This window comes from Rhinolophus ferrumequinum, chromosome 15, assembly GCF_004115265.2.
Source record: "Rhinolophus ferrumequinum isolate MPI-CBG mRhiFer1 chromosome 15, mRhiFer1_v1.p, whole genome shotgun sequence".
Lineage (NCBI taxonomy): Eukaryota > Metazoa > Chordata > Mammalia > Chiroptera > Rhinolophidae > Rhinolophus > Rhinolophus ferrumequinum.
Genome location: NC_046298.1, coordinates 30,122,653 through 30,265,734, shown reverse-complemented (window position 1 = coordinate 30,265,734; position 143,082 = coordinate 30,122,653). Strand labels below are relative to the sequence as shown.

The 143,082-nt window shown below is 48.6% G+C and overlaps 1 protein-coding gene and 1 long non-coding RNA gene across 2 annotated transcripts; both read right to left on the bottom strand.

Moving 5' to 3' along the window:
* Window positions 1–7,412: 7,412 nt before the first annotated feature.
* LOC117035592 (uncharacterized) lies at window positions 7,413–21,613 on the bottom strand. Its single transcript, XR_004425219.1, has 3 exons — window positions 21,105–21,613; window positions 16,560–16,666; window positions 7,413–7,546 (listed from the first exon to the last, which is right to left on the bottom strand). It is a non-coding gene; the product is annotated as an uncharacterized LOC117035592 (long non-coding RNA).
* Window positions 21,614–61,320: 39,707 nt separating this feature from the next.
* CRISPLD2 (cysteine rich secretory protein LCCL domain containing 2) lies at window positions 61,321–123,216 on the bottom strand. The gene is made up of 15 exons (XM_033129194.1): window positions 123,063–123,216; window positions 107,664–107,978; window positions 102,223–102,341; window positions 100,923–101,055; window positions 100,356–100,471; window positions 96,443–96,543; window positions 91,055–91,198; window positions 89,303–89,363; window positions 86,406–86,472; window positions 85,746–85,876; window positions 83,930–83,973; window positions 82,625–82,697; window positions 80,101–80,176; window positions 72,376–72,509; window positions 61,321–63,804 (listed from the first exon to the last, which is right to left on the bottom strand). The coding sequence occupies exons 2-15, from the start codon at window positions 107,901–107,903 to the stop codon at window positions 63,750–63,752; spliced, it is 1,494 nt and encodes a 497-aa protein (XP_032985085.1). The 5' UTR covers window positions 107,904–107,978; window positions 123,063–123,216; the 3' UTR covers window positions 61,321–63,749.
* Window positions 123,217–143,082: the final 19,866 nt, after the last annotated feature.

Here is a 143,082-nt window from a genome sequence, read left to right as displayed (position 1 = left end):
ATTCCTCAAAGGTGACAATGATCTGCCTTGGTGCCCTGTGCTATAAAGAATGGCGGCCCTTTTCTCTCTGAGATACCTGCTCTTTGGTTCTGGCAAATGTGCTGTGTTACATCTTTGGGACTTTTATCTTCTCCATCTTTCTATTTTTGTAACTCTTACAAACGAACAATTGCACCGCCTGGACCACCCCTCTCATTTTCTCTCTTATTGTCTGTTTTCTGGAACATATCCTGAACTTGGTCTTCTAACTCTTGTACTGGATAGCTTATTCAGGCTATGATAACTTGAATTTCCAAAGGCTTTTTATTGTTCCTTTGTCCTTTTTAAAAGCACTTAATTTTTTCCCCAGAAAGTTTAGATTCACAGCAAAAGTGAATGGAAGGTCCAGAGCTTTCCCATACACCTTTTGTCCCCCCAGCCATCAGTACCACAGTGGTACATTGGTTACAGCTGATGAACCTACACTGACTGACACGTCGTCATCACATTAGGGCTCTTGGTGTCGTACATACTACGGGTCTAGACTCATGGATAATAACATGGAGCCGTCATTATGGTATCAAATAGTATTCTCACTGCCCTAAAAATCCTGTGCTCTGCCTATTCCTTCCCCCTCCCCTCCCTCCAGCAGCCACTGATCTTTTTACTGTCTTCATAGTCTTGCCTTTTCCAGAATGTCATAGAGTTGTATGGAGCCTTTTTAGATGGACTTCTTTCACTTAGTCATATGCCTGTAAGTTTCCTCCATGTCTTGTCATGGCTCGATAGCTCATTTGTTTTCAGCACTAATCTATGGTCTGGACATACCATAGTTTATTTATCCATTCACCTACTTAAGGGCATCTTGGTTGCTTCCAAGTGTTGGCAATTATGAATAAAGCTGCTGTGAGCAGGTTTTCGTGTGGGTATGTTTTCAACCCCTATGTGTTCTGCTAGGACTTTTACAGTTTCAGGTCTTCTGTTTAAGTCTAACCCATTTTGAGTTGTTTTTTTCTGTATGGCATAAGGGTCCAGTTTCATTCTTCTTCGCATGTGGATATCCAGTTTACCCATACCATTTATTGAAGAGACTATCCTTTCTCCATTGTGTATTTTTAACCAACATCAGTTGACTATATGTGCAAAGATTTATTTGTGGTCTCTCTATTCTGTTCCATTGGTCTATATGTTGTCTTTGATTACTGTTGCTTTGTAATATATATTGAAATCAGGAAGGGTGACCCTTCCAGCTTTGTTCTTATTTCTCAAGACTGATTTGGCTATTCATGGTCTTTTGTGGTTCCATATGAATTTTAGAATGGTTTTTTCTATTTTTGTAAAAAAAATGCCATTGGGATTTTGATTGGGGTTGCATTGACTCTGTAGATAGATTTGGGAACTATGGTCATTTTAAGAACATTAAGTCTTCCACTCTGTGCACATGGGATGTCTTTCCATTTGATTGTGTCTTCTCTAATTTCTTCAATCAGCCACTTGCAGTTTTTCAATATACAAGTCTTTCACCTCCTTAGTGAAGTTTATTCCTAAATATTTTGTTCTTTTTGGTGCTATTGTAAATGAGATTGTTTTCCTTATTTCCTTTCAGATAGTTTGTTGTTAGCGTATAGAAAGGCAACTGATTTTTTTGCATGCTGATTCTGTATTCTGCAACTTTACTGAATGTATTAGTTTTAACAGTTTTTGGCAGAATCGCTCGAGTTTTTCAATAGATAAGATTATGTGACCTGCAAATGGAAATTTTATTTCTTCCTTTATAATTTGGATGCCTTTTACGTCTTTTTCTTGCCTATTGCTCTGGTTAGGACTTCCAGTACTATGCTGAATAGAAGTGGCAAATGTGGGCATCCTTGCCTTGTTTCTGATATTAGAGGAAAAGCTTTCAGTTTTTACTGTCGAGGATGACGTCAGCTGTGGACTTTTCATATGTGGCCTTTATTATGTTGAGCTGCTTTCCTTCCTTTTTTATATTTATTTTTTAATTGCAGTTGACATTCAATATTATATTAGTTTCAGGTGGACAGCGTAGTGTTAGACAGTTACATAAACTTACGAAGTGATCCTGCCAATAGGTCTAGTACCCACCTGACACCATACATAGGTATTACAATACGATTGACTATATTCTATGCGCTGTACTTCACATCCCATGGCTGTTTTGTAATGGCAATGTGTACTTCCTAATACCTCTACCCACCTGGCAGAGGTGTTCTTTCTGTTCCTAGTTTGAGAGTTTTTATCACGAAAGGGTGTTGAATTTTGTCAAACACTTGTTCTGCATCTGTTGAGATGCACACATGATTTTTATCCTTTGTATAGTTACGTGGTGTATCACATGAATTGACTTTCAGTTGTTGAACCATTCTTGCATTCCAAGGATCAGTACCGCTTAGTCATGGTGTATGACTCTCTTCGTGTGCCACTGGATTCAGTTTGCTAGTATTTTGCGGAGGATTTTTGCATCTATGTTCGTCAGGGATACTGGCCTACAGTTTTCTTGTGGTGTTTTTGTCTGGCTTTGGTATCAGGGTAATGCTGGCCTCATAAAATGAATTTGGAAGTGTTTTTCCTGTTCAGTTTTTTTGGAAGAGTTTGAGAAGGATTGACATTAATTCTTCCTTAAATATTTGGTAGAATTTATGAGTGAAGCCATCTGGCCCTGTACTTTTCTTTGTTGGGAGGTTTTTGATTACTGATTCAATCTCCATATTAGTTATAGGTCTGTGAAGACTTAATAAAAACCAGAAGTGAAAGAGGAGACATTGTAACTGATGCCACAGAAAGAAAAACAATCATAAGAGATTACTAAAAACAATTATATGCCAACAAATTGGATAACCTAGGTGAAAAGGATAAATTCCTAGAAATACAAACCTACCAAAACAAGGCATGGAGAAATAGCATACCACTTAAAAAGAAAAAAAGCCAACTGAGATGAGTGCTGTGGAATGGTTTTGTAAAGAGCTAATGTTCTATAATGTTCTAGGGAATGCAAACATATGCAGTAGCACAACCTTTGTTTTGAGGAAGAATTTTTTTTTGAGGGAGAGGGACTTGAGACCTCAGATTGATAAACAAGCAACATTCAAATAAAATGAAATGTTTTGGGTTTAACTGTGCTTCCTCTCTTATTGCATCTCCTTATTTTTTGATTGTCATCCTTGAAAACATCACATGGAATGAGTTAAGAAGGAAGAAATGAGGGCTCCTCTCCAGCCCAAGATCAAGGGAACTATTTGGTGACAAGTGCTCCAAAATAGGCACAGGCACAGGCACAAGCCTGCTCCAGAACAAATGACCCTCCCAGAGCCGTACAGACAATGACCACTGAAATATTTGCGTGCTCACAGGTGTGATGAGAACTTGGTCCCTGCACATTTTCCAAATAAAAAACACAGCAATTCCAGGAAAGACGAAACAACTGCAAAAACCAGCGATGGCATCGTTTTCACTCCAGCGAAGGAAACTTGATATTGCCCCTGTTACAGGCCATCTCCCTTCTCATGCCCATCAGCCCATCATTTCTAAAAATATCTGGCCCATTTTGCAGCCGTCTCTCTCTTGACCAAGGTAGACAATAGATGCTTTGCTGCATGGACGTGATTTTTTTTTTTTTTTCCAGTGCTGGAACATGCCAGAGAAACATGACTTTGAAGGTTGCTGGAGATGAGATGGGAACAAACACTCACATTTTACTTGGGACCCTAAAGCCCTCAGATTTTCTGAATAGTAGTCCCACACACGGAAACCCACAAAAGTAAATGTTCAGCAAGGCCCTGTTCTCCTAAGGACATCACCATGTTGTCCGAAAGCCTCCCATTCAGATACACCCGGCATTTTACAAACTCTGAACTAGAACTCTCAAACCGTAACGTACACACAAATTCCCTGGCCTCTTGGTAAATTTTAGATGTGTGTGTGGGATGTGGCCTGAGAGTCTGCATTTTTAACCAACTCCTGGTGATGCTAATCCTGCTGAGGCCCAGACCGACTTGGAGTAACAAAGTCCGAATATCAGCCAATGCGGGAAGAGGTAATTAACCTATGGTAGCGACTCAAAGGATTAAACAACCATTTGGCAACAGTGAAATATACTTGTGTCAGTGAAACAGACGATCAGGCATTTACACACCTATGTCAAGACTCCTGTACGGACACGTGCCTAAAGTCAGAACAGGAACAAGAACATAGGAAAACGAAAGCATGTGGACTTGAGATGACGAGCCTTTTGGAGAATTTCCGTTTTAAAGTCATCGTATGTTTGGGGAATAAGCAATTAAAAAAGTAGATGACCCAGAAAAGAGGCTGTTGAGTTGAGCTGTTTGCAGTCTATTCTCAAAGGACATTTTCGAACTGACTCTTTTTGAGAACCGTTGGTGACTTCGTGAGAAAAGCCTGAAAGTTGATAACGGTTCCGGTAGGAAGTGTGGCTGTGGGAAAAAAGCAGCTCTGACCATTATTTAATCAGGAAGATATTCAGTCAGTGGAGGGTGGTCCCCTTCCAGAGTGTCATTTGGGGGTGAGAATCGTTTTCCTGCAGAGCCAGCGACCCGAGTGATCACGGATTTGGTGGTGTCCCTGTAGCACGATGCTGTTCTTGCTGGCGTTCTTTCTTGGAACGACTCATGGTTGTGTCCCCAATCCCAGCCATCCTGAAGAAAGAAGTCACTTAGCTCTCAGGGCACGTCTTTTAAGTTGCAGGACTGTTCTAAGCCCCAGAGACATCATCAAATCAACATGGAGGTTCCCTGGGACCCTTTGGAAAAGGATATGATCCTTTGGGTGCAGAAGCTCTGGCTTGTTGAAGACACGGCATTATCTTGGCTTCCCAGTCAGGCTAAGTTGTGTCTTGGACAAGACCTGCAAGCTAGCGCACCGAGTCTGAAAGCCTCTCTCCTGACAGGTGCCTGACACGGGGCGGCTGAGCTCAATGTGCCATCTGGACACAGGTGGACATGTGGTGTGTGTGAGTAAACTGAGGCTCAAGTGCAACAACCACCCTCTGACAAATCAGCTGGTTTATCTTCGCCTGGCCATAGGATTTGCTTGAGTTCCAAGAAAAGTTCCAACTGCAAGTTTAAATAATAACGATGATCGCCAGGCACCATTTTGATATTTCCATTTTCCAAAGCACCTTCCTCTACCTGATCTGATCATATCTTTGCTACAACCCTTTGAGGCAGCGAACAGTGTATATAGTAAGTCCTTACTTAATGTCGTCAACAGTTTCTTGCAAACTGTGACTTCAAGCAAAATGACGTAGAACAAAACCAATTTTATCATAGGCTAATGGATCTAAACAAGAGTGAAGTTCCCACTTTTTGCATCTCTCCTTATTTTGATTGTCATGATTGGCATATTTCTGGTCACCAAAACATCACCAAATTTCTAAATAAGCACCGAAACACTTCCAGTATTAAACACTGAAATAAATGTGAGCTATCCACACATGTAAGAAAGATGAATAAATATTTCCAATTCGCTTAATCCAGTTCAGGGTCACAGGGGGCTGGAGCCAATCCTGCAGCTCAGGGCGGAAGGTAGGACCCCACTCTGGACAGGATACCCTTCCAGGACAGGGTGCACACACCCCACACTCACTCAGTCTGGAACAATGTAGACACGTTGATTCACCTAACTCGCACATCTTTGGGATATGGGAGGAAACTGGGACCCCCAGAGAAGACCCATACAGACATGGGGAGAACATGCAAACTCTATATAGTCAACGGTCCTGGCCGAGAATCTATTTTTTTTTCTCATCAGTGTTATAACCAAACATCGAATGAAGGATGTTATTTGAGGACCTGCCGGGCCCATTTTATAGACCAAAAAACTCAGACTTATCAAGGTTACATGAAGTGTACAGGTTCCCACAGGGAAAGAGGAAGGTTTCCACATAGGCATTCTGGCTACAATAAAACCACTTTTTCTAATCTAGCTCCTTCTGTTTTTCTTAATTACTGAGTTTAAAAATCGCAAAAGCAATAATAAAAACTCTTCTTGAATAAACAAGGAAGTCAAAACCAGTAAAACAAACCGTGTAACAATGTTTTTAGTTCAGGGCTTTGAAGCCAGAATATATTGTAAATTAACGCCTTCCTTGCTTCCAGGCTGACTCTATGCCTCCCTTGCAACTTGAGCACTGCCTGTCAATTTCTCTGCCCCCTCACCCCCACCCCAAGGAAGGCTGCGCGTTGTATTTACATGCATACAGGTGCTGGGCCCAACGGGAATTTCTGAGCTCTGCTCTGATATTCAAACGCTGCGTTTGGAATGTCTTGAGATGTATGTACCCATAGCTGAACATTCCCTGGCTCAGAATATAAACCCACTTGATCTTTCTCTGTGAGATTTAATGCAAATCCCGGTGTGATGGAGCAGGCTTAAAGATAGGGAATGCTTCTCATGGTCTCCATCAAAGCCTGGGAGAACTCGCTGCTTGGGGCACCTGGGGGAGAGGGAAGGGACTCAGGCCCTGAGCGACCCAGGCGATGACTCGGAGAGGTTGCTCAGGGAACCACAGGTGGCACCACAGTGATCCTGTCATGTTTAATGTTGAGCCAAGCAAAGAGTTAACAGGAGCGAGCTGGTAACCTGGCAGGAGTGAGTTTAAACATTAACCACTTGGCTCCAGCACTGTACCCTGCGGCTGACACGCGCCTCACGGTCATCACAGGTGGGAACAGAACAGTTCCCAAATTGCAATGGCACCCCCCTGCAAGCCGACGAGCATCCTACGTCCTGCTTAGAGAAATCTAAAACGAGCTTAAACGGAAACCGGCCACAGCCCTTTCTCTCAGACTGCCCTGGCAAAACTTCTGCCCGTTCCAAACAGAACTCTCTCTCTCTCCCTTTTGACTTTCACTAAATCTTTTCTTACTCTTGCAGAGTCTCGGAACTTTTTTTCCATTCTGTAAACAACCAGGGGTTAATTCTACGCCAAGACATTTATTGTTATGAACTTTGTCTATTCAATAATATGGTCATGTACCACATAACGACATTTCGGGCAACGACAGACTGCATCTGTGATGGTGGTTCCGTAAGATTAGAATGGAGCTGAAAAATTCCTATTGCCTAATGATGTCATAGCTGTCACAACGTTGTAGCGCAATGCATTACTCGTGTGTTATGGTGATCCTGGTGCAAAACACACCTGTGCTGCCAGTTGTATAAAATTATAGCACCAATAATTACAGTAGCAGGCTACACCATCTAGGTTTGTGTAAGTACAACTCTATTATGTTTGCAGAACAACGAAATGTCCTGACGACACATTTCTCAGAACGTATCCCTGTCATTAAAGCTGGGACTGGCTACATTACCCATTATATGACTGTAATGGCAATGGTAATCATAATGACAAGAAGAAGAAGAAGAATGGGAGGAGCTAGATGACCTCCAACTCACCTGATCATCCAGAAGGGGCTCACGGAACTCCAGGAGGACCAAGGTCTGCCACTTCGTGGACTTGCACATGTCACCAATGGTGGTCACACCTTCTTGGTGGCCAGGTCCCAGGAGGCATGGAGCTGGGGTATCAATGCTGCAGGGAGAGGAGAAAGGGGTTCACCCTCAGCCTGGCATCTGCACATTGTCCACCAGAGAGCGCCATGAGACAACAAATGCCCCTATTTGTTCAGGCCACGAAAACAAATTCCTTCTACTGTTAGCTCACCCAGCCTGTCGTCCACAAATATTTACTGAACACCTAGTGTGTGCTGGTGAGACCTTTGCCCTCAGTAGACACAAGGGCAAGAAATTAAATTATAATTATATACTGTGATGCATGCTATAAAAGAACAGAGCTGCAAGGAGAGGGAAGGAACATCAGGGTGGATTTCATGGAGAATGAGGAATCTGGGAGGGGGTGAAAGACGGAGGAAGGAAGAGCTGTGCAAAGGCCCTGTGGCAGAGAAGGGCCAGGAGACATAATTTATACCCACTATGGGCAGTGAGCTCTAGTCCTTAACACCAACTTGGAATTGGAGCTGGTTAAAACCAAAGAATGCTCGGGTTAGTTTATGACTCAGTCTACCAGGTTCAGAGAAGGTGCCGCAGGGTTAACACACACACACACACACACTAAGGGTGTGGCACAGACTCATCTGAGGTAGATTTCTTGGGGAAGGGGCTAACCATAGCCCCCAGAGGCCAAGAGCAAAAGCAGACAGACTTCTGAAAATCAGCGACTTTAAAGGCATTTCCCTCTTGGGTGGGTTGTTAGGGGTCCTTAAGAGGAAAAGCTGAGGCCAATGGGAACAGGGGTGGCATCTGCTGTGGAAAGCCACCTGGTTGGGTGCAGGGGCAAAGGTACAAGTGGCCAGGAGGGGTCTGTGCATGGCCTGTCTGGGTAAGACCCAGACATCTGAGCACCAGGCGACAGATGCTTGCTGTGTGGCCGTGAAGGATGTCTAGCAAGGGGTTCTGCTCAGCACCCCAGAAAGCTCGGTGACCAGAGGCCTCTGCCAGAACTGCTAAATGGGCAGGTTTGGCTCTCAGTCTGCATAGCCATGAGATATGGTTGAAAGAGTCAGACAGATGTGGCTACAATTACCCTCCCTGCCCCCTCCCAGCTCTGTGACCTGGGGCAAGTGCCTTCATTTCTCTGTGCCTCAGTTTCTTCATCTGTACAATGACACACTAACAGCCCCTGCCTTATGCAGCCATTGGAAGGATTAGGAAGAATGAACCATAAATGACCAGGATGCCTGGGACATATTAGGCACTCAAGAAACGGTAATGACTATTATGGGCTGGGTTGGTGAAGGGCTTTGCAGCCAAGGCAGACCTCCAGCCAGACCCAACATGCAGTAGGCGGTCAGATTCCTCATCCATCTTGTTTATTCTTTTCTTGGTTTTTCTGGACTAACACGGTGTTCTCAGTCAAGATCGTCTTGTGGGATTTTTTTTTAAAACCAAATAAAAACTTAACCAACTAAACAAAACAAGTCCATTTATAACAAAGTCCCACCAGCACAAACATTTGCCGTCCCCCCGAAAGCGTCTGTCCATGGCGAGAGGCCTGTGGAATTTTAAAAGGCTGTAGCTCGTGTCTTTGAAACCCCCCGAGTCCTCCTGTTTGCCTGGGCCTTTCTTCTCTCCACGGGGAGGTACTTTTCCATCTGTCTTCCTTTCTCTCCCAGCAAAGCCAAGGAAGTGGGGGTAGCTGTCCAGGCATGTGGACCAAGGGTGGATGCTGTGTCCCTGCTCACTTTGGGCAGAGGCTGCAGGCTGGTGGCCGTGACCTAGATCTGGCCCCCAGGGCATTGGTAAAATGCCTACAGTAACTCCCTCACACTGACCAATCGGAAGATTCATCCAGAAATGCAGATTCATCATCTCCCTGGGCCCCAGTTCTTACTGGGTCAAACTGTCTAGATGCATGTTCAGTCAGGATGGCATCTGAATTGTTTTTCTTTTTAGATAATTTGTCGATGTGAAATTCACATAACATAAAACCGACCATTTTAACTATTCAGTGGCGTTTAGTGCATTCACAGTCTTGTACAACCTCCACGTCTGTCCAGTTCCAAAATATTTCTCCCCTCGCCTCAGACACCCGGGACCCAGCCGCAAGTCACTGCCCCTCCCCCTCCCCGCAGCCCCTGGCAGCACTCCTCTACTTTCTCTCTGGATTTGCCTGTTCTGGACACTTCATATGAATGGAATCATCCAACAAGTGACTGGCTTCTTCTACTTAGCATGGCTTCGAGGTTCATGCACATGATTTATCTACCACAAGTATCACACACAAGCCCCCAGGGCAGGGGGGGGCCTTGCTTGGCCCCTCTGGGTCTTGTTTCCTGCCCCATCAGGCCTTGCTGGCTCTCTGCAACCCCGTGAGCTACTCAAATTAGCAGTGAACGTCTTCCCCAAGAGCACGGTCTAGAAGGGTGGCCGCCGTGCGATGTAGTGGCCAGTCCCTTCCCTGGGCTCACCCACACACGTATACGAGTATGTATGCTCACGTATGTACCTGCAGCAAAATGGCAGCATAACGCTGTTTAGCGCGCTGTTGTTTTCACTTAACAATTTGTCCTGGAGATCGTTCCACATCAGCACACAGAGAGCACTGTCTTTTCTTGTGCTCTGCTGCGTACTGTTCCACCACATGGCTATGGCATACCTACTGGGGTAAGGCCCCCCGGACCCGTCTGGCTCTGTGACCTCAGGTGGGGACCAGCCCTCCCAGCCTCTCATACTTGGCCTTGCCAAGCCCTGGGCTGGCCTGGAAAGACAGGTCAAAAATGTTCTCTATATTTTCCTGGCTTCAAATCTTCCAGGGCCAACACCTTATGTGCCTTTGTTTTGCTAACACCTGATGCAGCATCTGTACTTTGTACATGTGGAGTAGATGCTTGTTAATCAAATGAATTAAAAAATGAATGGCTACTTTTCACTCAATGTTTAAGCCGTGGCTCAGACACACCTCCTCCAGGGAGCCTTCCTTGCTCACCCCAGGTGGGTTATGTCCCTCCTCTGAGCCCATGGCCCCATACTCTCATCACAGCACAAGCTCACTGGGTGTGATTGACAGGAGCTGTGTTAGCAGCCACGACACCAGCCCCGATTTCTCCTGGTATCTCCAGGAGCTGGCAGGACACCTAGCACAGAGTGGTGAATGGATAGCCAATGAATGCCTGGCACACAGTGAAGGAAAGAATGGATGGCCAATGTCATCACTGTTGTCATCAATGCCACATCTAAAGCATGCCTAATGGTTTCAGGTCCCACTGAGCCCTGTGAGGTGGGGAGGTAGATATAATCACACCCATTTTACAGGTGAGGAAGCTGAGGCTCTAAGAGATTCAGTGCTTACCCAAGGCCAGACAGTTCCTAAGTGGGGAGATGGCTGACCCCCACCTCTCCAGCTCTTTCCCACCTGGAACCTTGTTCCCACCCTCCCCTCAGAGCTAGAGGCCAATCTATAAGAGCGGAACAAGCTGGGCATCTTAGGGAGTAGGATGGGATCTTAGGGAATAGGGTGAGGTTTGGGGGAAGGCTGGGGAGGGGCTGGGAGGTGGGAAACATTTCCTGGTGTCGTGGCACTCTCGGGGACACCAGCATGGAGGGTGAGGGCTGATTGGGGAGAAAGAGGTAACTCTCTGGTGGACTTTTATTTGAAGACACACTGTGTAAGCACCACAGTTGGGGATCAACCAAGGCCCTTTGACAATGGGAAGAAAGAGGCTGAAGAATGAGCCATCCACTGAAGAAGACCCCCCCGCCACTAGACCTTCCCAAAGCAGGGGTCTGCCACGTTGTTCCGGCCACGAAGATTGGGTTATAATTTACCCTTTCACCAAACTTTGGGGAGAGTGGGAGGGAGAAAAGAGTGTCTTCACTAAGGGGAAAACTCTCAAGATGTTAGAAGGGCTTCCATTAAAAGAGGAAAAGCCAATGGAAGGGGAGGGGGGACTAGTGGTTAGTTAGAGAGTGACCCACACATGCGAGCACATTTATGTAATGGACCCCCACCGATGAAAGTATATTTTGTCTTTGCCCACTCAGCTTCCTCCCTGTTTTCTCCAGACTGGTTCCATGTTTTAGGCAGGGTTGGAGAATGGGTAAGTGGAAACAGGACCTAGAGGCAGGAGAACACTGGTAAGGCTGCTCGCCTCATTCTGAGAATCTAGACTCTAGATGAGGCCATGAAAGAACAAGCAAAACTGGAGAGAGGAAGCTCATTTTCAAAGGAGAGCAAAGTTGAGGGGGAAAAAAGGCAGGGCTAGAGGCAAAACTGAAAGCTGGATTTTGGGGGTGAGGTCTGAGATGAATACATGAAGGGTTCTGGAGTCATGCATGGCAGGATATAAGCAAAGCTGGGAAGAGAGCAAGCAGGATTTTGAGAAATGTAATTGTGGGTTAAGGAATGGATCCCCTTCAATGTTTTAGAGAAATGCAAGTAAAAATCCAAATTCCTTCCTCTGCCTTTTTGGTGGCTGGACTTCTTCCCATGCCCTCGGAACTGGGCGACGCAATCCTGGCTCATAGTAGGATTCTCTGTGCAGAGCCCATCTCACAACGAGGGAATAACTTACTCCTCAGCACAACTCAGAGAGGTTGGAGCTGTAATGACCCCACATCCAAGATGAGGAAACTGAGGCATAAAAAGGTCATGTGAGTTGCCAAGGCCCTAGAGCGAGAACGGGGCCAAGCCAGGACAAACCCCGTGTTTTCCTGACTACAAACCCCAACCTCCTCTCTCTATCCAGCTCTGCCCCTGGGGAAGGATCCTGTGACACTGAATCGTCTCTTTTTCAGAGTTTACTATCCGAGTTCAGGCCAAATCTGAGTGAGGTTTGCTGTTTCCTCTGAGAAGTTTGGCCTGATCTCAGGGTACTGCTGCCTGGTCCTTGGCAAGAGTCCTCCGTTGGCGGTGATGGGCCAGTGGACAGCTGCTCTGGGCACGATTCATAGAAGCTCAGATAACTCAATAAAAACTCTTATTTTACCTTTTGGCCAGAACACACAGGACAACATTCGGATGTCCTATATGATAATGCCCAGTGTTGGCACGGATGGGGATGGGCACCACCACCAGTCTGTTAGCAGAAGTTTAAATCTGCACAACTTTCTGGAGAGCAATTCGGCACTATGAATCGATTGTCTTAAAAATGCGAAGCCTTTGACTCAGCAACTCCACCTCTAGGAACATAGCCCGAGGAAATAACCCGGGGTAACACAATTGTTCTCATTCACACATCAGCCGGCTTGACTACAAACTGAGGCTCCCAAAAGGTCAATAGCACTCACATCTGATTGGTTAATTAAAGCGGTCGTTCTTCCCTGATCTGATTTTGTTTTCTCGCCAAATGGAAGCACATTTTGGCTATTTTGAAAACTAGCGTCTAATTATGCACACAAATTTCTATTTGTTGCACACAGCTTGGCTTGCAACTCCAAAGCCACAGAATTTTCCATCTGGAGGGGACCTTAGGGTTTTTTCTGTCCAACATTTCCCAAAGTGTATCCCACAGGAGGTTAAAGTGTAGGTGAGAAGAGATACTTTCATGATTGGATAAGCTCGGGGAAATGGAACATGCTTTTCCCTGCAGGCCTTCTCAGGGCTTTTGCTATATGAGCAGTATTGCCAAGTCTCCACAGGCAGATAGAGGATGCAGTATTTCTGCTCCATGTTTGGCCACTGTATTCATGTCTTGGGGCCACCACCACCTCGGTGGCATAAGACAGGAGACGTTTATTCTCTCACAGTTTGGGAGGCCAGAAGTCCAAAATCAAGGTGTCAGCAGGGCTGCTTCCTCTGAAGGCTGTAGGGAAGGATGCTTCCTGCCTCGTCCAGCTCCTGGTGGCCTCAGGTGTTCCTTGGCCTGTGGCCACATCACTCCAACCTCTGCTTCTGTCTTCACATGTTTGTTGTCCCTTTATGTCTGTGTGTTGTACTGTGTCCAAATTTCCCTCTTCTTATGTCATTGGATTTAGGACCCACCCTACGCCAGTACGACCTCATTTTAACTTGATTACATCGACAAAGACCCTATTTCCAAATAACGTCACCCTTATAGGTTATGGATGGATGTGAATTCTGGGGGGACACTATTTACCTCGGTACAGATGGAAAGACCTCAGAGGCTTCTGAGCAGGGGAAGCACAGGAGCCAACTGATGTCATTTTTCCAAGCTTCCCTCAGCCTGCTGTGTCGGGACAGACTGAGAGTGGTCTCACAGGGACAGCAGTAGGGAGGGGACAGCAGTAGGGAGGGGACCGCAGTAGGGAGGCCACTGCACAGTCCAGATGAGAGGTGACAGCGTCTCGGAGCAGGGGGAGGCTGTGGGGTACAAGTGACTGGACTCGGGCTGCATTTTGAAGGTGGAGTAACAGACCACCCCGCCTTTGGACACGAGACGGGAGAAAATGAGGCATCAAGGGTGACCTCCAGGAGTTTACCCTAAGAAACCAAACGACAGATGTGCCATCTGCGGAGAGAGACCACTGGTTACCAGGCAGGAAGCCGGGTAACTACTCTCAGGAAGCGAGCGTGACGTGGATTAGGATGGAGAAATTGATCCTCTAGTGTACCGGGACCTGAATACTGAGCCGCCCCGTCACGCCCCAGGTATATCCTCTTGTGTTTCCAGAAGGAAGTTCCAACTCCCAGAATGGTCCCCGATGTCCTTTGTAAGCTGGCCTACATGCCCTCCGTCCCGAGTCCTCCCCCCACACTCCACTCACACCCCAACTTCCTATGGACCCACCACATGCTCTGCAGGACACACCTGCCTCCCTGTCAGCGTCGGAGGCTGTAAATATTGGGACTCCAGCAAGTCACTCCTCTCCGGGCCTCAGGGTCCTCTTCTGAAATACGGAGCTCCAGACTCACAGGTGGTCCTTTGGGCAAGTGCCCTTTGACCCCTGTGGCCCTGCAGAAATGACCCTGCCTCCCCACCCCCAAGATCTCCATGGAGCCTTCCCGGCAGCTGCTATGTGCCTGGAGCATTCTAGGGAGGGGTGGGATCCACAGACCCAGCCTGGCCTCTTCCTGGGAGGGGGCATCCCTGTGGGTGCTGCCAGCCGACAACAGGGTCTACACAGTGCAGGAGAGGTCACTGGGTGGGGAGACTCCTGCGGCCACAACCTCAGGCCTGGAGCCCGTTTGTGTTGACAGGGCAGAGGGCAGTTTACACTCATGAAAAAGAGTGGTGCTGCCCAGGCTGGAGTCACACCAGCGCCGCACCACAGTCACTTCTCAAGCTCACCACACAGCAGGTTACAGAGCCACAGTCCACTGTCCTAATTTGAGCTCTGAAATTCCTTGTGGACCTCTCCCTTTTGCCGGGAATTCAGAGGACGTGGCCCAACATCTGGGCAAAAAAGGAGGCTGCCCTGCGCCCACAGAACTGGCTAGACTGGGCAGCAGATGTGGCTGTGGACTTGTTTGGGCAAGGTGTGCGGCGCAGAGGCTTGGTTTTCCCATCTGTAAAATGGAATATCACTGGCCATCATCCCTTTATAAAAGGACAGCCTGATCCCCAACAATGAAGGAAGGATGTAAGCTGGGCATAAAGGCCAGTCCTTGAACTTGGATATGTTCCACGTGGAGGCAGATCTCCTGACTCTGTTTCCTCCCAACGGTGACTACTGGGAAATGGGCGACAAGCCAATGAGTGTGTGGGTGCCCAGGGGCTGCCGTAACCAAGCGACACAAACGGGGAGGAGGGTCTTCAAACAGCAGCAACGTATAGTTCTGGAGGCCAGAAGTCCAAGAAGGTGTGCGCAGGGCTGAGCTCTCTCTGAAGGCTCCAGGGGAGGTTCCTCTCTTGCTGTCCCACCTTCTGGTGATGCTGGCAATCTTTGATCTTCTCTGGGTTAGAGACGTATCACTCCGGCCTCTGTCTCCATCATCATGCGGCTTTCTCCCCGTGTGTCTGTGCCTACATTCCTCTCTCCTCAGAAGGACATCGGTCATTGAATTCAGGGCCACCTTAATCCAGCATGATCTTATTTAATTACATCTACAAAGACTCTAGTTTCAAATAAGGTCACACTCACAGGTTTGGGGGTTAGGCCTTGAATGTGTCTTATTAAGGGACACGAGTCAACCCAGTAGAATGGGTAGCATTATGGGGCCGCCCCCCACATTCTTCCCACAGTGACAGCCAAATGTGAGAGAGCCTGAGTCTTGGGACAATTCCCTGGCTTTTTTTTTGAGGGGTGTGTGGGGAGGCAACCAGGGACAACTGGGGACACATGGGGTGTCCCACCTTCCCTTACAGCTATAAGTTCCACATGCTTTCGTTTCAAGGAGCAGCCAGCCTGAGGTCAGCCAGCTGCCCTCTGACAAATCCAGGCCGGAACGGAGAACTTCCGTGCTGGGCCAGGGCTGGGCCATGACCTGGGGTTCCTTCTGGGGAAAGAGCTCAAACTCTTAACCCCAGTCCAGGAACCAGGCCCAGCCAGGGAGAGGCAATGAGAGCAAGAATTCAAGGCAGAGAGAAATCTGCACCTTTGCCTTTTGGATGGCAGGAGAGCTTGACCTTGACGTGAAGGTCTCTGGGTGACCTCTCAGGCTGTGTGTACAGACACCACAGCAGCTGCCAGCCTGGTCAGTCCTCTGGATAGGGACCAGAGTCAGCTCACAGGCTCCCGGGAGGCTGGCACCACAGGGAAACTTGAAAATGCTACCAACCCGAACAACGAACAACACACTTCACAGAGAGGTGCGGAGACCAGCCTGAGGTCACCGAACAATCTGGGCCGAGGTAAGAGGCCAGGGGCCATGCCTCCCCGTTCTGCCAGTGAGAGCCTTATAGCCCTTTCCCCTCCAAGACGACATCCGTCAGAGGAGGTTTCCACTCATGGGAACCCAGGGTTAATTTTGTAAGGTTTTATAGTGACAGTCAGGAAGAAAATATCCCCGGCTTAGCATCCAAGCCTGCTGGGACACCTGGTTTTTGGGAAGAGGGGTGAGAGAAGCACTACTGACTAAACACCTGCGACCTGCCATGCACTGCACGCGCACACACACACACACACACACACACACACACACATCCAGTTCTCACCTCACCCTGGGAGTAGTTACACACTCATCTTACCTGTGAGCAGCCAGAGGCTCAGGGCGGCCTGGAGTCAGCCAAGGTTCCCATCCCCGCTCAGGCCCTCTCTGACGTCAGTTCAGCTCAATGAGCTTCAGTTTCCTCATCTGTAAAATGGGATCACAAGCTCAATGTCACAGGGAGTCGTCAGGATTAGGGATTCCATCCCAGGAATGGGCACATAGTAGGCACTCAAGAAAGGTGATGTATTGGTTTTCTATTGCTGCGGCCACAAATTTCCACACTTAGCTTAAACAACACACATTTATTATCTTACAGTCTGGAGGTCAGAAGTCCAACACGGGTCTCCCTGGGCTACATCGAGGCATTGGCAGGACTGCCTTCCTTCTGGAGGTGCTAGGGGACGATCTATTCCTTGCTGTTTTCAGCTTCCAGCGGTGGCCCCTATTCCTTGGTCTGTGGCCCCTTCCTCCATCTTCAAAGCCAGCAACACTGCCTCTCTCTGATCCTTCTTCCCCTGCTATGGTTTTCTCTAACCACAGTTGGGAAAGGGTATCTGATTTTAAGATGCCTGTGCTGACAGTGGGCCCACCTGGATACCCTAGGCTCATCTCCGCCTCACAAAGTCCTTAACTTCTGAGTCTCTTTTGCCATGTAAGGTCATATATGCACATGTTCCAGAAATGAGGGTGAAGACATCTTGGGGAAGGGGGGCAGTCTTCTGCTAACCACAGGTGAGTTGAGTTGAATTTCATAAAGCAAGGGACGCCTGGGCTGGTCTTTGGCAGTTCTTTTGGGAAGAAGAGAATTCCACTAAAACCAACTCATTCAAGGACCATTTCCCATCCTTCTGCTGTTTTCGCCTCTCTTCAAAGAGGCACTGTCTAGCCAGGGAGACGGAGCCAGGGCTGCCAAACCTTTGCTGCAAAATAAATCCTACCAGGAAATTTCCATGGGATCAGGCCCTTTGCTTCCCCCACAAACCTGCCTGAAGTCCCAAACCAAGCAGGGCTTCTCTTAGAAAGGCCATCAATCAGACTTCACACTCTCCCGAAAATGGGGTTTTTGTTGTTGTTTTGGTGTTTATTTTCTTTGGTGTGTTTGTTTTTCTCTGTCAAACTAAATAGCGCCAGGGTACTGTTACAGGCAAAGCGAACCTGGCTTAGGACATGTTCATGAGCTTAGGAAAGGGTTTTACACTTCTTGTCCTCAAAGGGTCCTGTCTGTCACACCACTCCAGCTTAAATTCCTCAGGGCTTCCTCCTCAGAGCCTTCAAAGAGTGCTCGGCTCTTTCGCAAGCTCTGCACATTTTACCGGGAGCATACGTTATGCCAACACTGAGGCAGATACGTAAACCCCACTGGCTGAACACCCAGCATCTTTTGACTTTGATTCATCCAGAAAGTCCCTGTTCACAAGTGGACTAGTGTCGGATGCCGCTGCACCCAAGACCTACATTTGTTTTGCCTTCCAACCAGGTTTACAAGGACAGATATCATCTCATGAATTCTCCTGACAATTCTAGCATTCCCACTTTCCTGAGGAGGAAACAGGGTGAAACCAGGGAGGGGATTTGGTCACGGTCACTCAGCGGATGAGTGACAGTGCTGGGATTTGAAGCTGGGTCTTCTGATTTGAAATCGTTCCAATTTACTGGGGCAACACTCATGCTCTACTGTGATGTTGTGATAGAATAAGAAATACCTATTTGGTCTTCATCCTGGGTTCCTGGCACAAGAGCTCCTCAAACTTATAACTTCCTGATAGGGGTGAGAAGAGCGTTTTTGCTTATTCCTAGCAAGCCCCTTCCAACCACACCTGAGCTTACGCTAATGAAGTGACTTGGTGGGTCAATCACTAGCTTCAGCATGGGGACTGAATGCCAGAGGAACCAACCACGTGATGAGAGGGTTGGAACTTGGAGTCCCATCTCCAGCCTCCAGGTGGAAGGGGAGAGGGACTGGCATGGCCAGTGATTCGATCAATAATGTCTATGTAATGAAACATCCATAAAAACCTTAAATGAAGGAGTTCAGAGAGCTTCTGGGTTGCTGGACCTCTCTACCAAGAGGGTGACTGTTAGGCGGGGTCTCTGCTCCCGCTCCCCGCACAAGAACGCAGGACATGGTGAGGCCAAAAAGGAACACCCACGTAGCCACAGATAGGGGTGTAATACCACTACATTCTCGCTGGCGGCTGGGTTGGAGACACCAAGGCAAACATCTGCCAGTTCTACTACATGTGGTCTTCCTGCACTCCCGTCTCGCTGGTGGGCCGGGTGAGACGCTGGCAGCAGGATCAACACGATCCGCAACCTGCCATCCACGCTTGCTAACCCCACTTGCTAGCCGCAATCCGCCGTCTGCCTCTCTGCCAACAAACCAACCTTTACTAACTGCAACCTGCGCTTGCTAGCTCAGCCACGGCAGTTATATCAGTGGCCAATGGCTAACTGGTTACAGCTGATGGTCAAATAGTCACAGCTGGCGGCCACCTACTACCCGAACCAGCACCTTTCCATGTGCGGCCAAGAGCCTGGAAACTGCTCTCTGGGACTCTGTCCCCACAGTGACACACCCCAACCTCCACAGGGACAGCCATTTCTACACTCAGCACCCTTCTAGACCTCACCCTATGCCGCTCTTCATCTGGCTGTTCATTTGTATCCTTTATAACAAATCAGTAAATGGAAGGCAAGGGTTTCCCTGAGTTTTGTCAGCTGTTATAGCAAATGATCGAACCTAGGAGGGGACTGTGGGAACCCTCGATTTAGAGCCAAATCAGATAGAAGTGGGGGTAACCTAGGGACCCTCTACCTGTGATTGGTTTCTGAACTGGGAGTCATCTTGTGGGACCGTGGGGTCTGTTCACCTTGCCTACATAACAGACCCCTTAACTTGTGTGGTCTGTGCGAACCCTGGGGAGTTAGTGTCAGATTGAATTAAATTCTAAGACACCCAGTTGTGTTCACAGAGAATTAGAATATTGCTTGGTATGGAAAACTCACATATTTGGTGTGTGACACGTTGTGAGTAAAACACAGATCTTAGTTGTATCTATTTTTATTCGTGCACTAATTCATTCAATGTTTGGTAAGTTCATTAAGGCAACTTTGTGCTGGTGGCAAAGTGATGGACAAGAAAGGCTCACTCCCTACCGTACCTGAAAGTACTAAGAAGGGAAGCCCAGTCTCACCCCTCCAACTCCTTCCTCCCCCCCACACACACCCAACTAGGATCACTCAAAAACAGCAGAGATTCTGATTCAATTGGTGTGGAGCGGGCCCATCACACTGGTCATTTTTTAAATTTATTTCTAATTTAGGTACGTAGCAGGCTGAAATAATGACCCCAAAGATGTCAGGTCTAATCCCTGGAACCTATCACTGTCGCCTTATATGGCAAAGACTCTGCAGATGTGACTAAGGATCTTGAGATGAGAAAACCATCCTGGATTATCGGGGTCGGGGGGAGGGACAGGGAATCTAAATATAATCACATGTGTCCTTATAAGGGAGGCAGGAGATTTGACCCACACAGAAGAGAGGGCAATGTGGTCACAGAAGCAGAGATAGGAATGATGTGGCCACAAGCCAAGGCTGGCCGGCAACCCCCAGAAACTGGAAGAGAGAAGGAACGATTCTCCCCTAGGGCTCTCAGAGAGAGCGTGGCCTTGCTGACACCTTGTTTTCACACTCTGGCTTCCAGAACTGTGAGAGAAATAATCTTTGTTCCTTTAAACTACCAAGTGTATTGTAATTTAGAACATCAGTCACAGGAAACTAATTCAGGAATAACTTACATACCGTTATACACGTAACCCTTAAGAGCACAGCTTAAGGGGAACTGTTATAGATGCATACACTCAGATCAAGATAGAAATTCCCAGCATCCCAGGTTTCTACTCAATACCCTCCCCAGAGATAACCTCTCTCCGGACCTCTATCACGATAGACTAGTTTTGCCCGTCCTAGACCTTCATAGACGTGGAATCATACAGTATGTAGTCTTGTGGGAGGCTCCATTTCCTCAACGAATATGAATGAGATTCAGGCATGCTGTCGGTTTCTTCTTTCTTTATTGCTGAGTATTATTTCACTGTGTGACTATATCGTAATTTGTTCACCTATTCTCCTGTTGACGCACATCTGAGCTGTTCCCAGTTATCAGCTATTACCAATAAAGCTGATGGGAACATCGTCCCGGGGCACATACCTAGGAGTGGACTTGCTGGGTCTGGATTGGTAATTTGCTGTAGCTTCCCAGGTGATTCAGATGTGTAATCAGGTGTGAGAAGCACTGGTCTAGGACAATGGTTCTTAACTGGGGGCGATTTTGCTGCCCCAAGGGACATTTGGCAAGGTTCGGAGTTGTTTTTGGTTGTCACAACTCAGAGTGGGGGATGCTAACAGCATCTAGTGGATTGAGGTCAGGATGCTGTAAAACATCCTCCAGGACAGACGGCAGCCCCCACCCCTCCACACATACAACAAGGAGTTCTCCAGCCCCAATGCTCAAAAGGATTAAGGTTGAAAAACCTGATTACATGACAGCAACTCACAACCACACGCATGAAAAACCCACCTGCACGTAAGCTCAACTCACAGAGTCCAGCTCCTGCTTGGAGGGGTGGGATGGGTTGACGGTGCTGAGAGACAGAGGTCTGGCCACTCTGGGTGAACCCTGGAGAAAGAGGACAGGCTGCCCTGCTGAGAATGTGGAGAGGCTTTCTGGAGCCGAGCTCAGCTGCAGGCCTTTAGCTGAAGCTCTGAGGCAACCTCCTGCTCCATGGGTACACTGTGTGGGTTTCTGACATCATCTCCCTGTTCAGTAGTTCTCTCTTCCTGAGTCTGTTGGCTCCAGGGACACAGAAAGCTCCCAGAGGATGGGAAGCCATGTCTTATCCATCACTGCAGATGTGTGCTAAATGAATGGAGAAATGGGCTTCAAAGCCAGTCTTCCTGTTTCAGGTATAGGGCGTGCTGAAATGAGATAGGCTTTGCGGCCCACAGGACACAGGAACAAAGTTCCAATGGGCAGGTTTTCAACAAGCTCCATCTGCTGGGGGGTGTTTCATGGCGAAGCACAGGCAAGCTCAAGAGGTCCGCCTGTGGGGAGATTAGCTGACTTTTCACTACACCCACTTCCTCTTCCTCCTAGGCACACAGCTGGACTACATTTCCCAGTATCCCTTGCAGTCAGGTGTGGTCATGTGACTGAATTCTGGCTAATGGAATCTGGGTGGAAGTCATGCACTTCTCTTAAAAACCTCCCACACTTGCTTCTCCCTGCTTTCCCTACCTACCAACGGGAAGCAAAGGGCTCCTGGGAGATGACAGAGCCACAGACAGGAGGAACCTGGTCCCTAAATTACCCCTTGGAAAAGCCATCCATTTAACACCTGCTTTGCACTATTAAGTGGAAAACAAACTTCAGTATCGTTAAGTTGCTGACATGTGGAGATTTGCTTGTTACAGCAGCTACCATGCCCTTGACTAGTACAACATGTTTCTGTAAACGGGGGGATCGGGTTTCAATTCCACTCCAGGTAAGAAGTGATTTCTCCCCCCAGAAAGGACTTAAAATACAGAATGAGGAAGAGGATGCTGAGTTTGCAGAAAAAGCACAGCTGCCAAACAGACCACTGAAAAACAGGTAACTGTGGCATCGGCAGGCATTTCTCAACCAGCGCAGTGGGGTTGTCGAAATTTACAGACCGTGAGTCAGATGTGCAAAAATGAGTGAATCACTCTATGCTATCATTTTTAAAAAATTTATATTTAATTTATTAAATTACACATACATATTTAAAATCATATATTTCTTTAGAACTATGGCTAATTTCTACTTGCACGTTTCACAAAATCATTCTATTCAAACTGTTCTCTGGCTTTCACATCAGGACTTTGTCACGCTTAGAACCACGTTGTGTCCTGTCACCTGCATTACATTATTTGAGAGGTGGAACTCTTTGAATCCAGATATTATTTTGATCACTCCCAGCTTGGCTGTTAAGTGACCCTCGATCAGGGTCACTTTGCTCTTTATGGTGGTGACCCCCTCCTCTGCCATGAGCTTGCCAACCGGCCCCCTCAGCCACCTTCCACATTCCCCACGAGGGCATGGGACCTTTGCAAACCCCAGAGGCCATACCCGAGCCATGGGAAGCAAGGGTGTTCTCTCATCTGCCAGGTCCCTTTGCCTGTAGATCCCCTCCTGGCCCTTTCCTTTCTCTGCAGCATAGTTGGGGCGATCCCCAACAGCTGCATTTCCCAGGTGCCTGGGTCAGCCCAGTGAAACCAGTGGGAAGCCTGGGGTGACGGTGGGGAGCCTAGTACTCCTTCCGTCCCTTCCGGCTATGTCCGGCTATGTGGCTGCTTGTCTCCTCCCTGGGTCCCCCTTCCTCTGGTGAGGGCTCTGTGTTCTAGCTTCCATCTCTGTCCCTTCTGTTCCAGAATTGGAGGAAGCTTCCTGTGGTAGCTGAACTCAAGGTTATTTCACAGCTCTGTTTGGCTTCTCAGCCATTCTGTCACTGGCATAACCCATTCCCTGCCTTCAGTCCCTCAGAAATGCTCAGAGGGCTATTTCCTGGGCTGGATTCGATTGCTACGTGGGGCCCACAGTGAGGTTCTCTGCGGTGGGCCCCTCTCTCAAAGCCCACTCGGGGCAGTGGGGACAGGCCAGCTGGGTCTCCATCTCTCTACCTGGAGGGCTGCAGCCAGGCTCTCGTCTCTCACCCTTGCCCCTCTCCCGTTCTCGTCCTCTCCACATGCTGGTCTCCTCCCTCAGCTGTATCTTGTATCTTCCCCTCTCTGATTCACGCCGAGGTCAGTCTCCATGTGTGCTCTTTGGGAGAAAACACCCAGCTTTGGGAATTCCGGGAGCGTTTACTCACACTTGAAAGCCTGGCTTTCAAGACCACTCTCACTAAAAACTTTTAAAAAAATCTCAAAAAAGTTTCTTCCATGCTCGAAACTGACTGTTTATCCCTTTGTATCTGTTCTCTCCTCCCTCTGCAATAAACTGCATTTCAAGGCCTGGTTGTGACAGCAGAAAGGGTGCCGTTGGGGGGCACCCCAAAAGAAAATTACTGAGCTATTTCATAATATTCTTCTCCTCTAGAAGTAAAGCCAGTACCCTGCAAGCAATGGCATATTCATGGGAGCAAAACTTTTGCAGAAAAAGAAGGTACTGGTAATTGGGAAGGAAAATGGGGTTTCTGGGGTGAGAGGAAGACTCAAGACCCTGACCGCCCCTTTGGCACTGTTATACTGGCCCATGTCTTACTTTCTGAAAACGAAGGGGGAAGAAACATCTCTTTCCAAAAAGTTCAGTTGGCTCAATTCATCCAATCTGAAATGAAGAAGAAAATAAAGAAGGAAAACATCTGATAAAAGTCTGTTGTTTAAAAGCTGTACTTTGAGGAAGTACCCAAACTGTGACTAATAACTCGAGGGCGATTTGTGATAAATATTTGCAGTTTCAGGGAGAAACAGGCCACAGGCATGTGAGGGAGGGTCCAAGCAGCCGCCACCAGATCCCCTTCTTCTGGCTGATGGGGGTTTATCTGCCGTCAGTAATGCTGGGGATTTGAGTTGCTGTCATCTGCCTCCGCTCCTTGGCTGTTTGTCTGAACAACAGACCATGCACATCTAAGGGCTGAGAATAAAGGCCACTCCAGGATGGTGCTCAATGTCTGAAGTCAGACGCAAACCAGGTACCCCTGGGAGAAAACCCAGGCCAGCCAGCCCTCTCTCTGTCTGGGTCTGCTCCATGCAGCTTTGGCCTGTTCTCTGCTATCGCCTGGAAAGCATGGCTTGGTGGCATGCCACCTGAGAGGCTGGGCCCTCAAAGCTGTGTCCTCCAGCACAAAGGGGCAGGCAGTCACAGAGGTATCTATAGGCACAGCAAGGAAGGCTTAGAACCAAGCCCAGGACCCCTCCTGGCCGCAGTTTCTGTAGTCCTGTGCGGCCCCTGAACATTGAGGGTGCCACTCCTCACACATCCACCAGAGGGCACTGTCCAACACCCTTCTGAAAACCTTCCATGGCTCCCACTGGCTCTTAGAATAAGGGCCAGAGTCATAAACCCGGCTTACAAGGTCAGGAATGAGCTGACCTTTCCAGCTACGTCTCACTCTCCATGCTCTCTGCTCCAGCAATGATGGCTTTCTCACAGTTCCTGGAAAAGACGGCACTTCCTGTGGTCACGGGGCTTTTGCAACCACTCTGTCCATTTCTCAGAAGGCTAATCCACTCATCATTCATTCACCTAGAGAACGCCTGGTCATCTTTTAGGTTTTTATCTTAAACGTCAGTCCAGTCCCAAAGGGAGGCTTTCCACACACCCCCATGAAGTCACATCACCCGGTTTGGCACCCTGTCCTCCTCCTTTGCAGCACTTGCCCTGGCTGTGATTAAGTCATTAACTCTGTCCTGGCTTGTCCACTGCCTGTCTCCCCACCTTGAGTATCAGTGCTATCTGAGCCTACCTTGTTCACTGCTGACCCCCAGGTCCACACAAGGCTCGTTCGGCATTGACAGCTGCTGGAAGCCAGCTGTCCTAGTCGGTCACCAACTATTTCTGGATCTCACTCTCTGGGCACCTGGTAGGATTGCACGTTCTGCCCCCTTGTGGTGGGGATGTGGCATTCCTTCCCCTGCGTACAGCCCGTCGATGAGCTGTGAGCCACTGCCCAGGCCAGAGCGTTTAATTGCCAATGGACCCTCTCGGGCAGGGGGCTGGGCAATAGTGGAGATGGCAGCTGCTCCCGGAGGTGGGGTTTCTGAGTGTCTCTGAATTGGTTTACACAGTTTGCGTCACTGTCTCACAGGTGGCCGTCATGACATAGTTGACGTGGCTTGTGCTTTGCAAACCTCCAAAGCGCCAGCATCAGCACTCGTAGCATGGGTGCAAATAGCTGAGAAGAAAATCAAATGGTTGTGCAGAGGGGTTGACGGAGGTGACGAATCAGATGTGGGAGTCAAAGGGAGCCTAGGTTACTTTCTCTCTTTTTCCATCAAGACTAAGAAGCCCTTTCGTCCCAAACGCCTCCCCATTTTAACATCTCTGACGGCAGCGTGCCTCTTACATGCAATGGACTCTCATAGTTGATGAAATATGGTCATTGTGAAGGGGGTTTACGAATCTATGGCTTTAGTCACCTGTGCTCTTGGTGGCGCAGAGAAAACAGAGACCTCAATTACAATGTGTCCAGAAGGGATTTGGAAGAGCTCGTCTCTGCAAGTGAAGACGGTTAGACTATTCCGTAACCTGCTTGCTTCATTCATGTCTTCTTGTTTTTAACGTATGCCCAAGAGTGTTATACAATAAGAACCTCTGTGGAAAGAGCACTCTTTTGGTAAATGTCAAATAAAACGAAATGATAAGCCGACACCATGTCGTAGGGGTGATGGATTTGTGCTTTCTTTCTCAGTGGTACAGGCTGACCAAGCACCCCGCAATGGGGACATCCTACACTTGGGGATATACAGTAGTTCCCCTGTATCAAGGGTGCTGTCTGAATGCCGAAAGTGCAATATCTCCATTTCTCAGGTGAGGAAATCAGGCTTCAGAAGATTCTTGAAAGTGCCCCAGGCCACTGTATTAGTGAAAAGCACAGTGGGGTTGGAATGACCCCCAGTCCTCACTCTTCACCCTCACCCCACCCCCTCTTTGGATTCATGGATTCCTCACCTCCCCCAGGCTCTTCCCAGCGGGGCTGCTCCTGGCAGCTGACGTTGTACAATGTTATTCTGGGGGTGCTTTAGTGACAACTTACCGACTTGCCCCTAGCACTCTAACAGTCACTTAGCTTTCAGGGTGAAGGCTGCTGCGAGCAGGGCTTATCCTGAAGCAGCTTGTCCTGGGGGACAACCTGGGGACATACATGGTCACCGTGTATTGGCCACCTGGTGGTGAAGAAAGTGGGTCAGGCCCACCGAGGCTTAGAGCCCACTCCTGCCACTTACAGCCTATGTGACCCTCCACCTGCTTCTCATACAGAAGGAGATCAAGCACACACGCACACAGACACGCAGACAGACACACGTGCGTGGACATTCCTACCACCTAGAGCAGAGCTCAGTCAGTACTCAGTAAATATCGGATCAAACATCAGTACTTAGTACATGAATAAATCATTAAATGAATAAGTCACTTAGTCGGTCACATGCTCACTCTGCTAAATGCTGGAGGAAACCCCCCCAAAACAGTGTCTTAGGTAGGAGCCCCTGAAAGCACCCAACAGGGGAGTATTCATGAGCATCACTATACGAATTGTTCCTGGGGAGAGGGGACCTGGAGTGGGGGAGCACAGCAGGATGGGGTGAAGCCAGCAAGGCTGGGATTTCAGGCTCTATCCCAGCTTCCGCCTGACCCTGCGTTATCTGTAAGATGCTGCACACATCATACGCACGTAAGTGCTTTGGGAAGGAAAACCATCTTAACAAGTTTGTCCTGAATATGGAAGGAGAAGGGAGAAGGAATTACCTGGCCACCTCTGTTAATATCGGGCAGGCGTCCTGGGAGCCTCAGTTTCATCCATTATAAACATGTGATGACCCAGGGGCCTCACCCGCTAGGCCTGCCATGAGCCTCAAGGGACGAGAGGGCACACAAATCGTCAGCCGTTATCATCTATCCACGCCTGGCACCCGAGGCTGCCGTGGTATGCAGCTTCTTTCTGGTTGGTTTGGGGGCCTGTCCACAGTGTTAAACTAACCACATCCCTTTCTGACCAAGATGAGGTGGAACTCAAGTATGACCGAGACAAAGTGCCAGCCTCTGGCCAAGCCCATCAGCTGCGCCCAGCTGTGCCGGTCCCACCCAGGATCTGCCCTGTAGTCTGGCCTCTTGTTAATGAGAGGTGAGCAGCAGGCTTCAGGCAGGAAATGCCTTACAGATGGCAGGTGGGCCAAAGGCAGCTAAAAATGGGCTGGAGCAGGGTGTCATTTAAACACTCCCGTAGGATGAAAAGCCAGAGCTGGCCCAGCCCAGGCCGCAGCTGAGCAAGCATCAGGCAGGAAGCCTGCTCCGTGCTTTTGGGCTGGACAATGTCTTTTTAGGTGGAAATGTCAATGACTTTGAGAAGAAGACTCAGTCCTTGCACAGAAGCCAAGTTGTCCCCAGGCCAATAGCCTTGGGCTGTGCATGAGCTGGTCCAAATTGGAGACTGTCTCCTATGTGGGAGTAGTAGATTGGGGGACCTTGAGGACCTCCAAATGGGGCTGAAGAAGCTTTGACCTCAGAGGAGGTGGGCTATGTGATCCCTCCCTCCCTCCCTCCTTCCTTCTTTCCTTCCTTTCTTCCTTCCTTCCTTCCTTCTTTTCCTTCCCTCTCTCCTTCTCTTCCTGTTTTTTCTTTCTTTTGCCAAATATTTATTAAATGACTACTCTGTATGGCCCAGATGCTCTGCTAGGCACTGGGGATTCGGCAGTGAATAGAAAGAATGAAAAAAAACCCTGCCTTTGTAGAGCTTCCATTTGAGTGGGGGAGATGGACAACAAACTAAATAAGTAAAAAGAAGTTTCAAAAATGTGCAGAAGAGAACAAACAAGTAAGGAACAGGGGAGAGGCTGTAGAACTCATAGCTTCGGTCTTCAGGGGAGGAAGTAAGATCACTGGGGAAGGGTATTCCAAGCACAGCAGGTGCAAAGGGCCTGGGGTAGCACTGTGCCTGGTGTATTCACTGAGGAACATAAAGAAGACTCAAACTCACCCATTGCCATTCTCTGGACTGTTGCAGAAACCTCGTCTTGTCCCACCTGCTTCCAGTTTCTCTCTCTCTGAACCAAGGCTACTCGATGCCAGATGGGTGCTGTGCTCCGTGCTGGGGGCTCGGGTGGGAAAACTGACACAGGGTGTGCCCTTATGGAGGTTACAGTCTAGTCCAGACATTGAAAATGGGTGGCTCATGGACTCACCTTGACAAAAATGCTTGTTTGGTTTAGCCAGCACTGAATATTTTGTTTTGATTGGAAACTTTTCATTTTGCTAGAATTTCAAACTCACAAAAAAGTTGCAAGAGTAGGACATGAAACTCCCATATATCCTTTATGCGAATTCACCGATTGTTTAGATTTTGCCCCATTCTTTCCGTCATCCATGCTCTCTCTCTCCATGTAGATTTATACATGCAAGTGTCTTCTCTGCACCACGTGAGAGTGAGTCACAGCCATGAGACTTGTGTGGTGTGATGGAAGCGACTTAAGTGTCCATGGATGGATACATGGATAAAGAAAATGTGGTCTAGCTAGGCAATGGACTATTATTCAGCCTTAAGAAAGGAGGAAGTAAAATACAAGAAAGAAAGAAGGAAATCCTGCCATTTGCAACCTCACGGATGAACCTGGAGGATATTATGCTCAGTGAACTAAGCCAGACCCAGAAGGACAAATACTGCAGGATCCCTCTTATACGATGAATCCCAGTCAACCGCATAGAAGCAGACAGTCGTCAAAGGACGCACAGGTACCGCACAGCACAGAGCCTGCAGTTAACAATGGGTCATATGTACTTAATTTGCTAAGAGGATAAGTATTACGTTAGGTATTCCGATCATAAAAAAATAAAAGAAGGCAGGAGGAAACTTCTGGAGGTGATGGATACGCTGATGGCATGGATTGTGGTGATGGTTTCGTGAGCTATACGTATCTCCAAACTCATCAGGTTGCATACATGAAACTTGTACAGCTTTCTGAATGTCAACTGTCCCTCAATAAAGTGGTTTTAAAAATACCGGAGTGTGCAGTTCCTGAGAATGAGGCCAGTCTCTCACATCTCCACAACGAGAAGATCAAACTCAGGAAAGTAACATTGGCACAATCCTAGGCTCTACTCCATTCTAGTTCTAGTTCATAATCTAACTTCGTTCGTATGCAAATTTCATCACCTGTCCCAGGAATGTGTTTTATCGCCGTATTTTCTTTTCCTAATCTAAAATCTGATCCAAGATCACACATTCTGGATCCTATCTTTTTAGTCTCCTTTCATCAGAATAGCTATTTGACCTTTTTTTTCCCTTCCTCCATGATGTTGACATTTTTGAGGTGTATGGGCCAGTTATTTTGTAGACTTTCACTCCATTTGAGTTGGTCTCACAGTTAAACTGAGTTTCCGTGTTTGGGGTGGGACTAGCACAGCAGTGATGTTATGTCCTTCCAAGGGCATCTTATTCAGAGGCACATCATGTGGCTTTGTTCCACTATGGATGATGTTAATGTTTTGTTTTTAAAAAAATAAATGCAAAAGTTTATTAGCCCTAGGGAAAAAATTGATTCCTCAAAATCAATTCTTGTTAAGCTCCCTGTAAAACAGTAAGTATACAGAAAATTTCTCTCTCGTGAACAGAAAATCACTATGCTTTTGGTCCAAGATATGTTGGGGTTTTCCCTTCTTCTACAGATGACAGATGGATGTAGCTGCATCTATGAACAAGCATATTTGCCCCGAATGTGCAACATAAATACAGATGCGATGAGCAGAAGACTCACAACCAGTGCTTCAACAGGCTCACCTTGAGCCCAGGTGACGCTCCTGTGTAGAATTGCCACGGGTCCCAGCGCTTGCCGAGGTTGTCATGCAGCCTGGGCTCCTTGTCCCACGTTAGCAATTGTCCTTTTCCCCAGGGTGGGGAAGGCACCTACTCTGCCCAAGTTGCTGCCACTGGGGGTTGGACCATGCGTGCTGGTGGGTGGCAGGGACTAAGGAGGATGACTGGAAAATCACAGGTGTTAGTTTTGATCACTTGATAAGTCTGTTTTCTCCATTGAAAAGGTACTGTTTTCCCCTTTGTCAATAATAAATAATTTGTGGGGAAATACTATGAGACCATAAATATCCAGTTCCTCCAAAAATCATCACTCACTAGTTTTCAGCCTCCATGAATGATCTAACTCCACGATTCGTAACATAGTTGTTAGTTGGCAAATAGATCAGTTGGCAGATAGATAGTTGGCAAAGAGAAGCTTTCTTTCAAAGAGAGCTTTCTCTTCTCCCTCCTTTATTTATTTACTCGTTCATTTATTTCTGTCAGCATGGTGTGGGTGTTTCATCCATGAAAGGATCATTCTAGCTGCTGTGGGGAGAGTGGATGGAGGTGGGTGGTGAGTGAATTAGTCAGTTATTGTGGGGTAACAAATCACCCCAACTCTTATTTGTAAACATGTATTATCTCTTGTGGTCTCTGTGGACCAGGTATTTGGGGGTGGCTCAGTAGGGCAGTTCTGGTTTGGGGTTTCTTGGGGTCAAGATGCAGGCCTGAAGGCTTGGTTGTAGACAAAGGATCCACTCGCGAGGCTGCCATGTTGGTGCTGGCTGTTGGCGGGCAGCCTCAGTCCCACTCCACGGGCTGCTTGAGTGTCCACACGTCACATGGCAGCTGGCTTCCCCCAGAGCGAGTGAGAACCAGGCTGAGGCTGTCCTTCCCAGGACCTGCCCTTAGAGGTGGTCCACCATAGTCTATAGGTTACAAGCCAGACTTAGTTAGCCCAGCCCACACTGAAAGGGAGAAGAAGTAGCCTCTGCCTTTTAAAGGGAGGATATCAAAGAATATGCACGTATGTATGGATTCCTCGGAAAGTTAAACACAGAATCACCTTTGACCCAGATAGCCCCCTCCTAGGGATAAACCCAGAGAACTGAAAGCAGGGACTCAAACAAGCAGTTGTACACGCCTGTTCATGGCAACACCTTCTAACCACAGCGAAAAGACAGAGCCAGCCCGAGTGTCCATCAAGCGATGAATGGATAACCCAAATGTGCTCTATCTATGCAACGGAATATTATTTGCTCATAAAAAGGAATGAAGCACTGACACACTCTCCCACAGGGAGCAACCCTGAAAATGTGTACTAACGTGAAAGCAGCCTTGACACAAAAGGTCACATATTATTGACTCCATTTATATGAAATGCCCAGAATAGAAAAATCCATAGAGACAGAAAGTAGATTGGTGGTTGCCAGGGGCTGGGGGATGATGGAAATAAGGAGTGATGTGTGATGGGAACGGGGTTTTCCTTTGGGGTGATGGAAATGTTTGGGGGCTAGACAGAGGTGGTGGTTGTACACCACCGTGAAGGTACTGCATGTCACTGAACTGATGACTTCAAAATGCTTAATTTTATGTTACGCGAGTTCACCTTAACAGATCATTTAATAAAAGAAAAACCACCACAGTGGGAAAGACTGAAGTCCGAGAGACCAGTCAGAGCTGCTGTAGCTGATCAGAGGGAACGGGATGCAGGCAGAAGGAAGAGGCTAGAGAGAACCTTAAGGGGTGCAGAGAGATTTCAGATGGGTGGCACCACCTGAATGGTGGGGTCAGTGGGAGAGGAAAGGATAGAGACACCCCAGCTTCAGGACGTAAGGTGGGACTCATCAGAGTCTGGAGCACAAAGGCCCCCAGAAGTTTCTGGAAGAAGAGTGATAAGTTGTTTGTGTGTGGGGTTTGTGGTGCCAGGGGCCTCCTGGGGGATGCTCCTGAGAATGTCTTCTACCAAATGAGTCAGAGGGAGGGTATGCTAACATCTATCTGGAAAAACAAGCGACGTGTCCTGTCATCTGAAACCATCCCTCCCCACCACGGTCCAGGGGCTGCGCCCCGATGTCAGAATGGCTGGCGCCTTAGCTGGCCTGACATCAGACTAGTGAATGTGTTTGTGGGGGATGCAGGGCCATGTGAGGTTGGGGGTTCTTGTGGGTAGTGGGGGGCTTGCTCATGTCAAAGGCATGCCCCAGAATCTTCTGCGCTTGCTCAAACTGAAGGGTAGCCTCCCTCAAGTTCGTTGGATTTGTCTCTGTCCATTGCTCATTGGGGGCTGGAAACTGGCCACTTGGGTGTTCGGCAGGGGCCATTTCTACTCCAGAAGATACCCAGGAGTTAGAGAGACCACTGGGGCTCAGAGCAGACGACATTTTCATCAACACTGAGCTCCCGGGATGTTACTAGCCCAAGTGATATTCATTATTATGTGAACCCCTATTTAAGAAAGTGGGTGAGTGCACAAAGGTAACCACCGTGACCCATTTTGGGGTACATCACAGGGTTACAAACTTGGGCTCGGGTCAGATGGACTTGGAGTCATGGCTAGCTGTGCCACTCACTCGCACCAGCCCTCTCTGTGCCTCGACCTCCCTTCTGTAGAATGGGGCAATAGCGGTACCTGCCTGATAGAGCCATGATAAGCCTGGGATGCACTGGGTACCGTGCACACGACAGCAGTGATTACCCGGGATCATCCTTACAATCGTGGAAGGTGCCTGGGGTGTTGGCCCCGCTTTGTCTAATCCCCCTTCCAACAACCATCTGGGGTAACAACAATTCTCCCCATTGTATTAAGGGAAGAGAGGTTCAGTTCAGGCGTAATTAGGGGTGGGTCACATCTGCTTAATTTCAAAATTCGCGTGCTTTTCTTTAGTTCGTGAGCCTCTCACAACCTACGTACCTACCATTCAAAATACGTTTTAGAAAATTCCCTTCTTGAAATGGTGCCAGGGTTTGGGCACCTACACAGCTAAGTCTCGGCTGTGAGCACAACCTGCCACACGAGCTCTGGGTGGAACCAGGGCAGCCACAGAATAAGGCTTCTCTGTTTGCTCCAGAACCTTCTCAGGGTCCCGAGAAAGCCACGTATCAGGAAAGGGGACCAGGCAGAGCAGGACCATGAGCACGTCGCATCACAGTAACTGAGGGGGACGTGAGTAGTCATCTTTGTGCCCAGGTGTGGGCAGGGAACGCGGGTGGGGCAGGCCACTCTCTGGGCCGGTAAGGGAAATGGTCGGTGGGCACCAGGGCCCAGAGGCAGCTGTGCCCTCCTGCGGGGCCCCAGGATGCAGAGGGGGAAGGGTGGACTTATACGAGTGGCAGCGGCCGTCAAACAAACCCCACGCCCTCCAAGTCCAGCATGCGCAGGCCAGGAAGGGCCCACATGGGGAGCCCCGGGGCCCACATGGGGAGCCCCGGGGGCTGCCGTGAGGACAGCAGGTGAGGTGAGGCTGGGTGATCTCACAAAGGGGAGGTGGGGAACCTTATTCTGCTGTTTGTTAACCTCAGAAAGCCAAACAACCAGTCCCTCTTAGAACCAGGCGTGGATTGGCCATGGACATCTGGAAAACATTACCCAATTTCCCAATCTCTGATGACTGCTCTCGGGGCTGTGGGAACGCTGCCTCAGGCTGACAGGGATGGGCTGAGCTTGTGGAGGGCGGCCTTCTCTGCAGGCCTAGCCCACAGGGCCCAGAGCACCTGAGGAATGTCACATTGGACGACCAGATGGACCACTGAGAGGCAGAGCTCGCTTGGGTCCTGTTCGACGTAAGGCCAGACATTGGGCAAGTGTTCTGGAACCTTCCGTGTGGAGCACAAGGCTTCATCTTAGGCCTTCTCACCATACCCCGGGTTCAGTTCATTTCCTAATACACGCCAAGCCCCTTTCCACTGTGGGGCCTTCCCTGCACTGCTGCCTTTGTCTGAAGCACTCGACCAGCCCCCCTTTCCTCCCCAGGGCCCCCTCCCCCCTCAGATCTCATGGAAACACTCCCATCATCCTAAACTGGGTCTGAGCCACTGTGGGCTCTTGGAGCCCCCGAGTAAATAATTCATCGCACTGTCTGTCTCCCCAGCTGTCAGCCCAGGGTGGGCGGGGGTGTCTGTCTGGCTCACGTCTGTGTCCACGCCGTTTCACACGGTAGAAGCGCAGCACCGAATGTGTTGAGTAAATGGATGGACCACTGGAAAGTGGTGATCAAGGGTGTTTCTCAACTCCCAACTGTTTCTCCTGTTACAAATGTGTTAGAAACACAGGGATGACAGAATTCCTAACTTTCCTGAGATGTATCTTTGATGTTTTGAAGGGAAAGGAAGTAGAAACCAGCAAAAGCTAGTTAGTTGAACTGTGACAACTGTGACAACTGTGACAGTGATAGTGGGACACTCTTCATAGCTCGTCAGCCCGTCTTAAACCTTCATAGCTTTGCACCCTGGGGTAGGCATTGCTGCCCATTGGGCTGGGCCAGGCTGGGCGGGGGGTTTGCTAATATCCTGCATCATTCTAAAGAACTCTTTCCTCAGGTGAATGAATTTAAGCCGAGGCCTCCAGTTCCTCCCGGTGTTCTAGGAACGGTGGTACAGGATTCTGTCTACCTAGGTTTTCTTCAAGAGAGCAGGGGGCCGACAATTCAAACATGCATCCAAATGTTGATTCCTGGGCTGTGCTGATTTTGGAGGACTGGGTTGGGATCCCCGACAGGGAGAGACTTAGAGGAGCTCAGGATGATGGAATGGCCTGTGGCCTCTCTATGGAGGGCCTCCAAATCTGGAGTCCTAGGGTGGGGAACCCCAGTGAACTACCACACATTTAGATATCCCACCCCCCACTTTGGTGACTTTGCATGAATGAAGATAACTGGGGAGTGGGGTGGCCCTTATTAGCAGTTAGATAAACAGAATGGTTTGACTCATAAACCGCCTCTCAGAAAGCCAGGTCTGGAAATTTTGTGCAAGAAAAAAAAAAGTTGAAACAAACAAATATGAAAAAGAGAGGCAATGTTTTTAAAAGACTGGAACCAATTTGGGGGTTAAACCCAGTTGCCCACACAGATTCATTTCAGCTTCTCCAGCGTTATTCTATATGATTTATTTCCTGCTAAAGCATTTGACAACTATTGTGTAAATGGTTTCCATTTATTCTGGAAAGGCATCTTCTGCTCTGGGGAGGTCCGACTAGGACCCAACTAAATCAAAAACAACAACCGGGTTTGATTTGGAAAAACAAAATGTACAAGAAGACAGAAGAATAAAATAAATGCTGATTCCAAAGGAATCTTCAAACACTACGGAATGAGTCACCCAGGGTACCTGGCCCTCTGAGAGATCTAGGTTGGAGTCCTGCTATGTGTCCTTGGGCAAACTACTTAACCTTTCTGAGCCCCCGTTTCTTCATTTATGAAATGGTGACAGTAGTTGGACCCCCTCACAGAGAGGTTGTGAGCATTTACTGAGATTGGGCCTGGCATATTGGAAACACTAAAAAATGGTAACAGTTAGTAGTCTCATGACACAGAAACATTTTGAAGCACAAAGGACATTTCCTCACTTTGCTTAATACATCAGTTCATACTACAAGGGCTCCAAAGGGGACTGATAACAGCTGGATCTGAGTTTTGGACATGGAAGTGACCTATTAGAACACAAGTGAGGTATAAGAATGGATAAGGGATCTGTTTGTTTAAAGGCTCACAGTACAGTAAAGTTATCTATTCAATCTGAAAGAATCTTTTCATCTGAAAGAAAAGGGGACTGTCCTGGAGGAAAAAAAGTGGTTTATAAACCTCACAATCAAGTCATTATTTTATGGCCATAACAGATTTTTTTTTTTTTAATTTAGCCAATTCTGTGAAGCTAGTTGGAGAAAAAGAGAGCTTTCCATGAGCTGATACTGAGGTAGGATGAAATTCAGCTGTTGGGGAAGGGGTTTCTGGAAAGCTCGTCAGTGTTAGAAAAGACCAAGTTTTCCTGCAGTGTGTGCCCGGGAATGGGACAGTTGGAAAAAGGTTTGGATTTTGCCATGAGTGGGGCGGGGGCCGCAGGAGGGCAGGGCTGCTTGCCACTTACACATCTCCAGGTGGCTCACGGATGTCCTGTTCAGTGGAGCTGGGCTCCAGTGGTCACCATTTCTGTGGGATGTGATGCAGCTAGGGCCACCCGGCGGGCCTGAGAAGCCCACAGTGGCCCAAGTCTGCCAGCTTGGCCAAGGCCCCTGCAGGTCAGAGCACAGGGAAGGGTGGCTGCTGCCCTGGTAAGTTCATCAGCACATCTGGGTGCCCTGTGGTAATAGGAAGAGAGGCCAGGGGCAGGAGGCCAAGAAAGCGATTTGAGGTCAGCATCGGCAGAGCCAAGTGAAGGAGAGAGGGAGCAAGTGCAGGCCAGGCCAGGAGGCCAATGTCAGCCCCTGGGCTCCAAACCAAGCCACGGCCAAGTAGGCAGGCCAGAGTCAGCACAGGGATGCTGACGGGCCGCGGAGAGCCTAGCAGTGGGCAGGGAGTTGCCTCTTAGCCCAGAGGTTCCCAGCAGTGACACAGGCTGCTTCCTGAGGACACAGACCGCTCACTCTTAGCTATGACCTTGGCTGCCTCCTGTTGGGGAAGGGCAGATGAAGGGTTAGAGCAGCTGGGATGACCTAAGTGTCGGGGGGCGGGGCACCCTGTGGCTCCAACTTCTTAGCTCTGACGTGTGCTCTGACTCAAGGCCAGGCTTAGCACAGGCCTGGAGAGGCCTCAGGATGGGGACAACCCCCAAATTCCAAGAACCTTCCCAGCAAGTCAGGGGCAGCTCAGAGGGTGGCCTAGACCCCTACACGCCTCCCCTCCCTCCCCCCACACACTATTCATTCGTTCTTCTGCCTGTGTTTTAGGTTGGGTCCTCCAGACACAGAGCCTGAGGCAAGCATTGGGTTGAAATAATTTATGGAGGAGGTGCTCTCAGGAAGCCCAGGTAAGGAATTGTGAAGGGAGGCGGGCAGAAAGACAATGAAGGAGCAGTCCTGAGTGGGAGGCCTGCTGGGGACCCCGGGGGAGGACTTGGAGCCTGCCTCAGAGTTGTCCCACATGGGGGGCAGGACCTGGGGTTTATCCACCCACACTTGTCCTTCGTTGCTTGAGGACTGCTCCCGGGCTGTTACTCCTCCATAGGGAGTAACACTACCCGTCGGCCTGGGACTAAGGGGTTTTCGGGGCTCTGGGACTTTCAGTGCTAAAGCCAGGAATGTCCTGGACAAACGGACACAAGTTGGTCAACCTACTCTCTGGTCCTCCTGGGGGCCCAACACATGCTGAGCTTGCTCCTGTGGCCAGAGAATACCTCAGTCAGGGCACTGCCAGTAAGAATATGTTGGCATGAACCACAATGGCAAGTTCAGAGGAGACATGGGGAAGGGGCACCCAGCTGCATCTGCAACACCAGACCAGCCACCCCCACAAACCTCCTACTGTCTCACCTCCCAGGATCCTTCCTGCTGCCTCCTCTTCTTCACCAGCCACGATGTCCCACAAACACTCCCAGCCGGCTCCTCTGACCTCAGGGCCTTTGTACTGGCTGTTCCCTTTGCCTGGAAATCTCTTCCCTAGACACGCCCATCGTAAAATATAACCTTTGCGAGGGAAGTTTGTTGGGCATGATCAGTGGTGTTCCCAATGCATAGAACAGTCTCACACATAAAACACCCACTAAATGAATGAATTGATCTAAAAACCACACTACATAGAAATAATGGTCTCAAATCCACCTGGAGACGAGACTCCAGGCGTTTCCATCCACGGAGAGTGCTTCCTCCAAAGGAAACTGGAGAATTGTCCAATGTGGACACCTGGGAGAGAGCTGGGGTTTCTGACTCGTCTCTGGCAGCCGCCTCTGCTGCTTCGTGCCCTAGGAGCCTCCAGCAACCCCCGAAGCCGTCGTTAGAGGCATGGCCCAGGACCAGCACTTGCAGACTTCTCCACTTTACAAATTAATCTATGCACAACCCCATCAAATAAAACAAAAAATGTGGCTTTGCCTTCATTAAAGCAGGGTTGTGGAAGCTAGACCTACCTGCTTCCAGTTTGTCTCATGGGGGGCCTGAAGGACAACCTAGGAATTTGGGGGCAGCTTAGCATGGGGATAGGTACAAAGCACTGAAGAACTCAGACCAGAGCTTCTCAAACAGCAACATGTGCACTCATCAGCTGCGGGGCTTGTTAAACGCAGTTTGGTGCAGAAGGTTTGGACGGGGGCCAGAGTCTCTACGTGTCTAACAAGTTCCTGGTGACGTCAATAATCTGTGGCCAGGGCTCTGAGCATGCACATTTGGGAAAGTTCTCTCTGCCTGAGTCAGGAAGAATTTGATAACTTTGTCTGCAGTTTCCACCGGCTCAGTATTGGTGAGATGTAGAAGAGAGGCAGCAGAGGCCCTTGGGGTCACTGGCAGTGTGAGGAACGAGGCAACCTCTCAGATACATAGGTCTCTGTGTCTGAGTTGGGGTACTGTGTATGCTGCTATGACAAAGAGGTCCCCTAATATACTGGCTTAAACAAGATAGGCATTGATTTCTTTCACAGTCCAGAGGGAGGTGACTACTAGTAAGATGGCTTTGTTAGCTTCAACACATGGTTTTTATCCCTGGATCCAAAGTAGTTGCTGCAGCTCCTGCCATCATGTTCTACATCCCACATAGTGGGAAAGAGAAAAAAGCAAAGGAAGCTCACGCTCATTCTGGCAGTGGCCAGACTACAGCCATGTGGTCATTTCTGGCTGCAAAGAAGCCTGGGAAATAAGCAGTCTTGTGCCCAATGAAAGCTGAGGCGTTCTGTCATTAAAGGAAGAAAGGGGGATGGATATTAGGTGGACAACTGCAGGAAGAGAAGTTATTATGGTGACACTCTAACATTGAATTCATATGACTATTCCAACAATTTCATTAGACAGAGGCAACCTGTTCCAACGATGCAGGTGTAGAATAGGTGGTAGGTGGAATAATGGCCTCCACAGGTGGCCATGTTTCAAGCCCTAGAATTTGTAAATATGTTTCCTTACATGACAAAAGGGACTTTGCAGGTGTGATTCGGTTAAGGACCCTGAGAGAGCGGAGATTATTCTGGATCATCTGGATGGGCCCAACGTGCTTATAAAGAGTTCTTATAAGAAGGAGGCAGGAGGGTCAGAGTCAGAGACGGAGATGTGATGACAGAAGCAGAGGTTGGAGAGGTGTGCACTGAAGACAGAGGAAGGGGCCCTGAGCCAAGGAAAGCAGATGGCCTCTAGAACTTGGAAAAGGCAAGGAAACAGATTCTCCCCTGGAGCCTCCGGAAGGAACGCAGCCCTGTCGACACCTTGACTTGAGCCCGGAAGACTCATTTTGGAATTTTGGCCTCCAGGACTGTAAGAGAATACACTTACGTTCTTTTCAGCTGGTAAGTTTGTGACCATTGGCTGCAGCAGCCCGGGGAAACTAACACCCTGCGCTCAGGAATAAACACCCTGTGTAGCATAGCTGCGTCCTTCTCATTTGAAAACGTCTTCTCAATGCTCTGGGCTCCTTATGAGCCACACAGGTCCTGCTCTCAGTGGGGGCGGGGATGAGCCCCGACTCCCACCAGACCTTCTGTGATCTTAAACGACCCCTATGTGGAACCACCCTCCACCAAGCACAGATTTGGCTTTTCCTACATTCAGCTAATGACAGTAATATGTAACCCAGATAAATGCTGGGCCCCACGGGGCTCAGCAAGCTGCAGTCCCCAAAGAAACACAGTCTTCGCCTCACAACTACCAAGAAATTTTGAACGGATGTGGAGTGGACCCAAGCATCGGTCATTGCAATAGTGTGACACCCCCTCTTCTTTCTCCTGTTCTCGAACAGGATAGTCTCAGCTGTGTCAAAGCTGCTCGCTCTCACTGACACCCCCTGACCTCCAAAACCTGTCTCACTGTCCTGATGCCAGGTCCATCCCCTGATCCAGCAGCACCCAGCTCTGTCCACAGCTCCTTTTCTCCTCACAGAGGAACTCTCAATCCTCCCCGAATCTGAAAACGCACTTTTCTCTCATGCTGCCTTGAAGATTTCTGATGAGTTTTACAAACCAGCCAACTTTTTACAAATAAGCCCTGGATTTATTCGGACTTATGTCAGGCACTCTGCTCAACACTTCCCGACATACGTGACCTTTCGCCTCCATGACCATCCTTCAGAATAGGGATGTGATATGCACCCCTGGCCCCTGTGTTAGGTAGGAAATGGGTGGAGAGGTTCAGTGCTACCCCAAGGTCACCTTGCTGGGAAACGGAGTTGAGAGGGCTTCACCCCGGGTCTGGCGCCCCAGTCTCTGGACAGCTCCGTTGCCTGCATCTGGATGGTTGCAGGAACTGGCTGCTAAGAGCGAAATCCACTTGACAGCCTGAACAGCTTGTCCATATTTGCTTTCCAGAAGGATGACCCTCAGGGTCTCCCTTTTCCTAATGGGGAAGAAAAATGGAGCTGGAGCTGGGGGTCTGAGGCTGGGCCAGAGGCTCCTCCTGCCCGGGAGGGCTGCCCAGCGCTGGGCCAGGGCTGATGAATCAGCAAGTGCATGGGCAGAGCCTGGGGGACAGGTTCTTCTCAGCCAAAAGAAATGTGACCTCTCGCTCTGGCCAGGTCCGAAAGTTTTGTTTAAATGGCGTCCTTTCCAGGAGCTGTGCCGGTCACTGAAGGGCCGTGGACGGCACCACGTTTCACCCTCGGCCAGTGGGCCTCCCCCACCGTCTTGGGAACCCCAGGAAGCTGAAGAGGAGGCTGGCCTTGAGTCCTGTCCTCTGAGGCTCACTCACCTACAAAATGGAATAATCGCCTCCAGGTGCCAGTGAGGACCAAATGAGATAACGGAAGAGAACGTATTTTGGAAACTGACTCACTCCATTAAACACTGTGGTCGAGAGCCTGCAAAAGCCAGGCTGGGCAAGCAGAAGGGATAGCAATGCCAGCCCGGCCCTCCAGGAGTTTTGGTGTGGTCAAAAAGCAAACAGGCCACTAGACCATTATAGCCCAGGAGCCCTGAAGTGCCTGGCCATTCTGGAAGGTTCTGGAGGGAGGACAGGAGGGGAGCTACAGCTGGAAGGATGAGTGGGCAGTTAGCAGGCCAACTCTGGAGAAGGAGCAATCTGGACGTGGGAGCCAATGGAAATACTGACACACCCCTGAGAGGGGATTCTGGGCTGGGGGTTCTTTATCTCATGGGTCTTCACAAACCCCAGGGGGCTCCTAAACTACAAATGGGGATTCCAGGCCCTGGAGGGAGTGACTTGACCAAAGGCATGTAGCCAGGACCTGGTGGAGCCTTCTGATGACAGCCTGTGCAAAGGCCCAGGGGTGCATGGGAGCTAGGAGAAGTGGCCGGGTTGGCAATGAGTCTGAACAGGCGGCCAGGAGTCAGCCTGTGGGACCTGAGGACCCCACTCCCCAACTCCTAGCCTGAAGCCATGTGAGGGTGACGCGAAGATGTGGGAAGGTCTGAGCTGGGGAGGAGGCAGAGGACGCAGAATCCTTCAGCCCCTCAGGAAGCCCATTCTTCCATCCAGTCCCTGTGTGACTTCTACCAAGGAGGGAGGGTGACTTTCCCTTTGGTTGGGGCTGCTTCAACCCCAGGAACTCTGCCTGGGCCCTCTTCTTCTGGAACAACATTTGGAGCAGGGTGGGGACATTTCCTCCTGAAGATAAGGCCTGCAGGCCTCCCTGGCTGCTGCCTTCAAGGACAGCTGTGGATTCGGAGCCTGGTTCTCTGGGCACAGAGATGCTGAAATTTTTCTGACAATAAGTTAGGCCCAAGTTCCTGAAGATCCTAGGGGCTTAACCTATCTCAAAGTCTGTACAGCATTTACCAGCAATATTCAGCTGGAAAGTCTGCAGCCTTTAAAAAAAAAAAACAACACCCCACAGTTTGATGGGCTGCTTTATTTTGCTGTGTTACAAAGGCCTGGCCTTGAATAAGGGGCCCTGCGACAGAGCCTCTAACTTGGAGACGGGCTTGAACTCAAAGATGTTTTCTAATCAATTTTAGAAAAATTTAAATATTCATAGGTCATGTCATCCTATTCCCCTACCCCCCATTAACAATAAAAATAACATTTTATCTTATGGGAAAACGTCCTTTTTTTTTTAAGAGCTCTTTTGAGATCCAATTCACATACCACACAATTCACCTGTGGAAAGTGCACAATTCAACAGTTTTTCTTGAGCACATTCAGAGTCATGCAGCCATTGATTAAAACAATTTCAGAACATTTCATCACCCCCCCAAAGAAACCCTGTACCCTTAGCCATCAGCCAGTCTCCCCACCCTCTGCCCCGCCCCATCAATCACTAATCTGCTTTCTGTCGTTATGGATTTACTATTCTGGATATTTCACATCCATGGAATCCTACACGATAAGATCTTGGTGACTGGCTTATTTCCCTCAGCATAGTATTCTCAAAAGGTTCACCAAGAAGCCTGCATTATTGGGTCCATAGAACCTTCCTTGAATAACATGTAAAGTGCTGCAGTTTCTACTTGGGCAAAACTACCTGTAAGAAATGATTCCCGCTTCACCTGGCACCTTCTAGGACCTCCAGCTGGAGTTCTATGTAGGATGCACGATAGATCACGCATTCAACTGGAAGGAAGAAGAGGGGCTGATAGAAAGGGTGCGAGGGGTGGCGGGGAGGGGGAGTTTTACAACTTCAAGGTATAAATTCAGACCCCTTAATTTATATTTAAAAATTGGTCCCCGGTGCTCTGCTGCCCCCTAGTGGTGGGCAATTCTGCACCACCTCCTTTGGGAGGCTCCCCTCATCGCTGACCCAAGCTAGGGGTATGATACTCCAGACCCCAATGCCAGACTCCTCATACTTACTCTGTCTTGGGAACTGGTCTGCTATCAGTCCATTGAACCTTACTTAGCAAGAGTAAGTTCTAGTCCTTGAGTCTCTTCTCCAGGGGAGATTTTCACTTAAATCCCAAAGCTCATCACTGAAGGACTGAAAGGGTTTGCCCTTGGCTTTAAGTTTTATGCACCAGAAAAAAAAGAGAGGGGTGTCCTTCAGAGATCCTTGGAGAGGAAGTGTCTCCTTTGACCTGGAATGTGGGAGAACCTGGCTGAGGCCCTGCTTCCTGCCCTGGATGCCCTACCAGGAGGGGCGGGGTGTACAGTTTGCATCCGCCTTGTCAGACACTAACCTCTGACTCTAAGCATTTATCCTAGGCTAAGCTTCAGTGCTGTAGCTTCCTGTGACCCCTCCAGGGTCAGTTACCGTTATTCCTCATCTTACAGATAAGGGGATTGGCTCAGACAGGTGAAGGGCTTGCTACCTTCACAACCAGTAAGCTGAAGTGACTGGGAGATAGCAAGTGGGGAGGCCAATGACCAGTTGGCCCCAGAGACCTGGAACTCAGAGGAGGCAAGAGCTGAAGACGGGGGTGGGGTTACCGCACATCGATGCACTTAAAGCCAAGGCTGGGGTGAGCGGGGGTCCAGTGAGGAGGAAAGAGGCCCAGGGTCAGAGGTCAGAGGGGACAGGAAAGGAGCCAGGAGATGAGGCCAGGAGGGAGGGAGATGCGGGATGCAGATTGTACGTGTTGACAGGCAGACGCCAACGGGAAGTGTGTGGTCTCTAAGAAAAATCCGTTTGATCAACTGCTTTACTGGCTGTAGAGCAAAGTAAATTTTGTCCATTTTGAAGAGGGGCCCGGAAACACAGCCCGAGGCTCCAACCCTGGGGTGGAATTGAACTCAGGTACTTTCCCTGGCCTTTAGCTTGAAGGTCAATTTGCAAGAGAATGTGTGTGTGTGTGTGTGTGTGTGTGTGTGAGCTATGTAGTGGGGTGAATGGTGGTGGCCTGTAAAAAGATCTGGCCACTTCCTAAGCCCCGGAATCTGTGCATGTGGGTCTTTGCAGATATAATTGTGAAGGATTTCTAGATAAGATCTTCCCGGGTGCTAAATTAGATGGGTGTGAAATTCAAGGACAGGTGTGCTTATAAGAGAAAGATGGGAAGACACAGACACAGAGGAACAGCCATGTGACACCGGAGGCGGAGATTAGAGTGATGCGGCCACAAGCCAAGGAACACGTGGGGCCACCAGGAGCTGCGAGAGGCTGGAAGGATCCTTCCCTGGAGGCTTCAGACTTTGGGAGATTATGCCTATGTTGTTTTAAGCCACCCAGGTTGTAGTAATTGGTTGCAGTCCTAGGAAAGTCATACTTTATATATCAATATGTCTATCTACATAAAGAGATCTGTACATATAAATGTAGTTCTAAAATAGACATCCTCCCTTGTGGACATATCCTATAAAATGAGAATATGCAATCTGTGTTTCTCAAAATGTGGTCCAAGGAACCCGTGCACCAAAACTGCCTGGGGACCTTTTCAAAAATAAAGATCCATGAGCCCACTCCCGGACCTATGGGATTTGGCACTCTGGTGGGGCCCCCGAATGGGCTTTTTAAAGCAGCTTTCCAGGTCATTCTGATGGACTTGCAGGTCTGGAACCCTGGTGGTCCCGGGACATGACAGTGAGAATGGCTTGAGGGCAGGTGAGAAAGACTCATCACAAGGCTGGCAGACTCTTCTGGCTGAGGGGAGGTCACTAGTGTGCCTTCCTTGAGACTCGTTTGTGCTGTGGGCCAGATGTTTGGGGTCACGGGGACCCAGCTCTGCCCCAGGCCAGCTGCTCTGTGAAAGAGCCAGGAGCACACAAGGCCTGTTGTTGGGCTGACGTTTGTACTCGCATGCTTGGCTTTCCAGCCGTTTCCGCAGCTGCTGCGTATTGGGCTGCTCCGGGAATTCCGGGGCCCAGAAACGTGGCTGGGGCTGACATCCCAGGAGCAGCTGGTGGGGTGGGCCACAGGGCCATCTGAAAGTTTCCAGGCCTCAAGGAACACTTATGTAACTGTTTCAGAAGGGAAGTTTGGAAGATGGATTTGCTCAGGGCCAAGGACAAATTGAGTATTTCACACATTAGGCTGGTGGCGGGGCTGGGGTGGCACTTCCAGGCCAGTCCCGGCAACACGGACCTTCTCTTATTCCTCGAGCCTCCCCAATTGCCCAAAGTGCTCCATGTTGTCAAGGCCGGAAGAGCAGAGGAGGGGAACTTAAGCTCTACGAGGGCAGGGTCGTCTGTTTGCTTTGTCACCCACAGTGCTCAGACGAGGGCCTAACACATAGTAGGTGCTCAGTAGATGTTTGTTGAATGAATGCATGCATGAACAGGGTTCCTGCCAGGAAGAAGGGTCTCTACAGAGCAAGGGGCTCAGTGTGGGGCTCCCTGCACCAGCAGCCTTAGCATCGCCGGGGCACTTCGCAGAAGTGCAGCTGCTCGGACACTGTGGGGTGGTGGTGAACTGTACCAACCCTTCAGGGTTCTGAGGCCCCTCAAGTGTGAGGACCACCATGTGGTGCGCGAGCTTTAGCCCTGGTTGTGTGTTAGAATCACCCTCAGAATCCCAAGGACAAAACCAAAGCAAACCAAACCCATACCTACTGCAGACTGATTGGAACCGAGTCCCTGCAGGTGGGCAGGTGGGCAGGGGGGGTTAGATGGTCCTGGCAATTCTCTTGGGTGGCTGGGTGGAGAACCCCTGGTTTCAATAAAGGGGTACACTGGGCATGTGAAGTGACACAGGTTTGGATTCAAATCCTGGACCGGCCTCTTAATAGCTGGGTGACTTTGGGCCAGTCACTTAAAGCCCTGTGCCTCAGTTTCTTCATCTGCAAACCAAGGATAGTAATGACATACCTGCTTCATAGATGTCGTGGGAATTCATGTGTTCCTTTCTGGAAAGGGTTTATGACAGTGTTTGGGACACAGTGAATACTATTGGTGGTAGTAATGTTGCTATTCCTGCGAGTATCATTCCTGCTGTGGTTAACATTACTACTACGGTTACTCCTGCCATCAGCATTATTACGGTTGTGACCATAATTACCACTGCAATTACTCTTACTATATTACTGCTGCTATTAATCCTTTTTCCATTACTGCCATGATCACTATTGCTGCTATTATTATTATTATTAGTGCTATTATTTATTTATTTATTTTTGCAAGTAGGATTTATTAGAGAGAGAGGGAGAGAGAGAGAGAAGCCTAGGCCGCTGGTAAGAGAACAGGCCTAACGGGCCTAGCTAAGGTCGGGGAGTGGGAGAGAGGGGGAGGGGGAGAGGGGGGAGGGGAGGGGAAGGGGGAAGGGGGGAGGGGGGAGGGGGAGAGGGGGAGGGGAGGGGGGGGGGAGAGAGGGAAAGAAGGAGAGGGAAAGAGAGAGAGAGAGAGAAAGAGACAGGGAGAGACAGAGAGAGAGAAGCCTAGGCCCCCAGTATTAGTGATACGTTCTCAGGGAAGAGAAAGGGCCTAGCGGAAGTGGGGGAGAGGGAGAGAGTGGAGAAGAGAGAGAAAGAGAAAGGGGGACAGAAAGAGCAAGAGAGCAAGGACGAGGTGCCAGAGCTATTAGTGCCACTATTAATGCTACTACATCATTACTGTGATTACTACACAACTAGTACTAGTACTAGTACATCATTATCACCGTTAATACTGTCGCCATTCTTACTGTGATCACTACTGCTATTACTACTGTTACTCCCACCGTCATTACTACTATTATTAATGCTGTTACCATGATCACTGCTATTACTACTGTATTGCTGTTTCTACAATTTCTGTGAATATTGCTATTATCGTTAGTTACTACTACCGTTATTATTACCGTTACTACTATTTTGTCAAGGCAGAGAACTTTGTTTTCCAAGTTTCTTCAAGGAGGGACAACTACTTCTCATACCTCCTGACTGAATTCTGGGCTATTGGCGCAGGAACTCAACTAAAATCCTACACTTTGTAGAATCATGACCCTGCAGGGGTCAAAGAGTTCCCGGCCTCAGAGGCTACAGAACCTACTCAATGGCTGACTGAAGCCTTTTCGAAGTCACTGGATGGAAGCTGCAGAGGCCAGGCCACCACCCCTCCACTCCCCAACATTTGGGAGCAGCCGGTTTATCTGCCCTGGAATGCAGCTGTGTTCTTCCCCAGAGGGTTCCAGAATGTTAGGGTTCCACGATGCCATGTCCAGGCTCACGTTTTAAAAGGATCTCAGCCAAGCTTTTGTCCTTCCCAGGCAAACAGACAGGATTTATGATGGAGGTTTCTTCAAAGTAGTTCTCTCCCCAAATCCTATCTTCTAGGGGCCAGAAATGAAACAAAACAGAGTGTCTCTCCCAGCCTTTGAAGCCAGGGAACTGAACGCCTCTTATTTTTTTAAAGGCCCAAGTGCTGAAGGAAAATGTCAACCACATCAAACTGTGGTTTGATTTGCACGTTTCTTTAGGAGAACATATAACATGGAACTTTTAAAAAGAAAGTTATAATGAACTTTTAGAATTCAAAACAGTGCGCAAATCTGGACTTAATAAATGGAGCAAAAATCTCCTTCAGAGAGGCTTCCGACGGGGAGGGCTGAGCCTGGCTTGCAAATCCTAGTGGAAATCGGGGGGGGGGGGGGGGGGGGGGGTTAAACCAAGGGCCATTGAGTCCCAATGCTGGGAATTCCCTCTCCCTGCTCTGACCAGCCAGAGTTACTCTCTGAAAAACATTGAAAAATTACCTCCATAAGAAACTCAGATTTGATCAAACATATGTATTTTTTCAGGTGTAGTTTTCCTAACTGTAGTATTAGTACATGGTCATTAATGAACATTTGGGAAATGGAGAAACGTAGAAAGAGGAAAATCTTATGTTCAGAGAAAATTTCTGTTACCCTTTAGTGACTTTCCTTTCAGTCTTTTTTCTGTACATTTTAAAACACAGATAATATCATACTGCAGATTACATTTTGCAGTTTTTAACTTACTATGACAAAGATTTTTCTTTCTCCCTCTCTCCCTTATCTTGAGTTACCTGAACTGACAGACAACACCTGGTCCAGGTTCACTAAACCAGATACCCTGGAGGCGACTGTGACCCTGCCTTCTCCCTCTCCCCAAAGCCCATGAACCCACAATCCTGTCAATGGTGCCGCCTCAGTACCTCTCCATCCACTCACTTCTCTCCATGCCCACAGCCACCACCCTAACCTGCTGACCCGCTCAGAGACAGAGGGAAGTGCTTTGGAAATAATTGGTTTCAGGCCTCTCACTGCTTTGGGCCATGATGCCCTGGTTTCCAGCTTCCACTCTGGACCCCTCAATCCACTTTTCACACTGTTGCTGGAACACATGTTCAAAATGCAAGTCCTATCACATCACATGAAGACCAGATTCCTCCTCCAGGAAGCCTCCCTGACTGCACCCATGAACGCCCTACTTCATGCCACCACCTGCTGTTCTTGCAAGTGTTTGTGGGCCCACTACCTGCCCTGTCCTGAATCATGGCGCCTCTGGGAACCCTCTACCCAGGACTCAACCGAGAGATGAACTCTGAAACTGCATTTGTGGCTGTAATGATTGGAAAAGCTTTCACCGCACAACCATCAGCACGACATTAGAGCCGCCTTATAATTCACATTGTGGAGCCGTCACTGTTCTCTGAATCCTCGTCTTTTTGGTGGAATTTAGGATTTGCAATCACCCAGTACCATGCATATCTAGACACCCACAACATTTCGGCATCCACTGTCCTAATGCTGACGATGGCAAGATCACTCTGATTTTGTTGTCAAGGACACAGATCTAATTCTTCGTCTACAGAATTTTGGGGAAAATAGCTTAGGAAAAAGTGGAGATTAAAGACAGCGTTTCCGTGAAAATCCTGTTGGGTTATCTGGACTCCTGCACTCCTGGGAGTGGGAGACCCAATTCTGAATGTCCTCTCCCCTTGCTCCCTGGAGTTTGGGGAGGCAGTGGTCACATAACTACGCTCATCACTGCCTGCCGTGATCAATGAGTGAGCCTCCTGGGGACATTTGGAAAGACAGCTGCATGGTAAGCTGAGGCCACAGATGCAGCCCAAACAAAGAAACTGTTGGAATCCTCCAGGTGCCAGCCTCGACGCTCGCTCTCCTGGACTGTATTTTAGGGTTAGGTCACTGAGCCCCTGGGGCCAATGCAGCAGTGAAACAGGAAGAGGTCATTGTGGGATGAACTGTGAAGAGTCTGAGGTCACCCCGAGCTGGAACCCATCGCTGCTGAGACCTCAGGGTTTTCCTGCTACAATCAGCGTCCTTTCCGTTAAAATAATACTTCTCTTATTAAGCGGCAGGTGGTGGGGTTTGTTCCTCCTGCTTTTGGCAAAGCAACAAGAGGAGAAAGAAACCCACACAGTCTGGAAGGAAAGGAGTTGGCCAAAGAATGAGATTTGGACCCAGTTCTTAGCAGCTGGGCCACGACTGGAAGGAATGACGAAATGGGTCAGCCTCGAAATGATCCTCATTCTGATGAGCACTACCACCGTCGTTATAAAGTTTGTCCAGCACGGAGCCAATGCTTTGGGTGCCATTAGTACTTATATTTAGAGACAAGAATATCTAGGTTTAGACTGAAGATCACAGGGTTCCTGAGTGGCAGCGCTGGGCCTGACCCACACGCAGATTCCTTACCTGCATGCCGACGCCTGCAGTGCTCCCCTGCTCTCCGGACAGCCGGGCTGCTCCAGCAGGCAGAAGACTGAGAAGTGGGTTATACTTGTGAAGTCTCAGTTTTCCCACCTATACAATGGGCTCATACTACCTAACTCACAGATCCGTGGAAACCATTTTGTCCCCTTTGCTCTTGCCCTAGCTTTTCTCCTCTTCCTTTGGGCCTTGGTGTAAACTATTTCCACCTGGAGGCCTTCCCGCCTCCTACCTTGCCCCCACCAGGTGGGTTCAGACCCGCCTCACCTTTCTAATTCCTATCCTGTGTCAGTGGGTTCCCTGAGGGCAGGGATGGGTCTGTGTCTCATTGACCATTGAGCCACCAGGGTCAACTCCAGTGCCTGGTACACAGTAGGTGCTTTTGTCATCACTGGAGCTGGGAGGAGGAGGTGAGGAGGTCCAGGACAGCTATCTATGGCCTCTCAGACAATCTGAGTATGGGCTGCCCACCTGAGTGTGATAATTTCCAGCAGCCACGGGGGGTGGGGAGGCGGATTGAGAAGGCTCAGGTGTGTTTCATCGTTGAGGAATGCTGGTAATCTGAAAGAGAGGGGCCAGGCTGCAGATTCAGTGCTACTTTTGTTTGTTTGTTATTATTTTTTGTAACTTTTTATTTTCCTATAATTTCAAGCTTACAAAAATAGTTGCAAGAATAATATAAGGAATTCTCGTGTAACTTTCACCCATATGCATTCAACAGTCATTTACATTTTGCCCCGTTTGCTTTATCATTCTTTCTCTATATAGGTTTTCAAATATATATTATACTCATATTACATATACTATATGTACATAAATTGCAGGAATCAGTCCCTTTTACAAAACCCTTAGTATTTCAGCATTTATTTCCTAAGAAAAGCACTTTCTCTTATCTGACTACAGTAAAATGATCTGAATCAAGAACGTTTACAATTTACACGGTAGAGTTTATTATAGTATAATATACTTCAATACTATTAGCTAACTTATTTTCCATACCAAGTTTTCTCCGTCATCCCAGTATGTGCTCCAGGGCTGTTTTTGTTTTCCTGGGTCCACAATCAGTTGTGTGTATTTATCACGTTCCTTTCGTCTCCTCTAATTTGGAACAGTTCCTCAGCCTTCTTTGTCTTTCTCAACTTGTTTTTGAAGAGTCTGCCTCTTGTTTTGATCCATGAGTCGGGAACTATGAAAGCCCTTCTGGGCTAAGTTTAGAGAATTACGCGCTTTATGAGAAGGATGCCCCCACTTGTGATCACGTCCTGTCATGTGGCCCCTAAGTGTGACTGTGACCTACACTTGCTTTTGGAGGTTAGGGAATCCCTCTGAGGGTAGTGCAGCCTAGTGGTTAGGAGCATGCAGTCTGACCTGACTGCTCAGGCTCAAATCCTGGCTCTGCAACTTCCATCCTGTGTGAACTTGGTTCAGTCACTTACTCTCTCTGTGCCTGTTTCCTCATCTTGAAACGGGGATAATAATAGTACCTACCTCATGGGGTTGTTATGAGGATTAATAAGTGAATTTTGTAAACAGCTGAGAACAGTGCCTGGTGCATGCAGAACGGAGAATTTTTGGAGTACGGTGGCCGCCTGGTTTCAATCACATACTCTTAAAGATGCAGCTTGCGTCACTGATTCTGGGCACAGTGGCTCAGTCACATGAAATATATTCTTGCTTCTCCCCACCTACCCCCCCATTCCTTTCCCTTGGGCTCTCCCTTTACACACACACACACACACACACACACACATACACACACACACACGAGGAAACACAAGAGCTCATTTTCTCTGCTGGTTTCCGAAGCCCAGAATGCTAGCTAAGGGACTGTGTCAACTGCCTTCTGAAACCTGACCCCAAAGGGACTGGTCACCATGCCTCAGACAACTCACCAGGAGAAATGATCCCCACTGACTTTCTTCTCTATGTTAGTCCCCATCATTGAACAAGGAGGGGCACAGTGAAAACTGGGAAGGGGGTAGTTGCAGAAATATAATCCTTTTCTTGCAGGGCTGAGAAAGTGGAGTAGGACGCTGTCTGTTGCTCAGGCTCTCGGATTTCCTGCAGGAAATCGCACTTCACTCCTTTCCATCGACGTGGGCCTGGGTTTACAACCACACACATCCTGACCTGCATCCCGGAGTTCCTGACACCGGGAAACAGGACCAGGCTTCCACACGTGTGTTTCCAGGGTTAGTCTAGTCAATCTTCTGTTCATTCACTCAGTCGTTCATTCATCAAAGTGTTACTGGTACACGTACTCTTTGTTGCTCAGTTGTTTTTATAACCGTTCGCCTATTATTGTAATACCAGCGAACACATTTGCAGTCCTTTCTTTGTTATAGTATTAATCAGTCTTTATTAAGCAGTCCAGGTGCTGTTTTAAGCACTTTACACACACTAGCTCATTGACTTCTCATAACCACTCTATGAGATAGGTACTATTATTGTCCCCCTTCTACAGATAAGGAAAGGAAGGCACAGAGAGGTTAAGGCACTTGCCTAAGATCACACAGCTAAAAGGGACCACACAGGCGCTCTAACCTGTGGGCTCCTTGAGGATGATGTTGGGGAGGAAAAGGAGTCCGGAGTGGGTCTGACGACGAAAGCTTAAGTACCGGGGGTATTACATCCTTGGAAAGCAGAAGTGCAGAGATCTGTGAGACCAAGGGATTATCAGAGAGGTCAAGCTGTCTGGGAGTGAAGCTCCACTCAGGCACCTATCAGCCGAGTGACAAGTCTCTGAGGCAGGTAGGTCTCCCACTGGGGCTTAGGGAGGGAACTCAATGACTCACTAACCTCAGCAACTCAGGGGAGGAGCTGGGCTACAGTACCGGTCTTCCAGTTCTTGCTTCGCATCTGGGTGCCGTATAAGCTGGGCTGTGTGTCCTCAGCATAGCTGCCCAGTTCTCAAAGGGCAGCTGGGTCTATGGGAAGCCTTGGCCAGGATTTGTTTCGGCTTCTTGTCTGCATTACCTTGGCCAAGTGATTTAACTCCAGCTGCAGTTTCCTCATGTGACAAATGGGCACAATAATTGTTGTGATGGCATGGGGTTGTCGTGAAGAGAAGATACTTTGTTTTAGCAGACTCACCTCAATCAGGAGTAGCAAACGGCTCTTCATTTTGACCTTGTACATTGTATGTTACCTTCCAGAAGTGAGCCGGGGGAGGCCCCTGGAAAGAACGGAGGGACAGAGGATGGCAGTATGGTTTGAATTAAGCTGTTTATATGTGTCCTCGTCTAGTCACAAACGGGTGCAGTGACGGAGAAGCGTGGTTTCAATTTTCCATTTGTGATCAGCCATCTCCTGGCTCTGGCAGCCTCCTCCGGAAGTAGGCATGTCATCCCAGTGGCCTTGGGAGCTGGGGTAGGTAGTTTTTGACCATCACGCCCCCTCCACGCCTGCTCGGGCCACTAGGCCAGCCAGGGAAGGAAGAGAGTCCTCACCGACCCGGCCTGAGGCCTCTCTGGGACATTCGAACTGTCCTTGAACATTTGTGCCCACACATATGTGGCCTGTGTGACAAGGCCATCTTATTTTGGGGGCAAAACCGATTAGCACATGTCCACGCCCATCAGCACATACGTCGATCTCAATTGACCCATTTGGCTAGAGTGGGCCATCAGGCCAACGCCAACAGGAAGGGTGGGGCGGTACCGGCAGATGGAAGGGCAGGCTGGGCTTTTGGTAATTTCTGTCTTGATTTTCAAAGTCCCACAGAATGCAAGGGCAAGCCAGAGCTGACTCGAGCTGGAAGGAAGCTTGACTATGAAGGCACTCCACAGCGATGGCAGATCTTGGAGTCAGCTCATGGTCAAGACAGGCCAGGGGACCGGGGCGAGGTGCTTAGCCTCACTGGGCCTCAGTTTCCCCATTTATAAATGGACATATCAACACCAGCCTTGTGGACTGGTGGTGAGAATTAAATAAGAGGATGCACGTAAGGCACTGAATTTTCAAGCCTCAAAGTCAGGTGTGCAAGAAAAGGTGCATCTTTATTTTTCTATAATGAACGTTGACCTTTAACTCTCTTGAGTCCTGTCGCATCCACCATTGCTAATGAACTTGGCAGAATAAAACTGGTCATTCAGAAAAACAGCATCCTGGTTTTTCTTGTTTCAATTCAGTAGGTTCTCCATCACCCTCTCCCCTTGAGGTGGCATTCTTTTAAAAATGGAAGTCAGACCCCATCTCTCCTCGGCTCAGAACCGTCCCATGGCTCCCCAGCTCACTGGAGTCAACACCCGAGTCCTTCCCGCAGCCTGATGGCGCCCCTGACCTGCCCACCAGCTCTCTGCCCTCGGGTCTCATCTCTCCCTCTGCTTCCTCTCCTTCCTCGCAGACCTCCTGGATCCCGTGGGCCACGCACACTCCCTTCTCAGCACCTGCGAGCTTCCTGCTTCCTCCACCTGGAACTCTCCTCCCTCTGACACCCACCCAGCTCCTCTCTCACCTCCGACTCCTCTGTGTCAAACAGCACCTTCTCAGTGAGCTGCACCTCACCTTCCCTGACCGCGTGATTTAAAATACCAACCCCCATCCCAGGACCTCCCCACCCTTTTCTGATGTCTTTTTCTCAATAGCACTGCCTCCCATCTAATAATATGTGTAACTTGTTCGTTTGTTTACTGCCTGCCTCCCCACGCAAATGTGAGCTTCACGTGGAAGCAGACACATTTGTGTCTCTTTTCAGTAGGTGCTCAATAAATGTCAGATGGCTAAATGGATGGAGGATGGTAGATGGAGAATGGGTGGATGGATGAATGATGGATGGACGGATGGATGGCTTCTGTCTTGGGAATTCTGCAAGTTCTGGAAGGAAGTGGAAGAATAATTCCCTTCGATTGTCCAGTTTCCCAAAACTGATCTGGGGCTTCCTCCCTTTGTTACCACCTGACTTCAGTATGACGAGGAGACACAGGCAGCCCTTCCCAGCACCCTGCGCTCATTGAAACAGAAAAGGCACTTGTTACAAGAAACTGAATATCCCACAGAATCTCAGGGAGGGCTGGAGGACCAGGCGAGAAGTTTCTGCAGCTAGAAACAATGCCCAAAGTCACGCCACAGAATGGTCTAGTGGGACACACATGTTGGGTGACGGAGCCCTGGGCAATGCCGTTTGTACGATGGAGCTCCCTGGGCTGGGCATCTGGACTCTCCTGTTAGTCTCACACCTACGGCTGCCAGATAAAACTCAGGAGACCCAGGCCAATTTGAATTGTAGATAAACAATGAATAATGTTCTAGTTAAAGTATGTTCTACACAATGTTTTATTATTATTCTTCTATTTTGTCTAAATCTCGCATTCCTACCCGCTAACCCTGAAGCCCCCACTGCTCCTCTGAGAGAAGTCTCTAGACACCAGTTTCCTTGCATCAGGGGCTCCCAATTCAACATCATAGAAACATGTCACATGCATGCATTCTAGCTGCAAGGGAGTCTGAGAAAGTGACTGTCAGCTACGCTAAGCTGTTCCAGTAAGAGGGGGATCCACCTCAAGAAACTGAGGTGCCCCTCAGACCGTTGACAGCATCTGGTTTTAGGCGTCTGCTGTCCTATTGTCCAGAGAATCTGGGCAGGGTAAAGAATCAGACTCTTCCAAAATCTGCTATCTGTTCCATGAGATTTGGTTTTTAAGATATGGGCATCCCTTCCCTCACCGTATTTTCTCTGCCAGATAGTTTTATGTCTATTTAGAAACAATTTCCACTAAAAGGAACGAGGGATCCTTGGAGAAATGGCTGATTACAAGACTGGGACAAGGAAAGTACAAGATGAGCCGGGAACATCTTGTCGTGCCAGAAAGTTGTGCCAAAACTGACGGGGCTACGTCAAAAACACACAGAACACAGCTGGAAGGAGCTCTCACTATTCAAATCTGGGATGGTGTGAGCATCCAACGAAAAAATGGTAGTAAAACATTGTAATATACTGTAAGCAACAAGAATTAACGAACTCATACCAATATGTGTGTATATACATAGTTATGTGCATATATATGTATATATATATAATATGTCTATAATATAGACATCATATATAATACATAAAGTATATATAATATATATTTATAAAACATACAGTAGAATACGTGTATGTGTGACTACATAAATGAATAGGGGATAAGGGAAGACATTTCCTTATAGGACAATAACTAAAAAATGTGGAAGCATAGTGGAATTAGAAAAGTCACCACTTGGCAGCCATGATAAAATCCTTGTTTAGGCAAGAATCATCAATAGATGCTAAAACTTGTGAGTGAAGATTTTATGGGGTGTGGGATATTTGCATAGTCTCCATATATCTCTCCACAAGATAATTATTTATTACAAGAAATATAGAAACTTCACAGTGGAGAAACCTGGCAGACACCACCTTAAGCAGTGGTGAAAATTGAAATCAACAGCAACAAGGCAAATAGACCTGTGCCTCTTTATAGGGTGCGTTGAGAGGGACACAGCCTCACTTCTGGTTGGTTCCTGCCAAAAACGTGTAACCTCAATCTTATGATGAAGAAAAGCTGGACAAACTCAATTGCAGCGACATTCTACAAAATATTTGGTCAGTAATCTTTTCAAAATATCAACAGCATAAAAGAAGAACATGAAGTAAGGAGTTTATCCAAATTCAAGGATGCTAAAGAGACATGAAAACTGAATGCGATTCATGACCTGAGATTTTTCTTTTGCCCTAACAGACATTGCTAAGATAATCAGTGAAATCTGAATAAAGGAGACATATATCATTTAATGCATCCATGTTAATTTCCTGATTTAGATAATTATACCAAGTTATGCAAGAAAATGTTGCCTTCTTAGTAAGAGAATGGCCTTTAGAGCTAAAGGGGGTTTCAGTTCTGCAACTTCCTCTTAAGTAATTTAGAAAAGAAAAGAGAAAAGCGAAAGAAAATGATCAAGTAAAGGCAGGAAATTTAATGCCTGGGGATCTGAATGAAGGGTATCCGGGAATTCTCTATACTATTGCAACTTTCTGCAAGTCTGAAATTATGTCAAAATAAAACATTAGAAAAACAAACAAAAAATTCTGCTTAGAAACTCAAAAGCTAGCATTGACCCTTTGTTCTTACTGTTCCCTTCCCGGAGAAAGAGAGAAGCTGGAACAGCTGGGGCTGCTGCTAAAGGTCCAGACCAGGATTTTAGAGGGGAAAAAACCTGGGAACACGCAACACGTTTGTTAAAATAACAGTATTAGTAGCTGTAACAACTACCATGTATAAAGCATTTATTATGTGCTAGGCTTCCAAACGCTTTTCAGAAACTATATTTACTTGTTTGAGCCTCATAACAACCCTACCAAGAAGCTGCTATTATTATGCCCAGTTTATATATGAGGAAACTGAGTCACAGAAAGGTCGAGTAACCTGTCCAAGGTCTCCAAGATCATAAGGGGTAGAGCCAGGATTTGAACCCAGACCCACTGGCTCCAGGTTTCTCTCCTGTCCCTCAGAAGTGTCATATTGGGAAGATTTCAAAGGTTCAAACCATCCATGAGGAACTGGCAAGGAAAAATAGGATAAGGTACAAAGGGGTTCTGGACCCAATTCCAATGTGGGGAGGGTAGGAAGCTTGGCGACTCCTGCTCAAGAGAAAAGACAATCACCAGTGATGGACTGCATGATGACCCAGACATAGGAATTAGCTGATAGACATCTGTGCAGAAGTCATAAAAGAAAATATCTTCAAAATAAATGAAAAAGCGAGAAACTTTGCAGAGAATTAGAAAACTAGAGAAAGAACCAAATGGACATTCTAGAATTGAAAAATACAATTATCTGAAATAAAAGGACCAGAATCAGCTGTCATATTGCTTTTGCCCTTCACCATTGTTTCTCTTCTTTTCCAGAACGCCTCTGACGACAGGCTGGTAGGGAAGCAGTCATATTTCAACCCCGAGGACACATGCCATGTGGAGGATAGCGGAGCATGAAGTGGAAAAGAACCTGGTCACTGGGGACTTCCCAAGCACTGTCCCCTGGACCTCCTCCCTTCTACTGTGTTTGGGTCACTGTACATGCAGCCAAATACATTGCTAACTGACACTTTGACAAAATCAGATAGTACCTGAATTATATTGGACAAATGTAATTGAATTAGCAAGTCCTTGAAAGAGATGTGTGCTTATTAAATGAGATAGCATATGCTTGGTGCCCAACCTGGCACATAGTAGGCACTTGGCACAAGTGAATTTTTTTGCCACCTTCCTGTGTCAGGCAGGGAGGGGGCAATGGGCCTAGAATGGTGACAGTGGGATGGAGAGGAAACATGCTTGGGACCGCAGCCACGATTGGTGAAACAAGGTGAAAGCAGGTGAGCTGGGAGACTGCTTGCTGACAAGCCAGCCCTCTCCTGTCCAGTGCGGTGGCAGCCAGGGCACACAGGGAGGCCTTCTGCCCACCTCGGAGCCAGGCCAGGCGCTGACAGAGGGAATTGGTTTCAGGGCCCGTCTCCCTGGTTCTTGGCTGAAGGCTGCTACCAGTTCAGCTGGCCACGATGAAAGAGTAAAAGGAATGTCATGAGGTTTTCAAAACCTGTGCCTTCGGCACCAAATTTATTTTTCTAAGGGTCTAAAAGATTTTTTAAGCCCCAATGGCAGTCTTGGACAGGTTTTGGCTTGGTGTGAAAAACTGGAAGGAAGGCAGATAAACGAACAAACAAAAATCAACCCAATAAAACAGAGCTGTTTCAGGACCACCTACGTAGCTGCAGGGGTTATTATTTTTTCTTTTTTAGAAGAAAGTTGCCATGGCTTGAGGATCCAGGCTTCAATAGCATCATGTCACCCCTTCCCTAGGGTCCCAGGCCCCTCTGGGAAGGACTGATGAGGGAAAGCCTTAAAGTCAATCTAGTCCAAGATTCTTCCATCTTCTGCTTGTATTCTTCCAGAGATGGGGAACTCACTCCCTCTTCACATTGACCATTTCATCTTTGGATAGTTCTTCGAGTTAGAATGTCCTTTATTGTGTTTGGTAGAAATCTGTCTTCCTGTGACATGCTCCTATTGGCATTAGTTTTACACTGCAAAACAATGAGAGTAACCATTTGTGGCAGCTGTGTGTGCATACCAAGTGCTAAGCATGTCTCAAGTTTGACCTCATTTAGTCCACATAACCACCCTGTGGAGTAGACACTGTTATTATCGCCCTTTTGTGGAGGAGGCCACTGGTGCTCAGAGAGGTTCAGTAACTTGCCCAGTGCCACACAGCTAGTAAAGAGCTGAGCTGGAATTCAAACTCAGGCATGCCTGAGTCCCGGCTCTTAACTCTTACATCATGCTGCGTCCTATGACAGCAAATCTTTTTGCATTTAAAGACAGCTCTCATGGCCTCCTGGTCTTCCCCTGGCCACTCCAAACCTTCCTGTTTTATCAACAATTGCTTGTGATTGATCTGAGAATGGACATATGGCTCGTTTATGATGAAAGGGACTTAAAAACAGGTGACAGCAGGAAAGATGGTCCTCCCTGATGCAAGCGAGAAAGAACACGGTGGGAAGAAGTTTCTTTCACTCCATCCTTCTTCCTGTCTCAAACTCAGTGTGTGGGGACAGCTTGTGACGTGGCGCCGTTGTGACCACAGAGGACCGGGGTGAGGCCTGAGCTGATGCCCCTGAATCCTCTCCCCCCTGGCTTCTTCCCTGAGATATCTGGATATCTTTAGAGTGATGACTCTCCCACTGGAACAAGCACCCAAATCCCCCAGATACTTGTTAACACACAGGGTGCTGGGCGACCCCAGAGGTCCTGAGTCCGTGGGTCTGGGCTGGGGCCTGAGAATCTGCATTTCTAATAAGTCCTGGTGCCATTAGATGGGGGTTTCTGTCATCTGCAGCCCAAAAGCATTCCAACTGGTGCACATAGTTGCTATTACCTGAGCACTCCCTTGGAAAACTTTTTTTTATCTACAGCTCACCTGACTTGATCTTTACACACTGATGAGGTAGCTGTGATAAATTTCTATTTGATAGATGAGCAGTCTGAGGCCCAAAGAGGCAAAGTGACTTGTCCGAGGTCCTGCAGCTGGCAGGAGGACTCCCAGGTCCCTGCTGTCTGTCCCTGTGTTTCCTTGAGTTGGAGCAACCTCTGTCAGTACGTCCCTGAGCCGTGTGGCCTCCCTACAGCATTTAAACTGAAGTTACACGTCTCGCAGATCTTTGCCTCATGTCAGATGAATTCTGTGAAAAGGAAGCACCAGCCCCTCTCCTCCGCACCCCCTCCTCCCGCAGCAGCCACAACTTTTACATGCTGGAGGCTTGGGGACAGGGAGCTAGGGCACAGGGTGGTGGCATCCTGGGCCATCAAAACATGGGAAGGCGGGCCAAGAAAGCTGCAGATTGGCTGCACATTCCAAGGAGGAGAGCTGGGAGGGAGGCTCCCCCACGCTCCGGGGGAGCTGCCAAGGGTGAGGCCTTTCTATGGACTTGACAATGCTTTTGTCAGAAACCAGTGTTCCCCACACCTCAGCCATGACTCTCCAACCTCCGCGATTCTGGCAATCCATCTGCACAATTGCTTACTTAGTATTTTAAAATTGCCGTCTAAAAAGCCTGAGCCATATGTATTAGAGAGGAAAGCTATTGCACCATCAATGGAAAAGAGCAGCACTAGTCATATATAGGGGAACTGTGAACGCAGAGGCAGAAGCATGGATGGCGAGATGAAAAAGGCCAGCCAGGTGCCCCTGCAATCGCTTGGTCATGGCCGCACACAGATGAGCCACGTGGGCGAAGGGCAGGACAAAGACAAATCTCTGGAGTCCCTGCTGAACTCTAAATAAACCAGCACTGCTGCACCTAGAACCAGCCTGCTCGTGGCAGGACGCTAGCAAGGACGCAGGCTATGGTGCATTGGGGCACAGGAGGACACGTGACTGCACTCAGATGAAAAGAAGTCGATGCCTTTTCAAGAACAGGATGACTGTCAGGGACTGAATGGTGTCCCCCTTCTCTAAATTCTTATGTTGAAGCCCTAAGCCTCAATGGGACTGTATCTGCAGATGGGGTCTTTCAGGAGGTAATGAAGGTTCAATGGGATCTAAGGGTGGAGCTCTGATCCAGGAGGGCTGGTGTCCTTACAAGAAGAGACACTAGGGATGCATGCAGAGGAAAGGACACACACAGTGAGAAGGTGGCCGTCTACAGCCAAGGACAGAGGCCTCAGGGAAAACCCGCCCTGCTGGCACCTCGGTCTTGGACTTCCAACTCCAAAACTGGGAGAAATCAAATTCTGTGGTTTAAGACGCCGACTCTGTGGTATTTTGGGATGGCAGCCCAAGCAACGACAGTGACAGAATGAAGTTGAGCCTGTCGCTACTCACCACTCAGAGAATGATGCAAGGACCAGCAGTGTCAGCCACGGGCAGCTCCTGAGAAATGCAGACTCTCAGGCCCCACCCACCCCAGACCTGCTGGACCTGCATTTTGACAAATGCTCCCCCGCCACACACACACACACACACACACACACACACACACACACACACACACACAATGACATGTGTGACATTGCATACTTTAAGTGACATCTCTTGCCATTTAGCAGGTGGAGGTCTCCTCAAGGCTCCAGAAATACTGCAGTAATTAGCATCTCTGGCCTGTGTGCAACATTCCTTCCTGGTACAAGTAGTGTAAACAAAAGAGCTAACAGCCTGTAAGGAGATTTTAAATGGTTTATTTCACAGACTGTTCAGATTTGTCCATAAAAGATATGGCACAGAAAAGTTTTAGAAATCAAACCAGTTTTATTGAAACAACAGCAATGTGGTCCCTGTTTATGCAAAGCACATTTTTTTTTTTTTTACAATAAACGTTTGTACATAGGAAGTAGTAAAATACATCATTTTTCATAGAAAAAAGCACACACATAAGCTGCGGGCTGAGTGAGCCTACAGACAATATGAAATCTCAGAACACGGTGGGACAAAAATCTAAAAGGCACTGAAACTTTTCATTTTGTGGGCAGGAGACCCAGAAACACGGTTGGCCTAATTTACCATCTTTTTATGGGTTAAGTGCTGATGGTGCAATAGACACTGTTAAACACAAAATTAGAGGTGGTCCCTGATTACAAGGGCTGATTATTTGTAATCTTAGTTTCCATTTTCAGAAGAAAAATAGTTCCAGTTTCAAAATGTTCGTGAAGATGAAAAAGACACAAGATCTGGCTCTGGGTGAGAACTTTCTATGTTATTCGATGGGTCTGCTTAATGAGGCATTCAGGAACCCGGGAATTTAATTGAAAACGATGGAGTCGATTCACTCTGAAAGTTTCAGAATTCTGCCTCCAGCACGAGGCTTCAAAAGCAAACCCAGTGAAATTCCCCTGGATGTCACTAATTCTAAACACCCAGCCTTGCAGGCTCGACATAACCACAGCCACAGCCACAAAGGGCTGATGACAAGCAGAAGTCCAGTAGCACCAACACATAATATCCAGAAATTTCCTAGTACTCAGATCTTTGGTGGTAACCAGACACAGTATCTGACAAGCGGACCAAATGCTTTCACTCTGACATTTGAGGTGAACAGTCAGAACCAATGAATGACTACAAGCCCCACAGTACACACAACAAAAACAGTCCCACAAATTTCAGCTCTGAGGAGCTCAGAGCTTCATTGTTTATTCAAACTCCCTAAAGGGGGGAGGGGAGTAGCTATCTACCGTCAGTTTTTGCATTAATTAGGACTGCACTCAACAACACACCATTTTTTTCTTTTTCTGCGGATGCCTTTGTCTTTGAAATATTTTGATGGAGAGTGAAATCAACTTTGAACCTGGCACTCACCAAAGTGTTCTATTGGCCAGGCTTGCGCTGGAGGGTGGAATTTTACCTTCCGTAAAGAAACGCTATTTACAAAAGTGGATTTGATTTCACTGTGGGTTTTTGGTCTGGGCTTATGAAGAACTTTTATAAAGTGATGGAAGCCAGAGAGCACCACGCTCCTCGGAGCCTCGGGAACATTTGGCAAGCGCTGTTCCACAAAAACAGGAAGAGAAATCCTTCTAGAGTGTTACCCTTTCTTGTTGTTATTACACCGCAGGATGGTTTCATAACCACAGACCGTTCCTCTCCCCAAAGCTGCTAACTTCGGCAAGGAAGGCACTAAGGAATCCATTCCTCCCACTCCTAAAAAATAGGTCATCGGATGGAAGCACAATCTGCACGTTTGTCATTTTTTTTAAAAGCAGCAACCGAACAGCCCTTCTTTGGCTGTTCTTAGACATCTCCGTGGAACCAACAGAGGCGAGGAGTTTAAAATAAAAAAGTGGGGCTTCAAACAGAATCGCTTGCAAAGGAAAGACCCCGCTGTGAAACAGGACACGTAAACTCGTCGGGGCAGGTGCGGGAGCCACAATGGGGAGGGGGTAAAAAAAAGGATCCTGGTTCATTAGTCCTCAACGAGACCAAAAGTCACGGCAGCAAACAGATGGACCACGTGGGTGAAGGGAACGACAAAGACAAGATAAATCTTTGGAGTTACTGCTGAACTCTAAATAAACCAGCACTGCTGTATATAGAACCAGCCTGCTCGTGGCAGGACGCTAGCAAGGATGGGTGCCAGGATAGAGCCTGAGTCTTACTTCCCTGGCCCCCTGTTCCGGCCCATTTGTCTGACCAGCAAACATTAAACCCATTTTTCTCCACTGGTAGGGATGGACTGTGGTTTGTAATTTTTTAAATAGCTACCTTCTACCCCATTCCTGAAACTCCCCGCCATGAGTGCTCAGTATGCCTTTCCATGCGCCTGAACACCTTACCCGGTGAGTTCCAAAGCCGGTGCCCTCTCTGCAGGTTTGGAATCCTCTCTCCACCCCCTCCCCCCAAAAAAAGTACACACGGGAAGGACTTTCTCAGGTGACTGTGCAGAGAGGGCACCCAGATGGAGACCCCCAGGCCTCAGCAGGACCGGTCACCAGTTGTCCAGCCAGGTGCCCACGGACACTGTTTCTCCACGGTGCGGAAATGAGACTAGAGCATGAAGGATGGGACATTGAACACCACTCAAAGGAACTTTCCTGACTTTCCATATCCCCAGCCCACCCCCAAAGGATAAAATAAAAATAAAAAGCAAAACCCCGAAGACTTCTAGAAGACGCCCCTTCTCCCCAGCACTGGAAGTTCACTGCCTGACAGCAAAGATCCGGAAGGCCTTTCCGTCTTGAGGGGTCCTCAAGCTGAAAAAGAAGGGAGAGGTCATGTTATCTATAGAAGGAGGACTTCCTATAGGGACTCTAGCTGGAAAGGGAGAGGTGGGTGCCCCTCATGTCCCGGTGGTGGAAGAACCATGACTGAGGGATATTTCTCAACAGCTGCTGGAAAGAGAGTCTGCCCCAGCCAGGAACAGCTGGCGAATTCCATTCTCTTTGCAAATGGACCTGGGCCTGAATCTAGGTCAGGGTTGTTAAGTTATTTTCTTTTAGCTCTGGGACTTATTGGCCCCAGTCTGTCTGAATTGAACTCACCCTCCAAGACTGCTGCCTGGTTTTCGCTACCACCTGTGAACCAAAATAGTAGCCATCTGGTTGACCGATTAATAGGAGTGATTACTAACTATAACAATAATGCATGTGCCGCTGTTATTAAAACGGCATGCCGACCGTGCTCAGATTCTGTGCTGAGCATCGTGCAAAGTACTTTGTATCCTCCCTTTTGCCTTCTTTCCCAGGTAGGTGTTGTTAGTATCCCTACCCTGTTTCCCTGAAAATAAGACCTAGCCAGACAATCAGCTCTAATGCATCCTTTGGAGCAAAAATTAATATAAGAGCCAGTATCATATCATATCATATCATATCATATCACATCACATCACATCACATCATATCATATCATATCATATCATACCTGGTCTTATATTATAGTAAAATAAGACCAGGTCTTATATTTATTTTTGCTCCAAAAGACACATTAGAGCTGATTGTCTGGCTAGGTCTTATTTTCCGGGAAACACCGTATTTTGCGAGTGAGGAAATAGAGGCAAGGAGAAATTAAGCAACTTACCCAAGGTCACACAGCTAGTAAAAACTACCCTCTCAAGATAGGAATTAAATCCTTTAGCTAACCAAAAGCTTTTTTAAACAGCTTCACTGAAGTAGAACATGCCATGAAATTCACCCTTTTTAAATGTACAATTGAATGCTTTTTAGTGAATTTATAGAGTTGTGCAATCATCCCCACAATCCAGTTTTAGATCATTATAGTCACTCCAAAAAGTTCTTTTGTGACTGTTTATAATCAATTTTCCCTCCCCGCAAGCCCTGGCAACTTCTGCCTCTAAGGATCTGTCAATTCTGGACATTTCATATACGGAATCATACAATGTATGTGGCCTTTTGTGACTGGCTTCTTTCACTGAGCATGTTTTTAAGGTGCATCCATGTTGTAGCATAAATCAGTGTTTCATTTCTTTTTATTGCAAAATAATATTCCATTACATGGATATACCACATTTTACTTAGCCATTCCTCAGTTGACGGACATCTACATTCTTTCCACCTTTGGCTATTATACATAAAGCTGCTGTGAACATTTGTGTACAAGTGCTTGTGTAGACATATGTTTTCAGTTTTGGGGGGGTGGATACCTAGGAGCAGAATTGCTGGGTTGTATGTTAATTGCAGGTTCGACTTTTTAGAAAAACTGTTTTCCACAGTGGCTGCACCATTTACATTTCCATCAGCAGTGCCTGAGGGAGGGGTTCCAGTGTCTCACTGCCAACATTTGTTATTGTCCTGTTACAGCTATTAGTAGTGGCTTTCTATACAGAGAAAGCGTTCTCATCCTTTTTATTCAACTGCATAGTATTCTATTGTATTGAAGTATAATACTACAGACAACTGGGTCCTTTTTAATGGATATTTTGTTGTTTCTAACCTTTTGCTTTTGCAAACAATGCTACAGAGAACAATCTTGTCCAGGACTTTTTGCATATGTAGGAAGAGTACCTGCAGATGAGCTCCTGGAGTGGGGGGGACTGCTGCAACAAAGGATGTGTGCATTTGTGATTTAGACAGCTCACCAAGCTGCCCTCTACAAAGTCTGTGCCAGTTGACAGCTTCCATCGACTTTGCATGAGGCCCCCCTGTTTAACCTGCATGCTTTCCAGCACAGCATGTCATCTACCTTTTAGTTCTCAGCCAGTCTAAACTAGGGAATGGCATCCATATGTATTACAGTTTTAATTTGCATCTCACTCATTATGAATAAGTTTGAGCGTTAAGATGAACAGCCCAGCCATGACTTAAGTCTGATCTCCTTAGAGTGCTCCCTCCAGATGCAAGGGACCCAGATTGGAAACCGCTGGACTAGATAGGTGGCCCTTGCCCTCTCAGAATACTTGGCAAGATCAGCCATCTGCACGGAACAAGCTGCTGGGAATCCCTGTTTCCCCTTTTTCCCCATGACAGCTTCACGCTTTTGGTTACCCTAGGATAGAACTTTTGAAATGTGGATCACATAGGAGCCCTTGGTGAGATGGAGCTGTGAGGAAAAGCCAAGAGCCTGGACAGAGCAGAACGCTCGGCCGAGGTGGCCTCCGTGCCAGCCATCCTCACTGGATCATGCAGAGGTAGAGAGCGTCCATGCAGGTGCTGGCACTACCCCAGCTGCCCTGCTGGTTTCTGGAAAGCTCAGATTCCAGGGCCCTCCTCAGACCTCTGGGTTGCAAGATTTCCTTGGATTCTCTGCCCAAATGAATAGTCTGGGAGAACCACCCAGAGCCACAAGGCACTTGGCTCCTCCACATGGTGGGCAAGCCACACTGGGGAAAATTACCAGGGTCTGTGTCTTCTGACTTACTGCTGGGAGTCGGGGCAGTGGATTCTCCCATTCCCAGGGCTCCAAACAACCCAGGTACAGGGGGCTATTCAGGCTATCCTCCATATAGGTACCCCAAGGTACCTGGGTGTTTTCCTGGATCTACCAAGCACCCCCACTGAACACCTCGTCTACCTTCGAGGCAAGAGCAGGCCCACTGAACTGGGTGTGTATTTCTTAACACATCAGACAATGTGCTGAGGACATGAGGGTGTTGATGTGATAACATCTGATGTTTGTCTCATGCGCAGCCTCAGGCAAAGAATTCCCCAGCGCTGGGTTGGTCAAAAAACCTGCAGTGGGTCCCCATTTGTTCATGTTTCACTTACTAAGTACCATTTCTGCTAGCTAAGTGGACAGTTGTGCTTGTTTGATGAAAAACTGGTATGATTTGATAAATTATAAAATAACCAATTTTTCAAAATCTTGGTTTCTGATTCTGTTGTTGGGTTACCTTGTAACTCCCTTACATAAACAAAGGGAGCGTGAGTTGGCACAGCATTTCCGAGCAATTTTCATAAAAGGTATTGAACATTTTAATAAAGGCACTAAACAATTTTCATAAAGGGTATTAGAAATCCCTCAACCAGTTCTAAACAAATTGCTGAACTCGATCCCTGTTTACTGAGCACCTACTATGTGCCGGGCACTGGGTTGGATGTTGGGGACGTGGGGTTAACAAAACTGATGGGGTTCTTGCCTTCATGGAGCTTACGGTCTGGGGGGCAGAAGATAAACAGCTAAACATGTGTAAGTAATAATTTCAGAGAGTGGTGGGTCCTGGAAGGACAATAAAATCCAGGGCAATGGGATCAGACCAGATCGGGGAAAGTGACCATAGACTCAATAGAAGACGCTTCCTCAGAGAAGTGGCATTTGTGCGTAGATCCAAATGACAAGGGGGACCCAGCTACAGGAATCTATAGGAGGTGGAAGGGTTCAGGGTTGGATAAAGTATGTGCAAAGGTCCTGCGGGGAGAACGATCTTGGCACGTTTGCAGCACAGCGCGAATGCTGCTGAGGCGAAGTGCTGAATGAAGACGAGCAATGCAGCAGGAGAGGGTGGAGCAGTGGGCAGGGTTGGCATCAGGTGTGACCTTGTGTGGTAAGGGGAGGAGATTTGATTCTTATCGAAATGGAAAGTCATTGGGGGCAGGGTTTAAACAGGAGAGAGACATGCTCTGCAATGCCTAAAGAGATAATTTGGCAGCTGTGACTCCGCTACTAGGAGGAAGTTACCAAAAGAAAGTGTCAGGAAAGCGTACGAGCTTGTGCAAAGATGTTCTTTGCAGTGTTGTTTATTACGGTAAAAGAAAAAAGGAAACAACACAGATGTCCATCAACTGGGTAAAGCAATGACAGTCTGGGGGCAGCCAGTTAGCTCATGGGTTAGAGCACGGTGCTCTTAACAACAAGGTCGCCGGTTCCATCCCCACATGGGCCACCATGAGCTGCGCCCTCCACAACTAGATTGAAACAACTACTTGACTTGGAGCTGATGGGTCCTGGAAAAACACACTTAAAATAAATAAAAGTTAAAAAAAAAAAAAAGAAGTGACGGTCTGTCCACACAAGGGAATAGTGTGTAGCCACTGAAACAGATGGCGTGGCTGCGTCAGACATGACTTGGACAGACATTTGCGATCTGTTGCTGACTGAAAACAGCAACAGAGTGATACAGATAATATGATCCCATTTTTATAGTTAAAAAAAAAACACTAAAAATAAGGTGCTTGTGTGTAAACAGAAAAAAATCTGGAAGGAAACATACTAGAATGGGTATAGTGGTCCTTTCTGGGGGTGGGATTTTCGGTGATAGCAATTTCTTAAAATTATTTTCACTATTTCTTGAAGTTTCTCTAGTCTTATTTTAAAAAGAAAGAAAAATGGATGGGAGGAAGGAAGTGAGGGAGGAAGGAAGGAAGAAAGGAAGGAAGGAAAAACCAACCCAAATATTCCCTTGTAGAACTTGGGAAGAACCTGGATGGTCAGAGAAGATTCTGGGACGTTCCCGTCAGCTGACTCAGTGAACATGAAACACTGATCTACTTGATGAGCTGTGACAAATGTGCTCTGAGAAATTACGTGTCTGTAGCCTCAGGTGGTGTCACCATCTCAGCCCTGGCTAACGATTCCCAGCCTTCTGAGGGCCACTCACCCTGCCCTGGGGCTGACACTCACCTCTCTGTGCCAGCAGCTCTGTCCAGCACACACACATACTACACAACTGACGCTGCCTCAGTCCTTTAAGAGGTCATTTTACCCATCCATTCCTTGCAGTAACCCCACGAGATCTCTCAGGTTCTTCCCACTTACAGACAGGAACCAAGGCTCTGAGAGGTGACACAACTTGCCCCAAATGGAACACCTGTTCCAGGCGTAGCTGGAATATGAGTCCAGACTTGTCAAAGCTCTGGGACCCCTTTCTAACCATTACCCTAAATGGACAGACTGTGGCCATACCAGCCCTGAAGATGGCATTGGCTGACCCAAAATCGCAATGGGGGGCTCAGCTGCTAGGAGCCCATCGGGAGGCAGGGGCCTGCAGGTCCCTGAGGAGCTGCAAACATAAGGCTGTGTCCTGGAGGGTCAACCCTGCTGGTGAAAATCACTTAGGGAGGAACTGACCATCACTTGGCACCACACAGCACTGACTGGATTAAAGAGAGAGGACAGCTGGCAGTTCTGGGAGCAGGGTGACCTGCCCTGGGAGGGACCGAGAAGTTGTCCGTGTCATTGTTGGTGTATTTCCTAATCTCCTTGTGAAATATGTCTTAAAAAATAGTGCTGGCCTAAGAAAAAGCCCTGAGCTGATATTCAGCCAGATGCCTAGCTTCTTCCTGAGGCTATTCGGACAAACCCCAGTCCCGACATCCAAAGCCCTTCCTGACACCTTCCTCTGCTATCCGTCATGGGCATGTGTGTGAGATAGAGAAGGTGCCTGCCCGCTGATGTTGTCCCAATTCTACATGGTGACCTTTCGAAACTTTTAGGAAATCCTCTTCTAGAAAAAGGTCATTGCTAAACCAATGCCACTTTGAAGCAGAACCGACTTTTGGCCCGTGTGCTGAGACCTTTGTTCTGGAGGGTTTTGTTGGTTTGTTGATTGACTGAAGGATGCCCTGAATTTAGAAAGCAGTTTGCTGTGAACGTGTTGCAGTATGGGACCAACATCTCCCTTGGGACCAACTGTGACCACTCTAGGGTCCCAGCAGATGTTGGAGACAATGCCACCCTCTGGCCCCAGGTGGGTTCCCACAGTTCCTCATGGGACCAGGTACTGGGGAAATTTCTCAGCCTCGGGATCTGTGTAGAGGGTTGCTGAGATCCCATCTAAACAAAGGGAGGATGGAGCATGGCCATGCCAGAGATGACCACATATCTGCTGGAGCCATGTCACCAGGAGGCGCTTCTGGACAGTAAGATGGGGGACCCTGCTTGATGTGCTCAGCTCCCTGCACTTCCCCCCGTGACACGGACCACCTGTGCTCTGCTACTAAAGTCATTGCTTCTGCATCGTCTGTCCCCCACTATATGATAAGTCCCACAAGGGCGGATGGCAGGCTGTGTGTTCCCTGCTGGGTCCCAGTGCCTGGGACATGGCAAGCGCTCACCAAGTGTAAGACGCCTGATGGGTGAGTGCAGATCAGAACGATGGATGCAAGGAGGAAAGACTGAATTACTGGAAGAGGCTTTTCCCCTTGTCCTTGGAAGATAATCCACATACACTATTTCTTACAACATTATGGTCCTACGTGAAAAGAGCCATAGCGCCCTGAGGTTTGACCTTAGAAGTTATGCCATACCAATGAGGGCCACAGGATTTTGGGGACTCTTACTATGAGCCACCAATAAGCCTTCCTACATACCGCCCCATTTCATCCTCATAGCAACCATTTGACAGAGAAGGGACCGAAACTCGGGGAGACTGCCTACCCAAGGACAAACAGTGCAGCAGGATCCCAAATGCCATCGGACCCTTTGTGCCCTCCCGGCCTAGCGTCTTCCCTCTGTCTGTGCAGGGTGCCATGGATCCCAGCAGGTCCCGGCACACAGTGAGTATGTAGTACATGAATGATGCTTACTGACAAAATATCAGAATCACGTACAGTGCTGACTGCGTGTGCCGGAGACACAGTGACCTTCCATCATCCTTCCAGGGGCACCTGTCATCCTCCAGTATGCATCAGGACCCTGAAGGGCATGTCACACAGCCTGCAGAGCCCACCCCCCGTTTCTGATTCAGCAGGTCTGAGGTGGGCCCGAGAAGCTACTTTTCTAGTAAACTCCTGGGTGATTTGGATGCTGCTGGCCTAGGAGCCCACTTTGAGGTCCCCCCACACCCCCCACAACACACACACCTGACCACCACTCGGGGGGTAGGAGGTAGCTGCTGAATAGTGTGGTGGGTGTCAGCCACTCTGGGCCTGGGAAAGGCTACCTGAAAGATACTCATAATGACAGTGGCCATTCAGGTGGGTCCTTTGGAAAGAGCCAAAGAAAAACAGGTCTCCCTGGAGTGAGGGGGCTGTGACAGTGGGAAAGAAGCCAATTCCTGGGATCCCATCTTGGTTCCCTGCTCTCCCCAGATACCCACTTGTGGGGGCCACACGATAAGCTCTTGTTGTGGCCCTGGGGAGCTGCTGTGATGTCCTCAACAGTAAATATAGGCAGAGAACAAAGGCCAACCGAGCCCCGCCTCAGAACGACTGTTTCTCTTCAAGTGCACAAAAAGCACAATAGGTTGGTGTTCTGGGCTTGCTTTCTAGCCTGGCCAGGAAATTCCACCTCATCAGCGGCTTCATTTCCCTCCCATTAAATCAATGGAATTTCCCTTCGTTAAGCCTTTCCCAAACAAAGGTTGCAAACGTTGAGGGAGAAATGGCAGAAGCTGTTAACTCTAGCTCCTGGGGGCTGAGGGCAGTGACTGTGCAGAAGCCCCTGGGAAGAAATGCCTGTGGTTTGCATCGCTTGATTCCACAGTGTGTTCATATACGGCGCTGTCCTGAGGCTCAAAAGCGCCCCGGGAAGATGATGGAAGGGTGGGGACAGGTGCCACGCTCCATGGAGCCATGAAAGCTCAAGCTTCGAGTGGCCTTAGCACATACTGTGTTCTCGATGTCATATTGCTTCTCTAAAGAGGGCCCCTCAGATATAAAGTCTTCAGCATCCCTCTCTGTTATGGGCTGAATTGTGTGGCGTTCCCCTGACCCAAATTCACACATTGAAGTTCCCACCCCAGTAGCCTTGGAATGTGAGTGTTCTTGGAGATCGAGCCTCTAAGGGGTAATTAGATTAAAATGAGGTCATTAGGGTGGGCCCCGCTCCAATATGACTGTTATCCTTATGAGAAGAGCTGGGTGCCATCTCATTTAATCCTCCCAACAACCCTATGAAGTAGGGACTACTGGTATCCCCATATCACAGGTGAGAAAACTGAGGCTCAGAGAAATCAGGTGGCTCGTTCAAGGTCACAAAGCTGGTAAGAAGCAGACCTGCTCTTATGTAATGATATGTAACTATATTATCATGTAGCCATATGTAACCACTATGAAACTATCATTTGATTCCATTGTTTTGTGGGGGCAAAAACGCTGCCCACACATGGAAAACAGGCCAGAGGGATAGGCACCAAAAATGTAACAGTAACTCCCCCAGTTGACAGGTTATGGATGACTGTGTCTCTATGGGCTCATCTGATGTTTCTAAATTTTCTACAGAATCATGCACTGGTAATAGAAAGAAAAAAGTTCTTATTTTGACAAAAGAAAGGAAGAGAAGAGAACAGGCTTGTCCTGTGTGTTCTGGTGAAGCATTAGTGCAAGTCTGCTCAAGTTTTATTTTAATGGGCACTGTCTGGGGCCCACCTTGCCAGGACCCCCAAGGGCCACCCCTGCTAGCCTTGGATGTTGTGAGAGAGAACGCAGCCCTACCTTTCAGACTGGACCCCGTTCCTGAGCGAGCCCACATACGTCTTCTTTTTATCGACAGGCATCACGTCCACGTAGCCCCCACTCTCATTCCTGATGACTCCTGCGTGCACAGCAGTCTTACAGATGCTCGACGTCTGAAAATGCAGGAAGAGTACTGATCAATGTCAAGGAGATCGGGTTCCTGGGTGCAGCCCTGCTGGGGGCCAACCACCACTTGGCGGCCCGAGTGGTGAGGTTTTGGTCATGTCTCCCATGAGGAAATGACCATCACCACTTTGATTCCTCCGCGGTCTCTCCGGAGAGAACTGGCGTCATTCATTCATGTGTTCATTTGTTTGAAAAATATTTTCCAAGCACCTATTATTTTGTGCCAGGAACTGTCCTAGATGCAGGGGGATTCTAAAAAAAAAAATAAAATAAAGACCCTGCCTTCATAGAATGGAGGGAAACAGACAAGGAAACAAATACGCAAACAAGTAACTCAAGCTATGAAGAAAATAAAGCCAGATCATGAGACAAAATGGGTGGAGGGAGCAATTCTAGAACAGTTAATCAGGGAAGACTGCTCTTGATGTGACATTTGAGCTTAAATCTGAGTGACCAAAAGGAACTGGCCACAGTCATGGGACTATCTCTGAGCACAGCACAGGGAGCAGCTTGTGCAAAGGCCCTGAGGTCCTGTCCAAGGAACAGAAAGAGGGCTCAGGTGGCTGGAATAGAGCGAGTCAGGCACAATGTGACAGGAGAGGTGGGAGAGGTGAGGAGGGCAGTCACGGGGGGCTGTGAGGCTCACAGTGGGAGTCTGGCTTTATTCTAGGTGCTCAGGGAGCTACTGGGCTTCAAGCAGTGGTCGGGTATGCTGTTTTCTAAAGGCATCACATAGTCCAATTCCTGCGCAACAAAACCCTCATTTTAAAACTGTCCTTAGGGCCTTAACTTACCCAATAGAAAAATGGTCCTCAGATCGGGTTGTCTGAGAGTTAATGAATCAACATTTCTCAAAGCTGGGGAAATTCGTTCAGGGTGGGGTGGCTGGTACTTGTTAAAGATGCAAGCTCCTGAGGCCTCACCCCCACCCACAGACTGAGAACGTCCCCAAACGAAGGCTATGTGGTTCTGACACACACTCAAGGTTACGAACCAGGTAAGGAACACCCCCCTGCCTCTTCTGTGACCCTTTCATCTGGCCTGCGCTAAAATCTGACACTGGCCTTGGCAGTGGGTCTCAATCTTCACAGCAGCTCAGGGCCACCTGCAGCATCTTTACTCGACGCCAGTGCCCAGATCCCCCAACCGCACCCACCCCCACCAGATTCACTTGCGCGGGGGTGAAGCCCGAGACTCAGTATTTTAAACGCTCGTCAGGAGATTGTCAGCTGCAGCCAGAGCGGCATAGACGGGCTGAGCTGTGGGGTGACATTTGTGGGGTGACAGCCTCCTTCACAGTAAGCAGAGCTGACACTCACACTGAGCGTGTTAAGTACCAGACGGCCTTTTGCTTGTCGTCTCATTTAATCTGCCAGTGAGATGGGTAACTACTGTTATTCCCATTTGACTGGTCGCAAAGCACGGGGTTAGCAAGATTCAACAATTTTGCCAAAGCCATAAAGACAGTTAACGGCTTAGGAGAGATTCTAACTGAGGTCGGGCTACGTGTAAAGTCTATGCTTCTATGGTCAGCAGAATAATGGCCCCAAAGAGGTCCCCATCCTCACCCCGAGAACCTCTGACTACGTGACCTCACGTGGCAAAAAGGACTTTGCAGTTGTGTTAAGTCAAGGAGACCGTGAGATGGGAGAGTATCCTGGATCGTCCAGGTGGCCCCAGCAGAATCACAAGCGTCCTTTTAAGAGGGAGACGGGGATCAGAGGCAGAGAGAAGCAGGCTGAGAAAGACCCGCTTGCCAGTGCTGGCTTTGCAGGTGGAGGAAGGGGCCACAGGTTAAGGAATGGGTGAAGCTCTAGAAGCCAGAAATGACAAGACAGTGGATTATCCTTTGGAGCCTCCAGAGGGAAGCTCTGCTGACCCCTTGCTGTGAGGCTGGTGAGGCCTATGTCGGACTTCTGAACTCCAGAACCATCAGAGAAGGAATTTGTGCTGTTTAGGCCACTAAGTTTGTGGTCATCTATTACAGCAGCAGTAAGAAACTGATACAGCTTCAAATCACTGTCTTATCACAGAAATATCCCCTTTATTAGACCGCTTACGTCTGACGACTTCCGATTACAGGTTAACCCCACTATCTGAAAGTAGAGTGTTCTATGAAAACTTCTGTAGCCTAAATGCCATCAAGTGAAGAGTATCTCCTGTTTTCTAAAAGTTCACGTCACGCAAACTTTGGGAAAGCGGGGGATTCCTGTATATAAAACAATAGAGCCACCCGGAGAATGGCCGCAGGGACGTCTGAAGATATGGAGTCAGCGGCTCAGGCCAGCTCAGCAACTTGCCAACTTCACGATAAAAAGTCCAACCCGATATCTACAAGGCAGGAAGACCAACTGCCGTCCTGCCTTCACTCACGACCTAGTCACCTGTGGCCATGGCCGTGACAGGGAGCTTAGCGTGTCGACTCCATGCGTGTCAAGGGTGGATGGGGTGGACAGGGTTAGGCGATGCTGTAGGCCGCCCCTGTGTGGTGCAGGGAGTGGAGACAGGCCTCTGCTGACTAGGTCCTGAGTTGGAAAACTTCAGTGCTGCCAAGGCAATGAGTCACTCAGCGGGAGGGTGGGTCTGCGTTTGGTTGCCTCTCCATGCCACCCCTCTGCAGTGCCTGGGACCCACTAATCCCCTGTCTCCACAGATGACTAAGGTCCCAACCAAGCCGGCACCTCCTTCATGAAAAGCACAAGAGAGGGAAGAAGACAAATCCTGTATGATTCTACTTACACGAGGTCTCCACAGGAGTCAGCTTCACAGAAATGGAAAACAGAATGTTGGTTACCGGGGCCTGGGGGAGGGGGCTGAGGAACTGCTTTTCAACGAGTACAGAGTTTCAGATTTGTAGGATGAAAAACTGGAGATCTGCTACCCAACAATGAGGATATACGTAACATGTCCCAATATGCTCAAGAGCGAAATTCTTGTTATGCATATTTTACCACAATAAGAGAAAGAGATAAAGAGAGGGAGAGAGAACGCTGCGCCCTAGTCTAGAGGAGAATGATTTCTAGAGGTCATCAGTGCAGTCCGGGAGTGGTTGGCCCAGCCTCTGTCCCCGGCACAGCACTCTGAGTTCCTCTGTCCCCTGTCCTCGCCCCTGTCCCTGGCCCATCTGGGTTTGGAAGATGTACCCTGAACTGCCTTTTGAATGGGACAAGCAACCCATCCAGCAGGTCCCTAACACCAGACATGAGAGAATGGATTAAAGTGAGCTCTTTGAAAATTTGGAATGTCACTGGAGCAGGTGCTTATTAACTGCTCAGAACCTGCGGCCCTTTCAGAAACTGCAAACACTCCCTCTCAAGGGAGCAGCTACTGCCTTCTCCTTGAAAACCCGGGTCATTCCAGAGAAGCTCCTGGTTTCGCATGAGAAGAAAAAGTCTTCACAGCAGAAGACCCCTCTCTGCTTGTTCCCTGGGAAGCTAATATTGCTGTTAAAAAGGCAGAGAGCCTCAGAGCCAACACACGCATTCATACTGGAGAATTGGATTTCTTGCTTTCAGTGACTGATTTACCTGATAACTGAAGGCCAGGGTTTTGTTTTCTTTTGTTTTGTTTGTTTTTAACCCTGGACTAACTCAATTGTCTTCCTCAATAAATAAACGAATGAGGACAGGGTTCCTTGGCCCCAAGTGGCCTCCAGGGAATCTGTGAGGCTCTGAAGGTGCAGGCAGAACTCTGAACCAATAAGGTCAGCGAGAACTTTCTGGTTTCGCACTGAGCACAGGACGCCATGGGCGCGGACTTCTCAGTCCCGGGCCAACAGGGAAGGTTGCCACCCTCTCGGCACAAGGGAGCCCCCCGCTCTTTTTTTCCTGGAGAAAGGATCCACAACTTTCCAGTTCTCAAAAGGGTTTCCCCGCCCTCAAAGATGAAAAAATAATCAATTTACAGCCATCTCAAAGAGAAGCACAGAGATGTTAGAAGGGAAATGATCATTTTAGAATTTTGCTACATGTGCTGTCAGTGAGGTGAGCGTTGTCAGTGAACACAAACATCCCTATTGTTTTTCCTGGCAGGCGGAACTGGCATTTTCTTTTTTTCTGTCTCTCCGGGTATTGCTCACTCTGCTAACCGAGTTCCCAGAAGGGAGGCCCCGAGGCTTTTTCCAGCTGGAGGACCACGAGGGACTAATCTTTCTAGCGTCCCAATCTCGCCCTCCTGGGACCCAGACCAGGGAGGGGCACCGTTTTGACTAAAAGCTGCCAAGAGGCAGTGTCCTTTGGTTCTGCACCCTCTGTGACAGCCCTTTGCCTCCCCTCCCCGGAGGATTTCTGGGTACCAGTGGCACAGACGTTTTCTGTGATAACATCAAGCCATGGGCCGTGAGTACGCAAACCTCACACCCACGCCAGCTCCTTCTCACACGATAGTATCGACCGTTATCAATAACTCACATCTTCAACCCCTGATGTTGGGCAAATACTTTTTTCCCTTTTCTCCCCTCCTTCCTCCCACACCTCTCCTCTCACCAAGCTTCTAGAATGGTACAGGTTGTCTACTTTCTCTTCTCAGGGCCCTATATGACACGGACATCTGAATGTTTAGTAACTACTTATCTGCAGAGACCTGGTCTCAGTGAGGCTGGAAGCCAATCCTACATCTGTCACTTGTTGCCTGTGTGGCCCTGGAGTCTCTCACTTCTCCATGTAAAGTGGGGATCAGCATCGCTAACATTTTTCAGCATCCCCGAGGCAGGCTTTTTTCTTAGTGTCTTAGATGCGTTGATATAGTAATTTCCCAATAACCCTGCAAGGTAGGTATTATTGTTGTTATTCCCTCTTAACAGAAGGGCAAACTGAGGTTCAGGGAGGTTAAACAGCCTGCCCAAAAGCACGCAGCTGGTAAACAGCAGAGCCCTGACTGCCACCCAGAGCCAGCAAGCTGTCCACTATTCTACAGGGACAGCAATAGCCTAAAAGGGCTATCGTGAAGATTAAGAAAGATCAAGGGCTGAATGCAGGCTTGCACACAGTATGTGCTCAATAGATGTTAGTTAATAAGACAAATACCACCACTGACCATCACTGTCACTCTCACCATTACTGAAAATTCTCAGGAACGGTCGTCTCTAACCCAGTAGTCCTTGAAGTGCGGTCCCAGGCCAGCAGCATGAGCGTCACTGGGGAACTTTTCCGAAATGCTGATTCTCTGGCTCCACCATAGACCCACTGAGCCAGAAATGCGGGGGATGGGCCAGAAATGTGTTTGAACATGCCCTCTGGGGGATCTGATGCATGCCCAAGTGTGAGAACTCCACCACCAAGGGAGAAAGAAAGGACAGATAAGAAAGCTGAGGTTCAGAGGGGGCAGGGAGGCTTGCCCGCCATCCCACAACTGGTAAATGTCACAGGTGGGGCTTCAAGGTGCGTCTTCTGACCCAGACTCTGCTCTTGGGGCTACACCCTGATACTTCTGCCTGCAGCTCACCACAAAGTGAGGGGTCTGCCAAGTAATGCACTCTGGATGAGCAGGCAGGAACTGCAGCACTATTAGGCCCTTCGAAGATCTGGAGACAACTCTCCCAAAATAAATCTCTTAGCTAAACAGACATTTTCCAAAAGGCATCATCATTTCCCAGAATACAGAGTGACCTAGAAACCAAGGCCAGAAAAGAACCTCTGAAACGGAGGTTGCTTTCTTCCTCCCCTCTCTGTCTCTTCCTCTCTTTTTCTTTTTCTTTCTCCTTCCCTTTCTCTTCCTTCCTTCCTTGCTTCCTTCCTTCCTACCTTCCTTCCTTCCTTCTTTCCTTCCTTCTTTCCTCTGTCCTTCTTTCTTTTACTTTCTGAAGAGCTGTTTAAGCATTGACTACTGTATTATCTTTATTTATTTATTCCTTCAACAAATGTTAATCAAACACTTATTATGTGCCAAAGCATCATGAGCACTGTGGTTCCAAAAGCTCAAAACCCTAGAGAACAAGTTAGTTAAAGACGGAAGACAGGTTTTCGTCCAAATGCCTGTTCACATCTGTGTAATGACGAGTGCAGGTACATTCAAGCAAGGCAGACAGAGTCAGGAAAGAACAGAGCCTAAGGCAAGACACACCCTCGTGGCATCTCACCTTTGCCACGTACCAGCCTGCGTGATTTGGGCAGCTTATTCAGAGCCTCACTTTCCTGCTCAGTAAAATGGGGATAACAAAACCTAGAGGTTTTTTTTTTTTAAGAACCTGAAATATAGTAAAAGGCAGCTTTATGTTACTACTAAATTTTCATCAAGTTCTCCTTGCACTTCTAACTTTTTTTTTTTTTTTTTGGTTTATGTTTAGCTGCTATGTTGTTTGGTGCATATAGATTTGATTTTCATATCTTCATAAATTGTACTTTTGGTGTCACTGAATAATTAATTGCATTGTCCCATTCAGTATGCTTAACTTTAAATTCCACTTTATCAGATAGCAATATTGCCCCTGCTATTTGTTTATTTCTTTGTATTTGGCTGGAATCACTTGGCCCGTCCCTTTATTTTAAAATCAAAGTCTCTGTATTTTAATAGCAAACTTTGGTTCAGATATTTAGTATAACAATTGATATACATTATTTTACTCCTTCATTAAACTTTTAGAACTCAATTTTGGCTGAACAGCTTTTGAGAAGAACAATGACTCACAAAGAAAAAAGAAAAGTAACAAAGGTTAGCCATGAAGCTGCTTTGACCTTACAGAACGCAGTGTCCCCACATTTATAGTAATCTGGAACAAATGAAGGCAGATGGAGGCAAAGATGGCAGTGATGGATGAGAGAGAATCGTAAAAATGAAGATGAGAAAAGGTTGAGTAAAAATGCTAGCAGGAGATGAGTGATGCTGATCTAATCATGGAAATTTAGATCTAGAAGATTCCCTGAACTAGAAAATCCCAGCTGGCTCATTCAACAGTGAGGTAAACAATTTGGAAAGAGGATCACACAGCGTGTTGGGTAGAGCAGTGGCCATAGTCACATCTTCTGGGTCACCCTGTCCCTAAACTTTGGGCAGCTGGATGGAGCAGACTATGTTCTGGAGGATTCACTTAAAAAAAAAAATTAAAAATCAGGCTAAAGCTTCCTTGCTAAAGTTAGGAGGGAAATATAGAAGAACAGGCTCTAACATAATAAGAGTGGTTATTAACAAGAAGTAAATTAGTATAATTTGTATTTTCTTCTGTGTGCTTTTAGCTAAGTGTATACATAGCCAAAAAGAAATGCAGCAAGTAGAGTGGACCAGTATCTACAAGCGCATCAGGAAAGCTGGAAAGATTTCTAAATATTTAGGGAAATAAAGAATGTGGTTCATGAAAGGCTTCACATTGAAAATGCATGTCAGCGGGGAAGCAGGGTTCAGTTTACCAAACTATGAAAACGTTTGTGTGAGATGAGGTACAGCTGCTTCTGTATGCATGAGCGTACATAGGTGGAAGTACTATAAATAGGAAACGAGGGTAATGGTTGCAGAAATGAGTGGTCTAAATTTAGCTAGAGGCACAGGAATGAGATCTCAGGTTTTTGGAATCCAGACCTTGGAACGTGGTTTCTGAGGTCTTAACAGGCTTTGAGAGGTGGTCACTGAGAATGCCAGCATACTCACATCTGCATAGATGTTGGTTCCAAACACGGGAGCCCAGTAGGATGGTTCATCTTTGCAGTGCGCTGGACAATGAACTCTGGAAAACAGGAAACATTTCTGTGATTGCTATGATCAGCAGAATACAATACTTCTTGAGAAGCTGCTGGCCCTCTTTATTTGAATGTCAAGATTTAGGTTCTTCGAGGAAAGGAAACTACCATACCGTTCACGCGTTAAGAAAAAAATATATATACCTCTCCCACCCTAGCAGTGGTGAAGATATTTTTCCTCTTCTTAAACAGCTCATATAGAATTTTAAAATCCCGTACCAAGAGACACACACAAACAACAAAGGGGATAAATATCTAAGAGAGGTGAGTATGGGATTGCAAGAGGTTGTACCTCCCACTCTTGGGCGTTGGCCAGTTCATACTGTGGGTACATTATGGAGATTATAATCAATAGAGCTTTTAAAGGCCACTTCCCAGTATGGGGGAGGAAAGGGTGGAGGGCCCTCACCTCAATGAGTCACAGAATATCCCACGGAGGGGGCACTGATAACCGGAGGCGGCAAGGGGTTAGATCACTTCTGTTGCAGTTGTCACATCCCAGCCATCCTCATTCAGGGTGAGGTGAGTGCCTCCAACTAGCAATGGGTGGGCCCTACGTGGTTTGAGAGACTCGAACCAGGAAAAAACATGAACTGTACTTAAGAAAAGGTCTTTTGTCTTTTTCTGGAACAGTCCACTATGAGCTGGAGCTCAAGATCCAAGAAACCAAAATGGTGCCCGGAAGCCATCTGGCCCCAAGACAGGCAGGATTCTGGGAAGGAAGAAAGCCAGGCAAAGGGACTGAGAAGTTGAAATGATCCTATGGGGGAAGGGGCAGAGGTGGGAGGAGAGAAAGAAGGTGTGTGTGTGTGTGTGTGTGTGTGTGTGTGTGACACACAGATTTTTAAAAAGAAACAACAATGTAGGTAAGAATGTTCTTTCCTAGATCTTCTAGAATGGCAGGTCAGAAACCTGTACTTTGGATACTTGTACTATATCCAGTTTTTCTTTTTGCTTGATTGTTTTTGCTGAAATTATTTCCTTCTGCTTCTCTTTAATCTTTGGGGAAATTACTAAAAGGTTGTTATCCCCCACCTTGAACATGTAAGAGGGGGTCAGCGTGGTGGTGGCACTGACAGTGGGAGCCAATGAGAAAACCTACAGGTGAAGGTGAGAAATAAAAGGGAGAAGTCAGGGACCCCATCCCATCCTCCCATCTTGTCTGTCACCATCCCATCTCTTCTGTCACTGGCACCCTCTCAGGTCTCTTCTCTGCTCACATCTCAGGGGTCTCCACCTATCAGTGCTAAGGTCAGTCTTTCCCTTCTAGAATCTACAAGCTTCCAGGCCCAGGATAAGGGTTCACAGGATGCTACATCACCCAGCTTCTGAGAGGACCTAATGGGTACCTCAGAGATACATGCTAGGAGGACACTCTTATGTTATGACGCCACATCCTCCAAAACTCAGCCCATTAAGGTTTTGGCAGACTCATGTGAAACCTAGTCCTTAGGCAAACAAATTGTGGTACATCCACAGAATAGACCACCACACGACAACATGACAGCATAAACCAGGTACGTTCAACAACATGAATGAATCTCAAAAGCATTATGCAGATGGAAAGGAGCCCAACATAAAAGTCTACACAATGTGATGGCTCCATGTATATGTAACTGCAGAAAAGGCAAAATTAGAGTGTCAGAAAGTAGATCAGTGGTTGGCGGGGACATGGGGAGGAGGTAGAGGAAAAGGGACAGACCACAAGGGGACTTTCTGGGGTGATGAAAACGCTCTCTATCTTGATTGTGGTGGTGGCTGCAGGACTGCACACATCTGTCAAAACGCATCGAGTTGTACACTTCTAACGGGTGAATTTGACTGTGTGCAAATTATACCTCAGAAAGCTGAGTTTTAGTAAGCTATTTCTAAAGTGATCCATAGAAAATATCACAGATCAAGTAGAAGAATCATCAGCGAGCTGATTTAAAGGGCACAAGCAGCTCCCAGCTTCCAGAGTTCTAGACTGACCTACGAGACTAAGAATGACAAATCTCGAGGTCTGTCTGACGGGGCTTAGGAAGAGCTGTGCGGCAAATACGTCATTTATACAAGTGAAGTAAGTACTCTGTCCAGTGAGTGGGGAATAGCACCATGTGGAGCAGAGTCATTTTCTCAGTTAAGTTCCCTAGTTGCCCAGAGGGCTCCCCCAGAAGCTTCTCAAGAGGCTGGTGCCCCGCTGGGCAGAGACCCTGGGAATGTGTGCCCCTCGGCCTACTCCAATGTGCAGCCAGGGTTGAGAACGAGCAGTCTCAGGGAAGATCTCGTGGGCCCTTGACTTTGAGCACGAATTGACTGATTTCCTGGGTGTGCATATCCAAGCGCCACATTGGAACTCCGCTGTGCTTCACGGCCAGGAGATGACCCCTAACCCAGCACGGCACCTTCTTCTCGTAGCCCCCGTGTTTACAAAACCAGATGCCAGTGAGCCTTACCTTGGGCAGTGGGTCCCCGGCTTCTCAAATGGACAGAGCTGACCGACGGTGGTGTAGCAGTCCAGGTCCTGCACTGTGAATAGGAAGTGTCGAGAAGGGTCAGGCCTCCGGCAAACCTGGGCCTCGGGCTACCGGCCCATGAAATGGGCTGCTAGACAACTGGATCCTAGGGCTTTGTTGTGCCCTCAAAGAGAGCTGGGGTGAGAACCCAGCAGGTGTCAAGTCCCAGGGCTTCTGGCACTCCACTTAAGGCCACTCAAGGGATGAAACAAACCCATAGCCTGAGTGTTTATTGATCAAGGGTGTTACTACCCGCAATAGCTTCCCTGTGGATGGAGAATACGTTTCATTTGCATAGTGCTTTTCGATTTTGAAACTTTTCCCTTACGTTACCACATTGGATCCTCATGGCAGGTGTTATTGTAATTACATAGACAAGGAAACTGAGGCTGAGAAAAGCTGAGACCTCACAGGACATGAATGAGAACCCAGGTTTCCAATTCCAAGTCTAGAGCTCTTTCCAAGGAGGCTGGTGACTCTTTTCTTCTACGTTGTATGTTGTGTTTAAACAACAGATGTTAAGAAAGTGGTGGTTCTAATACTCACCACCTGTGGTCTCTGGCAGCACGTCCTCATCTAGTCCAGGGCTGGGCAAACTCTTTCTTAAAGGGCCAGAGAACAAATACTTCCAGCTTTGTGGGCCCTATGGTCTACGCTGCAAATACTTAAAGGCGTTTGATGCAGAAACCAGCCATAGCTGATGCATACATGAATGGGCATGGCTGTGTGCCAATAAAATTTTATTTACAAAAATAGCCTCAGGCAGAATTTGGCCTGAGGAGGGAGTGACTACAGCGTGCTCTCCCATGGATGCATCCCACCCTTGCCAAATTAACATACACCATGTTTCCCTCTCTTGTCCATGGCAGACATTACTAATCTACTAAGCTCCTTTTTCTGCTGAGCCCAGAATCCTTCTCAAGCAGTAGAAATTGACACGTCCTATGCCCCCTCGTTGCTACTCTAGACGCAGACATTGAAGTGTCTGTGACTTTCAGCTGGAACCCTAGGCCTATGTTTCTGGTTTGGCAATCTAGGGCCAACGCCAAGTTCAGATAGGTCTAGAAACTAGTTAAAGAAAGGTTCCTCAGGAACCTCTTCAGAAAGCCTTTACATTGCTGAGAACAACAATGTTAAGATTTATGAGAAACACTAAGTCAACAACTAAGGGAAATGAAATTTCCAGGGAAACGCAAATAACCCGTGCATTATGGTCACATTAGAAAAAAAAGACCACCCGCTTACCTTTTACTTTTGACACCATGAATGAGCTGGAAGCCTTGTATTTGCTGTAAAAGAAAATATTAGGTAAATGCAAACAGAATGGCTTCTATATGTGCATGCTTGCTCCTGCACTTATTTTATTTACAGCCTCAACGTGACATTTCCTACTTGTTTCCCATTAGTCTGAAAACCCTTAGAACATTCTAGAGCAGGATCTAGAACGAGAACTTTCTAGAACGTGATTTGCTAACGTCTTTGTGCCAAGGACCCCTCTGGCAGCCTGATGAAGACTATGGACCCCTTCTCAGAGTAACAATTTTAAAATACATGTGCTATATTTAAAAGATTAATGGGAAATCAATTATTATTAAAATCATTAAGAAAGTATGAAAATAAATTTGCATTAAGGTAATAAATAGCTGGGCTTCTTTATTAATGCATTGAAAACAGAATCTAGAGGTGGGTCTTCTAACTACTGTCATTTTAGGGTAACAACGGCAGAGACAGTGTTTCGCGATGTCTGCAGCAAGTGGATTTCTACCAATAAGAGAGGCACCAGCCCTGCTTCACACTACTCTGGTTTGGGGGCCAACATTCATAATGGAAGGAAATGCTACATTTCAACTAGAAGGTAGTGAAAAGAAAGCTTTCATTTACTTTGCCGTGAGATTCACAGACTCCCTGAATTCTAAAATGTGAAGAAGAACCCACACTAGATGCAAAGCTGGGCATTGGACAGGACCGGAAGTGGCTCCAGGACAAGTGTGCCAGGCAAGGAAGGACCCGAACCCAGCCAAGCCCCCAGCTGAGCTTTGTCATGGCCAGTGCTGATGTCATCCAAATGACATTTCCGCAAGGATCTTCTTTGCTTTTGTTTAGACTTCCTTGCTCTTTTTTTTGTTTACATAACCCCCAAGTCCCTAGTGAAGACAGAAGGGGAAATACTCCAACACCCCCAAAGAGAGCCAGATCGTTGAAAGCGGAATGACTCATGTCGTTTTTGAAATGTTCTGCGTGGCCTTGTAACTTTGCGGGAGCATTTTGCTCAGTGCTTTCCTTGCCGCAGACCCTGGAACGGTCACTGACATGGAGAATCCCTGACCTGCTGTCCTGTTGTGGATTAGCTGGGTGTCAGCCCTGGGGTCTACTATGGTCCTCATTTATAAATGAGGATGCTGCCACCCAGGAGGGATGAAGAAACCGGCCCAAGGTCGTGCACAAGGAAGAGTCAGAACCAGGGCTGTTTGACCCCATGACCTCTGTTGGGCTCCACACTCCTGGGTCACTTTAGCATCTGATGCCATAGACAGATCAAGACACGGTCCAGCTGCTCTATATAGCCTCCCCACTGATCCTCAAAAAGGCTGACCCATCAAGCGTCCACATAACTTATATGAAAAACACTATCTTGCCAAGAAAAGTAAATATGTTTAAAATATGAAAAGCCTCATTCTTAGGAAGTAAGGAAACTGCTAATCCAGAATTAGCTTACAAGCTCAAAGATGCCATCAACCGTTAATGATGACGTGTGAAGAGTTCTCGGGAACTAGGAAGGGAGAAAAAGCAGGAGTTGAAACTCAACCAAATTAAATAGAGAGAGAGAGAAAGAGAGAGAGAGAGAGAGAGAGAGAGAGAGAGAGAGAGAGAGAGAGAGAGAGAGACCCACTGGAATGAAATATGCTCAATTGCCTATGGGGCGATTTCTGACCTTATGGGACTAAGGTCGTCTCTATTTTTGTCCTGCTTCTTTATATTGTTCAGTACTTTTCCAAGTTTCAACAACACTTTTATAACCAGAAAAAAACGTTTTAAGGAACACTGATCACGGAATAGTTACCTCAAAGACTCCACAGCATTTCTCTGAGACTTGACGAAAAAGGGGACCTTCCCGTTCCTGGTGACGTCGACCAGGCCGCCCTTGTCGTCTAGGATCCCATAGTGAATGGCAGCCCGGCATATGCTGGACGACTGGGGACAAGGGAAAGACCGTAAGGACATCCGAAGTCATCTTTGTCAGAAATACCCAAGATGTTTGTCTTCAACGCACAAAGACCAAAACGTCGGACCAAAGCTCACCCCACCTCTGACTCTTGCCTCTCTCTAGAACACGTCTTTGTTCCTGGGGTTGCTTATCTTAGACAACTCATCCAAGGTGCTTTGCAAACTAAGAACGGTGACAAACAGCCCTTTCGCCCCACGCAGTGGAGCATATTAACGCTCTGTCTAAAATGGAGACTGATCTTCATGATGGTTGGCCCCGCTGCCCGAAAGTGACTTCACAAGTTTCTGAGCCCATAAAGACGCACGGATCAGTGGATCAGCTCCACAAACTTTAAGGTTGGGTGAAGGAGAGGAAAGAAAATCTTTTCATGTGAAAACTACCCACCATGTGCTCGCTTCGGCAGCACATATACTACAATGAAAACCACCAACCTTCTTTAAAAACACATGACAGCATTTCACACAAGCCATTTAAAGAAATACTGGCCACACTTACACTTTCATAAAAGAGAGTTCCAAAAATCTTTGCCTTGTTGTTCAGGCAGCCTGCTGGGCACTGGTACCTGAGGGAGATGAAAGAAAATGATTTGCAAAGGTAAACGTGTTGATGAAAGTTCACCTGTCATTAAAGTTCACTTTTTTTTCTTCAGCAGCTCTATTATTACATGTAGAAAAGCTTCAGTGATGTAGAATCCATCTTTTTCCGAGTAAGTCACAATTTACTCAGGCTGAAGTTTCTGGTCACATAAACATAATTGCAGGCTCAATTTGACCTTCTTAAGGACTATTTTCATGTGCTTAACTAAGATTTGTATGTAAGGCAGATTTGTGAATACTTGGACAATTCACAGAAGAAAGATAACTGGCAACAAAGGCACACAAAAAAATCCTCAAACATCAGTCATCTAAGAGGTGCAAATTGAAAGATGCCATTTCTAGGCGTCAGATTGCAAGGGTTTTTTACTAGAATAAAATTCAATGATGAGGAAAAAAAACCCTCAATGACGGTGTTCATATTCATGAAAAAGTACACATTACTCTTTCCAGAAAGACTGAACTTCGTTGATTCTGGAACTTGCCTTGCAAGTTATATCCCGAGAAGAAAGTCAGAAAGTCAGACCACATGTTATTACAACTGTTTATAATTGTGAAAAACTGGAAATACGCCAGCAGGTATCAAAGGAATGGCCACACATTTTTGTGTAGCCGTACGTCAAAGTGTTATACAGCCACTGGAAATGAAGTTTTTGAGGAATTCTTAGTGACTCCAGGAAATCTTCAGTGAAAACTAACACACAAGATCATATCATCAGTATCGGCCAATCAGTGCATGGAAAAAAGGTTGGGAGGAACGACAGCAAATTGCAACCGATCTTGAGGAGATTCCAGGCATTTTTTTTTTCTTTATACTTTTCTGTTGTTGTTGTTTTCCTCAATTACAATGAACAAGAATACCTTCTAAAGTCAGAAAAGAAGCCCAGCAAATACTATTTTTGTAAAAGAACCAGGTACAGAAAGATGATATGCCAGGTGGTGGGACAGCTTCTAGGCAAGAGACTGTGGGCGATCTCATGTTTACAGATTGGGCTGAGTTATATTTCTTGACAGGAGGCCTCGAACAGTTGTCATGTGGACAGACCCCTGCGTTCTCCCTGCCTGGGGAGAGTCCCATCTGCCCCTGACTCTGGAACTCTTTCAATGCTGTCTGACAAGGGATTTTTTCCTCCAGATATTATAATTTTTTTCCATTGAGTACTCAGGCGTGATGCTCTCACAATGAGCTTACAGGACAGAGAGCCACATCATCACAAAAAAGGGACAACAAAGGAGCGTTCCCAAAACCCTAGACCCATGCGTTTGCGGAGCGGATACGCCTTCCTAATGTCGCCTGCTTTCTGCCCAAAGCAGCCAGCACACACAGAGATGAAAACATCCCCAACATTGTACACAGGGCCAGTTATTGCATCAGGCATCATTGCCACATCTTACTCATCTCACCAACAAACTGACCGTTTACTTTTGCAGTACTTGCTGGCCTATCACCAGCTGCTCACGGGACACCATAGGAGCCTCTTGAGCGACCTCACCCTCCATGTTGCTCAATGTTTATTTCATAACACTCCTGCGGAAGTCTGAGCCAGGCATTCTGGCACACCAAATTCCAAATCCCCCTCGTATAAAACAGGACCTGCTCCCTACTCTTTTCAGCATGCTTTAAGTGATGTGATTCAGCTTCAGATGGAGGAGTGCCAGAGTCCACAGGAAGATGAGTAGGACCCCTCTACCAATGACACGGTTTTCCTACTGTGACCTGAGGTTGTGCATGAGGCCACTGCACCTGTTGGCTGTTCATTGCCAGAGAGAGCAGCCCAGCAGCCGCACTGCCAAAACCAAACTCGTCCTTCTTGGCAGACGTTCTCCGACACCCAAATGGACAATACTCAGTGATTCCATTAGCTAGATGAATTCATTCAACTACCCGAGGCTACACTGGCAGCCCTTCCTCTCAGGGGGGCACGAGGAAGCAGGCTCCCTCAGATGCTGCAGCAGGCCTGCTGGGTTTGTCAACGGTAGGGTGCTGCCAACTCACAAGTGCCCTCACACTGCCCCAGCCCTAATCCTCCCTGCACAGAACTCTGGGCCACCCTGTGACCCTGTCACACGCAGAGGTGGAAGGGAGCCCCCGATCACATTGGTCAAAGATCGTCATGTCTATAGCACATCTGCTACATGTACATCTGGCATTGCTCCAGTTTGGGAATTCCTTTTGAACCAATAACCCAGAGCATCTGTCATTTGGACACCTCCTCCCCACTAGGGATGAAATACTTAACTGGAATATATGTCCAGACAGGAGGAGACCAGAGCTGGGGCCAACCCTCCCGGTCAAAGATTACCAACTGGAGGAGATCTTACCCCTCAGGGGACACTGGCAATTTCTGGAGACATTTCTCAGGATCACAACTAGGGAGGTGCTTCTGGCATGCGGGGGGTCCAGGGGTACTGCTCAACATCCTACACTGCCCAGAAGAGCCCCCCCACAAAGGATTTCCGGCCCTCAACGTCAGTAGTGCCAACACTGAGAAAGCCTGGTCTAGGTTACCAGCAATGGATCAGCTTTGTGTGCCAAGCTCTGAATAAATGGTGGCGTCAGAAGGAGCGCTGGGATGTCGTGGTCTAATGTATTACACTCTAATGTATGACACGAAGCAAACTGAGTTATGTCCCGCTCAACCTGACACACCTTTGGTGCTAAAAGTAGAGAGTGACATTTTTCTCTAAGTTCCCACCCAGCTTGGTTTGGGTGGCCGTCATAATGGGACCCATCACCCACAGCAGGTGCTTCAAAGGGCTGTAGGGATCGGTGAGAAAATGATCCAGCCCAGATCTTACCTATTGCATGTGGACCCTTTGCACTTGTCCTTCATCTTGGTGTCACACCTGACAACTTGGGCTAAGAGAGAAACGCAGAAATATATATCACATTGAGAGGATGGGTTTGAGTTAGAAGACCCCAGCCCCCCACGCTGAGGAATTTTCTGGAACATTCTGGAATCTATGCCATCATGAAAGCAGGAGGATTGCCCAATGGCTGCAGGCTTCAGTGGTGAGGTTCAAATCCCAGATCCACTTTATAGTAGTCATGTGACCTTGGACACATTACTTCCCCTCTCTGAGGTTCAATTTCTGCATATAAGTAATGGAGATAAGAATAGTGGGTACTGTATTAAATGTACATTAAATGAGAAAGTAAGTGTGGCCTTCGAAGAGAGCGTGGAACACACTATGTGCCTTGTAGCCCCTCAGGGTTCTGGAGGACGGGACTTTCAAGTTTTATTCAGCCCAAGAGGGAGGGAGCCAGCCATTCTCACCTGTGTCAACGCCCCGCCCCCGCCCCCAAACAAGTCGACTTTGCCAAGCTTTCCTTTTTGTGTATTTTATAGGGACAGATCAGAATCTTGGAGTAGAGTTATCGTTGGACAAAAGAACATATATTATTTTGTAATTTTACATTATTTTAAAAAACACAGTGGGACCGTTTCGAACTTTTATACAGACAAGAGCCTCAGCCTATCTCCTGGTCAGAGAAGCTACAGGATGGCTCAACAGGCAGAAAGTCCGGGGAAGAGACACTTGAAGGCCCAAGAGGACAGAGAGGCTGACAGGTGGAGGCAGGAGAGAGAACAGTTGAGAAATAGCGGAGGGTTTCTGAGAAAGATGGGCACGAGGCGGGCCATATGCAGGGCTAAGTCCAGTTTCACGCCGTTTGAGGCTCAAAATCAGAGGAATCGGAGTGCACTGCAGGCAGACAGCCCGTGCCTATTGCTGTGTCTTAAGAAAGTGCCCCTCCAGGGCCCCCCCCCAGTAAAGGAGCCACCTGCACAGGTGCCCAACAGCAGCGCTGGGGGAGGTTGGAATGCTGAGATCTAGCCCAGCAGACAGGGCAGAAAGAAGAAACATCTTGAGAAGTGAGGTACACTGGGAACAGGGGAGGGGAAAGCGCGGCAGAGGTGAGCGTCAGAGCGCTCTGGGGACTTCCAGAAGTCTTGGGGGAAACAGTCAACTTTCCACCTGAGGGAAGTACTGGAGGCAACTTGATGACCTCAAGTACAGGGTCCCCCACTGACACTGGGGACCCACATTACCGCAAATAATCCTCACAGCAACTCATGGGCATTATTGCCCCATTGGATGGATGAGCAAATCAAGTCTCAGAGTCTAGTGGAGGTCCGAGTCACAGAACCAGTACCTGGTGGAAAGGGCCGGGGCCCGCCAGAGCTGGCCTCCACCCTGCAGGCTCTGTGCTCTCCCTTAGGGAGACTAGAGCTTGCAAGAGGAACCCAATTTCAATCCAGGTCCCTTGAAAGGACAAGGTCTAACCTTAAAATACTTGCCTGGCGGAAAAGGGCCACTCAAACGCAGCTCCTATAAAGCTCACCTTTGAAATAACTTAAAAATATCATTTTTTTAGGAACGTCTTAGAGTTGTGCTTTTGCAAGCTGCTCCCCACCCTGCTTCTGCTGTTTGTGGACTTGGACACCTTTTAACACACCAGCTACCCAACTCCATCCACCCCAAAGAAAACTGCCCCCTTTCAGAGATGGCTTGCTGGGTGACAGAGGGTGGAGAGGGAGCCCGACTCACTCATGTACTTCACGGCAGACGTTTTCTTGGGTTTGGCAGGTCTGACCACCCTCGGCTGGACCCAGACGTGTTTCTCTTCAGGAACGGGAGCGGTCTCCACCTCATTCATCTCGTCCGTTTCAGGTTTTTGGTTATAAGTCTCTTCTGCATAGTGGAGATGGATGAAAAAAATAAATGCTGGGATTCAACAAAAATGCACTTTGGGGAAAAAAAATTGGAAACTAAACTTGTTTGAGGTTTAGTTTGACAAAGAGTCATTTCAGGGGCAAAGAGAAAGTTACATTTCAGAACACACCTGGCCAGGTGGAATTCTACCAGCCAAGATGACATGGACAAGCTCTGCTCACTGTGTCTGCTTTGGACCCAAGAGCTGCTAGGCAGACCAGAGGTGAGAAGGCCCACACCTGGGTTACCATAATGGTTTCTTGTCCCACCTCCTCCTGCACCATCATTTGCCTGAGGAAGTACATCTTCTGACTCCAAACTGTAGCTGCCTGCCCTGAGGTGCCTCTGGCCCTAGGTTTCCACTGGGAGAGGGGTCGTCCTCACTTACAAGCACACCACGGTGCCGGAAGCCCCCCGTCAAAGGTCATGGGCCCCATTGCCCCTCAGCCACGGCCCATCCTGCTCCCTTCTCCACCCCTGTGAGTCAAGGTCACCTAACCACACTCAACTCCTTTTGCTGCCCAATAACATTGGTCCATCATACAGAACCAGCCAGGGACCCATCTCCTGGTTAAAAAAAAAAAAAAGTTAGATCGTTGGGTCCTGATCTTTTCCCCAAATAGTATTTCTCCAACCATGATCATGACCCCCCCTTGTTTTAAGACATTTTAATTAACCGAACAAATTGCATTTATTATAAGCATCAGTTTATTTATCTTCCAGTTTTCATCACGAAAGACAACTATTCACTGCTGACCAGCATCTGGAATCAGGCCACCAGAATACCAAACTGCAAATTTCAGCCAAAGCAAAGCAAAGAATTGCTATTTTCATTTGCTTGAGTGGCCTTCTCAAAGATGAACGGACGAACATCTCTGCCAGAGGACCCCTTTGCACCTTTATAACTTGCACCTCCATCCCCCTTGGGTGTCTGTGGACCAGAGTTGGAAACCCCTGTCTTCTGAGTTCCCCCAATGAAATAGATGATAGATGTATTTGGGTAAGAACGATTTCAAGGAGGAGGAATGAAGAAGCACCCTCGCGGGCCTCTGGATTAAAACTCAAGTCCCATCCAGTGACCAAGTGTTCATCAGGACCCCAGCCTTACTCCCACTTCTCCTTAAGAACAATGACCTCTCTTCCCCAAAGGGCAGACCAACTGTTTTGTGTCTATGCAAGACAAACATTCAAAGGAAGGGCAGATGAGTGGTTCTCTGATGCTTTTTGAGGCTGGAATATTCTGCATCTGTTTCACTGGCTAATTCTCTACCACACAACCACCACCCCAGGTGAACCATTCCCGAGAGCAGAAAGGTCGGGATTTAAGCCGGGAGGTGAACTGTAATCTTGAGTCTCAAGTCCATTCTCTGAGAACTCATGGACCACCAGTGCTGCTCCTGGGCAGATAGCTCATAGCTGTGATTTCATCATCACCTGCCTTTCCCATCCTCTGTAAATTCCCTGAGGCCAGGAACCAGCCTGTTTCACAGCTCCCAGCACATAGTAGCTGCTCAACAAAATTCGCTGAATGAAAGAATCAAAACCCCAAAGAATCCTGTCTTCCAATTCTTTTGAAAAAAAATATATTCCCAATGAAGTTTAAAGACATTCAGGAAGGGAATTCTGAAAGCATCATTTGTAGCCAAAAGCTATTAGGTGAAATCTTTACGAAGACACTGGGTTTGCAATGCCGTTTGGCACAATCGGTCGTCTCTGGTCTGCCTTCCCGTCAATGTGGCTACTCAGGTTTGCCCTTCACTGAAAGCCAGAGCTGTCTCTGGAATAAGCTGGGTTTTCTTCCACTGGCCTTTAGGATTTTTATACCTCATAATCGTGGCTTTATTTAGCCAAATATAGTTTGGTGAAGCAGTCTAAAGCATTTGAGGGCTCACTATTTAAGAAAATGGGCAGACAGTCCTCGCCCTCAGACACACACATGAAAAGTGGAATGCTTGCCCAGAGGACAGGCTGTATTTGAGCACATCCTAATTAAGCTCCCCTGTGTGGATCGGTGCAGGCCTGGGGAAATTCCATGCCTGAGTTCACGGCAAGGCTACTGTATGTACCGTCCAGCTCCGGACCACGGGTCTCGGGGCACACAGCATGGCTTACGTCATTCTGCAGATCCACACCTGGTTCTTTAAGTGCTGACAAAGTGCACCACTAATGGTTACGAAATGTGGACCAAATGACTGCCCACCACCCAGCCCTTCCCCCGCATGCTGTCATGACATCCTCTCATTGCCCTAGGAAGCATGATAAGCTCCATTTCACAGACAAGGAAACCAAGCTCAGAGAGGCTAAGCGACCTGCCCAAGCTCACACAGCAGAGAGTAAAACCGCCTTTACCCAAAGCCCGCACCCTTTATCTCCCCACCTGGCAAGCCTGGAGGGACAGAAACCTCTCTTATAGTCTATCCTTATCCCTGCTCCATCTCCATTATAGGTCAAGGCCCTGCCAGGCAACCTCAATAAACACTGATTAAGAAGCTTATGCAGATAAACCATTTGACAGAAGACTTTCTGCATGGTTAGCTAAGAAAATTGGGATGCCTGCCAAGTGATGTTGGATATTTTCCACCAAAAATAAAGAAACAAGTACAAAGGCTTCACTGGATGGGTAAGCTGGCATCTAAAGGATCTTTGTGTGTATTTGGTCTTAGAAAATGACCCTGTATGGGTTTTGGGGGGTATGTGTATTCGGATGACATGCAAAACACACTTGCTCCACGCCCCTGGATGCCCTGGAGTGAACCAGCAGTTGTAACTACGGGTGAGTCCGTAACTACAGGTGAGTCAAGGTTCAAGAAGAGTCTGGGGGTAGTAAGAACAGGGAAGCATGTGCCCTGCCTATCTGTGCAGTCAGGGAAGACTCCCTGGAGGAGGTGTGACACCAGACCTGTGGGCCGGGCTCCAGAGATGGATGAGACACTCAAGCTGGGAGAGAGCCAACGTTCCCCACCAGGTGATAAAGGACCTCATGCAGGCAGCCATGCCTTCCACTTCTCCAAGGAGCTCAGCAGCTGCATTTACAAAGCACTGACTATGTGCAGGTTGTTGTGCTGGCAACTCACATCCTCCTCACTGCATCCTCCCAGCAAATCGCCAGGGAAGGACTAGGTTATTATTGTTACAGAGGGGAACCTGAGGCTCAAAGAAGGCAAGCAGTATGCCCATGTGCACAGCCAGGAAAGGCAGAGATGACCCTACTCCATCTAGCCTTGATCCGGAGAGCTCTGGCCCATCACACACACAGAGCCCTCTGTGTGAGGGGAGATGGAGGAGGAACCCCAAGGAGCATCCTTCCCTCACGGTCCCCAAGTCTCATGGGGACTTGACCCCTCTGGATGAGTGGACAGCAGCCACAGGACCTGGGCCTGACTAGGAAGAAGGGGATGGAATCTGACATGCCTGAGTGTTGACCTCGACCTGCATTCTTCTCCTAGCACCCCCACACTCCCAGGGGTTGACACAATTACCCTATTTTCAGACGGCAAGACTGAGGCTCACAGAGATGAAGTGACCTGCCAGGGTCCCACCGCTGAAATGTGGCAGGGTGTGCCACATTCTTAAAGCAGGTGTGCTGGCCTCTAAAACCCATGCTTGTCTCACAAATCCAGGAATCAGAAGGGGGGGTGTCAGGGAATAGTTCGCTAAAGACAGGTGTGTAGAGCCCATCCAGAAGACAGTGAGAAGGTGTGGCCTGACGGGAAATGGGGAAGTGGGAGAAATTCCATTGAACAAACACTTACGGAGGCCATGCTCCGTGGTCGGCACAGTTGGGATCTGCACATCTGTACAGGCCTTCCAGTCTTCCTCTCCTGACCATGCTGCCTCATGCCTCCAGGCCTTTGCACATGCTGTTCCCCCTGCCAGAAATACCTTTCCCTTCTCTCATTACTAGGCTATGTCTCCCTCCTTAAGGGCATTTGCTCGGGGACGGCCTCCCTCACCCTGCTATAACTTCTGCAGCATCAGTAACTGCCCGTGAAGGATGTCCATCATGCCTTGTGTCCATAACCCCACAGGACCTCAGTTTCATGAGGGCATCCCCAGAACTGTATGATCCCCCATAGTTATCCCCACTGATAGCAGCCAGCAACGTCCGGGCACACGGCAGGCGCTTGATACATCCCCAGCAAATGCATGGACTCTCACTTGAGCCTGCGGTACGTTATGAAAGACTGGTGTGATCACACCTATTTTGCTGATGGGTAGAATGATCGAGGGGTTTGTGTGCCAGCCTCCAAACCTGGCTTGTCAGATGTCCAAAGCCTCCCTTGCCCTGTCCCATCCCTGCTTTCCACAACGGGCAGAAGCAGCGGTGAACAGCTGGCCATGACAACACATCACCCAGGCCCCTGAGTGGGACCCCTGCCTTAGCCCAACGGGTTCTTCACCCCAGAGGCCACGGGACTGATCCCATGTCCCCTCTGACAGGGAAGGCCTGACAGAGAGTTGCTCTCCCCCATGCGTGTGCCCCGCCCTCTGCGACATCACAAGGCCTGCGGATGGAACCATGAGTGAAAACCCATCTTAACCACAAAAACATGGTCATCCCTTTTGGCCCAGCTATGCCCCCTTCTGGGACGGAGCCCAGAATGTGAGAAAGGCTTTCGGCACGAAAAACGTGCGTTATTTATAGTAGCGGGGCGAGTGGAAACATTCTGAGTGGCGACACCAGACAAACGGTGGAAGAGCTGGAAATGACACAGCCTTTGCAAACTTCAGTTTTGCCAGAGATGTGGGAGGAAGGAAAACGTAAACGTTTGTGACAAATTAGGTGAAGGATGGGCAAGATAGGGGATTGCGTGGAGGGACAAGGACGGGAAGGACAACCCCCCTCCCCCAGAGGGACAACACTGCACAGTGTGGAGCTCGCCTGAAACACCGGTCTCGTCGTTTGTTTGTTGTGTTTTATACCAAACTGTGAGCACCAACAAACAAAGTCAGGGACGTGTCTGGGTGGATGCTGCATTCAGAGTCTGGCTATGGCATGTGCTTCCTGGGGGGATACCCCAGGGCAGCCACAGGCCCCCGGGGAACTGGGGACTGAACCCCAAATCTTCACGTGCACAAGGCAGAGGGAGGGAGGGGAGACGAGGGGAGTACTGAGGGCAACTGACACGCGGCCGGCAGGGGAGGCGCCTTGAACTCTACTGTCCACTTTTCCCATTTTACGTAAGCTGTTCTGTGAGTCACGGTTTTGAGGTCATTTCCTACCTCGGTAACACAAGTTGTTCTTGCAGCTGCCTCCGTAGCTGGGCGGGCACTCAGAGCAGGGCCGGCCGTTTCTGTATGGGGCCTCTCCAATCCAGTTTCCCCTGAAGACAGACCAGAAACACCGTCAGGAGGGACGACGGACCGCTCCTTTCTCCTTTCCTGGGGCCACTCGGAGTCGGGGGAGCAAACACACTCGGGAAGGGAGGAAGCTGTGTGCCAAGGAAAGGGAAACAGGAGCTGCCCCGGGTCTCTCCTGAGCACAAAAAGTCTAGAGAATTCTAAGAAAACCGAGCGCAGAGCTACGACACCTCGCGTTGGTGTGTGTGCCAACACGGCCCCGGCTCCATATCTACTTACACAAGCTGAACACTGTCAGGCCCCCGCGAAGCCCCAATGCCTTTGCACTGGAAAGCTGCCAGGATCCCCCTTATAAGCCATTTATTTCTTAAACGAGCGAAAGTCAGCGTGATCAAGGAGTAGCTTGTGTTTACCGAGTTCTTACCACATACTAACCCAGGTCATGCCATCCTTCCAACACCCCAGGAGGGATGTGCCAGAATTCAATCCTTTTGCACAGGAGGCAACTGAGACTCAGAGAGGTTCAGCGACTTGCCCAAGGTCACAGGGTGATATTTGAACCCAGGCTGTGGGGCTCAGGGCCTCTGACCATATTCTGCTCTCAGAGCTGGGACTAAGATCCCTCTGAGCGTCCCGGGTACTAACCACCTCCCTCTGAAGTCCCCAGGGCAGGAAAACTGGAGGCCACTCAGTAGGATGCCTCCAGGGACCAGGCAGCAGGTAGTGAGTGGAATTCCCAAGCCCTTCTCATACTGCGTGGATCTTTGGCAACACAAACTGGAGCCATGAAGGACTGGGGACCAGTCTCGGGGATTTGTTCTAGAAACTTCCTTTGTGGTTGTCCAGGAAAGGGATTCAGGCCGGCCGCTAGGCCATGCTTGGCGCCTGCCTCCTCCAACAAAGCGGTAAAGAGCAGATATCCTGGGTTGGACCCCATCCCTGCCAGCTGTGTGATCCCCACCTTTCCCAGCCCTGAGCCCGTCTCCTTCTCTGTAATGGGGGTAACAGCAGGAGGCTGTCGTGAGGATGAAGCAAGTGACCATGTGGACACCCTCCGACGAGGGCCCGGCTAAGGTGAAGGTCACAGCTCTGTGAGTGCTTCCTAAACCAAGAAGCTCATCGGGTGGTGTTTCTGACGGCTTTTCCAGGGAGGCCGGGGAGGGGCCCTGCTAGTGTTGGCTGGAAGACAAACTGCAGAAAACACGCTCTCTGTTTAACCTCCGACAGCTCAAAATAGTGGGATGGCATCACCCGGGGCCATGTGGGCATCAGGACTGGGGATGGAGGGCAGGGGACCCATTATACTATGCTCACCACTTCAAGCCCTGTACATCCCGGATGGCAAAGGACAGTGTCCTACCCCATACCACGGGCCCCACTCAGCTGACCACCTCTGCTCAGACACGCAGGCCGGCAAGGGACTCACGGGGGACTTAGGGATGACGCCCCTAAATGGACCATCACCGCGCAGAACAAAAGGGCCTCAGAGCCTGTCCTGTCAGTGGGTAAGGCTCAGTAGCTTTCTTCAGACTACCAGGGGCCCCAGATGGGTTCATCCCTCTCCCCCAGCTGAGATCATCAGCCTGCCTAGGGTTCCATATTTCCTGAAAGACAAACCACACCTCTGATGCTCCAGAAGTAAAGAACCCTCAGGTCAGTGGTCGTGGAGAGCTGGCTGGGCATCAGACGCTGCACCAACGTCCTGTCGATGGACAATCTCCTGCTCGTCCAACAGCCCTGGGCAGTAAGTGTCCTCCCCTCATGCACAAGAGCCCCCAGCTAAAGGGATCTGAGCCCAGACGCCACCCCAGGGCCCACCCTCTCAGCCACTGCCCGCTGCAAGGCCAGGGGCTTGGACTCTTGAAGAAGAGGCTGTGGACACCGTGGAATAGCAGGAAGCAATCTAAAAGAAAGGCCCATTGAACACACAACACTGCGGACGAATTTCACAGACATGGTGTTGAGAGGAAGAAGTTAGGCGCAAGAGGGCATATCAGGTCCATTCACACGAGTGTCCAAACCACCCGGACTGGCCAATGGGGAGAGCTGTCAGAATGGTGGCTCTTCTGGGGGGCCTCCTGGGGCGCTGGAAATATTCTCTGTCTTGACTGGAGTGGTAGTTACATGGGTATATGTGTGCCGTGTGGACTGAATTATGTGTGTCCCCCCAAAAAAAATTCATATGCTGAAGCCCTAACCACCCCCCAACCCCGTGTGGTTGTATGTGGAAATGGGACCTCAGAGGACATAACTAAGTTTACATGAGGTCATAAGTGTGGGACCCTGGGTGGGATTAGTGTCCTTCTAAGAAGCGATGCTAGGAAAGGCCCTGCGAGGACACAAGGAAAAGGCAGCCGTCTACAAGGCAGGAAGAGAGTCCTCGCCAGAAACGGACCCTGCTGGACCACGGCCTGGGGTTTCCCGCCTCCAGAACTGTAAGAAATCCATGTCCATTGTCTAAGCGCCCAAGTTCTGGTATTTTGTTATCAACACAGGTATATACGTGTGACAATGTATCAAGTTGCACACCTAAGACTAGTGTATTTTACTGTCATAGTTGATTTCTTTTTCAAGAAAAGAAGTGGGGGGAGGGTAAAGTAAGGAAGACTCATATGTCCAAGGGGGTCTTCGAGTATATTTTTTTATGTAGTCAAATCGAATTATTCCTCACCCCTCACCGGCCACTCCACCAAGAAATCCACCACCGTGGACCAGTCTGTTGTTGTTCCAGGGACCTGTGTCCCTTCCTATTGATGACACAACCCCCCCGCCCCGGCCCTTATCCCTTGGGTTCTGGAGACACTGCCATCACAGGGATGCCAGATGGTTGGTGGAGAGTTTTCCTCCCAACCTCAGCAATTCCCTGTTCACCCCACCTTCTCACAGCCACTCCTGACCCAAACCAAATAAATGAGGTCATTCCCATTTCATTCAGTCCCTGAGAAAATCAGCCTCCCATGCCCACTGTGTACAGGGCACGGTGCTAGGATGGCGGCCAGCTCAGCAGCCCACGTGCAAACCACAGACCGTAAACTGGGTGAGCAGTTCTCTGAGAATCAGCACATATTTGTCTGATGAGCGATGGAGGTGAATGAATAAAGGGATAAATCACACACTGGTAACATCAGGATATGTAGAGAGAAAGAGGGGTTAGGATATAAAGACCTGATGTGGTCCCTTCTGGGAGGGGAAATCTAGAGATGCAAAAACTAGGTCTAGCCTGAAGAGCTGTTTTCTAGAGTGTGATCTGCTGCATATTTTTCCGAGAAATAAGAGTGATATTGAGTAATACTGCTATGGCAGACCCAATGTGTTGCTCAGCCTGCTATGTCAGGCTATTCCTGCTTCTGACTTGTTCAGGTAGTCCCTGGAGGAGACGTGCAAAGTCAATTGGGGCAGTTTCATTGGTTGAAACCAATTGGGACAAGCTAATTGGTCAAAGCCAATGGGGGCGATCGTGTTCCCCATTGTCTGAGAGTGGTCTAGTTCTGGCCAATGACATAAGGAGAAAGTGGGTGAGAAAGACCTAATAAGAGAGGTCTTTTCTACGATTCTCCTCCCTTCTGCTTGGGAAGACATGACGCCCGGTGCTTTGCAGCCATCTTGGGTCCATGAGGAGAGGATAATACAGCAAGAAGACAGAAGGAGCCTGCGTCCTGGTTGACACTACTGAGCTACGAAGCTAACCCTCTTCTTGAATATGGTGTCCACAACCTCGAAACACCTTATTATGTGGAATAATGAAGAGATGCCACTGTTGAAGCCAATTTTAGCTGAGTCCTGCACGTCAGGCCCACGCATGCCAACCCATACAACCATGGCAACTTGTTCTTACTTTGGCGAGTAATTGCAGACGAGGTAGACCGCATTCTCCCAAACATCTCCCCAGACGTTCATCCTCCGGCAGGTGTTCACAGCACAGCCAACCTTATTGGTGGTGGCCCAGACTATCTGAAATGACGACACCACGTATCAGAATCTAAGGGGCAAGGCACTCCAGGATGACATCATCTGGTCTGGATATACAGGGTGCTGGTGCTAACGGGGTACATGGGGAAAGGGTGAAGGCTCGGGTTTCCCCCTGACCCACTGAACGTCTATATGAGTACATTCATTTAAAAATAAACAAAAACCAACCAAACAAACCACATACGAGGAAAATACTCCAGCCTGTAAAAGGGCCATAGAAATGTCTAGTGCTTGCTCTGTTTCTGTACTTGTGAACGGATCACAAAGTGTTCAGTCCCCCAGCTATGCTTTGAGTAGCACTGAATTAAAGAAAACAAATAAGGCAATGAGAGCAGAGGTTTTCTAGTTGGGCAACAACCCTACAGGGCCAGGTGAGTGACTAGTGAGCTTTGGGGTGCTGAGCTGAGGTCACGGCCTGTTCCTCCCGTGTTACCTGTGTGTAGTGGGTGCACATGGCCCCAGAGCACCTCTCCGGACACCAGGGGTTGCACTCATGGGGATAAGGGTAGGTATAGTCCTTCACCTCGTCATACCAGGACTGCACGTGGAACCCAGGGGATCGATACCTGCAGGGAGAGATCAGCTTGTTTCATCCCGGCCCCTGTGCACTCAGTGACCGAGACTAGCTGGCAGCACCGCCACCCAGGGGGCAGGTGGAGGAGGGCTCCTTCAGGGCCAACCACAGGCCCACATCCCACCCAGCACCTGCTAGTCCTTAAGACCCAAATCGGCAAGGAGTTCACCTGGAGACCCTCCGGATTTCAGGAGTGTCCCTCAGGTGGCCCGCATGCCATCTGTGTGTGCAGGAAACTTGCACTGGGCCCCCCAGTGAGTCACTGCTTATGTTAACAATGTTGTGTTTATGTTCATGTACATTTGGGAAAATACATGCAGCCCGTGAACCCCGTATCTCACAGACATTACTGCTAAGGTAAAACGATGTAAGACATGAATCCATTTAAAGTCAGTGTAGAGAAAAACATTGAGCAATGTAATATTGCACAGGTAATGCACAGATGGGACACCTACCATGGCAGGGGGAGAGGCCTGGAATTGGGGCAGTAGCTGGCTATGGGGAACCCAGAGGACAGGCCCCCCTCACCCACCAGTGGATCGACCGCCGTGACCAGCTTTGTTCTTCAGCTGCCGGAGGCCCCCAGGACTCCAATACAAGGCAGAAAACTCACTCAGGGCACAGAAGCCCGCAGGTATGCAGTCAGGTATGCAAACCCTTTTGGCAACTTCCTCTTTAGGCTTTCTTACTGAGCCTGTACCGCCTCAGGAACGAGGAGGGCCTGAAATCATCCTCGGTGGTGGTCACTGCGCCTGGCTTCAGCGCCGTCCACTAGGCTGGCACTGGTTACTTTTTACCAGGAAAGAAAATAAACTGGATGGGAATCCCAGGTTGCCATCACCAGCAAGTGCACACAAAGTGGTTTCAATAAAGAGAAAGGAAGTGAGGGGGCCTGGCCATTTCTGAGTGTTGCGGTGACATGGGCAGTTAGAGGTCTTGTAACAATTGCTGGCACAGAGCCTCTGTTTCCCAAGACGTAAATGACATACTGGTTTCTCTCTCTTAGTGGGTGACCGTGAGGGCTAAATGCGATAACAGACAGCAAGCACCAGGTTTCTGTCATCCTGGTGACACAACCACTTGCCCAGCCCGGCACACAGTAGGTGCTCAGCAGTGGTGGCCAGTTCACAAGTAAAGGGGGGACCACGGTGGCTCGTACCTGCCCCAGTGGACGGCCAGGTTCTGTCCAATGGACACCAGCAGACTGGTGGGCCCGTGCTCCCAGATGCACTCGTGGGCCCACGCCGCCGCCGACTTCTCCAGCTCTTCATCCCAGGTCTGCAGGGGGAGGAGAAATGGGCATCTTCAGAGTCAGGGATGGGTGTAAGAACCAAAAGTGCTGCGACACCCACAGCTGCGGCTCCAGGTAAACCCACTGGCCAGTTTCAGCTTCTGTAACACTAGGTTCCGTGCCACACTAGGTTTGGTTAGGTTCCTAACTCAGCCAGTGGGAAGTGGCAGGTCGGCAAAGAACTCAGAGGAGCCTGGATCCAAAGCTGTCTTCAGAGTTCCTATTCTGCCTCTCACTTGCCAGTGACCTTGAGTAAGTCCCTTCTCTCAGCCTCAGTCTCCTCATCTGTGAAATGGGAAAATGAATAAATCCTGGAAATGATGGATGGTGGTGATGGTTGCACAACAATGTGAATGTACTTACTGCTACTGAACTGTACACTTAACAACAGTTAAGACGGTAAATTTTATGTTATGTATATTTTACTGTTACTAAAAGAAAAGTAGCAAGAAATATCTTCAACTTGCCCAGTCCTGCTCCACCTCCAGCATGGCCCACCCTGAATCAGGGGGGCTTGGGCAGGGGTCTGGGCCAAAGAATCTGAAGACAGGCTCTACAGCTGGTCCTGCCTCCCAGCTGGCCCAGGGAACACACATAACTTCTCAGGAAAGAACACGGCAAATCAACAAGTGGGGTCATATCCCTTCTGCAGAGGAACAGACGCCAAGCGGCCCTCAGGGCTGACTGCAAGCCAGCTGCTGCGTGCCTCCTCCCAGAGTTATCCAGCATATGCTCCAGCTCACGGGCAGTAGGGGCTGTCCCCTGCTCTGGGGAGCCCCAGCTCCTGGCACACTGTAGGTGCTCACTGAAAGACTGTCCAGGAAGAACCCTGGGATGTGTCCAGGAATGGTTTATCCCCCTGGGGACCCCAGGATGGAGTGTCATGAAGTTACTCGCTTCCCTCTCCTGCTGTCTTGCAGTCTCTTTCCTGCCAAGATAACTGAGACTCCTCCACGTCCGGGGGCAGGTCCTGCCCTAGGGCACATGTCTCTGGGGAATCTGGGTCACAACCCTGATCCACATCCTATTCCGGCTGCTGGGGACATTCCAGGTACGCTCAGGCTCATCTCAGGCTGACAGCGCCCCAGCTTCAGGCCTACCACACCCTGAGCCGCCTCTGCCTGGGATCTTTCTCCAGTGTCCAAGCAAAGCCTGGGGGAGGAGGGGTTAACACTCCCAGGGGCTGCCCTCAGCCAATGGGGGACAGGCACCAGCCCCCCACCTTCAGGAGGGCAAGCCTCCGGCTGCTCCCTTTACTCAGTAGACCTGGCAGATTCCATTCCCACCATGAGATCCCCACAGTGCACCCTGAAGTTGGACTTCCTCCTTCCTGTCTTCTGGACTCATGGATCACCCCCCAAATAGGCCACCTGCCCCAAGTCGGTGAATTCCTCTCCGAGCAGCGGGGAGAGAGGTGGGCAGCGGGGTCGGGGGCAGCCTGCACACACACCGAGATCCCTCTGGAAGTGGCCAGCTAAGGCCCTTCCCAGCATCCAGGGAGGCAAGGCAGAGACTGGGCAGGCGCCGAGCCCACCCTAAGGGTCACTGGTTCCCTATTTATTCTGTGCTGTGGATCAAGAGCAGTGTGAACCTTGCTTGCCTCTGGTCTGTGTCCATAACATTTCCTACAGCTCAAAGGGGAGGGGAGCAGGAGGGCGAAGGTCGGCTTAGGGAAAAGAAAGACATGCCCAGCAGGGTCTCTGGGGGTTAAAGGCTTTTGAAATCACGGCTGGAGATGTGCAGACTGGACGTCTAGTCTGCAACAGGACGTAGCCAAAGGAGAACCTGCTCTCCCCTCCCTCCATTCGAGGCTGAGTAGCCCCACCTTGGCCCATCCTCGCCTCCCACCCTCCTCTTGGCTCCAGCCACGCTTGCCACATAGTAGGACTTCAAAACAATGTTCCCCAAACAAAGGGGTACAGGGCTGGCACTCAAGGTCACACACTCTGTGGATCAGAGTCCTTTCCATAGCAGGGTTACATGTCGTGACTACCATCCAGAAGAATGCAGGCTTGCATGAATGGATGCGTGTGTGCGAGATGAGCCCAGGTCCCCAGCTCATGCCAGCCCTCACTGACCTCCCCCGTCCCCATCTGCCCCTTCGCTTCCCGCTCAGCCTGTGCTTTCCCAACTAAAGATCTGCCCTCCAACTAGTCCATGTGCCTCTGAAGGAAAGGCACAGGGGACATTCTTTATCCCTCAAAGGGGTGATGAGAGGAAGGAGAAGGGAAAGGACAGGGCAGTGAGGTACAGTGGTGAGAGCATTTGTTAGGTGGACCTGGGTAGGATGCCAGCCAGCTTCTGCCGCTTGCTGGCTGTGTGACTTTGGGCAAGTGGCTACACCACTCTGTGCCTCTGTGACCCTATCTCTAAATGACCTAATGGTGCCTGCTGGAATAGGTTTTGGGGAAAAGCTGAATGAGAGCAGACATCAAGCTTCAAGGTGAGGTGAAAATTAGCCCTCGGTAAACATAAATATTAATTTTCTCAAGCACCTATTATGTGCCAGGGGCGATGCTGGGCCCTGTACATCTGGAGGGCCAGCATCTGAGCACCTGCCACTTACCAGACAATAATAGCACCATTTTTTAAATTTAACCCCCACAACAAGCCCTTGAGGTACGTTTTATTTTTCCATTGCTGAAGACAAAAAAAAAAAAGACCAGTGAGACTAAGTGAGGTTAAGTAACTAGCCTAAGATCACACAGCCAAAAAATTAGAACTTTAACAACCCAGCCTTATCTGGCTTCCACGGGTATCGTCCTGTCTGCATGCTGTCGCCACGTGGTAGTCCCACTCCATTAAAACAATAATAACAACAGTATAGCTGACATTTATTTAGTACTCATCATGCTTGATCTCATTGGCTCCTCCAAATTACCCTATAGAAAGGTACTTTTATTGTCACCATTGTGCCAGTGAGGAAACACAAACACAGAGCGCCTACGTAATCTGCCCAAAGTCACACAGCTATAAGTGGCCGCTGCCTGAACCCAGGTAGGCTGGCTCCAGAGCCTGTCCACTTATAAATATTCAAAATGGGGTGTGTTAACTCTTTAGAGTTTTAAAATCCACCTTTCAGTGCTGAGGCTATTTCAAAGGACTGTGGATAGAAGCCCCAGCAGGCAGGGCTGAGCAGGAAGCTACCTTTTCAAGACACTCTCAAATCAATGTCACTTGTTTGGGTAGAAACGGAGCAGAGGGGCAGCACTGGGCCTCAGATGCTGGGGTGCAGGGGCTGGGCCCTGACTACCTTCCCTGCTCCATGGCCCCTGCCTGGGGGTGTCCCCTGAAGGCTCAGTTTCCCTGACAGGCAGGCTGTTTAGATCTAAGAACCCAGATCTCAACTCTAATCCTGAAATATCACAAAGTAAGCATGGCAAGCTCATTACGGGCTGTCCAGGCAACCTGACCTTGCCTGCTGCATACTAAGTTCCTTTCACTTGCCCCGAATCTTCCATACAAACACTAGACAAGTGCAGTACTGCCAGGAAAAGACCCGCAGAAACCCGGCCTGTTCCAACGGAGGCAGGAGGCAGCAGGCAGCTGGAATCCCGGGGGTTGTGGTTCAGTAAGCTTCAGGCCAAGGAAAACACCGGCTCCCTGGTGGGAAGCATGCAGGCCTTTGGGGTAGGAAGGGCACAGGATGCAGGGTGACCTGTCTAGAGAGAGGTGCAGAGCGTCTTTTCCCCACAGGGACTGAAGCCAAATGACCAGGTCCTGAAAAGGGTTGGGGGAGGAGTCCACACTGAAAGCCCTGAAGAAATCCCCCCTAATTTCCTACATCTTTAACGCAACGAAGGTCTGCACAAGCTGCGCCATGCATTTTGAAAGGGTGCCCACTCTTCCTTCTAAAATTAGCACAGCCCCTTTGGAATAAATGCCCGGACGATTTTCTTGAGGGAAAAAAGAAATGTTTCATAACAAGTTCCCAACAGACAGCCTTGCTCGCAGGGCCCTGTCCAGATGGGCAACCCATTCGTCTGCCCGACAGCTGGTGACAGGCCACCTCGTGTGGGCACAGACAGGGACAGTGAGGGGCTTGCAGGCATGCGGGATGGTCCCTGATCAGGCACAAGGCAACATGAAGAGTGACAGCTGAGTCGAGAAGAAGGAGAGGAGTGTGGCCAGGGGTGAGGGCTACAAAGAAGTTAAATAAGGAGGGTGATGGCGGGAAAGTGCTCCTGGTGGCTGTCACACACACAGCATCTGCAGAGGACACCCAGCAGACTTGTCTGGCTGAAGGGGAGGGAGGGTAGCAAGTCATCAGGACAGACAGGGCTCCTGATAGAAACCTTGGATGTCAGGCAAGAAGTACCTGGGCTCCGGCCTGGGCACGGAGGCCCTGAGAGGCGCCTGAGCTGGAGAAAGGATGGAAGAAAGGGAAGATTTAGGAAGCGTAACATGATGGCAGGATTCGGGATGGGCTGGCAGAGGGCAAGAGGGGAGGCGAAACCACCCCAGGGCAGAGACTGTCCTACTAATCAAGGTGAGACAGGAACAGGATGGGAAGAGAAGGTGGAAAAGGCTGGAGAAAGAGTCACAGTAGCTGGAGGTGGGGGCTATTTAAATAGAGTACAGAGTGCTAGCTGAAATCACGGTCCCGGAATCAGCTGGACTCTGGCTGGAATGGGAAATGGTACAGACAGCAATGGAGGAGTGGGAGTGAAGGCAGGGCCGGAGGTCTGGACGTGGGAGACCTGGTCGCCCCTTCTGACCCTAAGTGTGGGATTTCTCCAGAGGGGACCCCCCCACACACAATATCCCTTCTCTCCCTTTTCCTTTCAACAGACACCTCATCTCACTGACTCGGCCACACTCGCTTCTCAGACAGAGAAGGTGCAAATAAAGAGCTGGATGAAGACCGAGCTGGCACAATAGCAACAGTACCGCCATAACCCCACATGTGAGGTCTGCGCTAGGTTGTCACAGAAACCATGAGAAGATGGGATTCTCAAAGTGGAAGCTGAGGCTCAGCTGGCTGATGCCCAGGGCACACAGCTAAGAGGTGGCAAAGCTGGGACTGAAGCTGCCAGTGCCCAGCCCTGAGACCATCTCCACTCCACCTTCGGGAGGGCTGAGTGGGAAGAGTCAGGGCAGGTACGTGGGCTGAGCTCCGGAAAGGTGGCACAAGGAGCTGGCAACGAGGCAGCCTCTGCTAGGAACTCAGGGGTACTGTTTCGGTGGGGTGTCAAGAACAGAGGAAGGGGACCCTCTTCCTCCTGGAGACCTCAAACCTTCCATACACCCAAGGGACACCGCAGACGGTGCCAAGGCCTCCTGACCGAGGGGGGAGTGCCAGCACTCACCATGTACTCCATGTTGGAGGCTGCGGGGTACACCTGGCCCCGCAGTTTATTGTGAAGCATGAGGATCTCTTCCTTGTCCGACCTGGGGATGGCCCTCCGGACCCGGGAGTGGGGCTCGTCCTGCTGGTATTTGCTGAGCAGCTTCTCTAAGTGTGTGACATTGGGCAGGAAAAAGCCGTGGGTTCCGCAGACCAGCAGCACCAGCCCCAAGGGGATGATGCCATTCAGGATGCAGCTCATGGCTTCTCTCCAGCAGCAAGAACTGGGGTGACAGGCGGCCTGGGCTCCTGAGGAAGAGCTGGGCACGTGAGAGCTCTGAAAGGAAGCAGAGGGCAGCGGGAGAAAAAGTCAGTCATTACTAAACCAGGTACGGGGTTGACTTGAGCAGTGAACAGAGAAGGCAGTACTCTCCTCACTTTGCAGATGTGCAAACTGAGGCTCACAAGAACTAAATGACTAAGGTCCCACAGACAGGAAGCGGTAGAGCTGGGATTCAAGCGAAGGGTTTCCAGCAAGGTAAGCAGCCCGGACTCCACGTAGGACATCCTGGCACAATCTCTCCTGGACTCAAATTCTCTTGTCACCATCTTTTCTAATTTCTAGTCAGCATTTCTCCTCATTCAGCCCTCAGGTGAGTTTATGGCCTAAGGTAAGCTCTGTCTCCTGCTCTCCAAAGAGATTGATAAAGTCATTTCACATCACCAAAGAATTTACTTTGAACCAATGTTAGTAGCCAACTCCCTGGTCCCTGTGAAGTAAGACTCAATTTACCAAAAGTGGTTGGCAGGCATCCCCAGACCACCATTGCACAAGACTCCCGCATCACGGCCCTTCCACCAGCACCACACACTCCGTCGTCACACATTCTGACACAGTCACCCAGCCCCAGCCAGGGGCCCAGATGTGTGCTCTGCCAAGAAACAAGTCACCTGTCGATTTGATCCTTGGAGGAAGTAACAGAGGAAAGCAGGAGGACCTCCAAGGGGAGCCTGTGTACTCTATTCTCATCCCCCAAACCTGCCTGGCAAATACACTCAACAACCAAGCATGTGGCCTCCCTCCGCCGGCTGCTGTGTGACAATGAGCCTGTTAGAGACACTGGGTGTTATCCTCTGTCTGCTAAGTTAGTGATTCACATGAGTCGTTAATACCCAACCAATGCATCAGGATAGGTCCCCATTGTTGGTTGACAAAACCAACAGCAGTGCTGAGGGGACAGAAGAAGATGGCGACCAGGACTCCTGGTCCTTTGTGGCCCCATCTTGGAGCTGCGCTTCCTAAAGAGAGTTCCTGGGACCTTAACTCTGACACACGCGGGGCTGTGGGGCCACATCAGTTGGGGTTCACCCCTGCCAGAAATTTGTGGTGCCACCTGCAGTAAAGAAAGCTCCCTCACTCTTGTCACCTGCAAAGGTAATAAGAGTGACCATCTCAATGGTCCTTCCTTGCCTTTTGGGCTAAAACCCTTTTCCCAAATAATCCTCTTGCTAACTTTTCTTCCCTTGCACGCATCTTAGGAAGAACTGTCTTAGTCTTAGAACATACTTACTAACTTTAAAAGTCCCAGGTCCAATTTTATTCGATGAATTTCTGCTGTGCCTTTTGTTCAGGAAAATCTTTCCTGAGCATCTGTGTGAGCTGGTCACTTCATTCACATCATTTTTCAGTACCAGAACAACCTACTCCTATTTTACAGATGAGGAAGCTGAGGCCTAGAGTGGTAATGCTACAAGCCCCAGGCCGTCCTGCTGGAAAGTGGAGACACTGAGACTCGAACTCAGGTGTGATAACTCCGAGCGTCCAGGATTTTCCATCATGCTACCCTGGCTCCTCTCTCCCCGGAAGCCAGGGGTGTCACTTCCACTAAAGAACCACAAACTGTGGTCCGACTCTGGGCTGTCGCCTGGCCTAAGAAGACAGGCAGGGCTTGAGTGACAGTGTTCGTTTACATCTCTGACCTCTGCTTTACTCTCAAAGGAAAGCCAGTCAGCCACCCAATGACCTTTACTGGGCGCCTATTTTGTGCTGGACCCTGGGATATGAAGATGAAGAGGACACTGTCCCTGGCCTTAAGGAGCTACCAGTTGGGCTGGGGAGACAGTTGAGAAAAGTCCCAGCCCCAGCCAGCAGGACAGGGCTGACTTAAGACAGCACAGGGGGCTGGAGAAGGGGGCTCCTGGGGGAGGAAGGCGGCAGCCGCAGCTGGATGCTGACCCATCTGGAGCCCTGAGAGGCTTGGTCCTCTCCACAAGGCTCCTCTGGTCTCCACCCACATTAGCAATGACCAGGTGTTTCCTACCGTTTCCCCGAAAATAAGACCTAGCCAGACGATCAGCTATAATGCGTCTTTTAGAACAAAAATTATATAAGACTCGGTCTTATTTTAATATAATGTAAGACCGGGTCTTATATAAGACTGGGTCTTATATAATAATATATAATATAATATAATGTAATGTAATATAATATAATATAATATAATATAATATAATATAATATAATATAATATAATACCGGGTCTTGTATTAATTTTTGCCCCAAAAGATGCATCAGAGCTGATGGTCCAGCTAGGTCTTATTTTCAGGAAAACACAATAGTCGAGCTGGGACTGAAAGGTGGCAGCAGAGGAGGGCATCCAGGGGTAAGATGCAGAGTGGGGCAGGGAGGGGACAAGCCGGGACGGGCAGAGCCGGGAATCCCAGGAGGCAGAGCGGAGCTGAGGAGCTATGGGAACGCGGCAATTCCCATCTCCAACTCTAAAAACGCTCCAAAGTCCTGACCAAGCCTGTGCTTCAGATAAAAATAACCACCATCCAGAGGGGAGGCCTGGCTCTCTTTGGCGTGGGCCACACGTGGCCTCCCTCCTAAGGAGTTCCCTTTGGGGCACAGCCCCAGGGACCGCGGAGAGAACTTCTGCGTGCTCACTTGCCCTACTGGGAATGAAACCAGGAACGCAAAGCCTCTCTGGGTCCCTGATTGCTCGCTCAGGTTACTCGTACCACCATATATGAACATTTCCCAGCTGCAGCAGGCCGGGCTGAACGCGATGCCAGAACACACTGACGCTGGATGAAGACTGGAGAGGAAACGAGAATGGGGATTGACATCATGGAGCATCTACTCTGCTGTCATGGCAACACTCAATTTACTTTCCTCTACAGCCAAATAACTTGAGGGGCAGGGCACCTCCAAAGGTACAAAATGTGAATTGCTTATATAACTCAAATGTGACTCAACTTGACTAACACCTGAGTTTGGTTGAAACTTCCAGGGGGCACAACTGAAATGGCTATCAGTAGACTGTGGACTAGTCGGGGGGGGGAATATTATATGGCAGGTAACAGGAATGAACTGGAGCTTTGTGGTGTCAGCATAAACAAAACTCAAATACCGTGTGGTGTTAAAAAAGCAAGTTGTAGAACAGTATGGAATTGTACTATTTATGCAAATTTCAAAACATCTAAATCATATTTTGCATACGCGTCTGTACATCTACACATCTATATGTGTATATTATATATACTTACATGCACTTACATTCACATACATCGAGACATGTCTGCATGTTTGTGTGTTTGTATACATCTATGTATATGGGGGGGTGCGTGTATGTGTGCACGTGCACGTGTTTGCATGGTACAACTAGGACTGAATCAGACCAAGTTCATGGTGGTAGCTGACTCCCGGGTGAGGGCAACGGAACTGGGAAGAAGAATGTGAGGATTTCATCTTTATCTTGAATATGTTATTTCTATTGTAAAACCTCAAGCAAATAAGGAGGTGTCAATTTCTGTTCACTTTCAGTAGACGGGCCAAGGTGGCAGGAAGTTGGGTGGTAACCCAAGGACGCCAGTCTGCAATCCTTGCTTATGGCAGCCCTGGGAAACTGATATGTGCCTCAGAGACGTGGATGAACAGGATCATGTTCCAAATACCCCACCGGACGCTGTATGCACAGAGGCAAGAGCGAAACAGAGACAAATTAGGAGGCCAAGGCAAGGATCCAGCTGGAACCTGGCAGGACCTCAGGCTGTCTGTCTGTCAAATGGACAAGCTCACCAGCTGAGGCCTCTTCACAGGCAATGGCAGCTCCCTTGGCCGATGCTGACCATTCAGCCTCCACTGTCCAAACAGCGCAATTAGAACCTAGGGCCAAGGCACTTCAGTCCCTTTTCCATTTTCCAATTAAAAAAAAAAAAAAAGCACTTTCCCCAAATGAGACATACACACCGTCCAAAGCTGCGTGGAGCCTTCCAACGACAAGTACATGCTCCCCCAAGGGAGGCTGGCGGGGGGTTGTACTAAGGGACACCTACGGTACACCAGTGGCTGCATTTCTCAGTTCACCTCCTAATGACCCAGAGGTTTGGGTTCCACTATCCCTGAGGCCTCTGGGATTTACAAGGTCGTACAACTGGCCAGCAGAAAACCTGGGGTTGGCATGCAGCTCCATTTGACCTCTGCCTGGCACCTTGCTATCCCCAAGAGTGGACTTCCTTCCAGATTTCCTGTGAGCACCCATGCAGTGGAGGGGCCCCCACCAACAACCCCATCTCCCTCTGCAATCCTGTCGCCTTTCTCTGCCTCCTGCTGGGTTCTGTGGAGCCAAGGCACTGGTGGCACAGTGGCTCTGTTGAGAAGGCACCAATGTGTCACCACAGGGGAGAGAAACCTTTACATCCTGGTGACCTTTTACCGAAACACACGCCTTCCATGGGGCTTGGCCCCCCTGCAACCTCCATGTGCCGATACCCCTTTGACTCAAATGGGACCAGCTGACCTCTGACCCCTGGCATGAATGGGTGCTCTCTGCAGAGCGCTCTCCACGTACTGGGGTCCTCGCTGTTTTCCTAACATCCTGGAGGAGCTCACAGTTGAGTACCTGGAGAGGGAGGCCCATACTCTTTGGCTCTCCACTTTTGACCCCCAGTTCTCCTATGGTTGCCAGTGGCTCGAGGAACAGGCACCCCCAAAAGCATTTTCTAGAGAAGCCTGCTCAGCGCTCTGTCACCCCTGGCCTTGTACCAACAGCTTGAAACACCCACCATAGATGGCTCTACGATACGGCAGAGATGCTTTCTGGAAAATGTTCCTCCCCTTTGCAAAGCCAAACCCATAAGACCACAAATAAGGGAAAGACGCCGAGGTCTCATGGGAACCGACCAGACATCAGGCCACAGAGGAAATGCGAAGGGACCAACAAGGCTTTCAAGTCCCAGAGTCAATAGGGAAACCCAAGCCTGACGAATGAGAGTCACAGGAGTGAAATTCCTGTAGCATAGCCCAGAGCTTTCAAAGACATTTGGAATCTGCCAGGGTGGTAGCTGCTTTCAGCCCCATTTTACAGAAAATAAAACTGAGTCCAGGAGACACTGCCTGGGATTTGTGAGGCTGTGCTGCTAGTGGGACCAAGACTTGAAATCAAGATTTTAGAAAGTTTGGGGGAACTTTCAACATGCCGTTTCTGTAATATCAGCTCTACAACCGCCCCTTCCACCAAGGCTCTAAGTGTACGTAGGGGATCAGCAGGTCCTCGTGTTCCCAGTCTAGCAAGGGGTCTCCTGGGCGATGTCGTGACCGAATTCAACTCTCAGGAACAAGTGAAAGAAAGGGAACGTGGTTTGAGTTCGATGCGTCATCTCGCCCGGCCTCCTTTGCCAGTGTTTAGGAAAGTCTGCCAAAAAGATGAATCTTAGAACTGAGCCTGTCAGCCATCAGCTCCGAAGCTGTGCCAAGCTCTCTGCTTTTGCACATGCTGTTCCCACAGCTCATCCCATGACCCCAACCCACCCCCTCCCCTGGCCCAGGCTGGGCAGATTAATTCCTGCTCCTTGCTTAAGACTCAACTGCAGGGTCACTGCTTAATCACGCTCGCAGCCCTGTCGGGCTCATTCATGGCTGAACTGCCAATGTCTGCCAAGTCGGTGTTCAATAAATATTTATGGAATGAATGTGTGGCTCTCCTCTTCCTCCTGAGATCAGAAGAGCATATACGTTTACATGAAGCTGGCTTCTTCGTTACTGCCTGCAGCTCGGGTTCTCAGGGACCAGAGCCTGAGTTCAATTCCTGACACTGCCCCTCACTAGCTGTGTGACCTTGGACATGGCATGTTGCTTCTCTGGGCCCCAGTGTCCGCATCTGTCAGGTAGCGGGGAATGATAGGTCTTGTCAGACACGGGCAATTCAGTGATGAACAAGACCAGTGGGTCTGTGGGCGTGATTAAGTGCCAAGAGGCTTCCAGGAGACAGTGACTCTCAGGGGAGTCTTCACCGAGGAGCAGGGATTCATCTGCCAGCCTGTGCTGGAAGACGGCAGGTTGAGCTGTGGGGTCAGGAACGAAGCAGAGAATGAACGTGAGTATTGTAACATGACCGTGTTAGCTATGCAGCGTACAGCTAATAGTGTTAGCTATTCTAATACTGCTGCTGCTCCTCAGTGTCCCCCAGATGCAGTATTTGAAGGGATTCTTAGAAGGCTGGCATTAATCATGGTGGAGGCAGTGAAGAACTCTTCGTTCTTTACCACATTATTTCAAAGCCCCATCTCCGGCTTGAGACAAAATCTAATTTTTAACAATCTCATTAAATGTCTAACGCTTGCGGGGTTGCAGGGAGGAGGGAGCACACTTTAAATTTGAAACACACTGTACTCAGCATGTGCTTTGAGCCCTGGCCACTTTTTCCCACCTTCTGGGGAAGCAGGTACCAAGTATGAATCAGGTCTGGCGCATTAATGCTGACCATCTGGCCGGGAAGCATGCACAAAGGGACATGTACAAAGGTACGTGGCAACTCACACTGATGCCAACGGCCCAACTGATGCCACGACTGCCACAGAGCTCCGTCTCCTTTCGGGGCTCGGTCTTAGCTGCGTGAACTGTTCCCGGGGCGTCCTACAACTCAGCACCCTGCGTGGCGTCTGTTCATACTATTTGCACTCCAGCTAGGCGTGCGCTTTTTGAGGGCTGCAATCAGTGGTGTGCTGTTAAATGTTTAACAACCAACGCTCAAAAAACAAACAAACAAACAAACTCACCCTGATTTCTAGCGTTCGCCAATTGCCCTGCTATAAACACAACCACCACGGCCAACTTCAAGCAACCGACACGCGGTATTGAACATGGAATTTCTGGAAAGAGACTCGTGCGAACACACCATTATGTAGTCTTTCCATCACAGGGATACGACAGACACCAATCACCTCGAGAGCAGAGATAATCGTAAAGTGCAGTCAAAAACTAAGACATGATAAGTCTTGAGTGTTTATCACCTTCGTTTTAAATGACTTGTTTAATTGTAAGCTTATATGATTTTACTTTTAATGATGGCTCGCAACCTTTCTCAAACTTTAACTACTGGCTCTCACAAACCAGTAGAAGCCGTCCACACCACGCTACTGGCTGGCACCGAGTGTTGTTCAACTTCAAACCCCAGCGTGGATTCGCTGCTCGACAATCATCACCAATGAACTGGCCAACGTGCGGTGAGTGTGGACAAAGCCACAGACCCTGTGCAGGGGTTTTACTCCCAGCATCTCACGTTTATCGTCTCCACAGACTGAGGGGGTCACTGTGATTAGCTTGACTGTACAGATAAAGAGACTGAGGCTCAAGACAGATAAACACCTTGCCCACGGTCACACAGAATGCCTGTGGACAGTGCCGATGCATCCATCACACTCCAACTGCTTACTCATTTGGGCTCATCTAGGTGGTAGTTCCCCAAAATGTCTGGGCGGTTCTGACTTCCAGCCCCATGTCAGCCGTACTCATTCAGTGAAACACCCCACCCACAGGACAGCAGCCGGGGTGCCCCGGGTTCTGCTCTTCCTCAGAAGCACAAAGGAGAACTCGACCTGTGAGCAAGGCCAAGCACAGATCAGACTCAGACCCACAAACCACCCAGAAATTCCAGGAATGAAGTGGTGGCTGGGAGGAGGGAGGAGGACACCCCAGCAGGCATGTCTCGGGCAGATCCCAGGCCTGGGCAGAACCTCTCAGGAAGAACGTCTGGATCAATACCAGACACCTGGGGTGCAGGTGACAAAGGATCTCATCCGTTTTCCTTAAACCCTTCTCCACAGGATTACGGCTGGATAGGGAGGACACAGGCACCCTGGATTCCCCACAAATGAGGATGGAGGGCCAGCAGTCCACCCAGCCGAAGAGAAACACCCACCCATGGCCTCTTCTTCCCTCCTGCCCCTTGGCAAAAGATACATCCTTGGGGATGATATGTCTGGGTACTGAAGTGAACGAGTACAACATATAAAATGTATTTGATTTTTAAAATACTACACAGAATACGCAAAATTCTGGACAAAACTCATTCAACAAACACTTCAGTCTACTTAGTGGGGGTGGGGGAATCAAAACTGAAAACCAGGTGCATTCAATGGAAGCCAAGAGAATATATAAAAGAAGCCACTCTAAAGTGACTGAATAATACATTAATAAAACATAACTCCCGGGGCGCCTTTCTCTTCTCGTGCAGATGTGTGGATGTTTTCTCAGGACAATGCTCTCAGCAAAGCTTTAGATAAACAGTAGGAAACCCCAGCTCCAAAGGACAAGACATCCAGGACTGCCAGGAGGCAGAGTGGAAAAGCGTGGACGTTGGGTCAGACCCGAGTTTGAATCCTAATTCGACCACCTAGAGCTGCCCAGGAGGTCCTTCAATGTCTCGGTGTCTCTAATTCTTCATGGGCACAAAGAAGCCCTGAATTTCTCCCAGGACTAGAGGAGGGAAGGTGCGAAGATTACAAAAATAGTGGTTCTAAAGAGCCCAGCCGCAGAGTCCCGGGAACTAGCGGTTTTTAATGACTTTCTTTCCCTTGTCCTCCCGGGTGAATTCAGGCATCCCAGATCCTCTCTGCTCCAGGCTTCAGGGCTGGCAGTACCTGAACCAGCCTCCGGCCTGAAATGCATGATTTACTGGTACTGGGTGGCATCTTCCAGGATGAGTCATGGCTGCTGGTTTTGAACCAAACTCAAAGACACAACTTCTATAGCACCAGGCTATGGACTCTCCACACTGCTTTGCAGATGAAAATCGCCAGGGCAAACCCTCGGTGGCCACAGAGTCCTTGGGACATGCAAAGGGACAAGACAGTCCACCCTTGGGAAGGGGAGGAGACACCGCAGCAACTAGATAAAGACAAAAGGCGTGAGGAAAGCAGTCCCAGGAATGGGGAAGTTGAGCAGAGGTTGGGGCAGAGACCACTCTGGTGGGACAGAGAATGGGGTCCTGCTGAGATATCAAGGAAAGGGATTTCCATGCAGCAGGAACAGTACCCATGGCGGGGCGTAGGAGGGACCCCGTGGGGGCTGGTCAGGCCATACGGCTTGATCTGGGGCCCTGGCACACATGTGCATTTTGTGAAAATTCATCTGCAGCACACGAACGAGTGTGCAGTCCTCTCTAGTATGGTCAACTTTAATACAAATTTTTTATCACCACTTGGAAATCGCTCTGGCTTCTGTTTGAAGAATGGACCAAGACAAGCATGAGTGGCTGCAAGGGGAAGGAACATCACTGTGCAAGAGAAAACCCTCAAGGGCTCGCCCCAGGACTCTCAGAGCTGAGACAAGTCTGGAGCCTGGTCTCTGACAACCCTTGAAAGTGAACTTACACGTTGGAGCCCAGATAAAGCCCGGCGAACAGCTAGGGCCTCCCACTTGGACCAGATACCAACTCTCCAGACAGGGCCCAGTTCATCCCACGTCTGAGAGGGCACTTTGTCCAGCGATGCCAAAGCTGAAAATATCTCCACTCCCAGTGAAGCCCGGGCCTTGAAGGTTCCCAGGAATAAACAGTGTTTTCAGCAGGCGGGTGCTTCTCCCCACAAGAACAGACTGGCTGTGTTGGGAGCTGGTTTTGGGCAGGAGAGAGAGGGGATAGCAGCAGATAATACACATACATACTGACACATTTGCAATGTTGTTGTGGAAACAACTCATTCTTTCTGAGGGGGCACTTTGGGGTTACAAATAGATGTGCTTTGCAAGCTCCTGGGCATACTAGGGCACGACACGGGCGTACTCGTATATGCTCTGAAGGAAGATGCTGGAATCCTCAGGACACGTGCCCAGGCCCCAGAGCAATGAGTGCCAACAAGCTGAGCATCCTTCCGGAAGAAAGGCTTATGGATACGGGAACAACTTGTTCTCAAGGGGCCTCTTGCCTCGGGACGAAGGCAGTCATTTTAGCTCCCAAGCTACTCACTCCATTCTTGCCACGTGACTGACTACTTTCTGGTCCTCCCAGGTCGTGTACACAGAACCTTGCACACAGTTTCACATATACCCCCCACTACCCAGCACCCTCCCACCCCGTCTTTGTGCCAGGCCCCAGGACAAGTCTTCATCAGCTTTCTAGGGCAGTGGGCTTCCTATTTGAGCCTGCCCCAGAAAGTGCTGGAAGCCTCTTTTAAACACAGATTGCTGGCCAAACCCTGTAACTTCTGATTCAGGAAGCCTGGGGCAGGGCCTGAGAATGTGCATTTCTAATAAGTTCCCAGGTGCTGCTGTGGCCCCCCCTCCAACTTTGTGTGGGACCCCACTTTGAGAACCACTGCTCCAGATTAAACAACCTCTCAAATCTTCTCACGCCCCCCCCTTAATCCAGCGTCTTCCACACACCAACACTTGGCACAGCCCTTCCCAAGCTTGTCTACCGTTACTAGTACATATTTTGTATTTTTAATTCAAGTTGGCCAGCTTTGAGGGTACAAACAATTTTACTTAGAAAAGGTAACTTTCTATCACCACCATCTTGCAGAGAACCTGATCCATTCTTCCCTAAACGGAAGGAAGCAGGAGTACATTTAAACACAAGGAAAACAGAACAAAGTGAGGACCTCCCAGCTGGGCGCCGATACCAGCCAGAAGCTTTGTTGTAGAGAGTGCTTTCTTTGCTGTAAAGGGACAGGGAGGGTGGGGCATTAGGGACCGATGACACCACCTGAGATGTTCACCTTGCTATCAGCAGGACCGCACAGTTATAAGAACAGGTTGATAGGTTTTGCTGCTGGGTCTGAACACACACTCAGTCACGTTGAGGACAAGCAGAGATGGATTCCCCATACTTTGGGGGACCCTGCTCACTCCATACTGATCTGTTCTCAAGTGAAAGTGACACCCTGGTACACGCCTCTCCCCGGGAGCCCACAGCAGGGGATCCAAACACTATACAGCTCACCCCATGCACAGGACAGACTCTAGCTACCCCTGAACCTGGCACTTTAACTCCAGGAGCACGGAACTTCTTGCCTTTTTCCAAGGGTGCCAGGCCCCTCCCGACCTCCCGGCCTCTGCACACACATGGTCCCTCCACTTGGGGCACCCTGGCCAACTCCCTACACGCCACCATCTTTTCCTGCCAGAGACTGCTGATTCTTTGCTTTAGATGGATTTCTCATGCTCTTATCAAGTCATTCTCAGCAGATGCCAGCTGGATGCCAGCTCCCGTTCCTAGAGAGATCCAGGTGAGGTTTTTCCAATCCGAAAGAACTTTGGGATGGGGCCAAGTCCAGGACCACTTGCCTATAAGTGAAATGAAAGCTCAATTCCTTTTCCAGCTGGGATAGTGCCATTCTGCACTCACAATGGGACACATTCCAGAAATTTGGATTGAAAATGTGGGATTGTTTTATAATTTGTATTTTTTAAATGACGGTCCAGAAGTTGCATAATCCTCTTTTCCCCCTAAATCTGTGGTTTCTGTCTAAGCTGACGCAGCACTTGAGATAATCAGAGGAGTTAAATCTCCCTTGGGCTGGGTCATGAAAAACTGTCCTGACAGCCTTGAAAAGGGGGTGTCTGTCTGCGAGTGCCCACAATCGCACAGCCTGGGGTACAAAGCAGCACGCTCCCATGGCAACATCTCAAGACAGGACTCTCTGCCAGTTGCTACTGTGACCCCCAGTGCATTGTCAACACCCAGATACCAGATTTCCCTACACCCACGATAGAGGGCCTTGGCCCCTTCTAGAATGAGATGGCATGAGTTGATGCTTCTTTAAGAAGGAAGTCAAGAGTGGAGAACACGGTTTCTCAGTAAGTTAAATATCATAACCCATAATATCATGTGACCCAACAATTCCACTCCTGGGTGTAAACCCAAAACAATGGAGAACAGGTGTTTCAACAAAAACATGTATACGAATGTTAATAGCAGCATTATTCACAAGAGCCAAAATGTGGAAACATCTCAAACTTCCATCAATGGAAGAATGGATAAGCCAAATGTGCTCTATCCATACAATGGAATATTACTCAGCCATGAAAAGGAAGCACTGCCACCTGCTAGAACATGGATGAACCTTGAACTCATCATGCTCAGTGCAAGAAGCCAGACACAAAAGGCCACATATTATATGATTCCATTTATATGAAACATCCAAAATAGTAAATCCAGAGACAGAAGGTAGATTAGTAGTTGCCAGAGGCTGGGGAGGAGAGAAAGGGGAGTGACTGCTAATGATGACTTGGGATAATAAAAATGTTCTGGAATTAGATAGTAGTCATGGTGACTACTGTGAATGTACTAAGTGCCACTGAACTATATACTTTAAAACGGTGAAAATGGTAAAGTTTATATTTATGCATATTTTCCCACAATAAAAAACCTTATTTTTCTTTCAAGGAAGAAAAAAAAGCATAGCTGGCTCCATGAACCACCACTGCACAGATCTGCCCGACATCCCTGTTCCAGAACTCCATTTAGAGTCCCATGCTCCATTTAGAACTTTACGAGGGGCTCCAGATCCCCATCCCATGAAGGCCTGAGAATCTATTCCGCTCAAGGAACTAAAGATGAAATGAAATGATGCTTGTGTTGTAGTTTCCTTTCTTGACAAGCCATCAGCCCCTTTGAGTGATGCTGGGTTTGCACATCTGGGATTGATCAAAAACCAGTGAGTTTGCAAAAAAAAAGAAAAAGAAAAAAAAAAGCCTCCTAGGTCGGGAGCAAGCAGACACAGAGGCACCTCCCATACATAGTAAATTACGCTGGTGACAGAGGAAAGAAATGTTTCAGTTCCCTCAAGGCCAAAGAGGTCAGCATTGCCGGTCCTGCCTCTAAGAGCCAGTTTTCAAATGCAGCTGACTAAAGCCCAGATGGCCAATGTGAGGTCTTTGAGGGAGGGGTGAAACGTAGGGGCTCTCAGAGGCCTCGTGCTTATCTGTGGAGGCTCCCGGCCCTCCCCCAGCCAGCCAGCCAGCTCTCTTCACTAGTCCAGAAGCAGGACTTTGGGGGCCAGTGTTGATCTAGGTCCTGGGGCAGGGCTCTCTGCAATGACACTGGTACCTGTTGGCAAAGGGAGCCCAAGCGTCCATGTCAGCACCTCCCCTCTCCAGGCCCACTCCTCCCCTAACCCCGGCTGGGGACCTAGATGCCAGGTGGTATGGGAAGTCCTGACTGACAGCAAGCTCTGCTGTGACAGTCACATGGCTCATCACTGGACGAGCACCTTCTTCCAGACTCTGGAGCAGAGCCCAGTCGGGATGGCAGCTCTCCCTGACCCTGGCTATGTCGTGCTGTGCACATGCCTTAATCACTCCAAGCCTCAATTTCCTCTTTGTAAAAAGGAGAACGGGCCAGTGCCCACCTCGTAAAGAAGTCAGTGAGATCATCCGTGTAAAACTCTGGGTACCGCTGGCCTGTAGTCAGTGCCAAGTAAATATCAGAGGCTGGTATTTTAAATGCTTTTATTACTATTCCCATTCCTATATCTTAAGAGACTGTGAAAATCAAAATGACCCTCTTCATTCTCCTCCTATGGTACATCATCGGGGACTTGGGACTTGAGCTTAACTCTGCTCACAGCTGTTTTACCTGGAGCCCCTCTCAGATAAAACAAAATCTTGTGTAAAGTTCAAGCCCAGAGGTGGAATTAGTGGCTGGGCTGAGAATTGTCTTAAAAGGAGACAGGACCCAGCGGTTAAGAATGTAGGGTGTACAGCCAGACAGGCCTGGGGGTGACAGCATGACACATCAGCTAGGGAACCTTGGGTAGGCACTTTACCTCGGTTTTCTCATCTGTGAAATAGGGACCAAGAGGCCTGCTGCCCAGGTGTGTTGCCGGGATGATAATGCAGGTAAAGTGCATAGCACAGGGCCTCATAACTGCCATACCTTCTGGCCCTCCCTTGTGTGGAAACAGCTAGATCAGAGGCAGCAGAAAATCAGGTGCACAAAAGAGCCCTGGGAGGTCCTCTCTCAGTCTATCTGAGGAAGGGGACCTGCCCTTTATCTTGTTCTACATGACTCTGGTCTCTCACTTGTCAGACCCTAGACCCTAGATGCTCTGACCCAGATGGGAAAGGTAGACTCATCTTATTCCGTCAGAACAAGGGACCCCAATGCTCAAGGTGGAAACTCACAAATCCACTCTTGGTCGCAAGGCAAGCTGGGCATTTGCACAGATCCCTGGCTGCTTCTCTCCACCAAGGCAGCACCTCACCTTTTGGCTAAAAGATGCCCAATTCAAGTGAGACTTCAATGAGTAGGCATCAGCTGAGCCCTTTCTGGCTTGTCCACCAGCCCAACCCTTGGCAAGGGAGGCTCTGGGTCTGAACTGCCTGAGGGTTCAGGTTCTGTCATCTGGCCCTGGTTCTGTCACCTAGGGTAGCTCATCTCCCCAGGACTGCAAAACCAAGTCTTCAGCTTCCAGCACAATCCTCCCCACACAAGGAGCTTTGCAGACGCCCACTCTGGCTGAAGATACCCAGGAACAAGCTCCTAAACCTACAGGAACTCTGACGCGCAGCACACCTGTACACATCCACGGCGATCAGGGGCTTCAGAAGCAGATCTGGGTTCCAGCCCTGGCTCTGCCTGGACAACTCACTGCACTTCTCTAACCCCCATTGTCTTCATCAGAAATATGGGGAAAAGAAGGCTACCCTGCAGGTTTGCCGCAAATGAAACATAAAGGGGTGTGGCCCTGTAAACTGTGGAGCAGAAGGCACAGCGTTAGTATCACCCCTGCCATCCACATGTGGGCAGACACAAACTCCTGCCACATCCACACCGTCAGCTTTCCATGTATTGACGCCCACTGCGTACACAGGAAGGCGACGGATGCGAGCGAAAGGCACAAGGAAGGCAGGAGTACACCGCCTCCAGGAGCACGGTTCTGCTGTCAGACCAGCTTCGAGTCCCGGCTCCCCGCTTCCTGCCTTGAGCAACTGACTTGCCCTCGCTGAGCCTCAGTTTCTCCACCTGTGAAACTGCATGCCGCTGAGCCTGGGTCGGAGATGCAATAGGCGTTCAGCTTAGTGCTTGCACACAGTAAGCCCTAAGAGCTGGCAACTGCTCTGGTTACTTCAGCTCCTCGGAGACTAAGGGAGGGGACTGCAGCTCAAGGAGAGTAAAGGGATCTAAATCACACTTACTTCCGCAGGGCTTTAAACACCAGCTCGTCGGCGTCTCCCGCGGCGGCGGCGAAGTCGTAGTATGGGCACAGCAAGATGGTCGAGAGACAAGGGACCGGTGGGCCACGGAGGGAAGCAGTGGATCCCGGGGCCCGACGCGCGGGCTCTTGTATGCAGTCTCGGAGCCCGGAGGCCACGCCCCCGTCGGCCCACGGTGCTGATAGGGCCGCGCAGTCCAGCCCCGTCTCACCCTGCCCTCTGGCCACGCCCCTCCCGAGCTCACCCCCGCCCCCGGCCCCGCCCCGCCCCGCCCCTTGACAGGGGTAGGTGCTGGAGCCTCGGGTCTGGGGGCGGTGCGAGGAGAGCCAGGACGACCCGCGCGTCCTAATAACTTGGTTTGAGAAGAGGACTTGCTCAGTTTCCTCACAGTGACCATAAAAATACCAGTTCCACTGAGCGCTTACTATGCGCCCAGCGCGGTGCCAAGCACTTTCCACCACCGGTTTGCAAGTTTAACGAACCCCGTCTCTCTGTGGCTCAACTGGAAAATACGAATACGGAGGCAACCTCCCGGGATTGTAGCAAATAAAATCGGGAAGGACATGGACTCCGTAAACTGTGGCGCACAATACACACTTGTTAAATTTATTTCCATCTTCTACACACGGGTAGAAAATTTCACTCATGCCACCTTGACACACACACACACACACACACACACACACACACACACTATTCCCAATGTACAGATGAAGAAATGAAGACTAGATACTGGATGAGGACTGTAAAACCGTGGTCCAGGCTAAGTGCCTTTACTTTTATTATCCCAAACATGTCCACAGGAGTCCAGTGAGGTAGAAATGATCCCATTTCACAGATTGGGCAACTGAGGCCTGGAGGAGAATGTTCCAAGTCCCATAGCTAGTGAGAAGCAGCACAGGTTCAAACCTTGCTCTTACAACATTTTGCCCGCAGGCATTTAGCATCTTTAACCTGTGCAGGTAAACACACAAATCAATTTAGAGCCAGAAGAAATCACCCTTGGCCCTTGTTGGCAGGTGAAGAAACCAAGCTGTAGAACCAAAAGAGACCCCCTGGGCTCCCCATTCAGTCACATGGTTGGACCCACTGTATGCCAGCATGTCCATGAAGAGCCTGCCCTCACATCACATCACTTCCACACACTCCCATCGAGTCACTCTGAACCAGCCTCTGTCTGTACAGCAGTGAGCAGGCACAGGCAAGCCCCCTCTGGGATCTCTCAGGGGCGCCTAGATGGGTCAGAGCATATGGGGGAGAGTCAGTGGATCAACAGTGAGGGAGGAAGACCCCTCCATGACTGGTGGGGCCTATGTGACATGGATTCAGAAAGCTGGAAACTCTTGCCCAAGATTTGGTGGCAGCTCAGTTGCAGATAAAGTATAATGTAGACGTCCTTTGTTATCTTTTTTTCTTTTTTTTTACTTTTCTTCCTTCTCTCAGTTTTTGAAGCATCATTCTCAGCTCAACAGTCATTCATTCAATACTTATTAAGCACCTACTATGTGTCGGGCTCTGTTCCAAGCATTAAAATATTCAGCGGTGAACCAACTTATTCCAGAACAAATCATCACTTTGACAAAGGGCAAATCCAAAATGAGAAAAGACTTGCATTATTAACAGAAGCCTCTCAGGTACCCAGCCTCACACATATTAGCTTGTCTACCCCAACAACACTGTGGAGCTGGTGCTGTGATCATCAGGAAACTGGACACAGAGAGTGTAAGTAGCTTTCCCCAGGCCACACAGCTTGAGTGGAGGAACTGGGATTTGAACTCATGCATTGCCCACTCATCTGCCACCACCTTGTGTACCATGAAATCTTGGGTACAGGGGAGTGGACTACTCTGACTCCTGGCCCAGCAGAGGGGAAGGGAAGCTACGCAGGGTTAGATTTCTCATGAGCCCAGCATGTGGGTGGGTGTGGAAGTGGTTAATACTGAGATGTTCACAGTTCTGCTAATTGGGACCTCCACTTCCTTCCTGATGCTTTTTATGGCAACTCCGTGGGCTCCCTGCTGGTCCAGGATGGCTCTGAGGACACCCTCTCCTGCCCAGGCATTCCAGGGGTACCATTGGCATAGCTTCGACCTGAGGGCACCTCAACAATGACGTTCCCCGCCCGGGCTCCCAACTCCTGTCTGGCCTGGCAGCCACCACCCTAGCACACTGCACAACACAGAAACTTCCAAAGCCTCCCCCTTCCTCTCCCTCAGTTTCTCCTTTCCTCTCCCTCTGCAGTCTTCTCCTCATCTGCCCTCCTGCTTCTTGTCTGCCCTGCTAAGCCTCCCTGGCCTGGCATCTCACTGAGCCCACCCCTCCCCGCTGATTTCCAACAAGAACTTACACATTGCCCTGTGAACCTCTCCCAACTGAATGAGAAGAGGGGGCTATTGTTGGCTTTGTTTTATAGAAGGGGAAACTGAGGCTCCAGTAGGTAACTTGCCCACGGTCACTTGGCTATCGCGTGATAGGGCTGGGACTCCAACTCAGGCAGTTCAGAACCAGAGCGCATGACCTTCGCCTCTAAACCAGGCGACATAAAGGGATTAGGGAGTTTGGGTTTGCGGCAGTGTGAACCCATTGGGTCTTTCTGAGCGATTTCATTTCTCTTTAATAGCCCAGTTGGGCTAACACTTATCAAGTGGGATGCTACAGTTACTACTGCTACGTAATAAATTATCCCTAAACATAGTGGCTTCAACCACTCTATTTTGCTCATAATTTTGTAGGTCAGGAATCTAGGACAGACCTAGCTGGATAGTTCTTCCTTGCGGGGTCTCTCATATGGTTGCAGTCAGATGTTGGCTGGGGCTGCAGACTCAACAGGGCTGGACATCCAAGCTGGTTCACTCAGGTGGGAGGAGCTCGGCTGGAGCTGTTGCCTGAAGTGCCTCCAGGTGGCCTTTCCAGGAAGGCAGTCTCAGAGCAGCCAGACTTCTTATTTCCTCCAGAGCAAGCCTGCCAAGAAAACCAGGTGGAAGGTGCATGACCTTTATGACCTGGCATTGGAAGCCATAGAGCGTCACTCTGCCATACTTTTGGTTGAATCGTGGAATCTGCCTAAGGTCAAGGAGAGAGAACATACAGCACACTTCTGGACATGTGGAGATGAAAGAATTGGCAGACAAGATATATGAAAACACACAGTTCAGTGCCTGGCACCAAGCACTCAACAAGACAATCCATCCTTCATGGGGGGCTGAGTTAGTCCAGTGGAATGAGCACCATCTTTGCATCTTTGAGACAGATGAGATTGAATCCTGACTCTACCAGGCACCAGCTGTGTGTCTTTGTCCAAGTGACCCAACCTCTCTGAGCTCTAAGTGCCTCCCAAGCAGGATCACCCTAGGGGCAGACTTGAGTCCACAGCTTGCTGTTTGGTGCCATTGTCTGGAACCATCGGCGCGGGTTCCAATCCTGGCTCCTCCACTTCCAAGCTCTTGGCCTTGTGTCCAGCCCCCTATCTGTAAAATGGGGATGATGATAATGGCATCTTTCTCCCTCGGGGCTGTCATTAGGTTATTAAAGGGTTAATAGATGGGAAATAATTAGAACAGGGTCTGGCACATAGCAAGTATTAGTTAATATTGTTAATAGAGCCAATAAAGTAAAAAGAGAGACAGAGAAGTTTAATTTTCATCAACTTTTCCATCATTGTGTAATCTTAGATTTCCAAAAACTTTCCAAAACTTCACTTTGACTTTGAATAAGATGGTGTGTTATGGGCAATGTGTGCTCCTGGGAGGTCCTGGATGGGGAAAGACCAAGATGCACCCAAGAGTCTTCCTGGGAAGGGACTGGCCACTGACATCCTTGGAAATCCCAGCAAAAGATCCCATTTGCGATCCAGGAAGGAGTTAAGTCATGGAGAGTTTGAGACAAAGGAGAAGGTCCTCCGGAAGCACCGCAATGAAGCCCAACCTAGAAAAAGGAACACGCAGGCCTGATCAGGGCATCCTGGAGAGGTTCCACCCCTCTGCCCACTCGCTCTCTCAGAAGCAAGGAGGGCTGATGGCAGGACCACACGTGTGAGTGCAGAATGGTGGGCTTGCACTTTCTTTCCTATCTTGACAATGTTGCCATAGGACTGATGTGTCTGGAACTCACATCAACATCTTCTTCACCAGTTGTTTTCATTGGAGTCTCTTGAGCTGGACATCAAGAGCCAAGGCCAGGAAGTTCCAGCTTCTCATTCGTTCCGGCCACACCCGTTCAGCAGCTGTAGAATGTCACAGAGCCTCAATTTGCATTGAAGACCACGAACAGTTTGAGTCAAAGAGACATGGACACACCGTTTTGGGCTTAGAAAAAGGAACCAAAGAGACAGGAAAGATGGTGACACCTCTGCGTTAACATGAGCCAATGTGTGGTCTTCCAGCATCTCAATGGGAAGCATTTGTTGGACGTGGAGAAGAGGAAGGGTGCAGGGGTGAGTGCCATATCTTCCATGGCAGGCAACTCTTTGGGGGCAGTGCAGGCCCTGCTGGAGGGAAGCGCTTGGCAAGAGTGTGATGGACTGAAGTTGTGAGTAGCAGAGACACACTCAAGTTAGTGCAAGCAGAGAAAGGGGCTTTTTGGTCGCAGACCGGGTTATTATGGAGCCCAAGGACAGTCGAGACCCTCAAAACACTACAACTAGTCCTGGAAAAGTGTCAGGCATCCTAGAAGTACTGTCTGTGTATTTTTTCCCTTTCGGTATGGGGGTCCCTTCCTTCTCCCTCTACAGCCAGGTCTCACCCATTCCCTGTGGACACGACACCCCTTAAGCATGGAGCTCCACATCTCCCTTGTTGCAGGGACCAGCTAGGGCTGTGCACAGCCGTCTCCCAGTTCTAACTTCCTAACAAGAGAATCGAATTTGCCTTGTCTGGAATACGTGTCCACTCCTGGTCAATCAAGTCCACCCTGGTCAAGGCTAAAGGGACATCACCGGGCAACATGAATGTGACGGGGAGGCACGGTGAGCACCACGGACACACCCAAAGGCCAGATGCCATCGCGGTGGCTATAGCCAGAAAAAGACCTGGGATTCAGCGGGACAGCAGCCTGCGGTAAGAATGCTACCCCTAAGGCTGAAGCAGACTCTTTCAGGGTCCCACTCATGTCCCTAGAGTCCCCCACCATTTCCATGCACACCAATCTGACTTCCAACAGCTGCACCTGTGTCTGTGGAGGGCTGCCCCTCGGCTATCAGAACCCACTTAGCCCACTAGCATGGTGGCCCCCAAGTGCCTAGGATGTAAGAACCGTGGGCCGTCAGGTCCCAGTGGCTATCATGGATGGAGGAATAAATATCACAGATCCCGCGCTCTCAGCTGGGGTGTTTCAGAAGTGAGTGTTTCCTGGGATTCTCTATTCAGCCACATGGTAGCTGGCTTAAGGACGCACATTTTATCAGGTTCCTTCCCCACCTGAATCACTAACCCACCTCTTTCCTCTATCCCTTGCACCATTCAAATATACTGCTTGCCCTCAAATCCTCAGCTGGGAACCCAAACTAAGACAAGGTCCCTGAAGTTTGGGGAAAGGTGCCTGCATTCACCTATCCATTGAATATTTGTTGAGCATCTACTACCCGCTACGGAATACGCTGACAAATACAGAAAAAAAACAGGGAGCAACTGACAAAGTCTAAACAGCCATATTAAGAGGGCTTTTTACAAGAAGAGTTTGGGAAGCCAGGCTTAGCTGTGGGATTATTTCACTATATAAAAACGATGACTCATGGAGGAAAAGTGAACACCAAATCCCAGAATATGATGGGCACCCCCTTAAAGTTTGACAGAGGTACTTTAGAGCAAATTAAAGGAATTCTACATCCAATGGTGAATAGCAAATTTATCCAACTCGAGTTACCCCACAAGAAGTAATACAAGCAGAAAATATAAATAGATTTTTAAAAATAAATGAATGCTGGAGTTCATTTACATTTACTGAGGACTTTCTTGGGACCAGGCATTCTGGAAAAAGGAGATGAATAAGGCAGACATGAGACAAGGCTTTTAATGGAAGGACCTTGCATGAAGGACCAACGCAGTTCTCTGTGCTAAGTACAATAACAGAGGCATCTAGAGGGTTCCAAGGAGCCCAGGAGAAGGGTGAGTGCCTGGACCAAGGCATTACAGACGTGATGCAGGGCCAGTACATTAACCAGGACTCATCCTTTGCTCCTTACAGAAACTCAATGAGGACGGACCGAAGGAAGTAAAAGGCAATATATTGGCTCCAATAAGTGGGAAGTCCAGAAAAGGAACTGATTTCAGGTACTCCTGGGTCCAGGACCTCAAACAAGATGGCCACGTCTCCCTCCTTCCCCTCCCCTGACTCCCCGCTCCTCTCTGGGCTCTGTCAAACTGCTCCTATCACTCCACGAGGCAGAGAAGGTGGCCACTGGCAGCCACGATTCAACCCTGCCCAGCTCTGTGACCCAACAGGTCAACACCTTCCACCTGGCTGCAAACTGAGAAATAAAATCCCAGGGAAAGACACAATTGGCTGGGCTTAGGCCACATGCCCACTCTGGCAAACGCCATCATGCCCCATGCTGGTCCTCTAACCCTGACAACCATGGCACATGCCAGCCTGACTTCCAGCTGCCAGCGCATGCGTTCCTTTGCCTCAGAGCTTTTTCTGGGCATGGACACCCACGCCAGGTCAAAGTCAACACAGAAGTACACCCCTCGGAGCAGCACCCACCAATAATTTAGTAAGAACTGCAGTACAGGTACCCCAGCTCCCTTGCCTCTCAGGCAGGACAACACGGGCTCCCCAAGACTCCAGGGAATTACGCTCCGGGGGCCACAGCGGCAGCTGGTGCAACAGCCACTCGTTACTGGCTCCTTCCTATCCCTGTGTCACTTCAGCTTCCTCCTGGTATTTCCTGGGATCATCTCCCCCAACAAACTACTTGCACTCACATCCTGTCTCAGAGTCTGTTTGAGAGGAATCCAGATTAAGACACCAGCTACTGCCACAAGCCCGTGGCTGGGGGGACGGGGCCTGGGGGTAGCTGGCCCGGTTCACCCAGTGACCAGGGCAGCAGGAGTCTGTGACTGGTGTGGGGAAGAGGCAGCTGCCCCAAGGAAGGGGGGCTGGGCAGAGAGATGGTCGAGACAGATGGATCTAGAAGGATGAACAGAAGACAGGTCAGAGCTCTCTGGGCAGAGGGCGGCACGTGCAAAGAATGGAGGCAGGAACCCCGGGCATGCAAGCAGGGACCACAGTGGACAGGTGACAGTGTTGAGTGAAGCTTGCTACGCAAGGCAAATCTTAACCCAGGTGGGGAGAATTGGGAGCCCCCAAAAGGCCAGACTTCCATTTGAGGCAGATTGTGGGGCATCAGTGGGGAGGGTGGTCTGGGGTGAGTAGCTGGAATGAATGTTTGTGGGGGAACTCTTGGTACCAAAGAGGATGGTCAGCCACCTTCCTCTCTGGGCACCTAGGTGAGCTCTGAGCTCACAGAAGGGAACTGGGAACTCCAAGTTCATTATCTATGGAGCATTCAACATGAATCCTGCATGCCAACCTCACACCAGCGCTGTGAGGTGAAATCTGTAGCATCCCGTTTAAACCCAGATGAAAACTGACATCACATACATAAATAAGTAGCCCAGGATCACACAGCAGCAGGTGCAGAGACTGTGAACCCATGGGACTCGGAAACCTGTGCGAGATTTGAAGAATTCTGTGGCGTGTCAATTGTTAATAGGTCCCTGTGCAGGTCCCTCCCTCCCTCTCTCTTCCTTTCTGAATCTATTTCAAGTCCTACATTCCAATTGTGAGCTTTTGGCTAGTGAAGGATACCTGTTGAGGCAACGAGGTGGTCAGAACGGGGGTGTCCTATTGAATCCTTGGTCAGAAAGTGCTGGAAGCTTCAGGGAGCTTGTTGTCATAGGACTTGGGATGGAAATGCTTTTATGGCTTTGAAGTATAAACAGTTATCCTGGAAGGCTCACAAATAATTCCACTTCAGCCAAGGGAAAGTTTATAAAAAGTGACGAGGTTGCTAAGTCATCAGCCCCTGGGGTGACACAGTTTGGGGCCACCCTGGGACAATAATGCCAGCTTCCCAATTCTCTATCTCCGTGCTAGATCCCTTTTGCCACATCATTCCCCAGCAGTGGTACAGACAGCTCAAGGTGCCTCCTGACATCTCTTTTCTTCCTTAAAAACAGGAAGAGTCTTGATATCTAATTGAATACATCGTTACTCAGCTGAAAGACTATACTTCTCAGCCTTCCTTGTGGCTTGTCCGGTCCATAGAGCTCTTTAGCTAAAGAGAAGTGAGTGGAATAGTTGTGTGTGGCTTCAAGGAAGTCTCCCTAAAGAGAAGGGGAGGTTTGCCTTTCATCATTCTCCTTCCTGCCTGCCTGGAATGTGGGTATCGATGGCTGGAGTGCAGCAGCCGTGTTGGACCATGAGGAGCCTTGGGAACAGAAGCCGTAAATTGTGGCACCTAAGTCCATGATACTATAGGTCTCTATATTAGTCCTACTACCTACATCAGACTTTTACATAAAAGAGAAGTAAATTTCTATCCCTATTTAGGAGGGGAAGAGGGGTGTGGCCTTTGTTCCTTGCAATCGCTAATCCTGATAACATCTTTAGTTTAAAAGTGAAAATCGATTTAATTTAGAAGAAGGGAATTTTTTTGTTATTGTTTCTTAGTTTTCTCTTCTTTGAATCATCCATCTGGCATCTCTTCATTCTTGGGTGAAAAAGACAGAACGGAAGTATGATTATATCTTTACAAAAATGGGGAGACTCCATTTCACAATCTCATAAGAAACATTTTGCTCATGCTGCTTTGAAATCATCAACCCAGAACAGCCCAAACCCATGTCCAAAATATCCTGGGTTCATCACCAGGGTTTATGACCCTTCTCCTCTCTCCAATATCCAGGCATAGAAGTCAGAGAACACCGATCACCACGGCTGGGAATTCCTCAGGAAATTCAGCCTCTTTTAGAAAACGCTGTCACAGTGGTTGCTTTCTCCCTAGGTAACAATCAGTCTTTTTCAGAGGAGGTTGGACCCTGGGTTTCACGCCCAGGGTGTGGTGTTTCCGGAAGATTCTTAACCTTTTTGTCACCTTGAGAAGAAACCAAGCCTCTCCGACAGGCAGTGGTGTTCCCCAGGCGTGTGAGCTGGAGCTCACCCCAGCCCAGAGGAGGTAGGGTATGGATAGAATGGAAACTGGTCTCTCCTTCGGCCCCCACGCATTGGGCACCGACCTTCCAGATTTCCTGTTTGGCCCTAAATCGAAGCTCCATCACTTCCTGGCTTGAGACCTTAGATCAGTGCCTTGACTTCTGTGCCCCTCAGTTTCTTCATCTGTAAAACAAGAATAACAGACCCACTTTATAGAGCCGTTGTAGCAGACGAGTTAATTGCTGACATTTTAGTCCGTATCATCCCTTCCATTTTTGTTCTCCAAGTTTTCACCTCTCTTGTTTCTATAAAGACTGGCCCTGACAAGCATTACAGCCTAGGGACACACTCCCTAATCACCTCCACCCCAGAAAGCAATCAAATAATCATAGTTTGTGGTCAAAGTTTAAAAAGCAGGGTAAAATGAGAGCATTAGTGTCCTGGGGTTGCCCAAACAAATGAGCACAAACTGCGGGGGGTGGGGGGGGAGGGTAGGCCAAACACAACAGAAATTTGTTTCTTCACAGCACCCGAAGCCAGAGTCTGACATCAAGGTGTCGGCGGGGCCACGCTCCCTCGGGAGCCTGCAGGACCTCTCCTGGCTGCCTCTTCCAGCTTCTGATCTGTCCCTGTTTCCTCTCGTTATGAGCACACCAGTCACGTCAGGTTAGCGGCCACCCTGGTTCAGTGTGACCTCATCGTAACTTATTACATCTGCAAGACCCTATTTCCAAACAAGGTCACCTTCGGAGGTTCCAGGTGGACATGAATTTTGGAAGGACACTATTCCCTGGACTCTGAACTACCTGACTAAGACTATGGCGGAAGTGACGCTGTGCCGGGTCTTAAGACACTGGCAGTTTCCACTTCTGCTTCTTGGGACACCTGCTCTTGGCAGCCTGTCCCCACACTCTGAGGAAGCCCAAGGTGCCATGTGGAGAGGAACCAACAGCCAGCACCAACGTGCAGTGATGAGAGTGCACCAACCAGAAGGGTCGGACCCAGCTGATACACAAGCAAAATAAATCGTTGTTGTTCTAAGCCATTGAATTTTGGGGTGGTTTCTTGGCAGCAATAGGTAACAGGAATAGGAGGCTCAATTAGTTCTTCGCTTTTACAGCACAGCGCTGGGCATACAGCAGGCACTCACCAAATGTTCGCTGACTGGAACAGAATCATCTCCGACTCCCAAGAAACTGCTCGACACTGGCAACAATTGAAGTCATTACTACCCAGCGGTCTGTTCAATAGAACATGCCAGGGCTCTGTCTTCCTTCTTGAGTAAACCAAGATAAATTGAGATGTTTATTTCGAAACAATGGGGTGGCTTCAGTGTTCCTGTGAAATAGGCAATGCTGACCCCTGACGGGAAACAGCCCTTCCAGAATCGTTGGCAGGCTTTGGCTGGGAGACTTAAGTGAATTCATGAGACCTGCAGATGGGCAAGTCCGAGCGGGTGCTTTCACCTGGGGACAATTGCAAGAATGATCTCATCTGGCATGCACGTATTCCGGGTCATTGTCATCCATTGAATGACTGAGGTCTGTGGCTCATTGGATCTCGCTTTCAACCCAAGCCAAAGCTGAAATTGTCTCTTCACAAGAGTAACAACCACATGATAAATCATGACGATGGCTCCCAATGAATCCTGCCTCCCTGTGTCCTCGCCCCTTTGCGAAGTGACTTTGTCCCTCATCTCGTGGAGAGGAGGAGTCTATTTATCTGTCCCCTCGTACCTGGGTTGCCCAGGTGATTTGCTTTGGCCAATAGATTATGGTGGAAGGGATAGGACACCTGTTTGAATCTTGGGATTCAAGAGGTCTGCAGTTTCTGCTCTCACTCTCTTAGACCCAGAGACAAGATGCTGTGAAGAAGCCCTGTCTAGCCTACTGGAAGATGAGAGAACCCATGGAGGCGAGGCATGGCGCTTGAGCAGACTGCAAGCATCAGCTGCGGGGCATGAGCGAGCGACCTTGGACCCTCGGCCCTAGTCAAACTGTCAGCCCCAGTGAGACCACAGAGGGACCACCAGATTGCCACCCCACAGAGCATGAGACTAATATGCTGTCATTGTCGAAGCCCCTACAATTTGGGATGCTTTGTTACGCAGCAAAGGCTAACTAACAGATCACATCATGTAACGACAAAGTTGTCAAGGACAGAATGTTCTGAAAGCCATACATTCCTCGCCAAACCGCCAACCATCTAGTGAAAAATCCCAGGGAATACTTTGTATTTCTGTCATGGGCTGAACTGTGTCCCCCGCACCCACCTCCTCAAATTCCTATCTTCAAGTGCTAACCCCCAGCACCTGAGAATGTGGCTGTATTTGGAGATCAGTGCATAAAAAGGTGATTAAGGCAACATGAGGTCTTTGGGGTGGGTTCTAAATCCAATCTGACTGTGTCCTTATAAGAAGGGGGGATCAGGACATAGATACGCACGGAGGGAAGACCTTGTGAGGACACAGGAACAAAACAGCTGTCTGTAAGCCCTGCCGACACTTTTATCTTGGACTGGTAACCTCTAGAACTGTGAGAAAAATACATCTCTGTTCTGCAAGGCTCCCAGTCCGTGGTACTTTGTTGTGGCAGCCCCGGCAAACTGGTACAACTTCCTGTGCAGCGCAGGCTGGCAGCTGCCTTCTCTTCCTCACCTTTAAACTAGAAATTCGTGCTGACCTTAGCTCAACCCCTCAGGAGAGGGAACCGTTTCCTTTCTCCAAGGGCCCAAAGGGGCCTCCAGCCTCAGGCCCGCCTGACACTCCTGTTGCCCACTTACTACTTGAATAAGAACGTACAAGATGCCAGGACCAGGTAGTCTTCCGGCCAATCCTCTCACTTCCTGTAGAGGTAGGTGTTGTTTCTCTCCCCCCAGTCACTGGTGACAGAACTGAGGCCCTGAGGTCCAACCTCCCTGGGTACACATAGCTAAGGGATAGGCCAGGATTCGAAGGTTGTTTCTCTCCCCCCAGTCACTGGTGACAGAACTGAGGCCCTGAGGTCCAACCTCCCTGGGTACACATAGCTAAGGGATAGGCCAGGATTCGAAGGCCCAGCCCCCTTCCATGCCACCGTCGCCAGCATTCCAGCTCCTCTCGGCATGGAGGTTTCTCCTCACCGCTAAGCCTCTGCGGCCGGCCGGCTGCATAATCGTCCCCAAAGATGTCCACCTCTTAACCCCTGGAACCTGTGTAGGTTACTTCATATGGTACCTTAGTTTCCTAGGGAGGCTGTGACAAAGGACCCCACATGGGGTGGGCTTAAAACACCAGAAACTTATGCTCTCACAGTTCTGGAAGCCGGAAGTCCAAAGTCAAGGAGCCAGCAGGGCTGCTCCCTCTGCAGGCTCTAGGACAGGATCCGTGCCGTGCTTGTCTCTCAGCGGCCGGTGGTTGACAGCGATCCTTGATGCTCCTTGGCTTGTGGGAGCATCACTCCCGTCTCTCCCTCCATCTTCCCATGGAACTTCTTCCCTCTGTGTCTGTGCCCAAATTTCCCTCTTCTTACAAAGACACCAGTGCCGAGACTAGTGATTAGGCCCATCCTAATCTAATACGACGTCAACTTGATTACATCGGCAAAGACCCTATTCCCGAATGAAGTCACATTCTGAGGGTCCAAGTAGACATGCATTTGGAGGGGACACTAGCCAAGCCAGGATGCATTGTAAAAGGGACTTTGCTAATGTGAGTTAGTTAAGGATCTTGAAGTAAAGATGTCCTGAGTGGCCCAGCGGGTCCCCTGTGGCCACAAGGGTCCTCATAAGAGGCAGGCAGGAGCGTCAGAGTCAGAGACGGTGATGTGATGACAAAAGCAGAAGTCAGAGTGATGTATTTTGAAGACGGAGGAAGGGGCCATGAGCCAGGGAATGCAGGCGGCCTCTAAAAGCTGGAAAAGGCAAAGCAATGATGAGCCTCCAGCGGGAACCAGCCCTGCCCACGCCTTGATTTTAGCCCCGTGAGACCCATTTCGGGTCTTCTGATCTCTAGAACTATGAGACGGTGAACTGATGTTAAGCCACTAAGGTTGTGGTCACTTGTTACAGCGCTCATGATTAGTTGTGTCTGCAAAAGGGCATCAGGGTGACGGCGGGGCTGGACCGTGAGCTCCTGCGCCACCCCTCAGAGGGGACACCACCGTGAATCAGACGCAGCACATGGAATGCTTCCAGCAGCCGCTGGCTCGCAGACCACACAGCGCTCAGCACAGCCCTGACTCATCTGGCTCCGAGAGGCGCCTCCTTTGAGCCTCTTTACCAGAAATGCCCTGGGTTCGCCCTCATTATTTTTCTACTGATCAAGTTAACACTTTCCAGATGCACAAAGTGAACAGTAGCCCGTCTCAGACTTCGCCTGGTCTGGGGGTCCACAATGGCCCCTCTGGAGGGTTCTTCAGCCCCAGTGGCCGTCCTGGCATCCCCTGTACCCTCAGAGCCTGCAGTGTCCTGGTGGGCAGCAGCTGTCCTGCCACCCACAGTGGAGCCCGGAGACACCTGCAGGAGCTCTAACCAGGCTGCACTCGAAAGTGGCCAGGGCGTCCTTACTGTCTCCCCGAGCTGTCATCCTCCTCCGGGCATTTCTCAGCTCCGTGCACGGCAGTTACCTTTCCACCCAAATAGACACAGGGCTGTGCTTGTTTTCTGTAACAGGGTGGTTGGGGGGTGGTGTGGAGAGCTGAACTTCACTTAAACTTGACAATAAGCAGTGTCTCAGTTTCTCCCTTGACACCATCTCTGTTCCTTTGAAAAGCCTCAGGTCACGAGTCCACAGCTGTGTCTTCCCCCACTCTCCCCTTCCAAAGATGCCGCCTGGCGGGGAGGAAAGCTTAGGGTCTGTGCGGTTTTGCTGGGGGAGAGGAGCCCACCCCCACCTCCATCTCCAGATCCTTTTACAAGACACAAGAGCCAAAATTAGTTTCCCAGGGCTGCCATAATCAATGGCCACAAACTGGGGTCTTAAGACAACAGGCATTTCTTTTCTCCTCGTTCTGAAGGCCTGAAGTCTAAGATCGAGGAGTCAGCAGAGTCACACTCCCCCCGAAAGGTCTAGGGGAAACTCCTGCCTGCCTCTGCCGGCTCCTGGGGGCTCCATGCGATCACCCCAATCTCTGCCTCTGTCCTCACATGGCCCCTACCTCTTCTTATAAGGACACTTATTGCATTTAGGGCTCCCCAGGTAATCCAACATGATTTCATCTTGAGATTTGCTACTTGATCACATCTGCAGACTATTTTTCCAGACAAGGTCTCATTCATAGGTTCTGGGGGTCAGCATTTGGACATATCCTATTACCAGCCCCCATCCAACCCCCGACAGCAAGTTCAGGCCCACTCTGGCTACTCATTCCTAATCAGGTCACACCAGCAACCGGGCTTCAGCACCGCCCATGATGGAGCTGGACCACCAGACATAGGGGTCTCCCCTCCACATCACATCGGGGATGGCTCTAAGGCCTTCTGCTTTCAGCCTTCCCCTCTGGCCCTCAATTCTAGGGATCAGATGCAGGGGGCAGCTCAGGACATGTCACCCCCCCAATCTCTTTTTCATCTCCCCCCTCACCCAGCTGGAGATGGGAGGAAAGGATTTTCCACTTTCTTATGTTGCATGGATGTCCTTTTCGTGAAGCACTGAGTTTTATTTCCCCTCTGCTGATAATCAGCTTGGAGGTCAAGTTCAAAAGGCCTGACTCCATGCATAAGTAAGAGCTGAAGGAATTTATAAAACCCTTTTGTCTTTTGGACTATCATCTCAATAAGAACTCTAAAAGCAAGCTAACTTGGACTTCTTTCTTGCTGAGCTCCTGCTAAGCATTCCTAGTCCCCCTGAGGCAGATTGGAGCCTCAGCTGAGAAAAGGTCGTGTACCCCAAATACCAAAGAGAAAAGCATATCCATGTGTTGTAAGAATAGGATCCTCTTCCATTGACTAAGGGAACCCGCACTGACCCAATCCCACCAGCAGGAGGCCTCAGAGGCGTTTTCAAATCAACCTTATAGGTACGTAGGTTGACTTTATATATTAATACAATAAAATACACACAGCCCCATGAGTTCTGACGTCTACACCTGCGTAACTACAATTACAATACAGAATGTTCCCACCATCTCGTGCACCCCCAGTCAATCCTCACCCCTCCTTCACCTCCTTCCCACCTCTGCCTCCCCCTCTTTGCCTGTTCTAGGATGTCACATAAATGGACATACATTGTGCTGAGAGTTGCTTTTGACCATTCCCTTCCCCTACAGGTAGGTGTGCATATTCAAGCCTCCAGCTCCTCAAACGTGGCCCATAAGGAAAGATTTTTAAACAAATTAAAAATGCATGGATTTGCATGTTTTTTTTAAAAAAAAACAAACCTATTTCACTAGGTTGTGGTGAGGCTCAAATGCAATGAGGCACACAAAGTGCCAGGCACTTATCTAAAACCCTATAAATAATAGTCATTTAGGACTGGGCACAGAATGAAGGTATGTGGAGAACTGGATCCAACCTGCAGCTTGGAGGCAAGCCCAGCTGCACCTGGCGTAGATCCGGTGCCCTCACTCCCCTCACTCCCAGCTGACCTGCAGACATGGGAGCCAGTTATGGGTGCTTTGTTACTTGGCATCACCATGGCAACAGCTAACTGTGATAGAACAGCTAACTGGTTCTATCACCTCTTTTTAAGACAAGCATCTAAACGACAGAGACCATGTCTCACTCCCTCTGTCTCTCCAGCACCAGCTAGGGCTGATAATTGAAGAGGAAGATGTTTCAGAGGCCTGTGAAATAAGAGAGTGTCCGTTTCAGCCATGGGAAAGAAAAGACAGAAATAGGAGATCCGAGCATACTGGGCTCTTCCTGGGACAGTTTAAGGGTTACGAACATGGGTTCTGAGGGTTGGACAGCCCAGGCTTTGATTCTGGCAGCTTCCTGAAGGGCCTGAGCCTCAGTTTCATCAGCCATAAAGTGGGGCTAATAATAGGGTGAGCCCCACAGTTGTTGGAAGGAGCAAATGAACTGATGGAGGTAAAGCTGAGTAGGGTGCCTGGCACATTGTTAGCCCCCAAAAATACTATCTAAAACTGAAATACTGGAAAAATATACAAGCTAACCCAAGAACTGTACTTAACAATGATAAGAACTGGAAAACACTAGCTAAGGGAGGTGTCCTTTGGCTAGGGAGATATTGGAGCATGGAATATGCAACTCCTTTGAGAAAGGCTTGGCATGAGGGAAGAAAGGAGAATCACAGGCAAAGGGAGGAGAGGTGAGCATGTCATTGCAGATGGCCGGACTTTTGGCCCATTACCTCATTTTCCCTAAATTACCAGAACTCTCCACTTTACTCTTTTGATGATTCAAATCACGGACCACACAATTGTGAACTTAGGGAATAAAAGGTACTCAGCTTCTGGGGTAGGTTTATTTTATTTCCTAATGGTAACCAGAGGTAAATCCAAATATGCATTATTATTCTTGACTTTTTCCTTAATCAGTCATCTCATGATTACTCTCATTATTTTAGGGAAAACCTCTACTTTCTATACATCCCCAATGAAACATTCACTTTTTAAATATCTGCAAGCAAATAATAAAGATAAATTGGAATCAAATAAGTTATGCAATTAATCAAAAAGAAAAGGAAAATGGAAAAAAATAACAAAGTGGTGGGAAAAAGTAAAAACAAATAACAAAATAGTAGGTTTTAACCCGGCTATATTGATATTTATAGTAAATGTAAATAGTCTAAACACTCCAATTAAAATGCATAGGTTGTCAGATTGAAAAAGCAAGACCCTGTCTTAGATACAAAGATATCCCACACACTTATGCAAAAGAAAGCTGTAGTAGTAGTGATATTAATATCAGACAAAGTAGACTTCAGAACAAGGACTATTTCCAGGGACAAAGAGGAACTTATAGTGATAAAAAGGCCAACTCACGAAGAATATATAAAGTTCCTAAATGTGTAAGTGCCTAGGAATAGATCTTTAAAATACATAAAATACAAAAACTTGTAGAACTGAAAAGAGAAATAGACAAATCCAAATCATAGTTAGAAATTTCAATACTTCTCTTTCACTACTTGGTGGAACAAGTAGACAGAAAATCAATATAAGGTTATAAAAGCTTAGTTACCAAATAACCAACTTAATCAACATTTATACGTGTAGAAGAATCAACCCAAGCACAGCAGATACACATTCTTTTTCAAGTGCATAAAATATTCAGTGACATAGATTATAATCTGAGTCTGTATTTTTAACAAATTTTAAAGGACTGAAGTCTTACAAAATATGTTTTCTGACCACAATGAAATTAAACTAAAACCAAAAAAAATCAATAAAAGAAAAATATCAGAAAAAATCTCCAAACACTTGGACATTAAATAACATACTTCTAAATAACCCATGGGTCAATGAATGAATCATAAGAAAAAATACAAAGTATTTTAACTGAATGAAAATTGAAACATAACATATCAAAAATTCTGGGATGCAAGTAAAGCAGCACTTAGAGAGAGAAATTAACAGAATTAAATGCTTATATTTGGGGCAGGAGGGGAGGAAGCTCTCGAATCAGTTACGTAAGTTTCTACCTTATGAAACCAGAAGTGTCAATTAAATCTAGAGTAAGAAAAAGAAAAGAAATGATAAAGATAAAAACAGAAATTCACGAAATTTAAAACAATAGAGAAAATCAATAAAGTCAAAAGTTGTTTTTTTAAAAATCTCAATAAAATTGATACATTTTTATCCAGACTAATCAAGACAAAAAGTGAAAAGACAGACCAATGTAAGGAAAGAGATTACTACAGATCCTGCAAATAGTAAAAGGATAATAAAAGAATACCGGGAACAATTTTATGTCAATAAATTTGGTCACTTAGATGAGATGGACAAATTCCTTGAAAGACTAAACTATCAAAGCTCACTCAAGAAGAAACAGATAACCATAATAGTCCCATAGCTATTAAAGCAATTGAGTTTGTATTTAAAACCCTTCCTATAATGAAAACTTATGGCTCACTACTAAACTCAACAGAAATTTTGAGGAAGAAATCATACCAATTCTAATACTAACTCTTCCAGAAGATACAAGAGAAAAGAACACTTGTCAACTCACTTTATGAAGCCAGCATTACCCTGATACCAAAACCAGACAAGGATATTACAAGAAAAAAAAGAATGCTACAGATCAGTATGTATCATGAGAACAGATGTGAAAATCCTTACCAAATTCCAGCACACCAAATCCAGCAATATAGAAAAAGAGTCCTTCCAGCACTCAGATCTTGGTTTCCACATACCACCCTCCAATAAAAGGAACCAGGGCTCCTTGGAGAAATGGCTGATTCTATGACTGGGACAGGGAAAATACAAGATGAGCTTAGAGCATGCTGCAGTATCGGGGGCAAAAATTGTTTTAAGAATAGCAGCAAGTCCAAATAACACAGGAGCAACCCGAAAGACTTCCAATGACCAAAGCTGGAACAATATAAGCAACAAAATTATGTCACACTGAATTTTAATCTAAGGAATATATGGGAACTCTCTGTATTACCTTTGCAACTTTTTATTTTTTGTCAAATCTAAAATCATTCCAAGTTAAAAGAGTTTATTGAAATCAATGTAATTCATGATATCAACAAACTAAAGAAGGAAAAACAGATGACCATTTCAACAGACTCAGCATTAGACAAAATTCAACATCCAATCATTAAAAAAAAACAACAAAAAAAAACCTCTCAGCAAACTAGGAATACAAGGCAACTGTCTCAATATAATAAAGGGTACTTACATATCTTAAAACGTCTACATCTAACATCATAATTAATGGTGAAAGACTGACTGTTTTCATCTATTATCTAGAAACAGATTAGCATGTCCACTTCATCACTACTATTCAACATAGCAGTAGAGGTGCTAGCTAGTGCAATAAGACAAGAAAAAGAAGCAAAAGGCATCTAAATTGGAAAAGGAGAAGTAGAACTCAATTTGCATACAGGATCACTTACATAGAAAATCCTATGGAATCCACAAAAAAGTCCCTAGAACTAAATATAGCAAGATTGCAAAATACAAGATCAATATACAAAAATCAATTGTGTTTCTATATATTAAACAAGAAAAATTGGAAAGTGAAATTTTTAAAATGCCTATTATACAGTATACAGAATATGAACTACTTAGGCTTAACTCTGACAAAACTACGGAGGATGCTAAGAGAGATTAAAGACATAAACAAACTGAGAAATACAATGTGTTCATGGACCAGAATTTAAGGAACTCTCCAAATTCATCTATATGTTAAATGCAATCCCAATCAAAATCCCAGCAATGTTTTTTTTGGTAGACGTTAACAAGCAGATCCTAACGTACATATGGAAATACAAAGACTATAAAATAGTCAAAACAACTTTGAAAAAAGAAGATTTACATTCCTGTTCAGAATTATTATTATAAAACAGTAAACAAGACAGTGTGGCACTGGTATCAAAAGGGAGACAAACAGATCAGTGAAAAAGAACAGAGAGTCTAGAAACAGACCCACACGTACGTGTATATGGTCAATTGTTTTTGCCAAGGTGCAACGGCAAATTCCATGGGGGAAAGGAGAGTATCTTTAACAAAAGGTGCTGGGAGAATTGGATATCCATAAGCAAAAAACTAATTTTGATCTCTGCCTCGCACCATATACAAAAATTAACTCGATCAAATCACAGACCTAAATGTAAAACCTAAAACTATAAAACTTCTAGAAAACAATGTAGGAGAAACTTTGTGATCTCAGTTAGGCAATGATTTCTTAGATACAATATCAAAAGTACAATCCATAAAAGAACAAATTGATAAACTGGATTGTA

Bases quoted from the DNA above. Each gene is read 5' to 3' on its own strand.
- CRISPLD2 (XM_033129194.1), bottom strand. From the start codon at position 107,903: ATGAGCTGCATCCTGAATGGCATCATCCCCTTGGGGCTGGTGCTGCTG. The intron at 102,342-107,663 runs GTGAGTGCTGGC...CTCCCCCTGCAG, and splicing joins CCTCCAACATGGAGTACATG to ACCTGGGATGAAGAGCTGGA. The intron at 91,199-96,442 runs GTAGGAAATGAC...TCCACTATGCAG, and splicing joins GAACAACTTGTGTTACCGAG to AAGAGACTTATAACCAAAAA.